Here is a 143466-nt window from a genome sequence, read left to right as displayed (position 1 = left end):
CTATGTATAAAATAAATAATTATAAGGATATATTATACAACATAGGGAATATAGCTAATACTGTATAATAACTGTAAATCTAGTATGACCTTTAAAAATTGTTGAATCACTCTGTTGTAAAACTGAAACTTATATATTGTATATGAACTGTATCCCGATTAAAAATTAAAATAAATATAAATAAAAGATAATCACAGCCCCAAAGTGGAAACGACTCCAATGCCCATGATCTGATGAGTGGATTACAGAATATGTCATTTCTTTACAATGAGTATTATTTGGTCTTTAAAAGGAATGTGGTAATTGTACATGGTCTAGGATGCGTTGACCTTGGTAACATCATGCTAAGTGAAAGAAACCAGACACAAAATACCACATATTGTACAGTTCCATTTATATGAAATGTTCAGATTAGACAAATCTATACAGATATTAAGTAGTTTGTGGTGTTGCAGATGCAGAAAATTTTCTCTACCCTTTCAGGTTCTTCTAAGAATTAAATTGACTTGAGACAGATTAACAGGAGAAAATCAAACAAAGCTTAATACACATAAAATAGAGAGATACAAAGAAACAGTAATTCACCAAAGTGTTTGAAACCTCACCTTAAACACTATCTTCAGCTGAAAACAATAGAGGATATTACTGGTGAGCGTTTGGGGCTTTCAAGGAGGAAGGCAATTGACATAAGATGGAAAAGCAAATGTTTGGTGAATAAATGTTTGCTGGGCCATGCAGGGTCAATGGGACTTAGAGTGGACTCCAGTCTCTAAGACTCTCCCCATCACACTTAGCCCATATTCTTTGCAGACATCTCTGAGGATAGATCTACTACTGTAACAGGCCTTCTGTCTAAATTCTTCAGGCAGTTAAGGGAAAGGTCAGAGTTTCCTCCTGTGTCTTTTTTGGGCCTTGACTATTTTCAGTTCAAAATAGTCTGCATGCTAAAGAGACATTTTGGGGTGGCAAGTTTTGCCTCCCTACGTTCCCACCCTTGAAGAATTTTTAAGAAGTTTCATAGTCCAAGACTTCCCTAGCAGTCCAGTGGTTAGGGATCTGCGCTTCCACTGCAGAGGGCGCAGGTTCAATCCCAGGTCTGGGAACTAAGATCCCACATGCTGTGTGGTGTGGCAAAAAAAGAAAAGTTTCGCAGTCCAGAAGCTGAGTTGGTGGAAATTGTTCTGTCTCATTAAGCCAGTTCCTTTAGTCTTGACACTAGGTCAGTGCAGTTAAGTTCATTTCATGAGGCAGTGATGCAGATGGGTTCTCAAAGTTAGGTTTATAAAGTGTAAGCAGTACATTTCTGTTGAGACAAAAGAAAAATAAAGATAAATGATTGGAGCGAATTATAAACCTATTGTTTTAGTGCTAAGAAATGCCAGTCAAGAAGACTTCTAGATGTCAGGGTCTAAGCATCTTTTGCAGTTTGAAACCTCTCTTATGACGTCATCAGCTGTTCCAGTAAACTGAGTGTCTCACACAGCAACAGGCACGAAGATTGTCTAAATATGAGCTGATGGATATGATTATAATTTTATCACTTTTTGTTTGAAATATTTTTCTCCCTACCTAATCTCCTAGAATTTGGGAACTGTTGCTTGCTCCTTGGAAGAAAAGCAATGACCAATCTAGACAGCATATTAAGAAGAAGAGACATTACTTTGCCAACAAAGGTCTGTCTAGTCGAAGCTATGTTTTTTCCAGTAGTCATGTATGGATGTGAGAGTTGGACTATAAAAAAAGCTGAACACTGAAGAATTGATGCTTTTGAACTATGGTGTTGAAGAAGACTCTTGAGAGTCCCCTGGACTGCAAGGAGATGAAACCAGCCCATCCTAAAGGAAATCAGTCCTGAATATTCATTGGAAGAACTTTTGCTGAAGCTGAAACTCCAATACTTTGGCCACCTGATGCAAAGAACTGACTCATTGGAAAAGACCCTGATGCTGGGAAAGATTGAAGGTGGGAGGAGAAGGGGACAACAGAGGATGAGATGGCTTGATGGCATCATCGACTCAGTGGACATGAGTTTGAGTAAACTCTGGGAGTTGGTGATGGACAGGGAGGCCTGAAGTGCTGCAGTCCATGGGATCGCAAAGAGTCAGACACAACTGAGTGACTGAACTGAACTGAGGGAATATTCTTATATTCAGGCAATATTGTCATTTGCATAAATTCACTAAGAATCTGTTCTTAGAATACATTACAAACATTGATTATATTACCAGGGCTTTGCCTGGAATGTCATATTTGAGATAGACATGCATAGACTCATATATGACCAGACAGCTTAATGGCAAGAATCCCTTAACGTTCCTCTCAGCTTTTAATTGTCTTGTTAATAAATTTAATTTTTTTTTACTAGCATCTGTAAGACCCATGAGAGGAAGCAAAGATTTCAGTCAGACTCCCATAAGGCTTCCCAAACTGCTATTGTTGTTATGCTTAAGGTTAGCTGTTATATTGTATCAACCTTTAAATCTGATTTTTTTACAGGAACCAATGAGACAGCTTTTTATGGTTAGAGCTGTCTAAAAACTTTGCCAGTTTTTCAGTTTAAAGGGTCCATCTTCTGGCCATTGACAAGTAGCATCTTAAGAGCAACACAGTTAAGTTGCAAGAGGCATCTGCAAAAGAGAAAGTGGAGGATGCTGTCCTCACAAGGTCCAGACAGGTCCAAAAACAGTCTTTAAAAGTGAAGACCTGTATTGCATCACTAATAAAGCAACAAAGGTTCCGCTGACAAAGGCCCCTTAGGGACTGGGACCCCTTATGACAAACTTCCCTGAGAGATGACATGGCTTCACAAAGGGACTGCTAGGAATCCCAGTCTATTTGACTGGCTGCCAAATGCACACCAGTGTGTATGCCTTCCAGATGGCAGAGACCAGAGAGAATCTTCCAACGGGTTTGCAAGCCAAGCTCTCAAAACACAGAGCAAGGCAAAAGGAAAAGCTAATCAGACCAATGGTTTTCATCCTTTTATAACAAAGAACACAAAAGACAGACACAAAGAGAAACAGGGATCATCTCTGGGAAGAAAGGAAAAAACAAACCAAGAGTAAGTACTCAATCGAATTCCAAGAGTTGCTGAGTCCAAGGAAGCCTACAAACATTTCCTCCTGATAACCTAATTTTAGAAAAGAGAAAAACTCTTGCCATTCTTGTTTCCAACAGATCCTGCCGGCAGAGATCCAGGAGACTGACAGACTCGGTAAGGATTCTCACCTTCTGCCAGGTTTTGTCAGCTTTCCCAGGATCTCTTCACTGCAGCAGCTTTGGGGCGAATCGTGTCCAGTCGCTAAAACCGCATCCCATCCTCACTGCCAACTGTTATGGAGGAAGAAAATTTCCTCTCCCCTTCTAGATTCTTATGGCTGGTCTAAGAATGCAATTAACATGAGATAAATTAGCAAGGGAAAATCAAGCAAAACTTAATAACATGAGTGCATGGACAGACCCTGGAACACTAACTCACCAAAATAGCTGCAACTTTCACCTTAAATACCATCTTCAGCTGAAGCAAAAGACAATGTTGTGGGTAGAGGTTTGGGACTTCAAAGGGGGAGGAAGGCAATTGACACAGAGATGGAAAAGCAAACGTTTGGTAAAAATATGTTTGCTGGGCCATAGAGGGTCAGTGGGACACAGAGTGGACTCTGGTCTCCTAAGAATTTCTCCCGATACCTATCCTGTATTATTTGTAGGCCCTCTCTTTTAGATTCTTCAGGCAGTTAGGAGGAAGGTCAAAATTTCTTCCTGAGTCTTTTGGGTCTTGATTATTTTCAGTTCAAAATAATCTGCGTGCTAAAGAGACAGTTTGGGGTGGCAAGGTTTGCTCCCCTACTGTGACTAACGGGGCTGGGAGAAGTCGGAATTCAGGGTGCTGACTGGTGTGGGTTTTCTTTTGGGGATGATGGAAATGTTATGGAATTAGGTGGGGTGATGGTTGCACACCCTTGTGAATATACTTAAAACACCAAAGTGTACATTTTAAAAGGGCGAATGGTACAGTATGTGAATTATGTCACAATAAAGTTGTTATGAAAAGAGATGGTAGATGTGAAAATTTGTACAGTTTCTAGTCTATAGAAAGTGCCAGAAAAAACAGAAGCAGTTGTTTTTATCTGGCTGGGGTGATTGTTTGAATTACAAATCCGGTTCTCCACTTAACAAAAGCCTTCACATCGGGGGTTTCTCAAACAGCCAGTTTCCTCAAAGCATCTAAATAGCTACAAATTCCAGAATTTTTTTTTTCCCTCACAGCATTTCAAAAGTTTATTGTATAAAAAGAGAAACAGCAGACAATCTGTCTTCTGAAGTGTTCAGCCGGGTTTGGATTTTTCTGGTTATCTGAGTGGGTGTTTGTTGTCAGAACTTGGGTACCCTGAGGAGATGTCCCTCAGTAACTAGGAAATGAGGGTGAAGCAATTGCCCTCCAAAGGGAGCCTTCAAGTCTTGAGCCAGCAGGCCAGAGCAAAGAGCAGCAAAGTCATCTGAGGAGCGCAGTGTGGGTTCCAGGCCTTGTTTCCCCAATGAGGGAATAAGATAGCCAGTTGAGGAAAAACATGTGCCCATTCTGAACTTGAGTAGAATTTATATACTACTACTGTGTGAAAATTGTGTAAATCTTAATTATGTCGAATTCGTTCATAATGCTTTTCAGGTCTACTGTATTCTTCTACTTCTCAGTACATTCATTCTATTAATTTCCGAGAGTTTGGTATTGAAGCTCCAACTAAAAATCTTAACTTATCTACATAAAACAAATAATTGTAATATATAGTGGAACTATATGTACCTTTGTTCTATATTTTCCAAGCCTCCTGTAAATGTGTTGTCATATTTTCACAATTTTAAAATAAAAAAGAAAGATTAAAAAGGAAAAAAGAATGTGCCCATCCTGAGGTGGGGCTGTTCAGACACAAGCCTGAAGCAAGATGAAGGAATAGGACTGAACTTTCCAGGCCCTGGGTCAATAATAACTAAGGGAAATGGGGTCTCTCAGTGGTTGGGCTAAGGAAACTGACCAAGGTTCAAATTTCAGCCCTGTCATTTACTTGCTGGGTGACCTTCAGTAAAATTCTTGAACTTCTGTGAGCCTCAGTTTGTTTATATGACATTAATAATAGTATAATAGGGTTATAATGAGGATTCAATTAGGTAATACATGTAATTAGTTTAGAACGTACTCACTACTCATAAGAACGTAGCTATCTGTTCTGATTATACATGGAAGCATGGAAGATACAGTTGTTTAATACTTCTTACATATTCTAGAAAAAGCTGACTTAAAACTCAACATTCCAAAACCTAAGATCATGGCATCCAGTCCCATCACTTCATGGCAAATAGAAGGGGAAAAGTGGAAACAGTGACAGATTTGATTTTCTTGGGTTCCAAAATCACTGTAAACGATGACTGCAGTCACAAAATTAAAAGAAGTTTGCTCCTTGGAAGAGAAGTTATGACAAACCTAGACAGCATATTAAAAAGCAGTGACATCACTTTGCCAACAAAGGTCCATACAGTCAAAGCTATGGCTTTTCCAGTAATCATGTACAGATGTGACAGCTGGACCATAAAGAAGGCTGAGTGCCAAAGAATTGATGCTTTTGAACTGTGGTGTTGGAGAAGACTCTTGAGAGTCCCTTGGACTACAAGGAGATCCAACCAGTCCATCCTAAAGGAAATCAGTCCTGAATATTCATTGGAAGGACTGATGTTGAAGCTGAAGCTCCAATACTTTGGCCACCTGATGCGAAGAACTGACTCATTGGAAAAGACTCTGATGCTTGGAAAGATTGAGGCAGGAGGAGAAGGGAATGACAGAGGATGAGATGGTTGGATGGCATCATTGACTCAATGGACATGACTTTGAGCAAACTCAGGGAGATGGTAAAGAGCAGGGAAGCCTGGCATGTTGCAGTCCGTGGGTTCGCAAAGAGTCAGACACGACATAGTGACTAAACAACAGCAACATATTTAGAAGACATTCAAGTGAAGGCAAGTAGTTTCAAATTGATTGTTAAACCTCTTGTAGTTGAGGGTTTTTAACAGAGAAACCTGATCTGACTGTCAAGGGGGAGGTAAATAGCCAAGCTTGAGGTGTCAGTACTAGCTTCTGGTTGAAGGCAGGGGGTGTAAAGACCTTTGGAGGAAAAGAGCACAACTTGAGCAAGAAGAGCTCTGCAGCAAGAGAGAGCATGGAGTATTCCAGAAAGAGCAGCGAGGCTGGAGTGTACGGAGTGGGGGTGGGGGGTAGGGAGTCTATAGTGAGGCCAGATCGGTGGGGCCTGGATGCCTTGCTAAGGACTTGACCTTCATCTTAAAAGCTTTTCTTCCAAGGAGCAAGTGTCTTTTAATTTCACGGCTGCAGACACCATCTGCAGTGATTTGGATAAACACTTCCTAATCAGCTGGTTGAGACTTCTTCTGATTGCAGAACAATTCCAACTACATCACACTACCAGACTTACCTACTTCTTCCTATAAAAGTCTAAGGTAAAGCCACTCTGCCAAGGTGATCTTCCTGACCCGAAGATAGAACCTGTGTCTTCTGTATTGCCAGGTGGATGCAAACTACTATATACAGAATGAATGAACAACAAGGTCCTACTGTATGGCATGGGTTACATAGTGGCTCAGACAGTAAAGAATTCAACTGCAATGCAGGAGATGGGTTCAATCCCTGGGTCAGGAAGATCCTGAGGAGAAGGAAATGGCACCCCACTCCAGTCTTCTTGCCTGGAGAATTCCATGGACAGAGGAGACTGGCAGTCTACAGTCCATGGGGTTGCAAAGAGTCAGACATGACTGAGTGATTATCACACACACACGAAGATAAAGACTGGTGGGCTACAACCCGTGGGGTCACAAAGAGTCAGACACGAATGAGCAGCTAACACAGTGTAGGGCACAGGGAACTAGACTCAATATCTTGTGATTAAACCATAAAGGAAAAAAATATAAAAATAGAATGTATATGGTATATAACTGAGTCACTTGCTGTAACAGCAGAGATTAGCACTACAGTGTCAATTACAATTTTTAAAAATTTATTATTGTCTCTGTTATCTTAGCCTCAGTTTTCTCTTCTGTAAAATGAAAATAATAGGGCCTACGCTGAAGGGATTTGAGAGGATTTAGTAGGCTCAGGCATGAAATGTTAGCCTGTTATTATTACAGAATATGTTGGAAAAACAGTTTGGTCTTCTCAAAGGAGTGGGAGGCCATTGTCTACGAGAAGCATCTAAATCATGCTCAGTGTCTGCCACTCTCTTCTGAACCAAGTGTCCAGAGGCAGAGCCTTAAAAAGGTCACCATGATTTTGCTCCTGTGTCCCTGCCACTCTGGTGTAGCAGAAGCTCTTGTTGTCCCTCCCAGTTCCCTGGGGTCCCTTTTTTTTCTTAAATTTTTGGCCATACCCTATGGCATGCAGGACCTCAGTTCCTCTCTCAGGTATCAGAGGCACGCCCTTGCATTGGAAGGTGAAAACTTAATCACTGGACTACCAGGGAAGTGCCCCTGTGGCCTTTTAATGGACTCCAGTCCATTTCCAGCTGCCGGTATCTGCTTTTCTCAGCCTAAAGTTTTCCCCCACCCCCCTAGAATTGAGGAAGGTCGTTCTTTTCAGGCACAGATCTAGCTGAAAATGACCAGGGGCACTTCCCAAGGAGCAGACCTCAACAGGTGACACAGAGAGCTAGTGTATAAATACCTCTGTTCCCCTGACTTCAGGTGAGCAAAATCCGAGGCATATATTTTGTGCTGGGTTTTTCCCAGGGAATTAACTCCACTCTTTCCTGGTTTAATAACACACCACCCCTTTCTTGGGTCACTTCTGTACTCTCCCACCACTCTGCCCTGCACGTTCCGCATAAACACTTGTGCTTAAGTGCATGCTTCGGGGTCTGCTTCCCAGAGAACCTGCACTCACCATCAGGCTCAACTGGTTAGACCAGAATTGAACCTTGATCTAAGACAGCCACCCTTGGAGGGCCAGAACTCCACTCTGTGCCTAATTATGATTAAGCCAAGCAAGCTGATTGTTTTTCTCAGGGAGCAGAGAAGAAAGAAACTAAAGCAGGAAAAAGGAGAACAGCAAAAGATGAACTGGATCCTGGCACCCTCACTGATGTGCTTCCTTGGGCGTGTGTGTATGTCTGTGTGGTTTTGTTTGTTTATTTTTGTTTTTTTCCGCAGCATGTGGCTTGCAGTATCTCAGTTCCCTGACCAGATATTGAACTGTAGTCCACGGCAGTAAAAGCCCGGAATACTAACCACAAGGCCACCAGGAAACTCCTTCTGTGCGGTTTTATAACTGCACAGTTTTATGACACCAGTGAGTGAACTTAAGCACAGTTTTAAAAAGAGGCTTCAGGGCCAGACAGACTTGAGTTCAGATCAGGCCTGTGTGTTGTTATTTAGTTGCCAAATCATGTCCAACTCTTTGTGACCAGGTGAACTGCAGCATGCCAGGCTTCTCTGTCCCTCACCATCTCCCAGAGTTTGCCGAAGTTCAGGTCCAGTGAATCAGTGATGCCATCCAACCATCTGAGGTCTGTGTGGTCTTTAGCAAATATAGCTTAGCACCTCTGAATCTCCGTTTCCTCCATTCTAAATGGGAAAAGACAAGCCACCTTATAGGGATTTTAAGGATGAAATAAAGGAATATGTGCTAGGCAACCTGGGATATGGTTTGTGGTCAATATATGTAGTTCTATCCCTTACCTGACATCATCTACAGGTACTGGCATCTACAAATAGATCCTGTCTTTTGGTCACCATGGCGACCCTAGACAAGCTCATAAATTTCCTCTAATGAAGATATTTTCATTTTTCCCTGCTGTGTTTGTCTGTGTCTTGCATAAATTAAAATCTCCCAGAGGAGCCACATTTTAGAGTATATGGTCTGACCATTTGTAATCCACATCACCTACTCTGATATGGGCAAAAATAATCAAACAGGAAAAATCAAAAAGGCTCCATTCAATCTTCCTTGAGCCCTAAGGTGCCTCTATATATTGGGCAGCTTGGGGACCAGCTTAGGGAACGGAGAGGGGGAGACTGGGAACAGCTTGGTTGACTTTGGGAGGTCAAGAGTAGCCTCCAGTCAGCTGGTGTAATTTGACAGACCACCAAGTAAGACCTCCTGCTTCACTGACTCTCACTTCCCCTTCGCTTGGGGTTTGTAATTCATTTTGTTTCCTCCTGAGGACCTGATCTTACCAGGTCCTAAGCTACCCATGAGAGGCTCAAATAACAATCTGGCCCAGGGTCTGCCCTGAGGAACTTACTATCAGCAACCTCCTTTTCTTTCTTCAAGAAATGAAGGCATTGGAGGAAGTGATTTTTAAAATCCCTTCTTACACTGAAATGGCATGATTTTTCAGAACCTGAGGTCAACTCTAGGAGCAAACCCTGGGAAGAAAAGCTTTGCTTAGAGATAAAGATAAGGATGGGAGATGATTGAAATGTCATGGATTTTTGCAAACGCTTCAAAGTGTTACTAAGACACGAACCCAGCATCTTTCTTTCCGTGGATCTGAAGGGACTATGATGTAACTGGGAACCTGCCATGTGGATAAGCTGCGTCCCCGGTTGAGATTCAGGCTGTCTGGGCCAGACATCTACAGTCACTCTGCTTTAACACTTGTTTTGAAGATGTGAATTTGTTCCAACACAGTTGATATGTCAGAGAACCACTTGAGCATAATGCAAAGTTTTATTTCATCCACAAGAAACATTAGGTGAAAGCAGAAAACTGCCACCTTCTGACCCAACTTTGTAGTGAGAAGTAAAAAACAAATCTGGACTGAAGCAAGGAGAGACTTCACTTGAATGATTTATTGCAAGGAGGGGAAGGGGGCAAGGTACAGTTGTAGCATGGAGGAACATCCACCATGAGGTCCGTGGTTTAGGCAAGAAGTTTTCTTCTATGAGTATTAGTCACTCAGTTGTGTCCAACTCACTGTGACCCCTGGACTCCCACCATGGACAGAATCCCTCTGTCCATGGGATTCTCCAGGCAAGAATGCTGGAATGGGTTGCCATTTCCTTTTCCAGGGATCAAACCCAGGTCTCCTACATTGCAGGCAGATTCTTTGCCATCTGAGCCATCAGGGAAGCCCTTCTATGGAGCGAAGTAATCAAGGCCAGTAGGAACTGGCTGTGGAGAGAAGGATGAAAGGCTATGTAATGAATCAGACAGAGTAACTTGAAGAATGTAGCCGACTCTCAGGAGGTGGCTAAGGAGGGCTGGACACTGGTCCAGGCCCACGGTGGGCCAGGTTCGGCGGCCTCAGGGAAGGGGAGAGCCTTAAACCAAAGTCTGGCTGACAAGAATTTTGTTCTGATTGTGTTAAGTTGCTTGAGTCATGTTTGACTCTTTGCAACCCTATGGAATGTAGCCCGCCAGGCTCCTCTGTCCATGGAATTCTCCAAGCGAGAATACTGGAGTCGGTTGCCATTTCCTCCTCCAGGGGATCTTCGTGACCCAGAAATCCAACTTACTTCTCTTATGTCTCCTGCATTGGCAGGTGGGTTCTTTACCACTAGCACCATCTGGGAAGCCCTTTGTTCTGATTGGGACAAAACAATTCAGCTACTCCTTTACAAGGCCAAGAATGGGAATTTGGAGGGTCTGTGTACAGCCTTGTCTTGGGTTAAGAAGGGCGGTCATCCAGAACCTTATCTCAGTTACACAAGAAGAATGGCTTTAGGCGTGTTTCTGGAACACAGAAAGGTGAGGGGGTTTCTTTAGCCATCACTGTTTTCCAGGATGATAAGACTCCAGTTAAATTCAGCATTGTCACTAGGCGTATGCAAACACACACACACATACACACAGGTGCTTCAGCCAGCCACAGATGCCCCGGTTCTCTACATGTGTTACGAGGTGCATCTACCCCCCTCTGGTGTCATAGCTGTCTCACAAATTTCAGATATCCCTCTCCCACCACACCACACAACCCTCCCCGAAGTCCATAAGCAAACTTCAGTTCCCTCTCAAGGAAAGATGCCATATTTATCGTGGTAATTATGTGTTTCTCACCTTCCCAGGTGGCTCAGTGGTAAAGAATCGGCCTGCCAATGCAGGAAATGCAGGTTCAATCTCTGGGTGGGGGCGATCCCCTGAAGGAGGAAATGGCAACCCACTCCAGTATTCCTGCCTGGGAAATCCCAAGGATGGAGGAACCTGGTGGGCTACAGTCCATGGGGTGAGAAGAGTCAGACACGACCTAGTGCTGAGCATACATGTCTGTGTTTCTTAACCACTTAACATGTGCAAGAATATGACACTATTTTTATTAGGTTCCTACCTTTTTTTAAAAAAAAAAAAAGCGTCCCTGAAAATATTTTCCAGGGTTGCGCCCTTAGCCGTTTTCCCCATTACAAGCCCCGTGGTTTGTAATTGCATGGTTGACATAGCACAGTGATTCTCGGGAGCTCATAATATAATCATGTGATAGCAGAGCTGACTGTACTGGCAATGAGGAGCCTCTTTGGAGAGAAAGTACGTGAGCAATGGCCCTGCGGCAGGCCAGGATCACTGGTCTCCGCGGTGTGTATTCTGCATGACTGTGCTCCGTGTCTAGCACAGGGCCGCTTGTGCCCAGCACAGGACTACCCAGCGGAGGCAGGAAGCAGGGCTTGGATCCAGAGCTTGCTCTGCTTGCCAAACACACGTGGCTCTGTCTGCTCAGAGGGAGCTCCTGTACTTGCACGGGAAAGAGGAGGAGAGGAGTTTTAATTGCATTTGGAATCGGAGTGAGTTAATTAAATGAACAATATTGTGTCTTACACCCCCAAAATGAGATTCTACTAATAACCTAAAAAGTCCTTCCAAAGTCTCCTAGAGCAAGACACTGTGTATTGAATACTCATGGACCAGGGCCCCTGGCCAGGAGCTCTGATTGCCCCAGGCCCCACCCAGGCTGCTCCGAGGGCTCAAGGGATCCAACATGCCTCCACTTTCAGAGTCTGGTGTGCCATGCAGAGCTTTGACTCCAAGTGAAGATACTGGGTTGGCTAAAATGTTCATTTAGTTTTTTCCACAAACTGTTACAGAAAAGCCTGAATGAGCTTTTTGGCCAACCCAATAAAATGAAAGGTTCTCACCATAAACGGTATAATGGGACCAGTGTTCAATAGAAGCTTCCCTGATGGCTCAGTGGGTAAAGAATTCGCCTGCAAAGCAGGAGACAGAGGAGATGTGGGTTCGATTCCTGAGTTGGGAAGATCCCCTGGAGGAGGACAAGGCTACCCACTCCAGTGTTCTTGCCTGGAGAATTCCATGGACAGAGGAGCCTGGCAGACTACAGTCCAAAGGGTAGCAAAGAGTCAGAGATGACTGAGCAACTGAAGATCAAAAACAAAGCTCAATAGCAAAAGGGCAGGGGGAGAAGAGGTAGGTGCTAGAGGAAGCATTTGCTGGTGAATGAAAGCTATTTCTGTCCTAAAGTAACCACACATCCCAACGTACCCAGGACAGTCTTGGTTAATGCGCCCTATGCCCCCTCTATTTTCAAAAGGGACCTGCTCACCCTATTTTTATTCTAAAAGTTGAGACTCCTTAATAAATAGTTGGTTAAACAACCTGTGGTATAATAAAAAAAATATGTATTTTGTCTCTGTCCCTGATTCCTGACACCACGATCCTAGGTTCTAAAACCCGTGGAATTTCCTAAGATATAGGAATGTCTTTTATTATTCATAATGTGCTTATGAGTTTACGCTAATGAGGTTACTCTTGGTGGGCCCTTAGGTAACTTAGGATGGAGGCTGGTTCTCAGACAAACCAACCCTGTGACTACAGGACTGGAATTTTCAGCCTCATTTCATTTCAGGGGAGGGGAGAGGGCTGCCAGTTGAGTTCAGTCACCAGTGGACAATGATTTATCAATCATGCCTACACAATGAAATATCTGTTAAAACCTGAAATGGGGGGTTGGGGGATCTTCTCAGTTGGTGAACATATCTATATGCTAAGAGGGTGGCTCATCCCATCTCCATGGGGACAGAGGCAACTGCACTCTGGACTCTTCTCCTCCCTTATACACCTTTTCATCTGGCACTAGTCATTTCAACCTCACCCAATAAAAGAGAAAGAAGAAGCAATCCTTTTTGACCTGACCCAAAGCTGCCACCTACTTCGAGTCTTCCTTAATCCCCTCCTTCACCTCCAACTAGAGTAGATCACTTCCTTCTCTGAGCCCTGGTGGTTGACCAGGTTCATACTACCACTGAAGACCCCAACTATTCACTTGCATCAGGAATGTTTTTGGCCACGAGTAACAGAAAACTCATCCAGTAGTACCTTAAATAAAATACACGCTTATTATCTCGCTTCATAAGAAGACTTAGAGTCTGAGGATCCAGGGCCAGTCAGAGGTCCAATGAGATCCTTCAAGAGCCTAGTCTCTTTTTACATTTTGTTCCTCCTTCCTAAACTTTTTTTTTCATTTTCACTCTTGTCATCTTGAAGTCACAAGATGGTCATAGCAATTAGGCAGAAATCCTCATACCAACCTCCCGAAGCAATTTAGAAAAATTCTATGTGTATTCTCTTAATGGAAATATAGTTGATTTACAATGTGCAGAAATGTGGATCAGTATTATACACACACACACACACACACACACACACACACGTCTCTTTGACCAGTACTGGGGTCAGGAACACTCACATAGAGGGATGGAATTGCCAGGGCTGCCTAAGACAAGCTATGACTCTTCCTAGGGCTGGAAGAGGGATCTCTGCCCTTACAACATCCCAGGGGAAGGGATGGAGGGTGGAGAATGGAGAATGGCTTTTGGGCTTTGAAGCTAGCCAATTTTGACCATCTGTTTCCCCTTGGCCATCACTTCCTCGGTGCCTCTGCCTCTCCAATACCTTGGGCCCTCCTTGCAAACACCACAAGGGACAGCCCTCCTCTCTTCCAGTCCCAGGAATGCTCAAAGTCTCCCAAGGATCTGGAGAGCACTTGATAAATGTTTTATGAATAAATGACAACAAAGAAGAAGGAAAGTTTTGGTTTTATGAGGCAGGAGGAAGGGAGAATTTGGAAGAAATATGTTTCATAGACTTAATGAACATTAGAGTTCATAGATAAGGAATTCTTTGCCAGAGCCCATGACTGAGTGTCTGGGGTTCCATGAATCCCTGAAACTCTAGGGAATGTTTGAATAAATGTGTATATGAATCTTGGGTATGGAGTGTTCTGTGGTTTATATCGCATCCTGAAAGTTCCTGAAACACCCCCCCGCCCAAAGGCTTAGAAGCTCCACCTCGAATGGCCTGAAACAACTCCTCAATTACCAGAGGCAAACCAGAAGCTAGCGTCCTATGGTGAATTATAACCTAACTGATCAAGTGCCCAGGGCACCCGAATCCTAGGAGTTATCCCTCAATGTTTGCCTTTTCCATCTGTTCTATTTTTAGGAAGCCAGAGCAAAGGTGTCATTATTCTACCTCCCAGCCAGCCTGGAAAGTCTTCCCTGCTGACTCACTAACATCCTCCCCTGAACAATGGTCTGTGGGCTCCATCACTCATGCTTGCTAACACACTGGCCTGGAAAGAGCAGATTCTAAGTGGTTGCGTAGCTTTAAGGAGTACTGGGGGAGCAGCTTGAGAAATGAGGAGGCGTGGAGGTAGAGGTGATATCCACCATACAGAGCCACTCCAGGCTGGAAGAGGGAAGGGAAGTTTACTTATAGATGCTGGTGAGACGCATGTTAAAGTCCAAGCAGCTTCTGCAGAGCCCAAAGCTTGTGCTTGGGAGTGAGGAGCTGAGAGAAGCCCCTCTCCTCCCCTGCCTCAGTGGGCAGCTTCCTCTCGCATATGAGGATGGAGAAAAAGGCTGCTGAGTCTGCATTGCAGGCTGAGTGTGCTACTCAGAGGATAGCATGTCTGTGTGCTCAGTTGCTCTGTGGTGTCCAACTCTTTGCGACTGCATGGACTGTAGCCCGCCAGGTTCCTCTGTCCATGGGATTATCCTGGCAAGAATACTGGAGTGGGTTGCCATTTCTTCCTCCAGGGGATCTTCCAGACCCAGGGATCGAACCCGCATCTCCTGTGTCTCCTGCATTGGCAGGTGGATTCTGTAACCTCTGAAACACCTGGGCAGCCCAATCAGGGGATAGCACTCCATCCATAGTAGAGTGTGCAAAACCAGGCCCAGGAGAGCTTTCTATGTTCAGCCTCCCTGGTGTGTACCCTGGTTAATCCGTAGACTTGCTGTGTGATCTTGGGAAATTCAATTAGCCTCTCTGGTTTTCATTTGGAAGTTACAGGATTGCACCACAACAATGGTCTCTACTACTGCTCCCAACAGCATCTGATCTCACAAAGGTTCCTCTGGAAGGGTTCCCACGAGGGATCTTAAAGCCTGGAAGAAGAGGCCCCCCCAACGAGGAAACAGAGGGACGCTGGCCTCTGGACATCACATACCTATGATTCTGCATTAAGGCTGCCCTTTAGAATCAGACACCCTGGTAAATATCAGGATAGCTCCCAGACCTACTGACTCAGAATCTTGCAGGGAAAGGGGACTGGAACTGGCACTTTCAGAAAGCTCCCCAGGAAATCCTAAAGCAGCAGGTGTTGGAGATCCAGGGTCTGAGCCAACCCATCATGTTGCTTAATATTTTGTATGTGTGTGTGTGTGTGTGCGCACGCGCGTGTGCATGCATGTGCATGTGCGTGTGTGTGTGTGCTTAGTTGCTCAGTTGTGTTGGACTCTTTGAGACCATTTGGACTGTAGTCCATCAGGCTCTTCAGTCCATGGTATTTTTCGGGCACGAATACTGGATTTCTTTATTTATTGGCTCTACCAGATCTTAGCTGCAGCATGTGGGATCTTCCGTCTTTGTTCAGGCATGCAAATTCTTAGCTGTGGCATGGGGGATCTTAGTTCCCTGACCAGGGATTAAACCTGGGCCCTCTGCATTGAGACCGTGGAGTTTTAGCCACTGGGCTACCAGGGAAGTCCCCCATTGCACTGCTAACTACTTCCTTCCTAGCTACCCTACTGCCCACACGGGAGACACCAATTTCAGGAGGCAGCCCCCATTTCAAAGGGAAAGAAAAAGCCTTCTGAAGTCAGGAATCTCTGAAAATAATAGGGTCCAGACCTCAGTGAATCTGAGGGCAGCGAATCTCCAGCAGCTAGCTGCTTGGCTGGGTGGGGCTGGGGGCATTCTGCTCACACACATCTGTTGCGCTGCCAGTCACCTCTAAGAAACATCATTTTCAGAGCCACGAGTCTACAATGATCCTAAGTGGAAATATCACTATCATTCAGCTGGTGACAGACACAATACCAAGAGCAGTGTACTTATCATCACTGGAGAAAAACACTGAATGGGTTTTTGAATAACCACCAAATGGCTCCCAGAGTGCGGGGGAATTCATTATCACACTTAGCCCCGCTCCTCTCCTCTGTGCCCTTGGCACCCCTGGTTTCTGAAATTTGCATTCCTAGATGGAAGATGGGGATGCAGATAGCCGATGGCTGAGATGGGGTGGGGAAGGGAAGCATTCAGACGTGTGCCAGGTGGTGGTTGCTTGGGGAAAAAACCGATAGTGGCTGGAATTGTTTAGTTACGATGACAGATTCTATATGGTTTAAGAAAAAAGGAAACTTACTGCCATCTATGGAAGAGCCCAGAGTTATATCTGATTCAGTGTCATAAGAAACCTTTCTTGAGCTTCTGGTTCTGCTTTCGTCTATGGGGGCTTCAGTCCTGGCCAGATCTTCCCATTGTGGTGGCAGACATGGTCCCCAGTGGCTCCAGGCCACCAGCTTAGCCACTGCAGGGAAAGAATTCCTCTTTGTCTGAAAGAAGCAGCCGAAGTCTGAGGGTAGAATTTCATCGGCAGGGGTGTCATCTGGATTCCCAGAGCAGAGCAAGCACAGTGGCCAGGCCTGGAGGCAAAAGGCAAGGTTAGCCACCCCCAACCATGCGAACTGACAGGACGACAATGGCATTTTAAGGGAAAATTAGGGTGCTGCTGTTGGAAGAAAGGGGACCAGCTGCTGGGGAGGAACCCAGGAGCTCTTTCTAGTCACCACGAGCATGCTAAATCAATTCAGTCCTGTCCCCACAGCAGGAATGAAAAGTGCTTGCTCTGCCTATGTACTCCTACCATAGGTTTTTCCAGGTAGTTATTTCTTTACCTGCTCATATGCTTTGAGGGTGCAGCTGTGATCCTTATCATCTGGACACTAGCAGCTTAAAGCTTCCTATATAGTAGGTGCTTAATAAATCTGAGTGGAATGATGTAACTAGCACAGAAGTGGGATTAGAGAATCCTGAGTTTTTGTCTTGATTTCTGTCCCTAACTTGTATGTTAACTTTGAGCAATGCCTTCTTCTCTTTGGGCCTCTTTCTAATATACTAGATGAGGGGTCTGCAAACTTTGTCCATTGAGGGCCAGATAGTAAATACTTTGGGCTTCTAGAGCCATGGGTCTCTGTCACAATTACTCAGCTCTGCAGCGGCAGCATGAAAGCAGACAGATAATCTGTGAACCAAATGGGCATTGCTGTGTTTCAGTAACATTTTATTTACAAAAACAAGTGATACTACAAGGTAGCAAGAATAGTCAAATTCGTAGAGTCAGAAACTACATTGGTGGATGCCAGGGGCTGGGGTCGGGGAGTGTGGGGGATGAGGAGTTAGTATTTAATGGGGACCGAGTTTCAGTTTAGGAAGGTGAAGAATTCAGGAGATGGATGATTGTGAGAGTTGCAGGACAATGTGAATGTACTTTGTACCACTGAACTGTACAGTTAATTACGGTTAAAGCAGTGTGTCTTATATTATGTGACTTTTACCATAATAAAAAAATTTTTTTAAAACATATGATGGCTACACATTTGATTGTGTAGCCAGTGTTTGCTGCTCCCCTAGTAGATGATTATTCCCTTTATCTATTGCTGTGTGACAGGTCACTCAGAACTGGAGCAGCCTAAAACCACAGGAAGCAGTTATTTTGCCTGTGAATCTGCAATTTAGGAGACTTGTCAAATACGGCTTATCTCTGCTCCAGGCAATGTCAGCTGGGGAAGCATAACTGAGATGGGATGATCCACTTCCAAGATATTTCACTCACCTGATGGGCAAGCTGGTGCTCACCATCAGCTGGGAACATATCTGGGGCTGCCAGCAAGAGGCTTGGTCCTTTTTTCCCCCAGTTTTATTGACATATAACTGACATATAGCCTTATATAAATTTAAGGTGTAGAGAATAATGGTAGAGCATATAGATGTCCTATAGAGAAGGAAATGGCAACCCACTCCAGTATTCTTGCCATGGACAGAGGAACTGGAGCGGGGGGAGGGGGGCTACAGTCCATGGGATCTCAGAGAGTCAGACATGACTTAGAGACTTAACAAAAATGACATAGATGTCATGAAATGATTACTGCAATAAGATTATTATAACATCTGTCATCTCATATAGATACTTTTTTAAAAAAGAAAAGAAGAGAAAAAAAATGATATGTCTTCATGTAGGCTTTTGCACAGGGCTGCTTGTGCTTCCTCACAGTATGGTAGCTCTGTTCAAAGAGCATGTATTCCAACAGATGGGAAGTGGAAACTGCCAGGGTCTCAAGGTCTGAGTCTAAAAATTGGCACAAGGCAACTTCCACCCTCTGCTATTATTGGTCAAGCAGTCACAGAGCCCACTCAGATCTAAACAGAGGAGACAAAGTTTCCACCTTGCAATAGAAGGAATGTCAAAGAACTTGCAGCCACATACAGTCTATCACAATGACCTCCAAGGGCTCTGCCAGTTCAGATGTCTCCTGGTTCGAAGACTCAAAAATCTGGCCTTGGATTCCAGGAGCAATTGTCTAATTCCTTAAACTGACTCTGTAAGAGAGCCTCAGGTAACCTGTACCTGAGTCCCTCAGGTCCCTCAGCCTCTATACTGTCCTGCAATTTCTCCCATTCTCCGTGCCCACCACCGCCGCGCAGACCAGCCTGAATGTCACAGCGGCCTCTTACCCAGCCTCTTGTCTCCCATTGTACCCACACGTGCTTCCAGAGTCATCCTCCTAAACCACCTCTCTAAGGCTCCCTAGGCAAAATCGTCAGTGACGTCCCACTGCCCGACGGGCTCCACTCTCTTTCTGACTTTGGAATGCTTCTTTCAACCTGAAAAGGAACATCATCTGTCTGAAATGTTTAATTATCTCTCCTATCTCTCTTACAATGAAATGTAGCCAAGGCATTTATGGCCAGCCTCCAAAAGCCCCTTGATGCTTTCCCTAATTCTTTGACTCTCAGTTCAGTTCAGTTCAGTTCAGTCACTCAGTCGTGTCTGACTCTTTATGACCCCATGGACTGCAGTATGCCAGGCCTCCCTGTCCATCACCAACTCCCAGAGTTTACTCAAACTCATGTCCACTGAGTCGGTGATGCCATCCAACGATCTCATCATCTGTCATCCCCTTCTCTTCCCGCCTTCAATCTTTCCCAGCATCAGGGTCTTTTCAAATGAGTCAGTTCTTCACATCAGGTGGCTTAGACTCTAATTGTATAGCTTTTATTACCTGGTGGGAAGCTTAGGGCAACTTTGATCTTCTCCCATGTGCTTTTCTTATCCCTGGACTATACACGGGGACCATAACTTTATTTTTTATTTTATCATTGGAGTATCTTTGCTTTACGATGTTGTGTTAGTTCCTGCCATAAACAAAGTGAATCAGCTGTATGTATACATATATCCCTTCCCTCTTGACCTCCCTTCCTGCCCCCACATCCCACCCATCTCGGTCGTCACAGAGCACGAAGCTGAGCTCCTGTGATGTATGGCAGCTTCCTGCGAGCTGCTGATTTACACATGATGGTGTATACATGTCAGGGCTACTCTCCCAGCTCGTCCCACCTGCCCTTTCCCACCCTGTGTCCACATGTCCCTTCTCTATGTCCGTGTCTCTATTCCTGCCTTCAGGGACCATAACTTACTCTCCTCCATGGCTTGGTATACAGACAGTGCTTGGAAAGAGCCTGGTGAATGGAAACCAACAGAAATATGAACTTCCGCCTCCTCCTCACCCCTCCGTCTTGCTTCCACAGTATGAGCAATCCCAGGAACTAGGACTGCAACTTCCCTGGCTTAGGAGTTTTCCTCCTGTGTCTCTTGATTCTGATTCCAGGCTATTAGCAAAAGCAGCTGATCTTTCCAGGAAAGGCTTATGTATGTAAACAGGGTCCAACTTTAGCTTATCCCAGAGGAAATGGAAGAATTGCCCGCCCCATTAGAAATCAAGTTTCCTTCTTGACTTGGTTTGTTTCCCCAGCTAACTGGATTTTTGCTTCTAGTCTGTGCCTTAACATTTATGCATAACTCTGACCTGGTCCCTTCCCAGCCCAGAACCCTTCAGTGGCAACCCATGTTCCTTGGAATCACATTTAAGCTCCTCATCCTGATGTCCAGGGAACTTCACAATCTGGCTTTTCCATACTTGTCCACCTTCATCGCTGTCAAATCTGTCTCCATAAATGAGCATTCCCTTATCCCATCATATCATGTACTTTAGTCACTCTGAAGCACTTGAAATCTCTGAAAAGATCAAGCCTCTTCAATGCCTTGGGTCCTTTGTCTGTGCTCCTTCCTCTTCCTGGAATGTTCTCTTTGCTGTGTCTAATTGAGTCTAGGCTCTAATGTCACCACCTCCATGAAGCCCTCCCTCATTCCCTTCCTCCTCTCCCAGCTGGGTTAGAATGCCCTTACTCTGCTCCTGTGGACCCTAGTGCTTCTCTTGGCCATAGCAACCATTACACTGGGCTGATGGCACTTAAACAAAAATATCTGTCCCCCTCTAGACTATGATCTTTTAGAGGGCAGAGATTTGAGCTTTTTTTCTCTTCTAACACCAATGCCTGGCACAGAAAATGTTTATTGGATGGATAAATGGCTTGCTCATTATTTTGTAGACAATTTTGAAAAGTAGAATAATAAATCTTAAAAGTCAAATAACACACTAGGGAAAAACAGTTGTTTTATATATGATAAATAGTTAATATATCTATATTACAAAGATCTTTTATGAACCAATGAGGAAAAGTTAACCTCCAAAGAGCATGAGGCTAAAAACATGAACATAAACACAAATGGCCAATAAACATTTGGAAAGAAAAGTCCAATAAAGCCTTACACATTAGCATTATACCATTTCATGTTTCATATGGGTAAATGTGAAAAATGGCAGTATTTGGTTTTAATGAGGTTGAAAGAAAAGGAAGATTCTCTTCCACTGCCGGTAGAATATTCCCAAGCTCATTTTTTTTTCATCTGCCATGTGTTCAGTCAAGTCTGACTCTTTGCAACCCCATGGACTGTAGCCTGCCAGGTTCCTCGGTCCATGGAATCTTCCAGGCTAGAATATTACAGTGGGTTGATAAAGTCTTTATTAAATTTGTTACAATATTGCTTCTGTTTTATGTTTTAGTTTTTTGGCCTGGAGCCATGTGGGGTCTTAGCTTCTTGCCCAGGGATCAAACCCATATCCCCTGCTTTGGGAGGAGAAGTCTTAACCACTGGACAACCAGCGAAGTCCCTCCTGAGCTCGTATTTTGACAATATGTTCTAAAAGTCTTCTAAATGTGCAGGCTCTATTAATCAACTGTTCCACTTCTAGAATTTTCATTCCAAGGAATTAAACAGTAATACACACACATCTTCACATAGAGCTCCCATTAGTTTCTCATGACTTTTTGATTTATTACTCTTCCTCTAAGAATAGACCAATACTACAGTCATGGAGCTGATAGTGTCTAACCACTAATTTAGGGACAAGAGCAGAAAAATCCTCTAGTTTGGCAGTGGTTTGATTATTGGTTACTAGCCAGTGGGAAGCCTTTAGTGAGTTGCTGTAATAAAACTGATCATGATTTATACAGGGTCCACAAATTCATCACCTGCTGTTCTTGTTGAAAGACATCCAACAACTACTTGAAAGATCAGTTTGGGAGGGGAATTCTGGGCTTGGCAACTGGAAAGGAAAGTATTTATTGAGCACCTTCTGTGTGCCAAGAAGTTACTTCTATGACCTCATTTTATCTCTTGATGGGTAGCCAGTTTACTTACGGAAAAACTAAAATACAGTGTAAGGAGGAAAATAACAATATGTACCAGGTATGCCCCACTCCAAAACCCATTGATTTTCCACTGGAGCATGGTAGATGAGTTCTTTACAACTTAGCACTCTTAGGACGTGCCACAGGTTGTTTAAGCAAAGAAGACTAAACATATTTTTTCTGGTCGTTCTGCATTAAACTGCATTGAGTGAAATATTGTACAATACCCACATTCAGTAGCCTCAAATCTTTTCTTGGGTACATAATAACAACCTATCATTCAAATGGAAGGAAAATAATCTGATTCTGAGCAGGGCAGAGTGGAACGGGCTCCTGAATGGATTCTCACTCAGCGCAATTTCCTTTCAGTGAGTACTCAATCAGAGTACCCAGACATGTTGGAATAATTGACTTGGAACAGAGTGCCCTGTCCTGGCAGCATGGAAGTTCCTCTGAAATGATCCCTTTTTTTTTTTTTTTTTTACACATTCTATAAAATCAGCACACAAGCCTCATTGCATTTGCATCGCATTGTAAGAAAGGAATGATAATTTTGATGATGCCTCTGTGCCTTCCCCAGAGCCACATGTATTGGTGTCTCGGGCCTTAGAGCAGCCCTGTGATAGGAACCCTGGACCCGGCTCTATGACATGCGTTGGGCAGCAACAGGAAAGACCAAAAGTGCGTCAGACCACTTAGAAATGACTCACTAGGTCTTGTGTGTTTCATTGTTGTTATTGTTTGGGGGAGATTGGTTCAATTCTCAAACTTTTTAAAAAATATGTATTTTTAAAATTTCTGTTTATCTTTGATGGCACTGAGTCTTTGATGCTGCACACAGACTTTTCTCTGGTCGTGGCTTCTCGTTGCAGTGGCTTCCCTTGTTGGGGAGCAAGGCTCTGAGCATGCAGGCTTCAGTCGCTGTGGCTCATCAGCTCGGTAGTTGCAGCTCACAGGCTCTAAGCACTGGTTCAGTAACTGTGGCACCTGGCTTAGTTGCTCCGTAGCATGTGGGATCTTTCCAAATCAGGGACTGAACCCATGTCCCCTGCATTGGCAGGCAGATTCTTATCCACCAGGGAAGTCCTCAAACATTTTTTTAGAAATTGAATTTGGTTTGTTAGAGGTTCAACAAACACATGCACATCATTTGGTTTTTGTTTGTTTGTTTAGATTTGGTTTTGCTTGCTTTAAGTTCAAATACCTGCTTTGAAGGTGGGGTGAAATATAAAATTATACACAGACATGAACACAGCAATATGGCCAAGGAGCATAGCTTTAACCATTCATAAAAAAAATTAAGTTACACATTCCCATCAGCTGCCTCATTTTATTCTCTTGTATTCTTGTCTACCATCATTCTACAGATGGGGAGTTTATTGTAAAAAGTAGTTAATTGACTTGTGGTTTGTCCAATATTATATGCAGTGGTTCTCAGTCTTCTTGAGTGAGAAGATTCCTTTGAAAACTGGAGTTTGGGGCAGGTCACTTGGCAGGATTATAAGACATACTAAAATAAAGCAGTGGTGGGGGTGCTTCCCAGGTGCTACTAGTGTTAAAGAACCCCCCTGCCAATGCAGGAGCCATAAGAGATGCCGTTTGATCCCTGCATTGGGAAGATCCCCTGGAGGAGGGCATGGCAACCCACTCCAGTATTCTTGCCTGGAGAATCCCCATGGAGAGAGAAGCCTGGAGTGCTATGGTCCACGGCACTCGAAATCACAAAGTAGGACACGACTGAAGTGACTTAGCACGCACACACGCAAGATAAAAGGAACAGTAATCATGGTACCATGGCAGCCAGAGTCAGAGAACATTTTAAAGCATCATTAAGGGAGGCAGGTACCATACTGTATTCTGAAAGGAACCATACCTGCAACTAGTCCTCTCACCAAGTAAATTTCTTTAGCCCTCTGACCCCACCCCTCACATATTCTAGCCCAATACAGTAGTCATTGGTCACACGTGACTACTGAGCATCTGAAATGTGGTCGTTCTGAATTGAGATGCACTGTCATTGTGAAATACTCACATGATTTGAAAATTTAGTATGAAAGAGAGAATGTAAAATATGTCAAAATTAATTTTTTCTATTGATTCCATGTTAAGATAACAATCTGGATATATTGGGTTAAATAAACTGTATCATTAAAATTAATTTCATCTGTTTGTCTTAACATCTTTTAATGTGGCCACTAGAAAAGTTAAAATTATGTATGCAGTTAGCATTATCTTTCCATTGGCCCAAGCTGCCCTGGAGACCAAGTTCCCTCATGTTCCAGAAAATGTACACTACCACGTCAGAGCAGGCTTGATGTTGCTTCTTACTTTTTAACAGGACAACGCAAGGAACATAGTTCCTGAAAGTAATACCTGATTCCAGACAGATCCTGATCAAGGGAAGTGGTCAGAATCTTTACCTGCCAAAGAGATACAGCCATGAATCAATAGCATAGACCCAGGGTATATCATCCCAACCTCTTTCCAGTTTGAAAATCATTCTTAACATGCTGAACTTTGTTTTTTTTTTTTTTTTTTCCAATTTAGGGGAATTTGCATTATTTCCAATTTTGCCCACAGAATGAAAGTTTAATCACACATTTTACATTACAACATTTGTAGTTCATAAAATTCAGATGTACATAAGATGTATCCTTGGAGGGGTGAGTGTTGCCCTGCTCTGCCCTGCCTCTCGAAACCACTCAACATTACATCCAACAGACAATATGCAATGGTATCTTTTCTCAGTTATTACAAATATTTTCAATGTAATGATTAAAGCTTTGCATTATACATGCAGAGACAGTCTGGTGGTTGAGAAATGCTAATTAGGAACAGAGAAGAGGGCGGAAGACAGGCAGACCTTTTTCTTTAACCCCCAATCTCATATATAAACAGTACTAGTTTTTTGTTGTTTTTTTTTTTTAGTACTAGTGTTTTAAGTGTGAGCTTAGCACCCTTGTTATTCAGAGACCACCTGCTAAGGAAGGAACCTCAGAAGTTTTCAAGACTGGACCCACTCTATGCAGGGGTCTCCTTAGCATAATTCTTGATAGGAGCCATCTGTTGGAAACCCCCACTTGGAATAGGAAGCTCTCTCCCACTCCAGGAGCTTCTCCGGTGAGTGGGCAGGTAAAGAATCTGCCTGCCAATGCAGGAGACACAAGAGACACGGGTTTGGTCCTTGGATCAGGAAGATCCCCTTGAGAAGGAAATAGCACTGCACTCCAGTATTCTTGCCTGGAAAAATCCCATGGACAGAGGAGCCTGGCAGGCTACAGTCCATGGGGTCATGAAGAGCTGGACACGACAGGGTGCGTGCACACATACACACTTCAGGAACCAGGTAGTTAGAGGTTTTCCTTTTTCTGTTTTGTTTCTTTTTGTTTTTAACGCTGACTATATAAGTTGCATGCTTACACTGAAAAAAGTGGTCGGATGTTCATTCTGCCCTGACCTAAATAAGATCTAGGATTTAAAGCAAACTCCCTCCCATAACAAGGATGAATTTCAGGGCAAGCTTAGCTACTTATGTTTTTCTATGCCTTGTAAGCAATTTCACCATCCGTTGCCTCATTTAAAAAAAAAAAGAAGGGGGGAGTGAGAAAACAGAGCTTACTGAGGTGTTGTAAAGACACGAGAGAGGAGAAAAGATTCCCTTGATGTTAAGTGCTGCATACACGCTGGTCTATTTGTCTCTATTCAGAGCGCCTGTGTCTTTAAAACAGGCAGGGGCTGCTTTCCAAGTGCCCAGCAAGCTCTTGCTTTCACAAAGATGCATTGGCAATTACTCAGAGTCTGTTCTCTTCTAGGTATTTACAAATTGATTTGTTCCCATGTTTCCAGGTGGAGAAAGTAAGCAGCTGAGTAACGATCCACGGGTGAGGACTAGGAGTCAATGGAGGGGCTTTGTATCTGGAGGAAGAGGTATAGAGTGAGGAGGAGGTGACCTGGAGTCTCAGCGGAGAACAGAGGCTATGTGTTCGGTGTCTACAGACGTCGAACACCAGAAACAGAAAGGATGGGACACAGACAGCACTTGATTTGGACTGAAACAGACAGGGGTCTAACTTCTAGCTCTGTCTGTTTCCAGATGTGTGACCCTGGAGAAGTCATATCATTTCTGAGTCTTACTCTTTCATCTATAAAATGGGAATAATATTATCTACCTTGAGGTATAAAGTAGTGTTGAAGTGTTTAGCATCTCGAGCCAGACTGCAATTTATTAGCTGCACGGCCTTTGTAAACCTGTTTTGTAAAACAGATTTATGGAGGCATGATAGACATAAAAGAAACTGCGTATGTTCCAAGCATGCAATTTTACAAGGTTCAACACGTGTGAACACATATGAAACCATCACCACCACTTAGATAATGAACATATCCTCCACCTCTGGACGTTTCCTCCTGCCCTCCCCACCCTCCCAGTTGCGCTCCTTCCCAGAAAACCACTGATCTGCTTTCTGTCATAATAGATTGATTTGCATTTCCTCTGCTTACTTTTGGATAGTTTCTATTGCTAATCTTTAAGTTCACTAATTTTCTTCAAGTTCACTATCAAGTTCACTAATCTTCTCTGATCAGTGACATGCCATGCATCAACTGATGTATTTTTATCTTTGATATCGTTGTTTTCATCTCTAGAACTTCAAGTTGGGTATTTTTGTTTTTTTTTTTTAAGTATCTTCTTTATCCCTACTTAATATGTCTAATCTTTCCTCTGGCTTCTAGAACATATGGAATGAAGTTATAATGACTGTTTCAATGTCTTTATCTCCTAATTCTATCATCTATGTTGTTTCTGGGTCAGGTTTAATTGATTTTTCTCCCTCTTTTACTGCTTTTGCATGTGTGCGTGTTAAGTCACTTCAGTCGCGTCTGACTCTTTGAGACCCTATGGACTGTAGCCCACCAGGCTCCTCTGTCCATGGGATTCTCTAGGCAAGAATGCTGGAGTGGGTTGCCATGCTCTCCTCCAGAGGATCCTCCCGACCCAGGGATCAAACTCCCATCTCTTAGGACTCCTGCATTTGTAGATAGGTTATTTACCACTACCTCCCCCTGGGTAGCCCACCTAGTCACTTTCTATTGAAAGCCAGACATTATAAATTTTACCATGTTGTGTACTGGACATTGTTTTATTAAACAAGCAAATTTGAATCGTGACCATTTTAATTTATCACACTTGAAATCAGAAATGAAAGAATGCATAACTTTTAAACTTTGTACACGTTTAGCCCATCTACTTATCATTTTATCTGGCCAGGTCACAGTTACTTATTTCTAAAATATATTTTGAGCTGTTTTTCTGAGATGTGGTTCAGTTACTTGGCAGCAGTTTCATCCTTTCATGGCTTTATTCTATATTTTATTAAGCATGACCAGAGAAATGTTTAGTCTAGTGTTAATTTTCTTTACTAATAAGGCAATCCCCTTTTTAGTCTTCTTACTGATGCTTCATGTATTATGGGAGTTTTCCGCTCTGGCTGTTCCCCATGCTGTGTGAACGCTCAGCAGTATTCCCTTTGGTTCTTTCAGGTCACTCTTTCCCCAGTCTTGGTGATTTCCGCACACACAGGCACATGTCAGTAAATGGAATACTTGTGAGTGACCCTGTGCTGACAGCCAGAGCTCTCTCTTGGTTCAACTCTCTTCTCTCTGTACTCTGCCCTACAAACGTAAGCCACCTTGACTTTCTCAAACTCCCAGGTCTGTATCCTCAACTCAAGGAGCCTGCTGGGCTTGACCCAATTCTCCTATCGGCACTGTAGACTGGAAACTTTCTCCAGATAGAAAGCTGGAGCGTGGGTAAGACTCTTCATTCATTTCCTATCTCTCAGGGATTACTGTCCTTTGTTGAAATTGAAAGTATTAGTTGCTCAGTCGTGTCTAACTCTGCGAGCCCATGGACTATAGCCTGCCAGACTCCTCTGTCCATGGAATTCTCCAGGCAAGAGCATTGGAATGGAAAGCCATTCCCTTCTCCAGGGAATCTTCCTGACCCAGGAATCAATCCAGAGTCTCCTGCACTGCAGGTGGTGGACTCTTTACCGTCTGAGCCACCAAGGAAGCCCCTTTATTGAGAATGTTGTTTGGTTTTTCAGTTATTCATGGAGGAAAGTACATCTGATACCTGTTTCTCCAGTTTGGCCAGAAACAGAAGCCAGGAAAGTTTTTAAAACTCTCTAAGGCTTCATTTCCTTACCTATAAAATGCAAATAAAAATAGTGGCAATGTCACAGAACTGTTGCAACAATTAAATGCTTTAATACTTGAATCTAACACCCGGTAATTGCTCAATAAGTGGAAGTTATCATTTTTGTTTTAATTGTTATTGCAGTTGTTATTATTATTGTTATTATTACCTATGGATGGGTTTCTGGGATCTGTAAACCTCCTGAATTTTCAATTCCAAACACAGCCCCTGACTCTTCCGAGGTATTAAATATTTGTACCTTTACTGCTCTATCTCAGACCTCTGCAGCAGATAGCTACTGAGCCTCCTACTTTGGAGCAGGCTAAGAATGACCTTTGAGATCTTTAACAGCCATCATTTCTGTGCCTCAGAGATCTAATTGATATTCTCATCGAGCAAATTAGCATTTGCAGCAAACATATTTCACTCCAGATTTATTATGCCCCCTAAATTAATGTAACAAGGGTATTCAGAAGAGCAAACCAGAGTTTAATTCATATGAGTCTGGAGGTCAGTCTCTGAGTTAGCTAGAGGAATTGAGGGCAGGAAAGAAAGAGCTTATTCCAATCCTTCCCAGGCAAGTCGTATGGGCAAATGAGATAGAGAACTCGGCTCTTTTAAAAAGGAGAGAAGGACTTCCCTGGTGGTCCAGTGGCTGAGACTCTGTGCTCCTAATGCAGGGGTCCTGGGTTCGATCCCTGGTCAGGGAATTATATCCCACCTTCTGCAATGAAGATGGAAGATCCCACATGGCACAACTAAGACCCAGCACGGCTAAACAAATATTTAAAACAAAGGAAAAAAAAGAGAGAAACCTATTTGGGATATGCAGTGGGAATGAAGGAAAGAGTGGCTCAGCTCCTCAATCTCCTTAATTTCCAGTTCCTGGCCTTCAGACATCTTCCATCAGTGTTATGTGGGTGCTGTCAAATGCAATATTTATAATCTTTATGGACCAGACATCTGCCTACATCCTTCAGGAGGCCTGAGGAAAGCCAGTTTTGAGGCAAGACACAAATGTGTCACCTGAACAAGTAGGACGTATTCTATGGCAGCCTCAGACAGTCTTCATTTCAGTCTTCCTGTAAGACTCTTCCCCCCTGGTTCAGTCATCAGAAATAAAGTCTGCTCCCCACTGTCTCACCCTGCCCTAGTGGTACAGATACTTATGCCTCAAGGGCTTATAATGCCCCACACAACTTCTTAAGAACCAGGAGCCCTTGTCCTGCTTTATATGGTTTAAGAAAAGTCATTTTGTCGTTAAGAACTAAAATTCTTATGCTCAAATCAACAGTGACCACTAGTATACTGGTATTGCCTAATGGTACCTGCAGTTCATTAATAAAAAGTCATTTTCCCTGTTTTCATTTCTGAAAGCAAGATAACCACAAACAGAATTTTCACAATTATCTGTAAAAAAGGACTAAGTTTGGTCCTGAGGGCTGTTTTAGGGTTGATGGGGTACAAAATAATCCATGATGTTCAGGGAGCAGGTCTGCACTTAAACTTGGGCCATCACTGGGAACCAATATTCCTTTACTCAACAGTTAGAAAGAAAAGGTTTAAGATAACCTCATAGTCTCAGATGTCTGTAGTTCAATAGGAATATAAAACAAGGACAAAAATTATTGAAACTCATTGTAGAAAATACTTAATGCTAAAAAGTTGGATTGCATGGTGGTTAAGATTTAGAACTTTAAAGTCAGATGTGTTTTGACCTTGACTGACCGTGTGTCTTTGGGCAAGTCATTTGATTACCTGAGCCATTTTATTCCTCATTTGTTTCCTGTTTTTTAAAATGGAGAGAGAGCCGTTGTGTGAATTAAACAGGATGAGATAAGTAACGTACTTAGCACATCACTCCAAGTCAGCACTCAGCGTTAGCGATTACTATTCATTGTGTGTTTTTTTTCAGTCCAGAGGAAAGGATCTTAGATGGCTCCCCATAGGCAGTAGCAGCTGCTTGGTGGCTCCCTGGACCTGGTGGAGGGTGGAAGCTGTTGCATTCTACCTCTGCTCCCTGTTGGGCCAAGCTTTCAAAAAACTCAAATATTTCTGCTCCCCATTGGCCCAAGGGTTCAAAAAAAAAAAAGAAAAACAAACTCAAATCATTTTAAAATATTTTAAAAATAATTTTATTTCTTTTGTTTTTGGCTGCACTGGGTCTTTGTTGCTACACATGGGCTTTCCTTGCAGCGAATGGAGGCTACTCTTTGTTCCAGTTTTCAGGCTTCTCACTGTGTGGTTTCTCATGGCTGTGGAGCACCGGCTCTAGGCACTCGGGCCTAGTTGCCCTGCGGCACGTGGAATCTTCCCAGGCCAGGGATCGAACCTGTGTCCCCTGCATAGGCAGGCAGATTCTCATCCACTGCGCCACCAGGGAAGTCGTCCTTCACTGCTTTTCTTAGCCTGTGTTCCTTGACAATCACATAAACCCCAGGAGTTTGAACTCCCACCCAAGATGCTAAGATTTTGCATTTCTGGACAATGCAGTTTGTCTCAGACTAAATATTCCCCTCTCTGTGGCTGCAAACTCCTTTATAAATGGCATCATCGTCTCAGGGATTGAAGCCAAAAACCTCATTGACAGCCTTGGTATTTCCTTTTCCTCCTTTCCTTTACCTTGTATCATCTGCCATCCCGCCCATCCCCTCATTCTGATCTTGTACAATCAAGTCTCGTCAGTTTTATCTGCTGTTTCCTGAATTCACCCACAGCCATGACCCCGTGTAGATCACTGTCATCTTTCATCTGATGGGCTGCACCAGCACCACTCCCCATCCCCCCCGCCCCCTGCTCTACCTCCATCCTGAGCACCCTGCTTCTGCCTGACCATTGTCAACTCAATCTCTGCTCCACAGAGAGGATGACTGACATCCAGCTACAAGCAGGTTCTGGCATGCTCTGGTCCAAGAGATGTAAGCAGAAGTCTGTGGAGTGGGGTTTCTAGAGAAGCCATGGTTTTCCTGATTAAAAAGGGATGGCTTCAAGTGGCACACGTCACCTTTTTCTCTTCCCTATTTTTGTCTGACACACAGATTGATGACTGGAGAAGGAGGAATCATCTTGACACCAGGTGGATGAATGCTATAAATCAGTTTGGTGAAGCAGGAAGCTGCAAAAAGTCTGTTTTTCTTGGTGACTTCCTGGAGCAGCAGTGGTAACCTAGGACCGTCAAGCTCCAGACTTCCATTTCTACGCAAGGAAGATAAATCTCTATTAGGTTAAGTAATTGAATCTCGGTTTCTGTTACTGAAGTCAGATTCAGTCTTAACTGATAGACTCTCCCATCAATTACAGAAGCAGTTTGTAAACCTCACTGAGTGTCCAAACCAGTGGTATGCTTGACACAAATTCACATTGGGGACTTCACCCTGATGGACTCTCTCCTAAGCAGATCTGCAGTGGGGCCCTGGGACCAGTATTATATAAAAGAACCCCAGAAGCTCCCAGGAGCTCCTATTATAGATATTCCATGTAAGAGAATTAGAGAAACACCAAATTCTAAAAATTACATTTGGTTATGGAAACATGCAAATTCTGAATTTACGAGGGATTTTGTGAGTTGGCCTCTGCTGCTCCTCCAGTTTCATCTCTGGCCACTCTCGCCCCCTCTTACTTACCGTTCGGTGACTTGACTTGTGCTGTTTCCATTTCTATGAAGCTCTTGCCACCTTTCTGGACCTGGATCATTCCCAGCCCCCGAGATGAAGCTCAGTCATCCTCTCACGCTGGAAAGCCTTCCATGAGCCCTCAGGCTGTGCTTGTTGTCAGTCATTGAGGAGCCCTTGAAAAGTTCTGGATGGAGACAAAGTTCCGGAAGATGGGGGCAGGGAAGGAGGAACAAATTGTATGTCTGGGCAGATCTGCCCGCCCACCTGTTCCCACTTCTTTGCTTTGAACGGAGGTGGGAGGATGGGGAAGAAGATTTGGGAGGAATTTTTAATATTTTTGGTTTTCGTTTCAGTCCTCTTTTTATGGGCTTCCCTGGTGGCTCAGATGGGAAAGAATCTGCCTGCAATGCAGGAGACCTGGGTTCAATCCCTGGGTTGGGAAGATCTCTTGGAGAAGGGAATGGCTACCCACTCCAGTACTCTTGCCTGGAGAATTCCATGGACAGAGGAGCCTGGCAGGCTATAGTCCATAGAGTTGCAAAGAGTCAGGCATGATTGAGCAACTAACACTTTTACTTTCCTCCTTTTATAATAATTTCTAGGGTTTGGGATCTGAGGCCAGAGCTGAATGTCCACCCCAGAACTTTGTTAATTTTAGTGGGATGTTTTCTCCTTTTTACTTTTCATTTACATTTTGAGAGTTAGCATCAACACCAGGCATAATAGAAGCAATCAAATAGGCCCCATGGAAACCAGGAACACCTAATTAAATCTCTACATTTTCAGGTCTAGCTCTCAAGGGAGAAAAATAACATTGTCTAGTTGGATATTTAAGGAGCTCATTCATTCGTTCAACCAAGCATTCATTCATTTATTCACTTCCTCACTGCACTGGCAAGAGTCTCTTGGTTACAAGTAAAAGAAACACAACTCAAGCTGTCTTCAGCCAGAGAAAAGGAATCCATTGGCTCATGTACCTGGAAAGTCCAAGAATTCAACTGGCTTCCCACACTGGGGGCTTAAAGTATGTCCCCAAGTGTCTGTCTTCTTCCTCCTCTCTCTCTCCTTTCCTTTTCACCTCTCCCACCTCTCATCTTCCCCTCCTTTAGTCAAGTCCTCTCCTTATAGCAAGTAAAAGAGGCTCCAGCAGCCCTAAGTAAACACCTGAGCAGCTTAGCAATCCAGGGAAGAGATTGTCTACTGCTCACCCCAGCTGAAAAGTCCCAAGAAAAACTCCCATGTGGCTCCTGTTACATGTGCTTGCCTAAAACCAATTTCTGTAGCTGGAAGTTTGGAATAGTCTGATTAGTTTGGCCTGGGACACGTGGCCATGTTGGAGAGTGTGAGTGGTCAAGTTCAGCCCCATCTAATCACAAGGAATGGGTACAGGATATTGAAGAGACATAGCAAAGAGGTCCTACCGTTCAACCCTTCCATGCATCCATCCATCTACCCACCCGTCCATCCAGCTATCCATCATCTATCAATTTTTCTATGTAACAAGCATTTGGTTAAAGCTTTTTGTATGCTTAGCACTGTACAGACACTCATGTATAGATCACCTATCATATAGCTAAAAGGCAGGATCAGGGCTTGGTCCAAACTAGGTACTGAATAACTGTTTGAGTGAATTGATAGATGACCCTCAGTCTTAAGCTTGGTTCACTAGAACAGTGAGGATGTCCCTGACAAAAAGTGAGCGTGTGGATAGGAAAAGGGGTTCTAGAGTGAAGGGGCTGTGCCGGGCAGACGTCTCGAGTGTCTCATGTTGCCCCAGAGCTGTTGGTGCCACCACTGTTCCCCTGGCAGCAGGATAGCCAGGTAAAGATGGGAAATATCTGCCACTTTGCACTGCCAGTCTCAGAGGCTGGGGACTCAGGCAATTATTCTGAGCCATCAGATGAATAAATATTTAAGAATGAGAGTCATCAGGGAGATTTGATAGGATTTAAACAGTTGTACAATATGCTGGGCTGCTTTGGGGAGGCCTAGTAATGAGCAGGATGGAGAAATTGGGAGAACAAGGGGCCAGCATCCGGGACACTAATCAGCCAGTGACTACGTTCCTTGTTCTCCTCCTCTCCCTCAGGGGAATCTCCCAGGGAAAGGAAGGACACCCTAACCCGCTCTCTTTGGGGCTGTTATAGCCACAGCATTTGGATCATGTCACCGGGCCCTCTGTGCTTCCACCAGTGATGGGAAATGTCCTGGTCTTTGCTGTAAGAATGTTACATCCCCACCCCCATGCTTGCCCCTCAGCTTTAAACAGACCCTAGCTCCATGCAGTCCACAGGCTGAGTCAGGTAGGAGCTCAGAGGTGGTTGAAGGACAGGATTTTTAAGAGCATTCTCAACTTATAGGGGATTCATTCATTTGTTCAAGTGTTAATTCACTCATAAATGATCTCCTTCTTTCATTCATTCATTCATTCAACAAACAGAGGCAAGCCATATGGTTAATTACCTGCCCAGATCCCTTCTTACTGTTTCTGTGCCCATTCCTTCTCCTTAGCTGTGCGTTCTCTTCCAACAGCAAACATCTGTGGCTCTTTTGGGGAATTTACATCCTGGAAATCCCCACGGTGACTTTACCAATGACTGTGGAGTCATTGGTAATCAGAAAGTCCCAGACTGCTGGCCTTTAATCAGGAAAAGTGAAAGTGAAAGCTGCTCAGTCGTGTCCATATAGTCGTGTCCACTATAGAGTCCATGGAATTCTCCAGGTCAGAATACTGGAGTGGGTAGCCTTCCCCTTCTCCAGGGGATCTTCCCAACCCAGGGATCAAATCCAGATCTCCCACATTGCAGGCGGATTCTTTACCAGCTGAGCCACAAGGGAAACCTCTAATCAGGGAAAATGAGGTGCAATTTCCACTCTAGGGTCCCCCAAAGGATCAGGCTGAAGCTGCCCTGTGAGGGATTTTGTCTGAAATTGCATTTGTGCCCAGAGGCCTGGGACTAGGGTGAGGCAAGTAAGGCAATAGGGTGCAAAATTTCCGGGGACATTTATTCCCAGGTTCATGCACAAACCTCCATGCGTTTTGCACCCTGGGAGCCTCACTCGGCTCCCCCAGCCCTGCAGCCTGCTTGCTGGCCTTCCTCCTCTTTCCTATCTCCTTCCCCTACTCTTTTATGGGGTTCTCCTGGCAGTTCTTCCAGAACTACCCACGTGCCCACAAATCTTCATCTCAAGGTCTGTTTATGGGAGATCTGATCGACGTCAACTGAGTAAGTGCCTCCTGTTGGAAACTATCTTGTGAACACAGAAAGGATTAAGACCTGTCCTCTACCTTTTGAGAGCTTACAGTCTGGTGGGACTACATAGTTCTGTGCCCACTGTCTGCAAATAACCATGCTCCCTCTGGGCGTAGCCTGGGCAACAGAGCAGCTACCCAAGTGCTCAACTGACCGGCCCCAACCGCCTTGTTCCTCAAAGCTGCCCAAGACTGCCGCTTTAAGGAGAATCCACAACACATGGAAAATTAAGAGGAATTTTAAAAACAATTGGCTTTGCAGACATTACTTTGCTGACAAAGGTCCATCTAGTCAAAGCTATGCTTTTCCCAGTAGTCATGTATGCATGCAAGAGTTGGACTATAAAGAAAGCTGAGTGCCGAAGCATTGATGCTTTTGAACTGTGGTGTTGGAGGAGACTCTTGAGAGTCCCTTGAACTGCAAGGAGATCCAACCAGTTCATCCTAAAGGAAATCAGTCCTGAATATTCATTGGAAGAACTGATGCTGAAGCTGAAACTCCAACACTTTGGCCACCTGATGCGAAGAACTGACTCATTGGAAAAGACCCTGATGCTGGGAAAGTTTGAAGACAGAAGGAGAAGAGGGTGATAGAGGATGAGATGGTTGGATGGCATCACCAACTTGATGGACATGAGTTTGAGTAAACTCTGGGAGTTAGTGATGGACAGGGAGGCCTGGGGTTCTGCAGTTCATAGGGTCACGCAGAGTTCGACTCGACCAAGCAACAGAACTGAACAGTCAATTGCGCAGACATCCATGGATTTGCATGCTGTAAAGACAAAGAGATTTGTTCTTAATTATCTTACAGTATTTGCATTTGAGGTTTGGTACAATCCCACCTGCAGGAAAGACATTTGTCCCCTGTCACCACGGGACCTCACTGTAGGTGAGGTATGAGGCCAGGGTGCTCTGAAGTGTTTCAAAAAGAAATCACGGAGCCCACAAAGGGATTTTGCACTTGGAGTATGTCCCAGAGACCTGCTCCCACAGCACACACATGTGTCAAACAGACTCCCCCTAAATCCATGTCTACCTGGAACCTCAGAATGTGACTTTACATGGAAACAGTTCCCTTAAAAAAATTATTTATTTATGGCTGCACTGGGTCTTCGTTGCTTTGCATGGGCTTTCTTGAATTGCAGTGAGCAGTGGCTGCTCTTCGTTGCAGGGCACAAACTTTTCATTGTGGTGGCTTCTCTCATTGTGGAGCAAGGGCCCTAGGCACGCAGGCTTCAGTAGTGGACGTATAGTCTGAGCAAGAAATACACACACACGTTTGTGCTGTGACCCAACAAGTTTCCTGAGGTCAGTTTTTTGGATGGGGCACAATCCAACTTATCTTGATTAATACAGAAGCCATAAAGTCTCATTGTCTTCCAGCTGGAACTATGTCCAGAGGATTGTCACGCCATGATGGTGGGTAGAGAGAGCTGCACCCAGAGCAAGACACATCCTCTAGCTGCTTTACAAATCCTCCGAAGTCTGGACAGATCTTTCTGTGTTTCAGATTGGGTAAAAAAGAAAAACCTGTGATTTACGTATTAATATTTTTATTGTATAAATAAAATAGTTTTATAGTTCTATAAAAATAGTTTTATAGATAAGAAAAAGACAAACATCTTTGTAGAGAAACGACCTAAGGTACATATGAAAAAAAATTTCAGTTTTACCAGTAATTAAAAAACAGCAACCCAACACATAATTTTGTATGTGATGGAGGAGAGATAAATTAGGAGATAAATTAGGATTAATATACACACACTACTATATGTAAAATAGGTAACCAACAGGGACCTATTGCATAGCACAGCGAACTATACTGAATATCTTAGAAAAGAATCTGAAAGAGTCATTTATATGTGTGTACACGGATGTGTGTGTCTGTTTAATCGAATCCCTTTACTGTACACTTGAAACTAATGGAGCATTGTTAATTAACTATACTTCAATTAAAAAAAAGAAATTGTGTAAAATGAAAAATCAGAAGGTCCTAACCCCTTACACATTCTAGTGTGTAAGTCCTAACCCTGAATACACATTCTAGTATTCAGAATGTGATCTTATTTGGAAATAAGGTCTTTGCTGTTGTAGGCAGTTAAGTTGAGGTCACAGTGGAGCAGGGAGGTTCCTAATCCAATATGATGGGTATCCTTATAATAAGATGGCCATGTGAAGACAGAGACAGAGGGAGAAAGCCCCGTGATGAGGAGGGCAGAGACTGGAGTTAGACAGTACAAGTCAAGGAACACCAAAGATTACCAGCAAACCAGCTGAAGCTAGGAAAAGGAGGAAGGATTCCCCTGCAGTTTTCAGAAGGAGCATGGTGCTGCCAACACCTTGATTTTGGACATTAGCCTCCAGAACCGTAAGACAATAAGTTTCTGGTATTTTCAGTCATGTGGTTTGTGGGAAGAACAACCCTAGGAAACTAAGAAAACCACTTTTTACTTTTCACCCTGGAGAAGAGTAAGTTCCCCAGGGTTTAGTAGAATGTTCCTGAGGGGTGGATAATAGGCACTCTTATGCACTGCTGATGGGAGACTGTGCTTGGACAGTTTTTTTTTGATGAATTAATTGGTAAAGTGTATCAATTTAACAGCCTTAAAATATATATATATACCTTTTGATCCAGCAGGTATATTTCTACAAATTTATCTGGACAACTAAGAAAATAAAAAGATTATTAGAGCTACATTGATAATAGGGGAAGTTATAAAATAATCTATATGTACAAAATAAGGGATTGCTTAAATAAATCATAGCACATTCTATGCATTCATTAATATAATATAATATAATATAATATATTTCCCCAGAACAGGACTTATAACATATTGTAGGAATGCTAGAGAAATTCAGTGATAAAGTACATATATAGGATGATACTGGTTTTTGTAGGGAAAGATGTATATATTTACAAATATACATGTGCAAAGAAAAATGTCTCCAGGGTTTAGTAAGGTGCTTGGCAGTTAGTGTGTATGTGTGCTAAGTCACGGTAGTCGTGACCGACTCTGTGCCACTCTATGGACTGTAGCCTGCCAGGTTCCTCTGTCCACAGGATTCTCCGGGCGAGAATACTGCACTGGCTTACCCCTTCCTTCTCCAGGGGATCGTTCCAACCCAGGGGTTGAACCCACATCTCTTACATGTCCTTCCTTGGCAGGAGGGTTTTTTATCACTAGTGCCACCTGGGAAGCCCTTGGCAATTAGTAGATAACCAATAAACATTTACTGAATAAATTAATGAATCATGAATAAGAGTTATAAACTAAAATGTTGACACTAGTTTTCTGTAGGTGGTGAAATTATGGGTGATCTTTTTAAAAAATGTGTTTTTATTGTTCTTTATCTATTTTCTCATTTTTACATAATAAGCATGGGTTACATCAGTACTAAGAGAAAAAGAAAGAAAGAAAGAAAAAAACACCCTTGGGTGTCGATTTCCATTCTGCTATCAACTTGTTTTTCAATCATAACTTCCCTCTTCCCCTCACCCTGCCTCTGTCCCTAGCAAGAAGTGAGGGTTGGTTCGATGGCCTCCACGCCCTTTCGGTGGCCTGGCGGAGGAGTCGGGTGTGGAAGGCTCTATAGAAGAGGGAACAAGAATGAAACAGAACTGGGAACAGAGAGATTCCTCAGGAAGTCAGTGAAAGCACATGGGTGAGGGGACCTCTGACTGTAAATCCTGCCGGGGCCTCAGAGACCTGTACGAGGCACGTCAGAGCTGCCCAAACACTGTCAGCTTGACTGGGCCTGAAGTCACATCACACCTGAATCCCGGTTTGTAAAAAGCCAGCAGGGAAACCAAACAAACAAGAATAGCAAAAAGGAACTAAAAGTTACACCAACAGAGGTTAGCTTAGAAGAACCCAAAGGACTGACTCTCGAGAGATATGAACCTCTCTAAGGCTTACTGCAGTCACTCTGGGGGGAAAAAACCTAGTAGTTATTCAAATGGTTAAACACGGAGTTTCCATATGACCCAGGAGCTCTACTCCTAAGAGAAATGAAAATGTGTGTTCACACAAAAACCTGTACATGAACGTTCCAAACAGCAGCATTCATAGTAGCCAAAAGGTAGAAACATGCAAATGTACCTCAATGGATGCATGGATAAACAAAACATAGTCTGTCTTTACAATGGGAACTTGCCCAGTGCTCTGTGATGACCTAGAGCGGTGGGATGGGGTGGGGTGGAAGGGAGTTTCAAGAGAGAGGGGACAGATGGATACTTACGGCTGACTCACGTTGTTATATGGCAGAAACCAACACAACATTGTAAAGCAATTATCCTCTAATTAAAAATAAAATAAATATATAAAATGAATCGCCAACAAGGACCCACTGTATAATGGAGCACAGGGAACTCTGCTCAATGTTATATGGTAGCCTGGATAGGAGGGGTGTTTGGGGGAGAATGGATACAAGTATATACATGGCTGAGTCACTTTGCTGCCCTCCTGAGGTTATCACAACATTGTTAATCGACTATACCTCACCGTAAAATAAAAAGTTTTAAACAAAATTTTTAAAAAGGAATGTAGTACTACTATATGCTTTCACATGGAGGAGCCCTGAAAACTTTGTGCTAAGTGAAAGACGCCAGTCACAAAGTGCTACCTGTTGTTTGATGCTGTTTATATGAAATGTCTAGAACAAGCAAATATCTAGAGAAAGTAGATTGGTGGTTGCCTAGGGATCAGGGGGAATAGTGGACTGGAGGGTCTGGGGGCCAAAGGGTATGGAGTTTCTTTTTAGGGTGACTGAATATGTTCTAAACTTGATTATGGTGATGCTTTCACAATTCTGAGAATATAGTCAAAACTATTGAATTGTTTAAATGGGTAAGTTGTGTGGTACATGAATAATACTTTAATGAAGCTGTTGCTAAAGTAAGAAAGGGAAAGAATAAAACCTCTAAGGCTGACTTTCCCCAAATTAGTTTATCAGTGTATCCTCTAGGCAAGTGTGATGACAGCTCCCATTTCTTGAGGACACCCCTGTACCAGGCGAGGGTGTTAATCACGCATGGAGCTGGAAGACAAGAGTCTTGTTGCCCAGTCAATCCTTTACCCCAGCCAACAGCCAGCAGGTATGTGAGTGAAGCCACCCTAGTTCTTCCTGCTGCCAACCCTGCTAATGACAGAGCCCAGCAGAGATCAGTTAAGCTGAACCAGACCAGAAGAACTGCCCAGCTGACCCACAGAAGTATGAGCTAAGTAAATGATTGCTGTCTAAGGGTACTTTGTTATGCAGCAGAAACTAACTGACACACTTTTGATACAAAAGTTTGAGAGTTTCTTCAGAGAGTCTATCAAGCTGCAGAGCTGCTGAGTTATAGCTTGGGCGTGTCTTCAAGTCTATTAGAGATTGCCAAGTAGTTTTCCACAGTAGTTGTGCCAATTTACACTCCCACCAGCCCTGCAGGTGGTACCTTTTGTACCATCCTCTTGCCAATACTCAGTAATGTCAGATATGTTGATTTTTGCCAATCTGATAGGTGTGAAATAATGTCTTATTGTTGTTTTACTCTGCAATTCCCTGCTCACAAATGAGGTGGAACATCTTCTCTGACATTTATTGGTTGAATGGGGTTTCTGCATTTTTCCACCTTCTATGGGAAAAATCCCCACACATTCCTTAAGACGCATGAAGAAGTAAGGCTTCAATTCCAGAGTATCCTCTCCACCCAACTCTCTTCCACTTCCTTCCCCCGTAAGACTCAGATCAGGCACTGTCTCTCTAGGAAGCCTTCCCTGACCTCCAGCCCCTCCGCTGGATCAGACCCTTCTGTGCCAGGCTCAGCTCCTTCTCTCTGAGCACCCACCTCACTGCAGTGTAACTACCTCCCCTCCTTCAGCAGAGGTCAGGGAAACAGGGAATCAGTGTTCTTTCCAGGACCTGGCCTCTCAGCTCATTGCGGAGCCCTCAAAGGGCAAATTTGAATGAACCTCACAAACCCTGAGACCATATCTTAACCTTTGTTTGTTGTCTTGATGGTTTATAGAGAGGTTGCAAGTTCATCATCTCACTTTGATTTAGCAATAATAATATTGCTAAATTAAATTAATTATTATGTTTATATGACATTTAATGAAGACTAGCGATGTGAGGTGCATTGGAGAAGGAAATGGCAACCCACTCCAGTGTTCTTGCCTGAAGAAGCCCAGGGATGGGGGAGCCTGGTGGGCTGCCGTCTATGGGGTCACACAGAGTCGGACACGACTGAAGCGACTTAGCATCAGCAGCAGCAGCCATGTGAGGGGCACGGTGCTTAGCATATTATACTTATTATATGACTGAATTCTTGAAGACACCATGCAAGGAAGACAGGTACGAAGTTTATGTCCATTTTATAGGCCCAGAAACTGAGGCTCTCAGAGGTCACTGATTCTGGGTTTAATCCAAGGTCAGTCTGACTCTACAGCCTATGTTTTGCTCTTAGTCGTGCAGCCATATTGTATCTATGAACCTGAGATCAAGACCCCCAAAAAAGGGAAGTTATCCCTGAAAACCTTCCATGAGTTTCCACTGCTCATTCTTCATTGTCCCCTCATCTTGTTTAAGCTGAGGGAGGTGGGAATGATCATCCTTAGTTTACTCCCACTGTGAAATGCGAAGTGATTCAGTCACTTGCCCCTGGTTGCACAGCGAAGTGATGGGGAAGCTAGGACTCAAGATGGGAATCCTGAATCTGGATCTTCAGTGCTTGGGACCTGTCCACCACTACATCTTTGCAAAGGGTCCAGGTGAAGACCCGGGTGAGGGTCCAGGCTCCACAGCACTGGAATCACCCAGGAGCCCGTGAAGAACCCTGGGTCCCATCTCAGATCTCCATCTGAGATCTGCATTGTGACAGGTACCTGGGAGATTCCTGTGGGTGTGTGAGAAGCCCGCCCAACCAGGCTGCCTGAATTTGAGTCCCTCCGCCACCCGTCTGAGGGAAGGACCCTGAGAAAGTCATCATACTCTTTCAACATTGGAGACCCAGCCCTAAAATGGGGAGAGTGAAATATTGTAACACTTGAAACACAGCAACTTTAAATAATTGTCACTAACCACATGTGTCTGTTCCCTAGGCCTGCTGTAACAGACGACCACAGTGATGATGGACGAGTGGCTTAAAAGGACATAAATGTATTCTTTCCCGGTTTGGAGGCCGGAAGCCCCCAGTCAAGCCATTGACTGAGTGGGCTCCTTCTACGTGCTCTGAGAGGGGATCCATTCCATCCCGTCTCCCAGCTCTGGTGGCTGCTGGCAACCCGCGGTATTCTTGGCTGCTGGCAGCTGACCTTCAGCCTCTGCTTTAGTCTGCATGGGGTCTTCTTTCATGTTCCTGTGTGTCAAGCCTCCCTCTTTTCTCTCTTATCAGGACACCAGTCATTGGATTTAGGGCTCACCTTCAGGTTGATCTCATCTCGGAATCTTTAACTTAATTGTGTGTTAGTTGCTCAGTTGTGTCTGACTCTGCAGCCCTATGGACTATAGCCCACCATGCACCTCTGTCCGTGGGATTTTCCAGGCAAGAGTATTGGAGCAGGTTGCCATCTCCTTCTCCAGGAGATCTTCCTGACCCAGGGCTGGAACTTGCGTCTTTTGTGTCTCCTGCTTTGGCAGGCGGATTCTTACACTGGCAAAGACCCTTATTCCAAATAAGGTCGTATTCTGAAGTTCTGGGTACACATGAATTTGTGGATGGGAGGACACCATTCAACCCACTGCAGCTTGTTATGTATAGATGAGTTGCCAAAATAGCCCCAACTGTTCCCATCTCTGGATCCGCGCCCCTTGCAACAAAGACAGGCCTTGTGACTTGCTTTGCCAACAGAATGTGGTGGAAATGTGGTTCTGTTCTCTCTCTCTCTTGGATTGCCGTCTCCAACATAAGAGTCAGGTCAAGTTAGCTGACTGGAGGATGAGCAGTCCACACGGTGCAGAGAAGAGGCATCCTGGCTGAGGTCAGCATAGCCAGCCAGACTCTAGCTGATTTGCCAGCTGGCCAGAGATGCATATGCGAGCCTAGCCAAAAGCAGCCGAGCAGGCTCAGATCAGAAGAACTGCTCAGCCTACCCTCCATAAGTATTTTTTATTGTTTGCTGCTGAAACTTTGTGGTTGGTTGTTATGCAATATTATCGTGGCAATTGATAACTGTTACATGACATCATATAAATTTTACAAGTAAAATAGTATAACAGCAAGTTTCAATCCAGTAGTTGTAATCTCAATAGATTATTCAAATCTCCCTACTATGCAAATTTTAGGAGAACAAAGACTTTTTCTGTTTTATTTTTCACTACATCCCCTCTTCTTAGAATAGTGCATGGTACTTAATATTTGTTGCGTGGATGGACAAAATCCAGGCTCTGCCTCTTGAAGATTTAGATTCCTGGCCTCAGTTTTCTTGTCTATTCAACAGGGATAATGCATAAAGATGGGAGAGCTGACTTGAGCTTTAAATGAAGAAAGCAGCATAATGTCCCTGATACAGAGTAAGCTCTACAGAGAAGGAAGTATTATTTGGAAAGCATGTATGCATGCGTGTGTGCTCAGCTGTGTCTGACTCTTTGTGACTCCATGGTCTGTGTAGCCCACCAGGCTCCTCTGTCCATGGAATTCTCTAGGCAAGAATACTGGAGTGAGTTGCCATTTCCTACTCCAGGGGATGTTTCCGACCCAAGGATCGAACTTGAGTCTCTGTCTCCTGCATTGGCTGGCAGATTCTTTACCACTGAGCCAACCAGTAAGCCCATTATTTGGAATGGGGAGGTCTTAATCTTTGGGGGTCATGGACCACAGAATTTAGAGAAACAAAACACTAATACACACACGTGGAAAAATACGTGTACAGTTCCAAGGATTTCACAGATGTACTGAAGCACCAGCCTGAGGTTAAGAGCCCATAGTTTAGAGGTATTTATAAATTATTTGGCTTCCCTGGTGGCTCAGCTGGTAAAGAATCTGCCTGCAATGCGGAATACCTGGGTTCGATCCCTGGGTTGGGAAGATCCCCTGGAGAAGGGAAAGGCTACCCACTCCAGTATTCTGACCTGGAGAATTCCATGGACTGTATAGTCCATGGGGTCACAAAGAGTCAGACATGACTGAGCAACTTTCACAAGTTATCAGCTGTGTTTTTTATTATGTCCACCATCAGTAGTACCTAGTAAATGCTCCATAAGGAGGTACTGCTGAATGAGTTAGTATTAAAAATGGATCAGCTCTCCTGAAATTTTTTAGCCAATGACCATCTCAGCCCATGGGAAGGTCTTCCAGGCCCATCACCTGTAAGGAATGAGGAATGACCTTGACTTACTCTGACAAGCAAAAACAATAGCACAGAGCCTTCTCCATAAAACCAGCAGAGCCACCCCCCACCACAGTCTCCCTAGGCCACCCTGCCCAACCTCCTTACAATTCAGTAAAAAACTCCTTCCCTCCAACTCCCAAATCAGGACAAAGTGATTCTGAGATGTAACTGCAATCTCCTTCTTGCTACACTGCCTTTTAATTAGGCATCAAAAAGCCCTGGAGATCATACTGCTCTCTTGTAATGGTGTGTTCCAGAAAATGACTGCCATCGAGTTAAATTAAAGAAAGGTTATTCAACTGATTCGTCAGGCATATCTCAGTGGTGGTGGGATAGCATCACGGACTGTCTGGCTGTTGCTGTTATTTACAGAGTGAGGCATGAACACATGTCCTTCTGAAAGATTATTGATGAGACAAACTAATTTTCATGGAATAGTTAGGAGAGGCTGAGAAATCATGCCTGAAATTGGAAGATAAGGGTTTTCACCAGTCAGAGGTAGAGGAAGAAGTAGCTAACATGAGTTGAGAGTATACTCTTATGCGCTGAAATGTGTACCCCCACATTCATACATTGATGTCCTAACCCCAGGAGGTGACATAACTTCAGAACATGATTATATTTGGAGACAAGGTCATTGAAGAAGCGAGTAAGTTAAGAGGAGATCTTTAGGGTAATCCTGAATCTAATATGATTTGTGTCCTTACAAGAAAAGGAAATCAACGTTGAATATTCATTGGAAGGACTGATGCTAAAGCTGAAGCTCCAATACTTTGGCCACCTGATGCCAAGAGCTGACTCACTGGAAAAGACATTGATGCTGATAAAGATTGAAGGCAAAAGGAGAAGTGGGTGGCAGAGGATGAAATGGTTAGATAGCATACCAACTCAGTGGACGAGAATTTGAGCAAACTCTGGGAGATAGCGAAGGACGGGGAAGCCTGGCATGCTGCAGTCCATGGAGTCGCAAAGAATCTGACATGGCTTCGCAACTGAACAACAAGAAGAGGAAATTTGGATAGAGACATGCCGATAGACACAGAGGGAAGACAATGTGAAGATACAGGGAGGAAATAGCCATCTACAAGCCACAGAAGGAAACCACAGAAGAAGCAAACCTGCTGACACCTTGATTTCAGATGTCTAACCTCTAGAATTGTAAGAAAAGAAAGTTCTGTTGTTTAAGCCGCTCAGCCTGTAGCACTCTGTTATGGCAGTCCCAGCAGATTAATGCACGTGCCATATGCCAGATGAGTGCTGACAAATATGATTACATTGAATCCTCATTGCGTTCTTTACTATCTGCATTGAATGGACGAGGAAACAGACCAGAGAGGTTAGTCACTTGCTCAAGGTCTTCTCAGCAGGCGAGTGGCAGAACCGGGATTTGAATCCAGCCCAGTCCGACTTTGCTACCTGCCACCCACTGCTGCATCAAATTTTCAGATGAGGAGACAAGGCAGTCAGTAGCCTGCATGAATTTTGAAAGTCCCTTCCAAGGTAAACAGTCTATGGCTTGGTGCGCCGTGGAGGCGCAGACGTATTTTTAGCCAGCTGCACTGTCTGTCATACTCTTGAAAGAGTGCCACCTTCGCTGAGAATTCTTTATGAAATACAAGCGCTGCTATAAATCTTCGAGCTCTGTTGGAGAAGGTACGGGATGCTCCTCTAGGAAGATTCAGAATCTGCCCCTGCAAATTGATGGCTCTCTATTGCTTTTAGGATATTGTCAAAATCGCCAAACTTGGCCTTGTCATGATTCGCCTCTGCCCACCCTGTCTCCAGCCAAATCTCTGGCCACACGCTCGCTGAACCCATCTATACAGAACTTCCTTGTCGTTTCCTGAAGAGTCTGCACTCTTTCCTGCCTCCGTGTCTTTGTTCATGCTGTTCCTTCTTAGAGTGTCCTTCTCAGCAAGCCCAGCTGGTGACCCCTCACTCATTCTCCCGGTGTTGCCTGTCACATCTCCCCTCTTTCAGGAAGCCTTCTTGATTTCACCTGGAAGAATCAGGGCTTCCTCCTCTGGACACTTGCTACACTTTGTCCATTTTCTTTGTGACAGACACCTCCTAAGGTGACTCCCAGAGTGAGTCACATCCTCTTACATTCCTTACCCCATCACTATGCTCAGAATCAGTGGCTGGCTTCTAACCAATAATATATGGCGAAAGTGATAGTGAATCGTTCCCTTGATTAGGTTACCTTTTATGACAAAGATAATGGTATGGCAGTCCTAAGATGACCTGACGCTGTGAAAGCCTTGATTTTAGTCTACACTCTGTGCTAGTCTTAGTGGACTAGAGAGAGAGATATTTCTCTGCTAGCTTTGCAGATGTCAGCTGCCCTAGTGGGCCACACGGCGAGGGAACTGTGACTGACGTCTAGAATCAGAGAGCAGTCACAGCCAACAGTTAGCACAAAGGTGGGGCCTTTTCAGTTGCATGGTCACAAGATAAACTCTGTCATCAGCTGAGTGAGTTAGGAAGTGGATCCTTCCCTAATCAAGCCTTCGAATGAGAACACAGCCCTGACGATACCTTGGTTGCAGTCTTTTGAGATGCTGAGCAGAGGAACCAGCTACACCAGACTCCTGATCCGTGGAAAGTGTGAGATAATAAACGTGTATCGTTTAAGCTCCCAAGTTTGTTATAATTTGTTACATAGCAATAGATAATAACTAATACACTCTATTATAACACATGGCCAGTATTATTCTTTATGTATTATTCCCAACTAGATGGGAGCCATGAAAGCAAGGATTAGAGTTCAGCTCTTTCAGCTCCACACAGTGCTTGGCACATACTAGGTACCTGATATATGTTTGCTGAATGAATGAATAAGTATGATCTTTAAGGATCCACTTTATTTTAAAAACATCACTATAATTCTGGAATGTTGGAATTCCATATACTGTTACCTTCATAGAAGGTCAAGAATATCAAATTTCCAAAGAACAAAGAAGAATGCAGAGAGCAAGGATTCTTCTGTAACAGTTACAGATTCTCTGACGCAATTTGCCAAGCAGTTGGGTGCACTGGGCCCTGTAAATGTAATAACGATGTCTGTCGAGTGTCTCTGAAGATGGTCAAAGTCAAGGGCAAAAATCACAGAACTTGCTCAAAGGCAGCTAAGACCATTAGCTGCTATTTGAAACCTGGAGGCAAGGTGACATTATGAGCCTCAAACCAGTCAGAGGAAGAGTCATCAGTCAGTCATGGAGACAGAATTCTAAATCTAAATCTGCTCAGATCCTCCAGAAAACTCTTCAAGTCTCCCCCTCGTCCTTGTCTTCCCCTGCACTTCTCTTCTTCTGCCCTAGAAACAAAAATATAATTCTTAGAACTAGAAAAGCCTGCTGATCCCTGCCTCCAAGCCCCTCATTGTACAGATGGAAAGACTGAGGCAGGAGAGAAAGGACTTGATCAACAAAGCACAGAGGATCCTAAGAACAGTGTTCTGTTTCAGAATTCCCAGAAGACTGCGGAGTTAAAAATAGAAACACAGGAAACAAAAAGTATCCTTGAGAAGCAGTGAGGAACTGAGGCAGTTAACCAGAAATTCAAAGCACATAGCTTTCAAATAAACAAAAAACTTTAGGAGATCAATACAGATAAAGCAAGCTAAGGAGTTACTTTCTCAAAGCAATTCTTACAGCAGCCCAAAACTGCCCTGGTCCCAGGCACCAAGCTACCTGCTTTACACGCATTATCTCCACCAGCCTTCCAACTATTCTTTTTTTCTTTTTTTTAAGCTATTCTTATAGCTCTTTCTTAATTTTTTAATAAATGAAGAAACTGAGGCTCCTAGAGGTGACATGATTCCTCCAAGGTTACATAAGCAGGAATAACTGAACTAAGTCTGTCTGCAGTACTGATCCTTTGCTATAACACAGGTACAGAGAAGGGGCTGCCAGAAGGGGAGTCTGGTGTGGGACTCTCACGCCAGGGCTCATCACGCTCCCCCTCCAGCCACCTAATAGTACATTTGATGCACAACAGCTCCCGACTGTCTGCTCCAGGAGGGCAGGAACCATGGTGATCTTGTTCCTACCGGATCCCCCAGAACAGTTCCCTGGCAGAACAGAGGATGAGCTAAGAACAGCTGTTTGAATAATGAGTGAATGGACAGTGTGAAGGCATGAACTGGATGTTCCAGTTAACAGGAGATGTGTGCATAGCAAGGATGTTTTCGCTGGGGGCTCCTCCAGTCTGAACCAAGCTGATGTTTGGAGTGAGCGTCCCTGTGTTAACCAATATATAATCCTCTGATTAAAGAAGCTCTTCCAGACCTCATAGCAATCGGATTACACACAGCACTCCTGATAAGGTCACTTCCACTGTTCTGCCTCTTTCCAGCCGACACATCAGCTCCCTGCCATTTATTATTGCCATCACAGTTCACTGTTTCTCCAAAGCTGTGCCAGAGGAGTGAGTCTCAATATCTGTCTTAATAAGAGGTACAGTGAGAGTAGGTAGTGGGCTAGCATGGTGGGTGGCTAACTGCCCAGACCTTGGGGAAACACTTCATAGCCCAGACACTCAGTTTTCCTCATCTGTTAAGTGGGGACAATAATATTATGTGTTTCACAGAGTCGTCATGAGGATTGAAAGAAGTGATGCCTGTAAAGGGCTTAGCTGAAGCACTCAGTAAATTTTCCTTTTAGTTACAAATGAGAATGCCTGGGGCAGACGGCTCTAGCTGCCACTGGGACTGTGGACAAGACAGTGACCTTCTCTGACCTTGGTTGTCCTGTCTGTAACCAATGGCGGGAGAGGGAGAGAACTAAGGATGCATTCAACAGTGATGACGGAGCCCCTATCACGTGCTTGTCCTTTAGCTGAGAGCCTCCTGTGCGGGAAGAGCTTTAACCAAGATGCATGCCAAGCCTTGTGGGAGTATCTGTCACATGCCAGGCAGGGTGATAAGTACTTTGCATACCTGCATTCCATCGATACTCATTGTAACTCTGATGGCAGTGTCACTGACCCCATTTTACAGGAAAGGGCACCTTGCCCAAGGTCACAGGTAACAAATATCAGAGATGGGCTTTGAACCTGGAGATCAGCTCTGTGCTCTAATGCCTTTCCAGCACAAACATCACATGATTCTCTGTTACCATGAGACAGACTTTGGAGATTATACCCAGGCTAAGATAAAGACTTCTATCTCTCTTCTTTTCCTGATGCTATTGTTCTTTCTCTTTTTCTCACCTCTCTCTTATCTCCTGGCACTTCCACCAACATGGTCTGTATTATCTACCAGTCGCAGAGATGAACGTGCCCCTTTTCTCTGCTGATTCCATCCCCACTGCAAGGAAGAGACAGGCTGTGGTCTTGGAGCAGAAGTCATAACTTGGGTTGTTACTCTCCTTTTTTTATGGATCCCAGAGCTGGGAGAGACTCCTTATGACATCCTACACTGAATGGCTTTGAACATCCTCCTCCTGTGTCCAGGCTGAGAACCCCGGGGGTCCCCCAAACCTCTCCATCTCCATCTCTCTGATACTTTAAAAAAAAATATTTATTTATTTATTTATTTTGGCTGCATTGGGTTTTCGTTGCTTTGCATGGGCTTTCTTTAGATGTGGCAGGCGAGCAGGGGTTACTTTGCATCACGGTGTCCAGACTTCTCGTTTCATAGCTTCTCCTGTTGCAGAGCACTGGCTTTAGAGTGCGGGCTCTGTAGTTGAGGCACACAGGTTTAGTTGCTCCAAGGCACGCGGAATCCTCCCGAAGCAGAGACTGAACCCACGTGCCCTGCATTGGCAGGTGGCTTCTCATCTGCTGCGCCACCAGGGAAGTCCTCTCAAGGATATCTTTTTATCAACCCCCCACTTATTCTCTCCACCACAAAATGTCAGCTTACCAACCAAGAATCATTAGTATGTGCCTTATTTTTAACTTCTGACATTCCCAGCCCCGCTTTCAAGAAGATGTGGTCTTTATGCCATTCCCACTGGGGGCCTTTTAGCATCTTTGAACCGGACAGTTGACAGGCTGCGTGGCCCAGTGATTAAGAACCCTAGAGTCAAATAGCCTGGGTTCAAGTCCCAACTCTTTCATTCGCTACCTCTGTAACCTTGGGGATAGCTATGTCCCTACGTCTCAGTTTTCTGTGTGTTTTACAAGGATGATGGTGGTATCATTTTTTTTTTTTTTTACAGAATAATTTGGAGATTGAGTGAGTTAAAATGTTTACAAGTGTTTAAAACAGTGTCTGGCACTCAATAAACATTTGCTCTATTTTTCTATATGTCCTGTAGGAAATGCATCTCAAATGAAATTAATCTCTACTGACTTGTAAGGATATGTTTCAGTAGATAAGAGGGAGGGGGGGGTGGGAAGCTCCAAATGACTATAAAGTAGAAAAAGAATTCTAAAAATTGCCATCTAAAAGAGGAGAAACTGACAATGTCAGGCCTCCCTATGCACTGGGTCATGTTTTCACTTACCGCACAGGACGCGGTATTTACAGCTGCCCTCGGGAAAGACGGGGAAGGTTTAGAAACTTCATTTTACAGTTGAGCAGGGAAGCCATTTGCCATGGGTCACTCAACTAGTAAAGGACATTCTGAAGTTGAAATCATGGTTTTCTGCCCGATATTTAGCGTGCAATTTGATGTGTTTCTCTTGGTTAAAACAAACACATGAGAAATAAACAGCCAAAAATTCAGTTCCGCACAAACCACTTCTCAGCTGAATACAATTCCATCGTCTTCCCTCTGCCACTTCAACCTCACCAGTGTGTCCGAGTTTCCAGGAACATCCGCAGGGGAAGCGCAGTGATTTGCCAGAGCTGGGGAATGACAGTGGACTATACAAAAAGTGGCTTTGGTGAAGACAGTCAAAGGAAGCCTGCAGCGGACACCGGAAAATTTTATTTTCCTTCTGAAGAGGGCAGTATGCAACCAAGGCCAGGTCTGCTCAAGTACTCAGGATTTCCTTCCAGGTCTTCAAGGTCGGAGGCTGGGCAGCCCTCAGAAGCCCAGGCAGCTTGGGTTTCCAAGAGCTTATTTCTGAACCACAAGCACATCTTCAGACATGAAATAGGATTCTTGAGGTTTGAGCACAGTTACACACTGCCTTGTATCTGAGAGTACACAGTGCAAGCTGATACGAAGGAGGTTTTGCAAGATGGATGGAAGAAGCCCCAGTGAGTTCTTTTTCCATGTCCTTGCACTTGTCTGCCCCCCCAAATCAGCCTCTATGACATTAAGCAATAGCCCAGCATCCCAGATGGGTTTCTGATGTTTGCAGAAGAAGGTGTTGCTTTTCCTACTCAAACGTGTGTGCAACCGTAGTTTCTGCTGCCTAAAGCAAAACACCTTCTTGCAAATATCCTTTGCACAGAAATAAAACGTTGGGAATGGGGATCTTAGCTCCTGGGATGCATTTATCAAGCCAATCACAGTAATTATAATTAGAACACAAACTAAGTGAAAGCCTAGCATGAAATACATTTGCAGAAAACCTGAACTGCATACAATTAAGCCCTGCTTGGTGGCATTTTGAGGTTTGCCATTAATATATTTTAGGGGTGAGCGAGATTGATTTTTTTAAAAAATATCTTTGGCTAGTTACATCAAAGGCTTCAATGAGAAAAGAAGAATGCACATTATGAACTGCTCTAATGGAACTGTCAGATGGATGTCCAAGGTAGCTTAACTGGCTGTTTAAGACACCCTGTCCGGCTTCCCTGGTGGCTTGGTGGTAAAGAATCTGCCTGCCAATGCAGGGGACATGGGTTCGATTCCTGGTCCAGGAAGATCCCACATGCCGAGGAGCAACTAAGCCTGTGTGCCACAACTACTGAGTCAGAACACTAGAGCCAGTGAGCAGAAACTACTGAAGCCCGCATGCCTAGAGCCTGTGATCTGCAGCGAGAGAAACCGCTGCAATGAGAAGACTGTGCACCACACTGGAGAGTAGCCCTGCTCTCCGCAGCCGAAGAAGGACTGCACGCAGCAACAAAGACCCAGCGCAGCCAAACACGAAATAAATGCATAAATCTAAAAAGATGCCCTTTCAAATATGTTCTTTGGGCGTTAATTTATCGAGGCCTGTTTTAGGGAAATGAAGACGAGAGTTGGCAATTGGAGGGGGATAATGTATAAAGAAAGCTGAACGCCAAAGAACTGATGCTTTTGAACTGTGGTGTTGGAGAAGACTCTTGAGAGTCCCTTGGACTGCAAGGAGATCCAACCAGTCCATCCTACAGGAAATCAGTCCTGAATATTCATTGGAAGGACTGATGTTGAAACTCCAATACTTTGGACACCTGATGCTAAGTGACTCATTGGAAAACACCTTGATGCTGGGAAAGACTGAAGGCGAGAGGAGAAGGGGACAACAGAGGATGAGATTGTTGGATGACATCACCAGATTGATGGACAAGAGCTTGAGTAAGCTCCGGGAGTTGGTGATGGACAGGGAAACCTGGCATGCTGCAGTCCATGGGGTTGCGAAGTGTTGGACACTACTGAGCAACTGAACTGAACTGAACTGAATATAGCTTCAGTTCCTAGCCTTGGTTTCGGAAATGAACTAAACCTACAAGGGCTGAAAAATCCCTCCATGGTTCCCTGTGGTCCAGAAAAGAAAATCCATTCCCTTCATTCAGGTGTCAGCTCTTTGACTGATAAAGTCCTGGCCATTTTCTCTTCCCCTAAACCTGGGCTCTCTCGGCGGTTGCAACAACTTATCATTCTGATTTTTAACTTTATTTATTTATGTAGGCTTTCTCCCCTGCTAGACTATAACCTCCTGGAGGTAAAAGATTTCATCTTTTTAACTGGAGTCTCCAGCACTCAGCACAAGAGTCAGGACAGAATGAGTGCCCTTAGATTATATTTGGGGGAGAGGGTGCCTTGGAGAATCTTCCCATTTGTCTTGGGATGGAAAGGAACAGAATAGTTTTTCCCCAACACTCTTCAAACACATTTTTTAAAGTGTTTGCGATAATTGTAGATTCACATGCAGTTGTAAGGAATAATACACAGATATCCCATGCACTCTTCCCCTAGTTTCTCCTAATGTTGACAAGATCATAACTCTGATCTTGACATTGATACAATCCACCCACCTAATTTGGAACTTCTAATATTTTGTATAAAACTTTAATATTTTATATTTTAAACTTTTATATTTCATATGCCCATGTGTGTGTCGTGTCCACTTTATATTTGTGAAAATGTTTTTGGTACCTACAGAATATTGGGCACGGGTCCAGTCTGATCTAGCCCTGCATTGGAGTTGGACCCCACAGATACCGAATATGCTTGAAGAGACAGATCTCTTGCATACAGTAGGTGCTCAACAATAGTCCGTATAAACACATGAACTTGAATGTTAGTGCGTGCAAGAGGGGACCGCAAGGTTTTAAGGTAGAAAACTGAGCCTGAGGCATTTAATATTTTAGGGACAAGACGTTGGTTGTTTTCCCCCACAATTGTGAGTTAGCTGACCGGCTAGTTGCTCCAAAGCGATCCAGATGAACATGCCTCGATCGTGAAAGAGCACAGTTTTTGAGGAACACCCCTCCCTCTCGGCCACCGGCTGGGGAAGTGGGGGTAACTCTCATCAACCCTGGAGCTCCTCCCACCCCTAACCCCCACTTTCACCCCTTTCTTCTCTGGGGCTGGACTGTTTCACCCCGTCTCCAGGCAACCGCCAGGCGCGAGGCGGGACGTCATTTCCTGAAGAGCCCGCGAGGGGGGGGGTGCGGGGGGGTTACAGAGGGGGAGGGGCAAGGGGCGGGGCCTAGGCTGGGCTGGCGACAGCGACAGCGACGGCGTCGGAACTCACTGGAAGATCGGCCCCGGGCGGCTCAACAGTTCTCAAAGTCCGGGCTCGCGGCCGCGCGGCTCCGTCTGCGCGCGGGCGGTCCAGGGGCGCAGGGGTCCCCGGGCTGCTTGCATCCCGGGGCTGCCTTGGACATGCCTCGCACCCCCTGCCGGACGTCCGCGCGGCTCCACCCGCTGCGATCCTGGAGACTCAGGGTCTAGAGCGCCGCCCACCCCAATTTATGACTCCGGGGTCCCCCAGCCCGAGAGGAACAGGCGTCCCGGCTGGGGGAGCCCCGGGTATGGTGTGACGGGGCGATCAGCTTTGCTGCGCCCCTCCTGCCGGCTCCGGCCACTCGGGGTCTCTGTGCCCTCCAGAATGTAGCTGTTCTCTCGTCGTCCCCTCGGACTCCAGCCGCAGTCTCCGCGACCTCCGGGCTCCAGCCGCCAACTCCTTGTCCCTGGGGACCCCGCCGCCGTCTCCGCCTTGCCGGGACTCCAGCCGCTGTCTCCGCGTCCTCTGGACTCCAGCCGCCGTCTCTGCGCGCAGCCGAGTCCAGTTTCGCGACCCCCTCTGTCTTCGCGCGCCCGGGAATCTAGCATTGGTCTCCGCGATCCTCCCCAGGATTAAGGCACGGTTTCCGTGCCCTCCAAACCTGGACTCCAGCCTTCTTCTCCAGGTCTTCCCGGATCCAGCCCCTGTCTCGGCATCCCCCCGGCGACCCCCCACCCCCAGCTCCCAGACCCAGACTCCCAGCCGTGATCTCCGCGCTCCCGGGATCCAGCTGTCGCGCCAGTGCCGGCGAGTGCCGCGGCTGTCCCACCGCGCGCCCCGATTCCGCCCGGGCCTCGGCGGGGAGATGAACGCGCCGCTGGACGGCCTGTCGGTGGGCTCGTCCTCCACCGGCTCGCTGGGCTCGGCGGCCGGGGCGGGCGGCGGCGGGGGCGCGGGGCTGCGACTGCTATCTGCCAACGTGCGCCAGCTGCACCAGGCGCTGACCGCGCTGCTGAGCGAGGCGGAGCGGGAGCAGTTCACGCACTGCCTGAACGCCTACCACGCGCGCCGCAACGTCTTCGACCTGGTGCGCACCCTGCGCGTGCTGCTGGACAGCCCGGTCAAGCGGCGCCTGCTGCCGATGCTGCGGCTGGTCATCCCGCGCTCCGACCAGCTGCTCTTCGACCAGTACACGGCGGAGGGCCTCTACCTGCCCGCCACCACCCCCTCCAGGCAGCCCGCCTGGGGCGGCCCCGACGGCGCGGGGCCCGGGGAGGTGCGTCTGGTGAGCCTGCGGCGCGCCAAGGCCCACGAGGGCTTGGGCTTCAGCATCCGCGGGGGCTCGGAGCATGGCGTGGGCATCTATGTGTCGCTGGTGGAGCCGGGCTCTCTGGCCGAGAAGGAGGGGCTGAGAGTCGGGGACCAGATTCTGCGTGTCAACGACAAATCCCTGGCCCGAGTGACCCACGCTGAGGCCGTCAAGGTAGGGCTCTGCTTTGGGGTGAACTTCGGGGCAGAGTGGCGAAGCACTTCGTATTAGTAGTAACTCCATGCTGTGTGTCCTTAGTCAAATCGCTTGACCTTTCTGGGCCCCGTTTTTCTTACAAGTATTTCTTTAAAACACGAACATCTAATATTTTTTTTTGAGCAAATAGATACCAGGCACTTGGGACATAGTGATGGGCGAAAAGACATGGATCCTGCCTTCATGGGGCATAAAGGCTAGTGTGCGGGAGACAGGCATTATCAAACGCTCCTGCAAAGGTATGATTCCCACAAAGTGGGAAAAGGATTCTTACCAGCATTAAAAGAGATACTGTGTCTGCTTGGCATATGGTTAGTAATCAGTGGGCGAGCTCCCCTTCTGCTGTTGTTATTCTCATTATCCTGGAGGCTTTTGCTCCTGAAAGTTTTGTTAACTCCAGAGTGGTCCAAGGAGGCTGTGCTGGTGACCCACAGAGCTCTGGCCTGACCTTGATATTTATGGACCAGTCTGTGTATCCTGGGACAGGTCCCTCAGAACCTCTCGTTCTCCATTTGGACCATAAGTGTCCCTAACCTTGATGGAAAGGGGATGTTTGTCTGAATGTCAAGAATAAATCTCCCAGCCCCTTGAGAGTAATTGTGCTTTTTGTGTCTGTTAATTGAGAAAAATAACCTCATGACAACTAACTCTTAGGAATTTAACATGCTCTTTAAGAGGAATGTATGCGTTTGCTAATCTCATGCCCAGGGATATTGAAATTCTGTTGAGGCAGGAGATGGGACTGTGTTTGGTTTACGTGTGGATTCAGGGATGCTTTGCAGGCACATGCCCTGTGTGCATACACACACACACACACATACCCCACCTTTGTGTCAAGAAGTGAAGAGTTTTGGGAAAAAGGAACAGTGACACAGTTTGCTTCTGCAAGGAAAATGCTTCCCAGGGGATTGGGCAGGCTTGTGACCCAGCTTCTCACCACCCATCTCTCACTCCGGTCTCTGGTCCCCTCCATGAAGGTGTTTTGGACTCCAGCGGAGGGACCACAGGCTGCTGGGAGACACTCAGGCAGCAGAGGTCCCTGGGCTGCTTAATGAATGACCTGTGATCAGGTGCCTCTAGAGCTCATTTCCTGACTGTTCACCTGGGACACGACCATCCTCTCACCTTGGCTTCTCTCTGCTTCCTGACCTGTCTGACCCTCAGGGAGGCCCCGGAGGATTTTAGAAACTTCTCTGCTGCTCCCAGAAAAAGGCTGACGAGTTCACACTGTTTGGGGGTGCGGAGGATAAAGCTCCCTCTGGGTTTCCAGGCAAACATCCTCCTGTCTCCTCCCTGCCCCCCAACAGTTCATCTCTTCCCATTATCTGACATTCCACGTATTTTAAAAAAAGAAATAATCCATTAGCCTTTGATCCTGAAAGGTCTGGAGTTCCCAGATGACAAATTTATACTTGAAAGATATTTGATCCAAATGGTCATTTATAAACGTGGATTCAGTTTGAGTGGCAATTTAAAAGGATTCGGGTAGCTTAATCGTCAGGAGGTGATAGACTTGGGAAAGGCCTCAGGAAACCTGGGCATTAAAAACACCAAGTGCCCCTTCAGTTCCCACCCCAGACTCAGCCACGCCTCTGAGGCTGGAGCTGCTCCAGAGTTTCCGTTCTGCCCTCCCCATCTGTCGATGGCGCTCTGCATCTTTCCCCCAAACCTCCCACCACTACACCAAAGTGCTGCTGCCCGCGGGCACCAGGCCTTAGCTCGTGTGTTTATTCCTGTTGCCGCCAGAGTCAGACCTAAACTCACTGGGCACAGCTTTTGAAGCTCCAGAACTCTCCTTGCCATAGGGAGGGGTTGATCGGAGCAGAACAGCCCTTGGACAGGTGGGAGCCAGTGGGAGCCAGGCAGTTCCTTGTTCCTGTCACTTTTCCTGCACAGGCTGGGGGAACACCATCCTCTCGGGTGACCCGCTTCCTCCTGGCCAACACCAGACGTGTAACCTGCCTGGAACACGCCCCTTTGGACCCTTCAGAAGCAACAGGCAAATGAGCAGCTTTGTGTCACCTTAACTCCAGGGGCGAAAGGGGGACGGACTTTCCACGGGTGGAATTTAAAACGGAGGAGGCGGAACCTCATCTCAGAGGCCTCAGGAGCCCTAGGCATGCAGGATGGGTGGGGGTTTCAGGGACAGTTTAGAACACATGCAGCTATTGACACATTTCCACAAAATTCAGGGTGCCAAGTCCCCTTAACTGAAAGCCCAAAGAAGCCCCAGCTTCTCCACTAGGTACAAACTGCCTTAACCAGGATTTCTGCACTGCCAGCCCCTCTTTAAAAGCTATGGTGCAGGGATTTTTAACTTCAGGTTTTATTCAAATGGCATCAGTGTTTCTGCTTCTGTCCTTTTCCTGTTGTTCCTGGATACCACGTTGCCTTTAGTAGGAGACATGTTTTCCTTTTTCCTCTTCAACTGTATTTATTTATTTTTTGCTTCCTCCCACAGTTTTACTGAACTGTAACTAACTGGCAAGTTAAAATTGTATGTATTTAAGGTGTGTTGTTGCATGCTAAGTTGCTTCAGTCATATCTGACTCTTTGCAACCCTATGGACTGTAGCTGCCCGGCTCCTCTGTCCATGGGATTCTCCAGGCAAAAATACTGGAGTGGGTTATTTAAGGTATACAATGGGATATGGGATAGTTGACCACCTTTATATTGCAAAATGATGACCACAGTTAAGCTAATTCACATATCCATCACTTCACATGTTATTTTATTTCTGAGGTAAGAATACTTAAGATGTAAACACTTAGAAAATTTTAAGAATACAATTTAGAATTATTATTAATAAATATGGTCCCCAGAAGCTACCCATAACTGGAAGTTTCTACCAATATCTCCCCTTTTCCACCAACCCTAGACCCTGGTAACCACCATCTTCCTCTCTGCTTTCGTGAGCTCAACGTTTTTATATTTCATTCATAATTGAAATCATACAACATTTTCTGTGTCTGGCTTATTTTACTTAGTATAATGCCTCCAGGTTCATCTGTGTCATCACAAATGGCAAGATTTCCTATTTTAGTGGCTGAATAATATTCCATTGTATGTAAATATATGCCACCTTTACCTTCTCGGTTCACCTGCCAATAGACACTTGGCTATTGAGGCGATATGGCTTCAGTCTTAAAATTTTTATTCTTCTTCTGCAGGTAGAAAGGGGGAAAAGATCCTCTGAGCTTCTCAAAGGAGAGATCGCGCGCGCGTGTATGTATGTGTGTGTGTGTGTCAAAAGAAAATTAAATTTTAGAAATCAGCTTACTTAATAGTTCATGAATCAGAGAGGGTCACCTCCTCTCAGTCAACGGAAGAGATTGAATATACAAAGGTTCTTCCACTTCTCTGTCTGACAAATCAAGTATCCATCGTTACAGCAAATTTAGGGAGGACTTTATCCTCTGTCTGCTGAAGCTCCCGGCCCTCTCTTGAAGCCTATTTGCTAAATCAGCAGTGACAGGCGTGGATAAGGCAAGCCATCTACTATTTGCAATTATGTTGAAACGTTGGGTTTTTGAAAAGTCTATCTTGAACGAACAGGAGCCAAGCCAATACTAACAAAAAAGAAGACCTTTCCAAGGTTTTCAGCCAAAAATGCTTGATAAATTGGCCAAGAAGTCCCCAGACCACGGATGCTGTGTTGGACTCTGCTGCACATTTGCTGTGTGACTTTGGGCCGGTCACCGACCCTCTCTGGGTCCTGGGCGGATGAGCCCGGGGCTGCCCACGGTCCCTTCCAGCTCAGACAGTCTGTGATTTGCTTCATATGTACTACCCAGAAGGCATTTAGAAGTCTAATTCGGTGGGGGTTTTTTTGTTCTTTTGGAGTTGCTTTCATTGAAGGCAGAGTAAAGGAAGTTGGCTGAGGACTGGGAGATAAGAACCTTGGCACTCTTGGGTAGCCTGCTACGAAATCAAAAAACTGGTGGCTTACACACTGTACTGATAGGAACTTGACTGCTCCCCTCAGCCCAAGAACACCAGCCCGTGTGACTTTCCAGCGTACATAGAAAGTGACAGTAGGACTGTCGCGCTCACAGCACCACCCTAGGAGTATTCAAAATCAAATTCACTCACCCGCTTGGCTTGCCTTCTGAGTCCCTGATTCATGGGGTAGGAGAAAGGGAGGGGTATCTCCGTGTTACTGGGATGTGTGTATAAATGCCTGTGTTTCATCTCGATAAAAATCAAAACAGCTTCATTACAGTCTCTGAATTTCCAACCCCCCACCACCGCTGGGTACATCCAAGGAACATAATAGAATTCGAAATGTTCCAGAAGTTTGAAACAGGGGCTGGCCCTTTCATTTAATTAGAGTTATCACACCCTCCCTTCCTTCGCATAATAATCCAGGGAGAATCTGCCCATGATAATATGTTATTGTATTTGGTCCGGCACATTCTAAACGACACATTTGTCATTTTCACATTATACACGGTTAGCTGAAGCCATGACAAATTATTACCGCTTCCAACTTGGTGTCTGAAACTCAGCTCCTCCTTCCCTCTCTCGTTCCTGTCTTCCAGTTTGGAAAACCCTGGCTAATGTGTTCATGGGGACACACAGACTTTCCTCTGGCCCTGCATTCATTCTTGGGTCCTCTGAGTCCTGCCAGCCATGACAGGTTGAAAGCTCACTATTAATAAAACCTTTATTGAATAGATGTTTGCTTGCTGAATCCAGAGTGTGATGCAGTACCTTCAGAGAGTCCATTTCTTTAATTTAACCTTGTGTGTTTATTTGGCTCAAGTAGATCCTGAAGGTTTTAGAAAATGATGGTGCCTTTCAACTGGTTATTTACTGCTCAAATCAAAGAAGCATTTTGCAGGGTAGAAGAGAGCACCTTTTTTTTTTTTTCATAATTGTTATTTTTATAGTAGACGATTCCTGCCTCCTGACTTTAAGCTGGACAGGAAAGAGATATAGGAATCACTCCAGCGCTAGCTTCTCGTTTCTCTGTCACCCCACCCCCTCCCGACCAACGAGCGATGTTTGTTACCTGCCACAGATTCGTCATGTGGATGGAGCTGCAAAGATAAGTATGATCCCTTAACCCTCGACCAATTGGATTCTGTCCGTGCTGTTGCCTCCCCCCTCCGCCTGCCTCCAGCCTGTATGCACCTGTCAAGCGCACGCAGCCCCTCGCCTGCCTGTCTGCTTGTGCTCACCGCACACATGCTTCTCCGAGTTGTAATCCCCCTGCCGTCCTCCAAAGGGCTTTGCACTGAAGCAGTCATCCATGGGGATTAGGCTTCAACTGGCTTTCCCGCAAGGTTCTTTGATGACCTGGAAGGACAGCGTCTGGTCTCCACCGTTTAGGGACTCCAGACCAGAGGATTTGATGAGAAGAATGGCATTTCATGGCTAGAGGTAGCTGGAGGCTGCAATACAGATCTCTCAAAGCCAATTCTTTTTCTTTCTGTTTCTTTAAAAACCCCCAAGCAAGAATCTGATGTTAAGGTAGGGCTCACATGGACTTCTAATTGCGCCCCCCCACCCCCTCCAGGGTGGGAGCCACCTTTGCAAGATTCCTGGGCTGCAGACGTTGCCATTTTACTTTTCCAGCAGGGCGGATGGAAAGGATGCAAAGAGCAGGAAACAGACTCTGCATTCCGTTCCCGTGCACTCCTGGCGTCACTGCAGGAGGCAGCCCCGTGGGGCCGGTGCACTTGTATTTTAACCTTGCATCACCGCAACACTGTTGGGAAGAGAAGAGGCTTAGTGTGTGCCTATACTATTTGCCTCATGCTTTCTTCTTCCCAGGGGAGGCAGGGAAGTCAGGGGGCTGGTGTTCAAGGAGGTAAAATTGACTAGCCGGGAGTCACCAAGGGGATCAGGACTTAAGTGGCCCTTTTGCCTTACCTCCCCAGCCCGGAACTCAGCCCTAGGGTTAAACAACCATCCTCCTAGAAAGCAGTGCCAGCCCCCTGCTGGAAGGCAGGCAAAAGGCACCTCCAACTAAAATAAATAAAAAATAATAAAATAAAATAAAAATTTTGAAAAAAAAAAAGGCACATTTTGTGCCTGACATTCAGGGGTCTTTCAAAGGCTTCATTTGACTAAGTGGGGAGTCTGATGCTCACACATCCAGAGAAAGTAGTGTATTTTAGTCCTCCTGTCTTCAGGCACAGTCTTTTGTCCACAGGCGCTCTGAACGGCACTTACTGCACCCAGGCCACTGGCTGGTGCTTGGAAATCAGAGATGAATATATACAGCCTATGCCCTCAGGGAGTCATGAGGGAGACTTGGAACTACTCATGGACACAGGACACCAACTGCTTTAAGAGCAGAGACGTTGGCTTGCCTCTGCGTCCCTGCCACGCTCTCAAAGGCATCGCCCGCTCCCACACCCACCCCCCACCCTGCATCCATCCTTATAACCTACTTTAATTTCCTTCAGAACATGTGTCACTACTAGAAGGACATTTTACTGTTTATCATCTGCCTTCCCCACTGTAAGTGAGCTCTGTGAGAACCGAAATTTGATCTGCATTGCTCACTCATATACCCCAATACCTCCATGGTGCCTGGCGCACAGTAGGTGTTTTAATACATAAATAAATATTTGCCGAATGAATGGAATGCTCTTACTACTAATGCCGTGCTGGAGAGTTCAGGATGCCTAGGTTCCTAAGTGTAATAGCTTAAGAAAGTCTGGGGGTTGCAGTGTAGTGGGTGCTGGATAGAAAACTCAAGGAAAGCCATCGACTCTGGTGTGTCGGGTACCAGGAAGCCGGCTGTGTGGCTGCAGGCAGATCATGTGACTCTCTGAACCTCAGCTTTGGAACTGTGAAATGGGCATAGCTACCGCAAAAGAGTTGACCACACCTTAGCCGCTAAACAACAGCAATCTCCCACCTGCCTCCTTCCCAGGGCTGTAGGGATCAAATGACTGAACAAGTGTGAAAACATTGCTAAGTAGGAAACTGTTTCAGTGAAAAGTCAAAAAAAGTGTAGTCTGACTTGGTGGGCAATAGCTTTTCCCATTCTCTACCCCCCAAGTCTACCCTATGAGACCCCTTCAGTTATTTTATTTTTCACTTTGCTCTTAATTTTAAAATCACATTCCCAAAAGTGGGTTATTTCCACAGCCTGACTGTGTGAGCTTCCAAAATAGAAGCACTTATGCATTCTGAAGCAATCAATGAACCAATTTTGGGTGAGATATATCTTCTGTATCTTCTGTATTTTTGTTATTAAAAAAAAAAAAAAAAGAAACACCGTTCTGGCGGGTTTCAAGAAACCTCAACATTTTAGGTGAAGGGCAAGTTTCTGTTAATCACATGTGTGTTTCAAAGCTGCTTTATCTGAGAATGCATAATTTCTTTTTTTTCCCCTTCTTCTTCTTTTCCAGTCCCAGCCCCTTTGCCTCCTTCCCCTTTTGAGAATTTGTGTTCCTGCTGCTAAACTGGCTGTGGCTTTGCTTCAGCTGGCAGCCAGTTTCATAGTTATTTTTCCTCTCTACCTGAGTTTTCATAATATCAGCATTCTCTCAACTTTGAATGCAAAGCAAATACATCAGCCTCCCATAAACAGGTCCCAAGATGTCCTCTTTACAGGACTTTAAAGATGCATGCTACAGGGAAGAAGAGAGTACAGTGACATCAAAGGTGTTTTCAAACATCCAGGAGTTGGGGCCTTAGAAGAGGTGATTCACAAATTAACAGGCCCCCCTTGTTTAGTTGCTAATTCATGTCTGACCGTTTTGCGACCCCATAGACTCCACCAGGCTCCTCTGTCCATGGAATTCTCCGAGCAAGTATACTGAAGTGAGTTGCCATTTCCTTCTCCAGGGGAGCTTCCTGGGCCACTGATTGAACCCACATCTTCTGCCTTAGCAGGCAGATTCTTTACCACTCAGCCACCAGGGAAGCCCAGCAAGCACCCTAGGCAATTCTTAACCACTCTGAAGTTTGGAAAGCCTGTCTTTCTTTTGGATTCCACCCCTCATCCCCTCCCCACCCCCATTTAGTCACATAAAGATTTGATCAGAGACGTGGATCCATCCTGTCCCCATCTTTAACTATTTCAGAGCACAATTCCAGATGTGCTAGGTCAGCTGATATATTGGAAAATCAAGAGAAAGAAGGTCTGTACCCAAGAGGTAGCTTTTGGAGATAGACTTGGGTTCATCTGAGAGTGTACTTGGCTGTGACCTTGGGCAGCTAACTCCCTTTGCCTCTCTGTGACTCAGACTCCGCCATGGGTGATCCCGGCTCACCGCCCTCACAAACGGGTTACTGACGCTGTTGCACATCAAAAGTTTGAGAAATAAGGCCATGGAGGTCCCACTGCAAGAAATGAAGTGAAAAATGTTATCGACTGAATTTGCTTGGCTTTGAAAGTTTTTTGTTGTGCCTGTTTAAAAAAAAAAAAAAGCAAAAATGCATTTGGAAGAAAATATTGGAACTTGAGGCTCTCGTGTTCCATCGTAACTGTTTGAATTGCAGAGTCATTTACTGAATGTAATCAATATTCCCACATAGACAGTTTCTTTAAAAATGTAATTGCTCCTATCTGGATGTCAGCATCTGCGTTTTCATTTTGCAGCAGTAATCAGGCCCAGGGGTTGAGTGGAATTGTATGTCTCGACCTCCCTTAAAAATGTGGGGAGGTAAGATAGACGCGTGGCCCAGAGGCCAGTGTGTGACAGCCCAGCCTTGTCCCCCGGTCAGCTGTGTCCCCAGCCTTGTTCCCCAGCATCCTCCCCTGATGGGCCCCCCAGGGGCCCTGATGAGGAGGCAGAGGAGAGAGCTGTTTTGCAGAACCCATTTCAGCAGTTAATACAGGTGAAAGTGGTAACTTGACAACATGGGCATCCACTCTTAAAAAAAAACAACAACTCTGCAATTTATTTGAACCACTTCTGAAATGGTGTTCTAGGCTTCACTAAGAGGTTTCTGATTAAGAAGAGAATAGAAAAGTGATCCAGCTATCAGAAACTTTGCTCAGAAGTAGCTGGGGATGGGTTTTCCTTCTTCCATTTCTGTCTTCCTGGCCCTGTATAGAGGGTGTGGGGTCCTTTGGTGTGTCTGGACCCAGCATCATCATTATCCTTTTCTTCTTCTCTTTTCTGCCTCCTTCCTCTTTCTTCTTGGGTTCCCCAGCCCTCTCCCAGATTTTTCCCCCAGCTCTCCTGAAACCTCTCCCCCTTCCAAGAGTTCCTCCAAATCCTGAGATTATTAAGTCAACTGGGCATGTCAGAATGTTCAGGTAACCCACAAATTCCTTCCTCTTTCCCCCCAAATGTCTGTCTCTTCACCCATCTTCTACCTGTGTCATCTCTGAACAGGATCTGTTCCTCCTTTTGGTGTATTCATTTTTGTTTATTTTTTTCAGCTCTTCTGTAGTATTGAGAACAACTTTTATTTGCCCTGGAAGCCCTGGCTTATCTCTGACCCTCTGATGGCACCTCTGTTGTTGTTCAGTCATGTCAGACTCTTTGCGACCCCAAGGCCTGTAGCACACCAGGCTTCCCTGTCCTTTACCATCTCCAGGAGGTTGAACTCATGTCCACCAAGTCGGTGATGCCATCCAACCACTTCATCCTCTGTCATCTCCTCCTCCTCCTGCCTTCAATCTTTCCCAGCCTCAGGGTCTTTTCCAGTGAGTCGGCTCTTCGCATCAGGTGGCCAAAGCATTGGAGCTTCAGCTTCAGCATCAGTCCTTCCAGTGAATATTCAGGCTTGATTTCCTTTAGGATGGACTGATCTGATCTCCTTGCAGTCTCAAGAGTCTTCTCCAACACCACAGGTCGAAAGCTTCTCCACGATCCCTGTCCGGGATTGCACCCGCCCGTGGCGAGTTAGACTCTTCCGGCCTGACCTCTCTCCAGCAGGTCTCAGACCACTCCCCCCAACCCCTTTCACCACTGCCAAACTGCAGAGGCCTCCCTGCTGTCTGCCTGTCTGTCTCCCATCTTGCTCATCTACCCGCCAGCCCATTCAGCGTCCTGGAGGCAGAGTGGAACTTTAGAAACTTGGGTCTGCTCCCACGGTGCTCTGCCTAGCGCCTCACAGTGGAGCTGGGAACCTGTGGGGCAGAGGGTGAGCTCCTGACCCTGACGTTCGGACTGCTCATGATCCGATCCTTTTTTACCCACAGACGGTTCTTTTCCCCAGCTGTGCCGAAGTGTAGTTCACGCTTGGTCAGACAAGCAGCAAGGCTTCGTTTCTCTCCACCCATGGCCCCATGGCCCCAGTGCTGCCCGCTAGCAGACCTCCACCTGTGGGAAACCTTCTCTTCTCCCCCCGCCTCCTCCGGGTAGTGGCTTCCTTTTCTCTGGTCATTACACAGAGTGTGTGTTTCCTAGTGCTGCTCTGAGGACAATAATAACCTTTGTATGTATAAAATTCATTAAACATCGCGACAGCCTTATTTATAGGTACCACGTTTGTTGCTTCATTTTGCAAAACTGCCAAGAATTTGTCACTTGCCTGTTGTCACCAAGATGGAAAGTGGCAGAGCCAGGATTTAAAGCCAGGTTTTGTCGACTTGAGGGACTGTGGCCATCACCCCAACACCAGGGAGAGGGAGCATCCTACTGTGCTTGAATCTGGGTTCTGGAGGCAGACATTCCGGGTTCCAAGCTCAACTCTGCCACTTGGCACCTGTGGGGTCTTGAACAAACTTCTTAACCTTTCTGATTTTCAAATTCCTCTTCCATAAAATTGTGATGGAAAGAAGAGTCAAATGGCAGACAAGTTACTAAGCTGCTGTGTTCCTACACTGTTCAATTTCCTCCATATTGATGGCCTTACCGGTAATGTGTTGAAGCACTGTGCATATCGATTCATTCGAACATTGAATGATTACCCACTGTGTTGGGGTCTGTTTTCCTGCCAAATGATGTTCTACTTGGTATAAAATATGTAACACAAGATGCTTACGAGCTTGCAGGAAGGAGCACAGTAATGCTTAGGGCCACATGGAGGGTCTTCTGTGTGGATCCAGGAACTCTGCTGGGGCTTCGCACACTGACTTTTCACACAGCCCCCAGGGAGAGGAAACAGCATCTGGAATAGGAAGTGATCGGCCGCCTGCATACAGATGGGAGGTGATAGGCCTAAGATTTGAACCCAGGTCTTTCTGCCTCCAAAGCATCGCCACTGCCCTCGACAGCTTCTATTAATAACTGAGAAGTGAGACGTATGAGCCACGGTGCTGGTCAGAGCTGGGTCAGTAAACGTACGTCTTTCCCCCAATTTTTTCCACTTGGCAAGAAAAGCTGCAAGGAGCCAGACAACCCAGGCTGAGGCCGGCCTACTCCTTCCCTGGAGATCTCTGTGCATGTCATTGACTGGACGTCAGGTACAGAGGTGGCCCGGCCTCCCTGCCTCTTTCCTTGTCCCCTCTCTTATCTCTCTCACTATGCCCTGGCCTTTGTCAGGATTTTATTTTATGCATTGTCTGTGGAAATTCCTTAAATAGATAACTGTGACCTCAACTCCGCCCCCACCCCCATTAGGATAAACCCGTAACTTATGAAATCATCTCACTGAACGGTGGAGGCTTGAGTCTGTCTTGCCGTCTGCCCTCTGGGCAGGATGAGGACAGAGTCTGCCGGGCCTTTCGTAAAAGACTGGTGGCCGTCAGCCCCATCGCAGACTGGGCGAATCAAAGGCCATTTTCTTTAGCTCATAGGAAACATGAGGAGCAGAGGAGTCTGTTTGAGCTTTTAAAATAACAATGTGTATGTGTGTGCACAAGTGTGTGTATTTTGGTGACCTAAGAGAGATAAGGTTCCGTTTAGAAAACGTAGAAACCCAGAAAAACACAAAGGAAGAAACCTGAAATCTTGATAATCCCCCCTTAAACTATCACTGTGGACAATTGATCCGTGTCTCTTCAGTCCCCTGTGTGTCTGTGCCTGTAAATTTGCCCTGGGAACCTCCTAGAAAACTGCCATTCTTGACTAGAACATAGTCATGAAGCCTGCCTCTTTCACCAAGACTATGTATCACAACTGCTTTCCCACCTTAATAAATGTTTCTTGAAAATGATTTTTAATGCTTGCATAATGTATCACAGCAAAGAGGTACATGATTTATTTAAATAATTTCTTCTTGTTGGACTATTTTTTTAAAACCATTATCTTTATTTCTGCTTTAAACACCTCTGTACATTAATACTGAAGCACATCTCTAATAATTCTTTGGACTGCCTTTCTAGAGGTGGCATTGGCTCCGGGGGTAGGCAGATTTTTCAGGCTTGGGAACTGTTGCCAAAGTGCTCTTGGGGAAGAGTCTGTTTTTTTCACAGTCCCTCCTCCAACATTAGCAGTGTATGAGATGCCTCATTTTTCCCCAACCTTGCCAACACTGGATATCATATTCCTTTTCCATTTTTGCTAATTTGACAGACAAAATGTATCCTACTCTAATTTGTTACTTAAATAGTGAAGTTGAACCCCTTTGCATATTTAGTGTTTGTATAGCTGTAAATACATATATAAGGGTTTCCAAAGTGGTTCAGTGGTAAAGAATCTGCCTGCCAATGCAAGAGATGTGGGTTCCATCCTTGGGTCAGGGAGATTCCCTTGGGAAGGAAATGGCAACCCACTCCAGTATTCTTGCCTGAAAAATTTCGTGGACAGAGGAGCCTGGTGGGCTCCAGTCTGTGGCGTTACAAAGAGTCAAATGTGGCTGAGCCACTGAGCACACACATGTACATATAAATGATGTATGGAATATATCATATATTAAACACATACGTACATAGATAATTGCTGTTGGTTTAGTTGCTGAGTCTTGTTGGACTCTTTGTGACCCCATGGACTGTAGTCCGCCAGGCTCCTCGTCTGTGGGATTTCCCAGGCAAGAATATTGGAGTAGCTTGCCATTTCCTCCTCCAGGGGAATATTCCAGACCCAGGGATCGAACCTGCATCCCCGGCACTGGCAGGAGGATTCTTTATCACTTCCCATCTGTGTATCCACTCGTGCACTGAGAAAATGATATTGATAGAAACTGATTTTCCTGATGGATGGATGTGCTATGGACATTGATTCTGGACAACAAACAGTCCATTGCAAACCCATCGAGGTGCATCTCATGATTATATCTATGACTCCTAGAATGTTATTAGTTCCTCCTTAAAGGAAAAAAGAAAAGAATAAATAGACAAAATTTAAGAGAACATTTGTAAAGCAATTTACTTAAATTATAAGAGACTAAAAGCCAGGCTTAGTGGATAATTGAAGAATTGAATTAAAAAGGAATCAATATCTTTCTGAAATCAGCTCTGTCCTCATCTTGTGAGTTGTTTTGCAAAGGGAGGATCACTCTGTCACTATCTTGTAAATTTCTCATGTCATTATCCCCAAGGACAGCACTTTTTCCCCTCCCTTTGATCCTCCGCGTTTTTCCTTTTCGCCCAGCCTTAGCTCACTCAGACATTTAGGCGCAAAGACGCTGGAGAGCAGGGGCTTTGAAATGTCAGGTGCCCGTTCCAGCCTTTGGGATCCTGGCATTCTCAGCACTGGAGCAAAGATTTGCTTCTGTGTCTTCACACTGGAGCCTTTGGAGAAGGTCAAACTCATAAAGAAAAGAGAAGGAGGGGGATGCACAGTTGATTTTGGAAAATCTACTCAGGTTCCAAGGCAAATCTAAACATCATTAAGAAAACTGAAAAGGGGGAAAGAAGATGTCAACTACTCATCACGTCTCTACCACCTCCCCTGGCCTGTATCTCTACGCATTCACATTTTCCCAATGGTTTAATTACCTTCCCCCTTTCATTTTTGCTTCCTACGTATGTGGTCATGGTGCCTCCTGACCTTTATGTGGAGCTGCGTTTCTGGGAGGTGGTTTGGTTGGGTTTACACAGTTGCTTGCAGTTCAGTTGATTTTTCCCTGCATGCAGCAGCTCAAGGTGGTGAAGTGGCCTCAGAGAGCCAGAACAGATGGGCCATGTCAGGGCTCATCTTGGTCTCAATCTAGCGTCCAATGGGTATGCAGACGTCAGGTACATGACAATGAGGCTGCCCTTCTTGGATGCAGAGTGAATTCTTACCACACTGCCACCCGATTGATGTCAACACTCCACAAGAATTTAGACGGACGGTGTTTGGACTTCTGTTTGTAAATGACGTGCATTCTTAGACCAAAGTCAGCAGCAGCAAAGGATTTCTGAGAAGTGGAGGAACATAGAGAGGTAGGATGAGAAAGCCCAGTTACTGCCCAAGTGTCTGTGAAAAGTATCTCTGCTTCCAAATGCATGTGGAGGAGATCTAATCGTCGAGATGGCCTTTAGCATTCATTCATCCGCTTGGCAGTTGTTTTATTGAGCACCTCCTATGTGATTGGTGTGATTGAACATCCTCTTTATTTACTTTAAACTTTTTACTTTGTATTGTGGTATAGCCAGTTAACAATGTTGTGATAGTTTCAAGTGAACAGCGAAGGAACTCAGCCATACATATACATGCATCCGTTCTCTTCCAGACTCCCTGTTTGTTTATTTTTTAAAATTGAGAGAATTTATTATCTTCATGAGAGAGTAATAGAAGGTGAATTTCCAGGAGTGAGATTTGGGATGCAAGAAGTAGAAGTGAGCAAAGAAATGGTTGACACCTTTTAACTCTTTGTATCCCATCTCTGTGTGTGTGTGTGTGCACTCAATCATGTCTGACTCTTTGAGACTCCATGGACTGTAGTCCGCCATGCTCCTCTGTCCAGGGGATTTTCCAGGCAAGAATACTGGAGTGGGTTCCATCCCCTTCTCCAGGGGATCTTCCTGACCCAGGGATCGAACCTGCATCTCCTGCATTGGCAGGAGGGCTCTTTACTGCTGAGTCACCTGGGAAGCCACATATCCCATTTACTTATTTGTTAATGTATTTGTAATTAATATTACTTCCTATTTCAAAAATAATTGAGTGAGTTAACCTAAAAAGCATATCGTGAAAGAGGCAGAGAGATCAGAAACAATATTGGAAAGTGTATTGTGTGTGTGTATGTTCACACCCATAGGCATGTGCGAAGTGGTACCTTTATAGGAGTGATAGTACATATTCAAATGGAATTCTGAACTTCCTAGTAACCAAGGCAAAAAGAGAAATTAATACATTCTTTTAGATTCTATAGAAAACTCATTGGTACCTCAGCAGAGGTAAAATTCCTCATTGGTACTCAGTTTCACGAGGAAGCAGGTCAATTTCAGGAGGAAAGCAATTATAGTTGTATTTTTCAGTGTCTCTCATTTTACGTGGGATCACCCACAGTCTCCTATCTTTCATATTTACTGATTTACATATTTACTGATACCTCTGGTCACTGATACATTTGGTCACATCTGTGACCAAACCAGAATTTCCTGTCCTCTCTGTCGTGAAAGATGTTGATAAAATAATCACTTATATGTAAGTTGAGTATGTTGAGGTAAGGCTTCTCCAGTGGCTCAGCAGTAAAGAATCTGCCTGCAAAAAAAAAAAAGAATCTGCCTGCAGTGCAGGAGATGCAGGAGACACAAGTTCAATCCCTGGGTCAGGAAGATCCCCTGGAGGAGGGCATGGCAACCCACTCCAGTATTCTTGCCTGGAGAATCCCATGGTCAGAAGAGTCTGGGGGGCTACAGTCCATAGGGTCGCAAAGAGTCAGGCATGACTAAAGGGACGGCGCGTGCATGCACGTTGAGATATGGACATTCGGGGCGGGCAGCAGCACATGTAAGTCTCCTGGAGCACTTGATGCTATAAAAAGGCCAGGAGGGCAGGAGAGGAGGCTGGCCGGGCCGCAGGGTTGACCGTGTAGGCTGGAGGGCACTGGGAGGGCTTGGGGCAGGGCAGGGACAGGGTCCACCTCGTTTTAAAAGGATGTCCAGATTGCCCTGCAGAGACTAATCTTGGAGGCTGGGAGAGGAGGCTGGAAAGCTGTTGCAGTTAGTGGTCCTTGTAAGAGGTGATAATTAACACAGGTAAAACGTGGTGCAGAGGAAGGCGCTCTGAAGACAGAGTGTTAATTAGGGCTTTACTTTCTCATGACATTAAAATATGCCACAGAGACAGCGTCCACACACCAGTTTCCGCCCTCCCTGCAAGTGGGGCTGAGCGAGGAGGGTCTTTTCCGTGCCTGTGGCTGCACCTGGGACCAGCTCAGGGTTCAAGCGGCCTAGGTGTCTCATTTACTTACAGCCTGTCAAGTCCAAGCCCCCTTTTCAGGCCCTCTCCTTGTCCATATTGTGAGGCTTTGACGTGGGGTTGGCCTTGTGTTATCTGAACTTACTTTAAAAAAAAAAAAATTATCTGGCTGTGCTGGGTCTTAATTGCAGCACGCAGAATCTTTTAGTTGTGGAATGTGGGATCTACTTGCCTGACCAGGGATCGAACCTGGGCCCCTGCACTGGGAGCCCATAGTCTTAACCACTGGACCACCAGGGAAGTCCCTATCTGAACCCTCTTGAACTACTGGTAAGAGATGCATGAGTTTGAAGAATCCAAGATTCAAGTTCAAGCCTTGCGCCTCTTCCTCTTTATGACCTTGCATAAGATGCCTGACCACCCAGACAGTCTTTCTTCATAGGTGCAGTGGGAAGAATAAAACGCATAGTCATCACTGTAATTTTGCTGCAATCAATAACATTAACCCTCATCTACTGGGCACTTGCTATGTACCATGCCCAGCGCCAGATCCCTTGTGGACGTGATCTTGTCTGTCCTTTGTCCACTCAACTCCGTGATGGTGGGCACGCATAGCCCCACTTAACAAGTGAGAGGGCTTTCCTGGTGGCTCAGCAGTGAAGGAACTTGCCTGCCAGGCCAGAGATGCGTGCAGGAGATGTGTGTTCGAACCCTGGGTCAGGAAGGTGCCCTGGAGAAGGAAATGGCAACCCAATCTAGTAGTCTTGCCTGGAAAATCCCATGGACAGAGGAGCCCGGCTACAGTACGTGGGGTCACAAAAGAGTCGGACAGGACTTAGGGACTAGACAGCAACAACATAACAGGTGAGAACAGTGCAGCCTGGAGGGCGTAAGGAACTTGTCTGAAGTCTCGTAGCTAGGACGACGTGGTCCTCTGTCTGGGAACAGTGTTCTAGTGAGTACGTCTATTACTCTGAAACTCTTGAGGGGTCTTCCCCCTAAACCACCTTTTCATTTTGATGTTTTGCAATACAATGCTTTCGTCTCTAGAAGGAACTGGAAGATAGAGCAAAGACTTGCATACACTAGGGCATTTCTGGATCCTGTGGAAGAAGGCATGTAGGAGGCTGGACCCCTGCACCAGAGTGAGCTCTGCTTCGGGAAGAGATGGCTGGAAAGCCCTCACTCAGTCCCATCCGCAGTGCCCAAAGATAGGGGGAATTCGGGCCTTTTACAGACTCCGCTGTCACAGTGCTGCCCCCCCGCAGGTCGTTAGAGGAACTACACAGAGGGGGACAGCGTTGCATATGAAAAAACAGTCTCTGGGATTCCACTTTTCTTTGGTGTAGAAAATTGGATGCAAATATAAATATGTTATTGCATCATTGTTCATGCTGGCAAAAACTGAGATGCAACACAAATTTTCCAGCAATAGGGGAGCTGGAATTCAGTCGTGGTGCATCTCCACCAGGGAATGCCATGTATTCTGGGAAGAGATGATCTTTTTAAGGAAAGATCCTCAAAATATGTTTTTTTTAGCTGAAAAAAAAGATGTCAATGAAATGTTAAGCATGAGTCAACCTGTGCAAACCTCAGGCAGCAGTAGTTTTGTATGCGAGCATCCATGTGTTTGTAAAATGTACAAACCGAGGACAGACACCAGAGTGTAGCGGTGGTTGCCATGGACGGCGGGTTGAGACTTCTGCTCTGGGTTCTCCGTAGTAATAACAACACCTAGCCCTTCTGTACCTCTTACCTATCTGCCAGACACTAAACACTTCATGCATGTTAACTAATTTAATCCTCACCACTGCCCTGTGAGATAATACTACTATTATCCCATCTCGTGCCTGGGAAAACTGGGACACAGGCTGGCTAAGTAACTTGCCTGGGGTTGCCGTTGGTGAGTGGCAGAGCCAGGAACGGAATCCTTGAAGTCTTGTTTCAGAGCTGTGGCTCTAAACCACTACCCCTTCTGCTTCCCTGAATTCCACGTGTGTCTGAGACATGGATGCTCACGTGAGTGTGAACAAGCGTGGGATGGTGATCCAGGGCACCTGGGCCCCAGGCCAGCGCACTGCTCTTTCTGTGGCCTCTTTTTGACAAATTCCTTGGGCTGCCTAGCCTCTTGAAAGCCCAGTGGATATCTTGAATGAATGAGCAAATGAGTGAAATGAATGAATGGGTAGTGAGTGGAGGAGAAGGAGCAGGAAGAGGGTATAAAGAAAACAGAATAGGCAGTGTGCCTCAAGGAGCTTGTCTTGAAGTCTTAGAGACAGAATGTATGAAGGTGATACAGAAGCTATAGTATAGATGGCAACAAAAACATACAAGTGTGCCGGCTGCTCTCGGAAAAGGGAAGTCAGTCACTGTCTAGGAAGGCTTCCTGGAGGTGGTGAGAAAGGGGCTGAGTGTCAAAGGCACGGCTGATACGAGGAAGTATCGATCCAAAGAGAGGATGTTTCTGAAGAGGAGGAAAGTTGGGAGGGAGAGGCTAGAGTTGCTCAGGTATTTGCGTCCATGCAGATGAGAGTTTTAGAGGTTTTCTAGGGCTTCTGTTTAGAGAAGGAGCTGGCAGACCCAGGAAAGGAATTCACACGCCTTTAGCACCTATTCTGTGCCACGTACTATATTGTTGTTCCTCAGTCGCTCAGTACTGTCCCACTCTTGGCAACCCCATGGACTATATAGCCTGCCAGGCTCCTCTGTCCGGGGGATTTCTCAGACAGGAATACTGGAGTGGGTTGCCAATTCCTCCCCCAGGGGATCTTCCCGACCCAGGGATCGAACCCTTGTCTCCTGAATTACCAGGCAGATTCTTTACTGCTATGCTGCTCTATGTACTATCTAGGTAGTTTATATTATCTTGATCATCCTTAAAACGGTGGCATTTTGAATGCAGAAACAGGTGCACAGAGGTTAAGTTATTTGCTCTGTGTCACACAGAAAGTCAACAGCAGAGCCAGGATGGGGGCCCAGAGACTCTGAACCCCAAATCCAGCTAGGCAAGGTGGAATCAGGAAGAGCAGGCCAGCACGATCCTTCCCTCTCTTCCCCGTCACTAACCTGGGTCTTAGACCAGCCCTCCCTCCTGAGTTTCTGTTCTGAGTGATCTGTTCCCCAGAAGAGAAGACCTTGCCCTGAAATAAGCTGGATGACTCACCATTGTGTCCTCACTCAAGACTTTTCCGGAACGCTTCTTTCATACCTGCCTCTCCAGACAGTAATCTGATGGTCTTGTGACCTTGTGCTTGCTCTCTGGTGCGTGTTTTTAAACATGGGAGCATGTGTGCACCTGCTGTGTTAACACAACTCCTCCCTACCCCCCAGTCCCTTCATCCTGTGACCATCTCCAGTCTATTTCTCCTTCTTCTGCTGAGCAGAGAATTCTGTCACCTGGTCTGTGATTTTGGGGTGTTAGGGTCAGCCCTGAAGAGCTGAGTGAAGTAAATTTGCCTCCTGAGAGCATTAATCCAACTAGCCAGTTATTAAGTTTGAAGACATCCACATATAATTTACATTCCCGCAATCATAGCACGCTGCCTGCGTCATCATCTGGTGATGGGTAGTATCTCAGCCGTGCCATCTGCCCGGGCAGATCGAGATTCCTCTGTGATGTGACCTGGTGGCATGCTGGCAAATCCCCTGGTGGAGTTTCACCAGTAAACATGTGATAGCAAGCAGGGAAGCAAGGGGCTCTGATGATGGCTCTTGCTTGCAGTGGACTTTCCCCCGATCTCATGGGATTTGTTTAGCCTTAGCTCATTGAATTCTTAAGTATGAGGCACTGTGCTAATAGGCTTCTTCTACCTAATGAGTGGAGAAAAGAGATCTTCATTTTCCAGGAGGGAAGCAGATGAACAGAGAGGGTGGGTAACTTGTGTGAAGTGGCACAGCTTATAAGCACTTGATTCAGGAGACTGGCTGATTCTGCAGGTTGCTGCAGCAGGAGAGGGGTGTGGTCGACAGTCACCAGCAGGCACTGGTACACTGCTTTAAGGTAGCTTTTGGATGTGGTCTGCCACACATAGGCAGCAGCCTGTGAAGAACAGAGACACATGGTCGCAGTCCCATTGGAGGCTGTCTCCCCAGCCGTCGGGCCCCTGGGAAAGTCCCTCTGCTGCTGTGAAGGTCCTGAGTTGGGTGCCACACCTGCCCCACCTGAGATGCCCCATCTGCCCTTCTGGTGTTTTCTTAAACCCTTTTGGTCCCTCCCAACTGACATGGAACCTTCAAGCCCCGAGGTTCAAGATCTAGTTCAAGGACCAACCTGGTAGCAATTTCATTTCTCCTAAATACAGCAATGAACCAGAGGACATTGAAGTTTAACTTGGGGCAGGACCTTAGCAACCGGGGATTCCCATCTGCTCATTGCTGCTGCTAAGTTGCTTCAGTCATGTCTGACACTTTGCGACTGCATGGACTGTAGCCCGCCCGGCTCCTCTGTCCATGGGGATTCTCTAGGCAAGAATACTGGAGTGGGTTGCCATGCCCTCCTCCAGGGGATCTTCCTGACCCAGGGATGAAACCCGCGTCTCTATGGCTCCTGCATTGGCAGTGGTTTGGTTACCACTAGCGCCACCTAGGAACCTGCTTATTGCCAGTTGGCAAAACCAAGGCCAGCAAGAGGAAGGCATAGCCCTCGACCACCCAGCAGAACACAATGGAGATATGCCTGAGTGTCTGTTTCCCAACCAGAGTCCTTTCTAGTTTGCCTTGCTGTGTAAGGCTGCTTGCTACTGCGGCATGCCAGTGAGAGAAGCCCCCAGTTCTGTGAGATGAATGGCCTGGGCACCTAACCGGGAACGAGAACCACATTATCCTCCAGATGGCCTGAGCCTCAGGGATCAAGGTGGCAGTGGTGAGTGAGTGAGGTAGGCAGGTGGAAGGGCTTTCAGGGCGAGAAAGCGCCAGCCAGCTCTCTTTAGGAATTAATCCTTCCATTCAGTCAGTTCATTTGCTCAGTTGTGTCCAACTCTTTGCCACCCCACGGACTGCAGCATGCCAGGCTTCCCTGTCCTTCACCAACTCCCGAAGTTTGCTCAGACTCATGTCCATCAAATCAGTGATGCCATCCAACCATCTCATCCTCTGTTGTTCCCTTCTCCTCCTGCCAGGGACACCTGTTAAAAATAAGCAAATGGTTGTTTTTGTTTAAAAAAAAAAGAAAAAAGGAGATAAGACAGCCAGGAAAAAACAGCAACTGAACTCCTAGACCCTCCCCTCCTCCCCACCTTCCCTGCATGACACACACAGTCTAGTCAAAGCGCCGTGGATGGAGCCCCCCTCACTGCATTCTAATGGCACGGCACCAGGACCGTGTTCCCCGAGCCTGTTTAGGTGTGGAAAGTGCTGTCTCAGGAATCCTGTTTTTCTGCAGTTTTGCCAGAAAAATAAGGCAGCATTGGATGATTATATTCAAGCTCTCCAAGACCCAGTGAAAGCCCACATTTACCCCTAAAGAGCCAATATCAGAGGTTCTGGGATGGTCTAAACTTGAGTGGCCTTGAGATTTTCTGGTCCCGCAGGCTGGGGATGGGGAGACCGAGGTGCACAGGGGAAGCCGCTTGCCCAGGGCTGGTTTCGTGTCTGGGCTGCGCCTTCTGCGTCCCTTCCCATCTCGGGTTGCCAGGGTCCCCTTCTGCAGCGTGCTGGGGACCGGCAGTGCCTGGGAGACTCGGTGACCTGCCAGGCCCTCTCCGGCGCCAGCCTTCCCTCGTCTTCTCATCAAAGGCATTAACCTCCTCTCCATTCTCAAGGTTGCTGCTTGCCTATTTATAGAACTGACCAAGAAAATGCCACTATTGCCAGCGATACAGAATACAAATCATGCACTGTGCGTTGATTTTCATTCTCTCAGACACCTTCTTCTTCTTTTTCCCCCAGCTCCCTGGATAATGCTTTTCTACACCTGGTTTGCCTTCTCAATGTGGAGCCACTACTAGGAGAGGGGAGTGGGCTCCGCCACATGCTGACGCCCCACTGTGTGCAGAAGCCCACCCCCTACGTGCTCCATGTTCCCCACAGGATTCTGAGGGGTGGGCATTGTCCGCGCCCCCCCCACCGCCTCGCCCCCAATGTGTGCTGCTTTGAAAGCAGAGCAGCCAAACTCAGTGACCCCGGACTCACAGGTGACAGAGGTGACTTAAATCCAGTTCTGCCCAAATCCACAGGGTCCCGTTCTTTCCACTTGCCTTCCCCTGTTCCAAATTCCAGCGCAGTCTTCCAGATCTGACGAGGAAGGTGGCTGCAGGGTGATGCCTGTGCATGTTATGGTTCCTTTGGAGGCCAAAAATCTGCTTTCTCACCCAGTCATGGCAAGCAGGCTTTTATGAGGACCTACTCTGGGCCTGGCCTTCCTCAGTGGCTCAGCGGGTAGAGAATCTGGCTGCAACACGGGAGTTGCAGGAGATGTGAGTTCGATCCCTGTGGTCAGGAAGATCCCTTGGAGGAAGGCATGGCAACCCACTCCAGTATTCTTGCCTGGAGAGTCCCATGGACAGGGGAGCCTGGGGGGCTACAGTTCACAGGGTCACAAAGAATCAGACACGACCGAAGCGGCTTCACGGGCAGGCACGCACTCTGGGCCCAGCGAAGCCTTGTCTCCCTCCAGGCCGCAGGTGCCCTGAAGATACGCTCACATTGCTCTCTCCAGTCCGCACACAGTAGGCTCTCGGTCAGCCCTTGTGGAATGAGTGAGGGCTCAGACTCACCATCTGTCCCGGGGAGGAAGCAGAGAAGAGGCAAGCCCATCGAAGCAGCATCAGAGCTGCAGCAGCGCCTTCATGGAGGAGGGAGCCAGGGGTGGGGCAGAGGGGTCAGGAAGACCCTTCAGAGGCCACAGTGGGCTTCCGCGATGCTGTGTGCTAAATTGCAGCAGAAGCACGCTTGGTCTCCGGCTTCCTCCATCCTGCATCTTAAACTTCACAGAGGTTTTATTTTCCCAATTGTGCTGTCAAGGGAGTCCCGGGGAATGGGAAAAGAACACTGTAAATCTTTCTTTGCTCATCTTCTCAGAAATCTTTTTTACAAGCAGAATTTTGGAGAGCTGCCATCTGCTTGTTATCCCTTTGCCCGGGGACTGGCATTTAACTGTGGGGTCGAGGGGCCCTCCCAGCCCGACCTTCCTCCTCTGGAGGACGTTCAGGTGTCAGGGTGTCCAGGCCTGTGGTCCAGTGTCCTTGTCCAGAAACTCTACCCAACAGGGCTTTCCACTGTCTCTGAAAGCCCCGCCCTTGACCCCTTTCGTCCGTGGAGAGGACCGGGGGTCAGCAGAACACAGTGCTCTGCAGGTTCAGAGAGTTAAGTGGCCCCTCCGTTTTATGCATATTGCTATTTTCTGATATTGAAAGCACTATACCTTCCTTCTGGAACATTTGGAAAATATAGAAAAACAGGAAGAACAAAATAATAACCACCCATAATCCTGCCACCCAGAGAGAAGGACTGCTGGCATCTTGGCACATTACTCCTCGGTTTCAATTTTTTCCCCCTGTGTATTTTTTCTCTTAACATAACTGAGATCACGCTGTGAGACAGGATTTATATCCTCTGACCCCACTTAACATTAAAATCTATCACATTAAAATGCTTTGTAATGGTTGTAAAATCTATCACATTAAAATGCTTTGTAATGATTGTAAAATCTATCACATTAAAATGCTTTGTAATGATTGTAAATGTGATTTTAACGGCAGCATGGACTTACCCATGTGTAGGTACTATCATTGATACGAAATCCCGGGTTCTGGGGTGTGTTTGCTTGTTAATCCCAGTGCTGAATGACCGTCTCCCAGAATAAAGGGCTTCGTGTCAGTACAGGTGCATCATGGGAAAGCAGTATGGCTGCTCCCAGGGGGCAGAGTTTGGGTTTACTTCTCCCCTAGTCCTTCCGTCCCCGGACTAGAAAGTGTCAAGTCAAGGTGGTATCTACACTCAGCATTAGTTGCTTTGTGAAAGGAACCCCTTACTAGCTGTGTGGGCAGGTCATTTCCCCTCATTTTCTTCAACTAAGTCGTGGAATCCCTCCTCAGCAAGATTGGATTCCATAAGGATTTCAGGAGATAAAGCACATCAGGTACGCAGCAGAGTGTCTCATACATACAGGCCTTTTTATCATTGTTAAGCTACCATTATTGCTGTTGCTCAATCACTAAGTCATGCGCGACTCTTTGAAACCCCATGGACTGCAGCACGCCAGGCTTCCCCGTCATTCACTATCTCCCGGAGCTTGCTCAAACTCATGTCCACTGAGTTGGAGATGCCATCCAACCATCTCATTCTCTATCTACCCCTTCTCCTGCCCTCAATCTTTCCCAGCATCAGGGTCTTTTCTAGTGAGTCAGCTCTTCACATCAAGTGGCCAAAGTATTGGAGCTTCAGCTTCAGCATCAGTCCTTCCAATGAATCTTCAAAGTTGATTTCCTTTAGGATTGATTGCTTGGATCTCCTTGCTGGCCAAGAGACTCTCAAGAGTCTTCTCCAGTAGCACAGTTTGAAAGCATCAATTCTTCGGCACTCAGCCTTCTTCATGGTCCAACTCTCTCATCCATACATGACTACTGGAAAAACCATAACTCTGACTATATGCACCTTTGTCAGCAAAGTGATGTCTCTGCTTTTGAAGATTCTGTCTAGGTTTGTCATAGCTTTTCTTCCAAAGGGCAAGTGTCTTTTAATTTCATGGCAGCAGTTACCATCCACAGTGATTTTGAAGCCCAAGAAAATAAAATATGCCACTGTTTCCATTTTTTCCCCTTCTATTTGCCATAAAGTGATGGCCATTATTATTAGTATTTTTATCTCTTAACTTTCTATGGGGGTCGTCGAGATCTTCCCCAGTTTCCGTAAGGGCTCGTGGGCTCAGCATATGGTTGTGCTCATGGCTAAGATTTGTTGCAGCAAAAGGGTACCCCACACAGTGAGCGTGGAGAACAGCACACAGGGCTGAGACCGCAGGGATCCAGGCACACGCTCCTGAGTCCTCTCCCCGTGCGGTCACACAGGGTGGGCTTGATTCTGCCAGGACTGAGTTGTGACCACGTGTGAAATGTCTTCCAGGGACGCACTTTAGAGACTCACACCAGGGGGCTGGTCATGTAGGCCTCTCTGCCTATGCCCACATTCCAGACCTCTACGTCGTTTGTACAAATAATCCCGGCACAGTGAGCCTCCCATATCAAGTCAGGAATGGTGGGAACATGCAGATTCCACGTTCCCAGAGGTCAGCCCAGCCGGTCTTCATAAGGATGCAGTTGTAGGCCTGCTCCATTAACTCTTCAGCAGAGATATGCTGAGAGGTCCTATTTCCTGTGTTTGGACCACTTCAAGGTGAGGGGTGGGGTGGGGTGGGACAGATGCCCTCATTTCCATGGGACAAAACTGAGGGCTGGTGAAGGGAAGAGACATGGGGGATGGCTGCCTCCTCCGTGTGCAGGGCCCCAAGAGGAAGCAAGCTCTGGATAATCTCTCACCATCCCCTTTCCTGCTTACATCTCTCTCTCTCTCTCTCTAGGCTCTCAAGGGCTCCAAGAAGCTGGTGCTATCCGTGTACTCAGCGGGGCGCATCCCCGGCGGCTACGTCACCAACCACATCTACACCTGGGTGGACCCCCAGGGCCGCAGCATCTCGCCGCCCTCAGGCCTGCCCCAGCCCCACGGCAGTGCCCTGCGGCAGCATGAGGGTGACCGGAGGAGCACCCTACACCTCCTGCAAGGCGGGGATGAGAAAAAGGTGAGCCTCCTGGCCTTGGCCTCGCAGGGCCTCCTGGAGATGGAGGGCTGGTGGGAGGCGGGATGGGGGAGCTGGCCACTGAGATGCCATTCTCCTTGCCAAACCCAGAACAGGGTTAGAGCCTGGAAGAAAGGCCTTGGTTCTGTAGGAGCTCCTGGTCTTCATCTCCGTCAATTCCCTCGTTGTTATTGTTCAGTTGCTCAGTCGTGTCCAGCTCTTTGTGACTCCATGGACTGCATCACGCCAGGTTTCCCCTGTCCTTCAGTATCTCCGGAATTTGCTCAAATTCATGTCCATTGAGTCAGCGATGCCATCCACCATCTCATCCTCTGTTGCGCCCTTCTCCTCCTGCCTTCAATCTTCCCCAGCATCAGGGGCTTTTCTAATGAGTCAGCTGTTTGCATCAGGTGGCCAAAGTATTGGAGTTTCAGCTTCAGCATCAGTCCTTCCAATGTATATTCCGGGTTGATTTCCTTTAGGGTTGACTGGTTTGATCTCCCTGCAGTCCAAGGGACGCTCAAGAGTCCTGCAACACAGTTCGAAAGCATCAGTTCTCCATGGCAGAGTAGAGGGGACCCTCTAGGCTTGGGGGGGCAGCTCCGTTCTCCCTCTGCCGTCCTCTGTGGTGTTGCCCCCCGTGGTTGAAGCCTAGTCTACATGTAGCCCCGAGAGTGGACAGAGGAAGAGAGGACGCTCAGATGATTTACACTCGCGATGACTTAACTCCTCAGTGGCCCAGATCCAGGCGCATGGCCACATGCAGCTGCCAGGACTGCAAGCCTCACGGGGCACCTTTTGCAGTGTGGGTTTCGGGTTGTAAGGAACGGAAACTGGTCCTGGTCAGCTTCCACAAAGTCAGAATTGACTGGCAGTGTGTGGGCAGGCCCAGAACTGAAGCTGAGGCACTCAGGACACAGCCCCCAGGAAGAAAGGGGTCCCCACAGTTTCCGTTCTCTGCATCCTTTCCCTCGAGATTCGTGTATGGGGAGGGAGCACCTGGTTGGCTGGCAGGGACCTTTGATTGACAGAAACACCGGTGCTGTGGCTGGTGGGGGCGGGGTTGTAGCCCAAAGCACCGTGGGATGCTGTAACCTGAAGAAGAGGGTGGGGGCCTCAAGAGATGCCCCCTACAGAACCTTCCTTCCCCAAGACCGTGACTGTTTCTTTAATAAAATGGAGAAAGGACTGAGAGATGATCCCCCTGATATTTTAAGGCTCACTCTGGGTGCTGTTTGCATTGCGCCCTTTCATTGCTCCTGGGACCAAAAAAGTCCTTCCTGTAAGCAGCTCTCTGAGGTTTTAAGACCCTGACACAGCTTGGGGCTCTGAGCCAAGCGCCTTCCCTCCGGAGACTCTTAGCTCTCCTTTCCTGTCGATAAGACCATAACATTTATTTAATGTGTTTTGTGTTCTTTGCTCAAATATCAGTATGCTGGAGCCGGCAGAGAGGCAGCGGGGTAGCCAGCTAGTGTGAACCACCAGCGCCTGCATGGGCCTCTTCAAGGGGGCCAGGGCTGGTTGGCTGCAGAAAGGGGCTCATGCCCACCTCCCCTCCAGGCGCTGTTGTTCTCTGGCCATCTCGAGAAAGCGGCACAGCCTGTGGCATTGAGTCATTTTCAAGGCCAGCCTTCCAGGGCTGGGCAGAGAACTTGTTGTATCTTTTTCTCAAGCCTTCCCTCTGGAGGGCTTGAACATAGAGTAGTAATTATGATCAGGAGCTCGCTGTGTGCTAGTTTGTGCTCACAGCATCTTCCGGAATCCTTGTGGTTGCTCTATGGGGTAGGTGTCGTTATCAACATTTTGGAGACACAAAATCCAAGACTCAGGTGCCGCGGCAACCAGGATCCACTGAGTGAGTCAGCCCATGCTTAGCGAGCACCTCTGGTATACCTGGTGCTGTTATGGGAGGTGGGAATGCAGAAATGGACAGGAGACATGAAGCCCCGCTCTGGGGAAGCTGCTGGTGAGTTTGGAGGTCATAGGAAGAATGAGACGATAGTCCAGAAATGGGCATATTTGAACAAGATAAATAAGACAGTGAAGTTTAATGGAAGAAATTAAAATCAGGAAGCGTGATGGGGAGTGATGGGGAGGGAGCCCCTGCTTCAGATGAGGTGGGCTGGGAGGGTCTCTCGGAGGAGGTGACCTCTGAGCTGAGACCGAGAGGAAGATGGAGCTGCCATGTATCAGAGTGCTGAAAATGCCAGGCGGCTAGGACAGCATGTGCAAAGGCCCTGAGGTGGGAATAAATGTGGCACCTTCAAGGCTTAGAGCAAAGGACCGTGGCACTGGAGCTGAGTGGGTGGGAAGGTTGGGAGGATGTAGGGTGCCCTGTGGGAGTCTTGGAGTAACTTATATAGGGATGTAGAAGGCGGAAGGGCTTCCCAGGTGGCACTAATGGCCAGTGCAGGAGATGCAAGCTTCGTGGGTTTGATCCCTGGGTCAGGAGGATCCCCAGGTCAGGAGGATCCCCTGGAGGAGGAAATGGCAACCTACTCCAGTATTCTTGGGAGAAGAGGAGCCTGGCAGACTATAGTCCACAGGGTTGCAAAGAGTCGAACACGACTGCAGTGACTGAGCATGCACAAACGCATGTATGCAGAAGGCAGAAGCTGAGACAGTCAGGCTCCAGGGGGGACACGTATAACTCAGGAGGCAGGAAATGCCCTGACCCACACCAGGAAAGCCTCTCCATTGCCCCATTCCTCCTCCTGCTGATACAGTATGGAGCCCCTGATTTCCCACTGAGGACGGACATGGGGAAATGTCTCCGGAGCCCTCACTTTTGGCTCCCTGGCCCGATTCTCTTCTCTCCAGTGGCCTGGTCTCATCCACTATTCCAAATAGCCACCACAGGCTCTGGACTTCCCATGCCTAACTTCAAAAACCCTAATCTCAACCCTAGTGGGGACACACCTTCTAGGCAAATAGTTCTCAGGGCAATAGTGATGTAAAAACCACCGGTAGTGATATTATCCTTGAAAGCCCCTCAACTGTCCACCGAAGCTAGTTCTGATTTTGCAGCCCTTGCTAGTAAGGATCTTCTCTACACTGAAGTGTGAGAACCATCCCAGAGGCTGCAGGAAGGAACAGAAAGGAAGAACACCGGTAACTCCTCGGAGAATCAGGCTCGTCTATACTCAAGTCACGGTAACATGCTCAGAAATGAAGAGGGTGCAGAGTTGTTCATCATTCCAGCTTCCCATTCTGTGCTGACCCCCAGTCTCTATAGTGCAGATGTAGTCTCTGTATTAAAAAAAAGTAGGGCAGACCTGTTGTGGGGGTTAGATGGGATCATGTCAGCATGATAGGAAGAATAAGACACTAGATCCAGACTGCCTGGCTTCAGATCCTGACCCCACCACTTACCAGCTGTGTGACCTTGGATAAGTTACACAACCTCTCTGGGCCTTAACTTCCTCTTCTATAAAATGGAGGCAATGGTAGGGCCTCCTCTCCCCACCACTGGTTCTGAGCTTTGGTGTACTCACAGTGCCTGGCACAGTGTACATGCTTGGTACGTACTTATTGCATGAATGACTATTTTAAAACGCAGGATTCAAAGGTCCCCTACTGCCCACCGCCCACCAGGGTCACTGGCCCTTGAGCAAGTGGGCAAGTCTCCGTGGTTTCCCAGAGCCACGGCCCCAGTGTGGGCGGAGCAGGCAGATCCTCTGCAGCAGCGGCTGTTGCCTCCCCCGAGCTCATGCCTTCAGCAACTGCACGGACAAGGTGGGCCCTGCCCCTTTGGCTCATGCTGGGAATCAGCTGGGTATGGAAGGTGAGGAGGACTGGGTCTGAAGTCCGTACAAGGAAAACCTACAGTTCTCCTCTACCGTCACACTCACTGTGCTCTGGCACCAGATGTGTGCAGGTTTTTTCCACCAAGTGATTCTCTGGAACACCAGCTGGGTGTCTTTTAATTTAACTCAATTCTGACACGCTCCTCCTGGAGACAGTGTCCAGCCGCACAGGTTAAAGACTCAGTCCGATGGCACAGCCCCCCAGTGCCCCACTCCAGATGCCAGCTGCAGGTTTATTTTGTCACCTGTGCTTCTGACCAATTGGCATAACTCAGAGGTTTCCATGACCCTATCGCAGCTTTGACTAATTTGCTAAAATGATTCATGGAACTCCTGTGGATAGTTTACTCACTGTTTACCAGTTTATCAAAAAGGACATGATAAAGGATAAAGATGAACATCCAGACGGAAGGGATGCATAGGACAGGGTATGTGGGAGGGGTTCAGAGCTTCCACGCCCCCTCCGGATGTACCACAGTCCCCATACTTCCACCTGTCACTTAGCTGGAAGCTCTCTGCTGCTGCTGCTGCTAAGTTGCTTCAGATGTGTCCGACTCTGTGCAACCCCATAGACGGCAGCCCACCAGGCTCCCCAGTTCCTGGGATTCTCCAGGCAAGAACACTGGAGTGGGTTGCCATTTCCTTCTCCAATTCATGAAAGTGAAAAGTGAAAGTGAAGTCGCTCAGTCGTGTCTGACTCTTAGCGATCCCATGGACTGCAGCCTACCAGGCTCCTCTGTCCATGGGATTTTCCAGGCAAGAGTACTGGAGTGGGGTGCCATTGCCTTCTCCAAGAGCCGGAAGCTCTCTGAACCCCATACAATTGAGATTTTTATGGAGCCTTCATCATATAGGCATGACCAGTTATTAACTCCATTTCCAGCCCCTTCTTCCATCTCTGGAGAGTGGGGAAGGTGGAGGTTCCAGCAGGTAACTGAAGCAGATGGGGGTGGTGTTGAAAGTTCCAAGCTTCTGATCATCGCTGGGTCTTTCTGGTGAGCAGACGCCTTCCAGGTGCCCAGTCAGAGCCGCCTTACTAGAACAAAAGATGCTCCTAGTGGTCTTATCACTTAGGAATCTACAAAGTTTCCGGAGCTTATTGCCAGGAAGGAGGACAAAGACAAAAAATATATATTTCTTAGTATAAATCACAGTATCACCCCTGGTTTCAGAACTCCCTGACTGTGTGACCTTGGGTGAGTCACTTAAGCTTCCCTAGCCGTGATTTGGGGGTGATCACAGGAGCCACATGGGGCTGGAACACAGTAATTCACGGCAGCAACAACCATCAGTTATCCATCACTACCCACGTGCTAGGCACCTTTCATATCTTTTTTTGCCCCCAAATATTTATGGATGCCATCTCCTGGGGCTGTTCACATTGCTTCCTTGGGGCTCTAAGGGAGGACTGGAAGAAGGTTGGCAGTAGGCTGTGTGGTTCTCATTTCACTGATGGAGAAACTGAAGATCAGAAAAGCAATGGGCCTTGCCCCAGAGTTGCCCAGGAGTAAAGGGCAGAACCAGGATGTGAACTCAGTCCTCTGGGAGGCAGTGCAGTGAGCTGATAAAACGGCTGGGCTCTGACAGCTGCCAGCTCTTTGATCTTGGCCAGGCCGTTTCACCTCTCCAGCCTCAGTTTCCTTATCTGGGAACTGGGGATAGTAAGAGAAACCACAGAAGGGGAAAGAGAACTAAAGGAGGTAAGGCATGTGAAGTGTTGAGTAGGGATTGAGGAAAGACGCAGCACGTTTAGCAACCAATTGGTTTAATGGGTTATTGTTTTTATCTTATTATTTGCCGGCACGGTCTTCTGTTCACTGCGCCAGGCTGCCTCTCACAGCTTAGTGCCCTTTGCCATAGATGAGCTCTTGTTTCCTGCCAAGTGCTGGTGAGGTCGCCAGCAGGTGATCGAAGCTGATACCCTGCTGTGGATAGGTCTGTTATTATAGTCCTGTGATGGAGACTCCGTTTTATTCCCATGTAAAGGATTTGTGGGGAAGTGACCGGCAAGCCGTGGGGTTAGTTTTCAGCTTTAGTATTCAAAGGGGGAGCACAGCCACCTATGTGCTCCTGGGATCCTTTCTGCTCTCTCCCCCCACAATCCTCGTGGTCAGTTTGGACTTGAGTCTGTCTTCTCCAGCTCCTCCCCCGCCCCCGACCAGTAGGGGACCGGCTATGTGACCCTGGGCAAGTTACTTCCCCTCTGATCTCCAGAGGGGTAGATTGAAGAATGAAGTGAGATAATAGATGTAAGGGATGCCTGATGGGCTGGTGCAGAGCCCTTGATAACGGTCAGATGAATGGCTTTTTGGAAAGAGATAGCAAGTTGAATGGCTTCCCTCACTGACTCCGTGACATTTGCCCTCCGAGCTGCCTGCCGCGACCTCCGCCCCTCCCTCTCCTTCAGGCAGTCACACGGTGCTCTCTTTGGCTCCCTTACATGCCGCTGGGTCTTAACTTGTGTCGGGGTGTTTTCTGTCATTTTGGGGGGTAGGTTTTCAGCTGTTCTGCTTCCCTGGTGGCTCAGACAGTAAAGAATCTGCCTGCAGTGCGGGAGACCTGGGTTCGATCCCTGGGTCAGCAAGATCCCCTGGAGAAGGGAATAGCAACCCACTCCAGGATTCCTGCCTGGAGCATCCCATGGACAGCAGAGCCTGGCAGGCTACAGTCCATGGGGTTGCAAAGAGTCAGACATGACTGAGCAACTGGCACTTTCAACTCTTTGGCCACTTCTTTTTGTAAGTTCCCCTCCAGTCCCAAGCACACCTAACCTGCGTGTCCCTGCAGGCTCCTTCATGGATACTGAGGCTTCTGTGCCAGCCTCTTGCCACACCCGCCTCGGCCTCCCCCACCACCCCCAGCGCTCCCTGCTTTGGCCACCATGCGTCCCTTCCCCGGCTCTCCGTGAAGGATGTCACTTCTCCAGGAAGCTCCCCTCCATCCACCCCACCCCCATCTGCAGGCAGGGCCATTGCTCCTTCTCTGCACCCACATAGCCCCCAGGTCACCCCGTCCGGCTCTGACCGCACGGCTCTGTGATCTCTCTGCCCCTCAGGATTTGGCACCCTTGGGGGCAGACCCGTGTCTGGGTCATCTCCACGTCCCTGGCCTGGCGCTGGGTCTGCCCTGGGTGGGCTGTCCCTGTGTTTGTGAAATGAAGGGCTGCTGAAGTGACACCATGGATGGCAGAGCAGGATACCCCCAGGGAGGCAGGAGACCAGGCCCCTGGGAGGCGGGGGCCCCCGGGGGTGGCAGGGGTGGGCTCCGACCCTGGGCTCAGCCTGGATCCTCGGATCAGAGGACGGGGGGTGGGGGAGCTGGGTGGAGGCCTTGGGCCTGTCACGCAGTCCTTGACTGAAGGGTGTGAGTCAAGGGCGGCCAGTGGGGGCCGAGAGAGTCCGTGGGCCCCATGGTGTGAGGAAACCTGGGGTGCCAATACCAGGGGGTCCCGAGAGGTCATTTGCTCAGGGCCGTCCCTTTACTGCACGTGTACCTGTGACCCAGGAAGGGGAGGGACTTCCCCGCGTCACTCAGTGAGTCGGGGCAGAGCTGGGCAGAAACCGGAATGTTCCAGGGCACCTTCCAAGCCCTTCAGATACGGGAGGGGGCTCTGCAGGCTGCTGCCCCCCGAAGTGCCCGCTGCCCTCCAGGCCCCCGACGCGGTCTCCTCTCCCTCCTGCAGGTGAACCTGCTGCTGGGGGACGGCCGGTCCCTGGGCCTCACCATCCGCGGGGGAGCGGAGTACGGCCTGGGCATTTACGTCACCGGCGTGGACCCAGGCTCCGAAGCAGAAAGCAGCGGGCTCAAGGTGAGAGACCCCTGACTCCAGGGAGAGGGATGGGGCGCCGGGCTGCAGGTCAGGGAGAGCGGGAGGGAAGGTTCCTGCGTGTGGAACTCTGGGCAGCTGATTGCAATGGGACGTCCAGCAGAGCGGTCAGCACCCCGCCTGAAGGACCTGTCCCTGGCTCCACGACTCTCCTTCACAGCTCACAGCTCAGGACGCCTCACCCCCTCCTACCCCCATGCCCCGAGTTCTCCTAGCGATCCTCCCACAGGCAGCCTCCCACACGCTGCGGGCAGCCGGCCAGCCTGAGCTCTTCCAGGCCGCTGTTTTGCAAACATCGCTGATGGCCGGCGATGGCCCTGACTTCGGAGCTTATTGTGGCACCTGGAGAGGGAAGGGGAGAGGCGGCTGTGGGCTGGGACGGGGCTGCATCGGGCAGCTTCAGGCCTGGCATTTGATCCAGGGCAACCAGCAATTAGCTCTCATTTTGAAGAGGGCCAGCTGAGTGCCTGGCATTCGTCCTTGATGTCACACATGTCATCTCCCTGAACCTTATCCTGCCCTGTGGGGTGGATGTTCTTACCCACCTTGTCTAGTTGGGGAAACTGAGGCTGTAGAAGTTAAACAGACTTGTCCAAGGTCATGCAGCCGATGGCGTGCAGAGCAGGGTTTGAGCCCAGCAGCCTTAGCTCCAAAGTCCATGGACTTAACCGCTACACTGTATCCTGTGCTGAGGAGGGCCAGGAACTGCCCCAGGGCTTTGGAGGGGGTCAGTGGGTAAGGCAGAGACTGTGTTACACTGGACCCCAGACACAGACCCCTTAGATAAATAGCGGCATGCTGTGGCTAAATCCTGTGGCCAGAGGTGCTGTGGCACCTCTGCAGTGACCCTGGGTGCAGGTGGCATTTGAGCCAAGTCCAGTGGACGAGAAGCTGTGAGTGAAGGGGCTTTCTGATTGAAGGAGCCACGTGGTTTGACCATGTGTGACCGGATGGATGACCAGCCACGTGTGAGGCTGGGGAAGAAGGCAGGAGATGAGACTGTGTCTTCGTCACAAAGGGCCTGAGTGCTCTACTGACCCGGAGGAGCTGGTTCTCCATGTGGATGAGAAGAAGGGTCAGGGCAGATCAGAGTGGTGGTCAGAAGACTGCCCCTGCCCCCTCCGCCTGACGTGGCTCAGGGGATTCTCTTAGGAAACACATGATGAGACAAGCTCTGGGTCTGGAGTCCGGATGTCAGCTTTGCTGCTTTTGTTGTCGTAGCCTTGTGACCTTGGAGAATGCCTCCACCTCACTTTTTCCCTTCCCTTTCCTAGATAATGATAATGTACAGCATCTCTTTCTCAGAAAAAAATGAGGCATTCACTCAATGACATTAATGATAAAGGTTAAAATTATTGTGTGTCTGTGTTATGGACTGAATGTGTTCCTCCCAAATTCATCCCTTGAAACTCTAACTCCCAAAGTGCTGACACTAGGAGGTGAAGTCTTTGGAAGGTGATTAGGTTATAAAGGTGTAGCCCCATGAATGGATTTAGAGCAGCATTGACAGATATATGCTACCATACCTAAAAAGCAGAGACATTACTTTGCCAACAAAGGTCTGTCTAGTCAAAGCTATGGTTTTTCCAGTAGTCATGTATGGATGTGAGAGTTGGACTATAAAGAAAGCTGAGCACCGAAGAATTGATGCTTTTGAACTATGTGTTGGAGAAGATTAAATTGAACTGATGTGTAAAATAGGTGGCTAGTGGGAAGCTGCTGTATAGTGTAGGAAACTCAGCTTGGTGCTTTGTGATGACCTAGAGGGGTGGGAAGCAGGTGGGTGGGAAGGAGGTTCAAGAGGGAAGGATACATGTATGCATATAGTGGATTCATGTTGTTGTACAACAGAAACTAACACAACATCATAAAGAAATTATTTGTTGTTGTTCAGTCGCTCAGTCGTGTCTGACTCTTTGTGACCCCATGGACTGCAGCACGCCAGGCTTCCCTGTCCATCATCAACTGGAGCTTGCTCAAACTCATGTCCACTGACTCAGTGATGCCATCCAACCATCTCATCCTCTGTCTTCCCCTTCTCCTCCTGCCCTCAGTCTTTCCCAGCATCAGTGTCTTTTTCAAGGAGTTGGCTCTTCACATCAGGTGGCCAAAGTATTGGAGCTTCAGCTTCAGCATAAGTCCTTCCAATGAATATTCAGGACTGATTTCCTTTAGGATGGACTGGTTTGATCTCCTTGCAATTCAAGGAACTCTCAAGAGTCTTCTGTAGCACCACAGTTCAAAAGCATCGATTCTTCAACACTCGGCCTTCTTTATGGTCCAACTCTCTCATGACTACCATAGCTTTGACTAGACAAACCTTTGTCAGCAAAGTGATGTCTCTGCTTTTGAATATGCCGTCTAGGTTTGTCATAGCTTTTGTTCCAAGGAGCAAGCATCTTTTAGTTTCGTGGTTGCAGTCACCATCTCTTGGCCTTGGCTTCCCAGCTTGGGCCATGGGCAGTTGAACAGTTGGGCAGGCCGATCTCTGGGACTTTCTCTGGCCGGAGAGCACCAGCGGCTCTCCAGGCACAGGACCGTGATCTATTCTCCTTCACCTGTAGGCTCCTGTGCCCACAGAGAGATGCCAAAGTAGGGGACCTGCTGGCAGATTCTTTGGCAGGAAGGAAGGAAGTAGGCATTAATGCAGGAAGTGGGTACCCCTGGCTGCCCCTCCTTCGCTTCCTTCCATGTGATCAGCACACATACACTGGGGACTCCTGCATGCCAGACACCGTACTTGCCCTGTGGTTTCTGAGCTGAGCAAGACAGACACAGTCCCTGCCCTCCGAGAGCTTATTTTCTAGTGGGAAGACAAGGGGGAGGGGGAATAAGTTTCACGACTGTGTATTTAATTGCAGTAAATACCAAGATGTGATAAATACCAAGATGGTGAAGCACATGGAACTCTTGAGTGTCTGGGGGGTAGATATCCAGGAAGACTTCCTAGAGAAAGAAACATTTCAGTGGAAATTTGAAAGGAGAAAATGAATTATGTGAAGGAGGGAAGGAGAATTTTGGGCAGCAAGGACAGCAAACGCTGAGTCCCTGAAGTGGAAAGAAGTGTTCTAGGATGCAAAGGAAGACTGGTGGATGAATGCAGAAAGACAGGCGGGGAGAAGATGCTAGACCATGCTGAGGAGGCAAGTAGCCAGATCACACAGGTCATATAATGCACCCAAGACTGTGCAGCCGTTAAAAGATGATGCTCAAGATCTTCAGTTATTACTGTGGAAGGATGTCCATGGTGTGTTATTAGATGGAAAACAGGCTGCCAAACCATGTGTCTAGCAGGATCTCATGCATATTGTATATGTGTGCAAAAATATATCCAGAGAACCATCTACAGCAACACGTACCGAGATGTCAATACCAAATGTCTTATCCTGAGGTGATAAGATTATGGATGATTTTCATTTTATTCTTTACATCCTTACACAGTGTCTGAATGGAGCAAATGCTACTTTTATAATCATGGAAACAGCAACAGTAAAGTGATTTCCATTTTGAAACAAGGCAGAAGAAAAACATTCCGTAGTTTTTCAGTTACTTTCGTCTGCTTCTCAGTTGCAGGCAATCAGAAGCTTTATTTGCTCCTGAAATGCCTCCCTTCAGTAAAGGCCCTTCCATCTTCCATCCCCACTGTAGTAAAACATTTTATCAGTATATTCCCTGCCACTATTGGACTTTCCCCTCCCAGGGCCCTCGCATATGCTAACACCTGCCTACACTCACTCAGGCATCCAGGACTGATTAATTCTGTTTATTGCCAGTGCACTTTCCATGTAATTAAGCATATTGAAATGGAATAAAGGGGCTTGGCTGTGTGGGTGGTGGAGCCAAGAACAAACTTTATTTGCAAATAGGGCTCCGTGCCACTGTGCAGAGCCTTCCTGGGGCGATAGTGCACCTTGCTCCTGGCTTCCAGCTGCTCCCTTAGCTCCTGAGGGGCCCTGTGAGTCCAGCGAACACAGCTGGGAGGAGAGCTCAGAGGAGGAGGCCCTGCCCTTGCCAGCGTTCACCCAGGGGGCTGCTGCCTGGGACTTAGAACTGTCCCGCCCTCCCGGCAGGGGTGACTCCTGCCTCAGCATTTACCTTTAGGCTTCTCTTATGCCTTTACACCTGCCCCCAGCAAACCCCACCAGAGAAGGGACCATAAAACCTTGTTTGTTCCTTTAAGGACAGCCAGAGTTGACTGGCATTTAATAATAATAATAATGGTAGCTGTTGCTATTTATTAACCAGTTATTATGAACCAGGCATTGTGCTAAATGCTTTAGATACACGCTTATTTAATCCTCCCAGTAGCCCTTTGGTGGGCATTAATAGATGGCATTTAATAAGTGGGCACTTCATAGATGCATCACTGAGGCTCAGAGAGGCATAGTACCTCGCTTGTGCTCACACAGGGATCCAGCCCTAGCCCTTCCGGCCCTCCAAAGTCCATGGACTTTGCTCCACCACCTCCCTAGGACCCTGGATTGGTCAAATATCAAAAGAATGCAGAAGGAAGAAACAAAGGCCATTTAGTCTTCTTATGAATCACTGAGCTTCCGAAGGCCAGGGTGCTTGTCCCTGATCCTGCCAGGCGCCATGGCCTTCACCCTTGAGGTCACCCCAGGGTGGAAGACCCATTTGGTTTCTGCCAACGGGAGCCAGGCTTCCATCCTGGCTGGGGTTTTTGAGGGGCAGGAACTCTGTTCCCATGAACGCCCCACTCTTGGGGTCACCACTGTGCAGCTTCTGGCCTTGGGGCTGGCCATGAAGTGTCTGCTGCTGATTTGGAGTCTCAGTGACTATGGGGATGAACCACTATTTGCAGGTCTGTCGTGTGTGCTGTGTGTCAACTGGGTTGGGCTGACCTCTCTGTGGATGGCTTTTACCAGGGTCTATTCTCCTAATTGGTCCTTTCTGGCCTGAGCCTGGGATGGCATCCTTCATGGAGCACTCACCCAGGAACTGGTGATCTCCACATGTCAGCCCTGACCCTCACTGCAGCTCTGTGAGATAGGAACTTATAATCCCATCATAATTTGGGCTTATTTATAATGATTTCCCAGGTGGCTCATGGGTGAAGAAGCCTGCCAATGCAGGAGACTCAGGTTCAAGCCTGGGGTCAGGAAGATCCCCTGGAGGAGGAAATGGCAACCCACTCCAGTGTTCTTGCTTGGAAAATTCCATAGACAGAGGAGGCTGGCGGGCTATAGTCCACGGGGTCACACAGAGTCAGACAGGACTGAACGACTGAGCACACAGACGTTGATGACTGTCTCTCCTCTGAGATCCCAGCAGCGTGGAGCAGAGACTGGGTGTTCTTCACACACTGTCCAGACAATGCCTGGCACACAGTGGCTGTCTTGAATGAACGAGAGGGTGGCTACAGCTGAAGACCCCAGGCCAGGTCTTTTTGACTCCAAAGCTCCAGTCTTGACCACTGCTTCGTGCGCATCCTGGTCTGAACACAGCACAGAGCTGGATTTTTGTTGAGGAATGAATCCTGCTGAGAGGCGTTAGTGGTTTTTGTAACTGCCTGGGATGGCCCTGAGCAGTCAGACCCTCTCCCTTAGAGACACACGCCCTCAGGATGAAAAAGCTAAATAGCGCCATGGCCCGCAGTGAGGTCTGCTCATCAAAGGTGCCGATCGACATTCAGGACCACCTTCAGCTCTTCGCTGATGGAGGGCAGGTGGTGGCAGGAACACATCTGTATGCATAGATCTCAGCCTCCCAGCTTCCCATTTCCCACCTGGGGAGACTGAAGACCAGAGGGAGGGGAAGGACTGGCTGAGGATCGTGGAGAAGTAGGTCCAGGTGTCCGAATCCCCAGCACAGAGCCCTAGACAGAGCCTCTTCATCATCAGGCAGCTCAACTTTGCCTGCCGACTCTGTCTCCATGAGTCCCTGAAACAGTCCTGCTGGGAGACAATGAGGCTGACATCCTCTCCAAGGATGCAGTCTGTGTATTCTCAGTGGGGAAAGGGGTGTGGCTGCTACATAATACTTGTTTAGTAAAGATATTTTTAAAGCATTTTTATTTGTGATTATGACTGATTTTATAGCAGCCCTAATGAAGATGACAAAAATTACCTCTTAATATTTCTAACAGTAAGAAAAAACCTTAGATAATAAGGGTGTGTTACAAGCAACTCTCTGCCTGTAAATTCTACAACTTAGAAGAATGAACCAATTTCTTGAAAGATACAAACCACTAACACTCAAGAAAGGAAAATAGATAACCTGAAAATTCTATATGTGTGTCAAAGAAACTGAATTTGTAGTTAAAAACTATCCAAAAAAAAGAAAAAAAAGAAAACTCAAGCCCAGATACTTTCGCTAATGATCTCTTAAAAATAGTTAAGGAAGAACTATTACACAATCTCTCTCTGAAAATAAAAAGTGAGGGAATACTTCCCAACTCATTTTATGAAACCAGTATTATATAACAGCAAGAACAAACACATTTCAGGAAAAGAAAATTACAGATCACTATTCTTCATGAACTTAGATGTGAAAACCCCCAATGAAATTAACAACCCCAACAATCTATTAAAAATATATATACCATGACCAAATGAGTTTTATCCAAGGAACACAAGGCTAGTTCGACATTTGAAAATTAGTGTTACTGAGAAAAACCATATAATCAGAAAAGGCATTTAACAATATTCAATATTCACCATGCCCCTGGAGGAGGGCATGGCAACCCACTCCAGTATTCTTGCCTGGAGAATCCCCATGGACAGAGGAGCCTGGCGGGCTACTGTCCATGAGATCACAAAAAGTCGGACACAACTGAGTGTCTAAGCACAGCACAATATCCATTTATGATTTTTAAAAACGCTAATTAAATTAGGAGTCAAAAGAAACTTCCTTAACCTGATGAAGAGCATCTTCACAAAGCAATAGATAATGTATTTAATGGTGAAAACTATACAGTTTCTTCTAAGGTTGAAATAAGGCAAAAGTATCTTCCCTTACCACTCCTATTAAGTATCATACTAGAAGTTGTAGTCAGTGCAAGAAGTCTATAGAAAGAAGGAAAAGGCATACATATCTGAAAAGAAGAAATAAAACTCTATTTATAGAGACTACTCATCTGCATAGAAAATTCCAAAGAATCTACAAAATAACTCCGAGAAATAATGAGTTTAGCAGGATGGAGGGACACAAAGTTAGCATACACAAGTCACCTGCATTTCTATATGCTAGCAATGAACAATTGAAATTCAGCATCAATTTAAAAAAAACACAGTTTAGGGTAGAAATAAGTAATAAAATATGTGCAGTTATTTGTATGCTGAAAACTCCGAAAAAGACCTAAATAAATGAATATATACTGTGTTCATGGATACAAAGACTCAATATTATTAAGATGCCAGGTCTCCTAAGTTTGATCTTGATTCAACACAACCCCAATTGCAATCCCAGCAGGAATTTTTATAAATATTTACACACTGACTGTAAATTTTGTGATGGAAAGGCAGAGAAACTAGAGGAGCTAAAATAATCCTGAAACCGAAGAGCACTGTTAGAAGACTTACTCCCCGATTTCAAGACTTACTGTAAATCTACAATAAACAAGATGGTGCAGTATTAGTGGAAGGACAGACATGTAGATGAGTGGAGTGGAGTAAAGCGTTCAGAAATAAACCCTTCTCTACATACTTAACTGGTGATTGGCAAAAGTGAAAAGGTGACTCAATGGAGAAAGGAAGGACAGTTCTTTCAACATGGTGCTGGAACAGTTGGACATTTACATGCCAACAAATGAGCCTCAGCTTCAACCTCAACCTCACACCTTCTGTGAAAATGAACTCAAAATACATCAATAGCCCTAAAGGTAAGATAAACACTGCCCTGCTGCTACAGGAACACGTAGGAGAAAATCTGTGTGACCTCGCATTAGGCAAAGAGTTTTTAGATGTGACGCCAAAAGCGTGGCCCATAAAAGAAAAAAGCTGACAAAATGGGCTTTATGAAAGTTAAAAATGTTGCTCTGCGAAAGACACACTTTTCAGAGAATGAACAGACACACCACAGACTTGGAGAAGTCAGTATTTTCTAATTACATTTCTGACAAAGGACTTGCATTGAGAATGTATAAAGAACTCTCAAAATGGGCAGAAAACCTGGGAAATGGTTTTGTATGGAAAATTGGTTGCGTGTAGTGATGGACACATGAATCTGTGCACTTGTCAAAGCCCATAGAACTGTACAGAGTGAATGTTGCTATATATAAAATTTTAAAAAACTCAACCTGGTTGTTGGGGGATAGAGGGAGTGCTGCAGACTGAGACAAATGAAGACAGAGGAATCTAACTGTATTACAAATGATTCCTGGAGCCCCGCTGAAAGGGAGTGGAGAAGGAGGAGGCTGACCTAAGTGATTTTGAGAAACGTTGTTTGGACTGATACTATAAGGCAGACAAGAAGAACTGCCCTCAGACACCGTATTCCAGTTGGCAGATTTCTTTGCCTCAAAGGGGAATGAATTAGGAATTCTGAAACGACTTCATTTGTACAGGCTGAAAAAATAAGTCCATTTTAGATAATGAGAGCCAGGTTCTTACGCTCAAAGAAAGTCACAGGGAAGGAAAAGGTGGTGAATAGGATAAACCCTGTGGTGCTGGACTCATCAGAGATATCAATGTGGACTCATTCACAAAAAAGAAAAAATCTGTGTATGTACATACACAGATAAATAGATGCAGAGATCAGTACGGCTGTGTATGTATGCATGAGCTAGTACGTGTACGTATAATTCCTTACTCAATCCACTGATGGGGGTTGTACCCAATGAAAATGGGTACAACTAGTACTGAGATCTTAGTTTCTAAATACGATCCTCCAAGTGAAAGGAACCAGGGCTCTTTGTAGGAATCATTGATTCCAGGTCTAGGGCAGAGGACCCTGGGGCATCTTTTAGGACTGGAAAATAAAGATGTACTACCGAATCAATCAATCAGCCTATCATATGCGTACAGTCAGCCTGAAAGAGCACCCATGGCCAAAGGAGAGGTAAATCTCCAGGGATCCATACTAACGTAATTACATAGAGAATAGTATACATAAATCAATGGGGGAGAAGGGACAACTCTTGCTTAAAGAAACATTGCCATGAAAAAGCACAGAAGGAATAAAGGAAGAGAAAATCACAGTTAGAGCATCATATTACATTGCTGTAGGCAAGGTGCACCAAAGGATGCTAAATAGCAGAAACAGGATGTTTTGCATAATTTCAAAGTACCTCTATCCATATATTCTGTAATAATAAAGGGGAAAATTGTTAAGTTCCCAGTGGAGAATCCTGGCAGATACCAAGTTAGCCAAGTAAAATGAGTATTAAGAAAAAAATCTTAAGTTTTTTCTAATTGTAAATGTAACACTTGCTGGTTGAGGAGAAGTCCAATCATGCACAGGCAGACTCGGGTTTGCAGTGACCGTCCTCCCTGCCCTGCCCCTGTCCAGCCCGGGATGTGTCAGCTGTCAGCAGTCGGCACGTCCTTCCAGACCCCTTTCTCACTGACCTGTTGTGCATACAGTGACTTGGGGGCCCTCATTCATTCTGTTCCTTTGATGATCCAACCATCGGCTTTTTAGAAAAGTGTTTCCTTTCTCAGTTCAAAACCTTTCATCTCTGATTAATAAGATTTGGACTGAGTTGTTGCCACTTCAGAGTGTCATAGAAGGCCCTCCTCAAAAGTTGAAGCACAAAATGTAGCCAAAAAAAAAAAAAAGTGTCTTAGCCATCTTGTGATCATTTTTTACGACTGCGATTTAATATCTATAGTATTCTCCTGCTGCCAGCTAGAGAGAGACGAAACAAAGGAGAAGTGACAGAATGTCTCCTGAGCGTGCTCATTTTCTCACCTTGAGCGGGGTTTAGAGAGAGACTTGCTGGCTGAGTGGCAGGGAGGGTGGGCAGCCGTGTCCCTCCCCAGGCACCCCAGGGCCCTCAGAGTCTTTCTTGTGGTCAGAGTGCTGTGGGCATTCAGGTGGGCATCAGGTAACTGGTGATCTGGAGGCCAGAACGAGGTGTGTGCGATGCAGAGCCTGGATCTGGGTCCCCCGTGTGCTCTGCGTGGAACTCGTGTTGAATGGGGAGGGTGGGAGTGGGCTACAGAGGGCAGTGAAGACTCCTGGGGCCCCAGGTGATGAGCTGGCTGAGCATCGGTGACAGAAATGGTGACAACGAGCGTCCGCTGAGTGATCATTGCAGGCTGGCACCCTGCTAAGTGCTTTTTTTATGTTCCATCTTAATGAATCCCTGAACAATTCTTGACATAGACGCTGGACCATTCATTGAAGATGAGCCGACTGAGGCTCAGAGAGGTCATCACTTGCTCAAGATCACACAGCAAGGGAGCGGCTTGGCTCTAAGGCTCTAAGGCCTCCCCCGTTAGCCACAAGATTCTAAACCCCTGAGCTTATGTGATGGAGAAAACAAACAGACTGACGATCCTTGGCAGCCGGGCCCGCCGTCTTCCCTGCTTCTGCTCGGGTTCTCTACCGTCAGCACAGTTGTGACACCTGCTGGGGGTTTCTGCACACTCTGCTTTTGAGTTTGGAGCCTGGAGGATTCTCCTGGCCGTTCAGAATATGTTTAAGTGAAAGTGTGGTGGAAATGGCAGAAGGTTTGGCAGTGTGAGGGTAGTAATGATAATGATAGGGGAAAATAATAATAGAGGGAAATAAGTTAGGGCAGAGGAGTCATCTACTATTTCTGATTGACAGCAATACTCATAGGAATCATGAGCATCCGGGGAGTGCTCCCTATGTGTCAACCAGAGTGCTCAGTGAAGGCTGCTCCTGCTCTGAGTCATTTCATTCTCCCAGCAACTCTGTGAGGAGGGAGCAGAATCATCCTCATTTTAGAGATGGGCAACCAAGACCCAGAGAGTTTAAGCAATATGCCCAAGGTCACACAGCTGGTAGGTGGAGACGCTGGGGTTGAAAACTCAGGTGGCTCTGGAGCTTAGTCACAGAAATCCAGTTCTCATCGCTTCCTCCCCTCACAGCTCCTACTCTGGCCAGCTCCAGCGGCTCTTACAAGACTTAGAAGTTCATCCCTTTGCAAAATGGTTCTCACAACTGGGCAGCTTGAGCTTACTGCCCCCTGGAGGTATGTCATTAGTATGTTTAGTTGCTCAGTTGTATTTGACTCTGCAACCCCATGGACTGCTGTCTGCCAGGCTCCTCTGTCCATTGGATTTTCCAGGCAAGAATACTTGAGTGGGTTGCCATGCCATCCTCCAGGGGATCTTCCCAACCCAGGGATTGAACCTAGGTCTCCTGCATTGCAGGCGGATTCTTTACCAACTGAGCCTCCAGGGAAACCCCATAACTTTGGGTTATTTCTCTGTATATGTGGTGTGTGCGCTCATGTCCACACACTCCCAGTGATATTCCTAAAATCTACATAATAGAAACAGCACAAAAGCCCTAGTAGTCACTGACCAGTCCCAGCCCAGTCCTGTCTGGGGGCTGGGGCGGGGTGGGGCGGCAAGAATCATCTCGTTCTATCCTCATCGCAGTCCCATGCAGAGGTACTGATTGTCATCATCCCCATTTTCTGGATGAAGAGACTAAGGCTCAGTGAGTTTAAACAGCTTGCCCCAAAGTGTGTTCTTGGCTGGCGGAGACTCGGCAATTCAAATGCAGAGCTCTCCAAGGTCACATATTCACCTTGGCTGCCAACTGGATGAATGTCTCCAATTGGTAACGTGGTTTTTAAAATTGTATGTTGAGAAAGGCTTTGTCCATATTTCTGTGCCTCCGCATTCAGGGCTTTTTCCACTCCCGAGGGCAGCAGATAATCTCCACTGTGTGTGCCAGCGCCACTAGTTTAGTGTGGTTGCAAAAGCGCTTGTGCTTGTGTGTTAGCCAGTGGGCTGTGCCGGAGAGAGGACTTAGCTAAGGCTCTCCCAGTAGCATCTGCTGTGGGCGGAAGGGGGACCTGGGGCCCGGATGATTGGACGTGCGCCATCTCCATGTGAGAGCACTGGCCCAGCTCAACTTTTCAGATGACTTAAATAAGAATTTATGACTGGAGCTGTACTCTGGCAGGAGAGCATTATTTGGAGAAAGCTAATGATGATGGCTACCGCTTCTCGTACCCGCTGTGCCAGGCCCTGGAGTCACTGGCAGGCAGTGGCACCTGGTGGTTAAATGCACACATTTTGGAGTCAGAATTGCCAGCTGCGTCTCCCTGGACTCAGTTTCCCCATCTGTAAAACTGGGAAAAGAGTACCTTTCGGAACTTGTGAAGATGTAGCCAGAGAATCTCTATAGAAAAACACTTAATACAGATAAAAGTATTCAAAATGTGCTGGCTTGAAAAAAAACAAAACGGTCTGTCTGGGTTCAGTATAAGACTGTTTAATGTAAATAGCATTGATTCTGTTGATGGATGAGAAAATGAGAATCAGAAAGTGGGAGTGACTTGCCCAAGGTCATATGTCCAGAAGGGGCCAGCCAAGGTCACAGGCCTGGCTCTCAGATCTAACGCCCATCTGTGGCGTTTCCACTGTGGGGCCTGTCCCCCTGGGGAAGGGTCCGTCTGGTGTTGCCCCTCCAGGATGGAATAAGCTCAGGCTGTTCCCTCAGCTCCTCGCTGACCTGGCAGCCCTGGCCCCGCACGGAGCCTGCTTGCGAGGAATCGTGGCCGAGCGCCCCTGGATGCTGGAGGTCTTGCCAGCCCCCTGCAATTTCAGCAGAAGGTGGGTCACACTTTCACATCACTGCCGAGCTCCCTCTTAGAAGACTGGCCGTGCCTCCTCTCCAGAGCCCCTGTCTGGAGCAGGGCTTTCTGTGTCCCTGGGGGCTGCCCCTCCCTGGGGTGGAGTGGCCACCTCTCTCTCCTGCCCAGGAGTCCATGAGCCCTGAACTTACGAACTGGCATCTTGCTGCCCTTCCAAGGACTGTGGGAGAGGAGTTGTGCTTTCCATAGATTCCAGGTTCTCTAAAAGCAATTTTAAAAAAATAATGACACCTGTACCTCCACCACCTGTGTCCTAGGCCCTATATTGTCAGGATGCAATGAGCTAGCGTCGTAAAGTCCAGTACCCAGCACAGGAAAAGCCCTCCCCAAACGATGGCTCTGGTTGTGTGAGTGATCGTCAGTATCCACACGAGCGTGTGTGCTGGTGGGCGAGACTGTTCCCTGATGGCATCTGAAACTCTCCGGTAGCTGATGAACCTGCCCTGATGATGAGCACCTTTCCGAGGAGCCGGAAGATGGTTTCTTTCCTGAGAATCCCAGCACAGGCAGGGTCTGGTTTAAGCCTCTCCCCATTCCCCCCACCCTCAACTTGCCCTAACCCCTGCCAGCTGGACCACATTCTCAGTCCTTCCATAGGTGTTCTCTTAGCTGGGTTTGTGAACTGGCCCCTGAGTGGAGGTTCAGTAAATTGCAAGTGTTCAAGTTGCTTAGTCCTACCTCCTGACTTTTAAAGGGGCCCCTGCCAGGGTAGTAATTGCTGCCAGGCAGGCTACGGCCAAAAAGAGTAACACTTAGTTTCTACAGGGAGGCCGCTTGGAGCAGGAGCCCAGCTGTCATTTGCCCCGGTCACAGGAAAAGTGACAGCATTCATTCAGGCTCCCACGGCCCTGTGAACCATGCTGTCCACGGGAGAGAGACGGTCAGCAGGGGCTGGCTTTCCTTCTCATCCTTCATCCCGAGTGGCCGGGGGAAGAGCCTGAGATGCTGGGTGGCCTCTGACCAGCGCAGGGGGGTCATCAGTTGCCCTCTGGCTCCACCTGTGGGCGTGCCAAGTTCAGTGCCTGCGTATCAAGGATGTGTGGGCTTCCCCGGTGGCTCAGTGGTAAAGAATCTGCCTGCCAATGGAGGAGATGCAGATTCGCTCCCTGGGTTGGGCAGATCACCTGGAGAAGGAAATGGCAACCCACTCCAGTATTCTTGCCTGGAAAATCCCATGGACAGAGGAGCCTGGTGGGCTGCAGTCCATGGGGTCACAAAGAGTCAGACATCACGACTTAGCAGCTGAAGGACAATCCAGGATGTGCATGGGTTGCCGGATCTAAGGTCAGCCTATTCTCCCATTTTGCAGGGGAAACAGTGATCAGTGGGTGTTTCCGCTGCATTTCCCTGCTGTGGGATAGGGCGCACACATTTTGAGAGAGGTCAGTAAACACGGCTGGGCGGTGCTTCAGGCACTTGACCGTGCATACGAATGGTCAGGGACCTTGTCAAGTGCAGATAATGATTCCACAAGTGCTATTAATACCATTATTATGGCTGCATAACAACTCCCAAACCGAGACATATGCAATAGCCCTGGATTCCACTCTGCCTTGCTGTGGGTCCACCAAGTCAAGAAGTGGACGGGGCAAAGCAGGATGGCTGGTCTTAGCTCCATGACCCTTTAGGCTGCAGCTGGAGCCTCTGGGAGGCTCGTCTTGTCTCGTGTCTGGAGGTTGACATTGGCCCCTGGCTAGGGCCATCTTCTCACAGAGCTAATTCAGGCTTCTTCTAAGCATGGCGGCTTAGAAAGGGATTCTGAAGTCATGGGTCCCAGAGAGAGCCAGGTAGAGCTGTATTCTTTCTATGACCCAGCCTCAGGAGGAAAAGAGGACAACAGAAGATGAGATGGTTGGATGGCATCACTGACTCAATGGACATGAGATTTGCCTATTTGGGGCATTTCATATAAGTGGATCGTAGAATATGTGGCCTTGGGGTCTGGCTCCTTTCACTTGGCATAATGTTGTAGCATGTATCAGTAAATTCCTTTTTATAGTGAAATATTCTGCTGTGTGGCTATACCATGCTTTGTTTGTCCATTTGTGAGTTGATACACGTGCGGGTCGTCTCCATCTGTTAGCACCTTGATGTAGCTTCTTTTATCCCTTCCTCCATACACTTTTACATGATTGATATTATACAATATATACTGTTTTGCATCCCACATTTTCACTTGTGTTTTTCCATGTAATTAAAAACTTCTCAGGAGTGCAGTTTGTAATAGCTGCATGATAATACTCCATCTTCTGGCTGAATTATAATTTACCTAACCATTCCCTTGAAGTCAGGCATTTAGTTGTTTCCAGTTGAAATGATGTTTTAAAAGGAGCATCGATTGAGAAAAACTTCCAAGAATCCCTCCAGAAGAGCTTAAATCATCTCTCAGCCCATCAGGGCCAGCAAGCTGCTGAGCCCAGTGGGGGACAGGAATGACTTATCCCAAATTACCAGGAGACAAAGATTGGACTGGCTGGTATAGAAAAGATTCTTCTCCAGGGGGGTACAGCAGATCTGCCAAGGGTCCAGGCCTGTTCTTCCCCAAGCTGCCAAATGTCGAGGGAGATGTTAGCGTTATATCATGTCTCCCAGCAAATCTTTACATTTCTTTTTGGAATATTTTTTTCTTTAGCCTCAACAATATAGTCTTCACATGCAATCCAGAGAGCACAGAACATTCCTAAAGAGCTTGAAATTAAAATTGCTTGGAATTCACCATGCAGAGGCAGCTCCTGTGAACATTTTGGCATACTTCTTCCCAGTCTCTTTAACACATTGGAAGACACGTTAGATGGGCAATTTTAAGATATCATTTAAAAACCTGAATTTGAAAGTAAAGCATGTCTACTGTAGAAAACATAGGAAGATCTACCCTAAGGGGAAAACTCAAGCAATAGTTGTGGTGTCTGTCTGTTATGCTTGCAGGTAATATGCTGTGGTTCTTTCTGGATAGCCACGAGTGCCACCAGGCTTTGGGCATGAGTGCCTACCCATGTGGTAGGCAAAGGTCCAAAATAGGACCTTATGCTGAAAACGAAGCTGTCTATAGTCCAATCTATGGTTTTTCCAGTGGTCATGTATGGATGTGAGTGTTGGACTATAAAGAAGGCTGAGTACTGAAGAACTGATGCTTTTGAACTGTGGTGTTGGAGAAGACTCTTGAGAGTCCCTTGGACTGCAAGGAGATCAAACCAATCAATCCTAAAAGAAATCAGTTCTGAATATTCATTGGAAGGACTGATGCTAACGCTGAAGCTCCAGTACTTTGGGCACCTGAGGCAAAGAGCCAACTCATTAGAAAAGACCCTGATGCTGAGAAAGATTGAAGGCAGGAGGAGAAGCGGGTGACAGAGGAAGAGATGGTTGGATGGTATGACCGACTCAACGGACTTGAGTTTGAGCAAGCTCTGCGAGATGGTGAAGGACAGGGAAGCCTGGTATGCTACAGTCCATGGGGTTGCAAAGACTCAGACATGCCTGAGCGACTGAACAACATATGGTAGGCAGGATGGTGAGTTCCAAAGAGGTCTACATCCTATTCCCCAGAATCTGCGAATATGTTAGGTTCTATAACAAAGGGGAGTTAAAATTACAGATGGAATGAAGGTTGCTAATCAGCTGACTTTGACATGGGGAGATTTCTAGATTATCCAGAGGGGGCCCAGTGTAATCACAAGACGCCCTAATATAAGAAAGAACCAGAAAGATGGCTCTATGAGAAGGATTTGGGCCAAAGATACTGGCATCTTTATTGATTTAATTTTACTTTTTGAGTAACAAAAACATCAAAACTTTACCAAAAAAGCATATTCAGAGTATTACTTCTCCCTCACATCCCTTCTACCCACCACCGCCCCACCCCGCCACTCCTTGCAAGACAACTAAATGAGCTAGTTTCCGACATATTTCTGTTTCGTTTTGTAAGAATAAGCAAGGACATGTATACATTCTTTTGCCTTTCTTATATAGCAGGTAGTGTGCAATAGATATTCTTTTTCATTTAGTTTATAAAATTTTAGTATCCTGGAAATCACAGAAATCTTCGTCATTTTTTATACAGCTGTGTAGTACTCCATTTCTGACTTTGCTGTACTTTAATTCAGCCGCTGTCCTCTGAGCACTTAGACTGCTTTCGGTATTTTATAGCTGCAAACAATGATGCAATGAGTGACTATGCCCATGTATTCTGTCACTTTGGGAAGTGTATCTTCAGGGTAAATTTCTAGAGGTGAGATTTCTGTGTCAACAGGTAAATACAGATATAGTTTGCTCAATATTGCAAAATCACGTTCACTGTAGAAGTGGACATACGTGTTGCTCCACCCTGAATTCCCACCAGACACGTCCAAGCATGACTGAGAGGTGCTGTCCAGTTTTTTGATTGTTTCCAGTCTGATAGGTGAGAAAGTGTATCTTGATGTAGCTTAATTTGCAATTTTCTTATTATGAGTGAAACTGAACATCTTTTAGTAGGTTTATGGGCCATTTTATGTCTTTTTATAACATAAAAATGGTTTTGTGGTTGTGTCTTTTATTATCCTTCTGTTGTCAAGATTTTGGATTTTTCCCATAAACTTAAGAATTCTTTATATATCAGGACTTGCTAGCCCTTTATTGGTGATAAACATTACAAATGTTTTCTACTTGACTGTCATTTTCTTTCAACACTGCTTATAGAGTATTTTTCCCCCTATGTCCAAGTTTTTGATTATCATTTAGTTTGGTTACCAACTCTTTCTTCTATTGAATCTGAGTTCTCCTTAGAAAAACTTTTTTAGATATAGAGCAGTTACTTTATCCATTCTTTCTTCGAATACTTGCAAATACATTTTTTCTTTTTAAATCTCTGATCAACATGTTGGCCCTGAACTGAGTGTGGATCTGATTTATTCTTGTGTGCTGTATATGATATGGATTCAATCTTAGGTCTTTCCAGATGGCTACGTAGTTATCCTAACGCTGTGTATTAAAAGGCACATCTTTACCACAGTGATTTGTGATGGCTTCTCTGTCCTATACTGCATTTCTTTGTGTCCTTGGGCTTATTTCCAGCCTGTTCCTCTGTATGTCCATCTGTTTTCTGATGGGCCGGTCCCCCATCATTCATATAAAGGCTTTAGAGCAGGATTTAGTATCTAGTGCTTCGCCCTGCAACAGTTCGATCTCAGGGTTTTCATAACTATTCTTGCAGTTTGATTTTAATTAAAAACTATTATTAAGAAGTCAATAGATTTATTTTTAGAGTGATTTTAGGTTAATAAAAAATCAAGCAGAAAATATAGAGTTCTCCTATATCCCTTCTCCCTTCACCCTTTCCACATACAATTTCCTGTTATTATTGACATTTTTCATTAGTGTTCATAAATTGCATTTATTGCATTGATAAGCTGCATAATTATTAACTAAAATCCATAGTTTATATTAGGCTTCACCGTGGTATTGTATGTTCTGTGAGTTTGGACAACTGTGTAATGCAGTGTACCCACCATTACAGTATCACATGGGATAGTCTCATCCTCTGCGTTCGGCCTGCTCATCCCTCCCTGCTTCGCCGAACCCCTGGCAACCACTGGCCTTTTTACTGTCTCCATAGTTTCACCTTCTCCCGAATGTCATGTAGTTGGAATCATATAACATGTAGTCTTTTCAGATTGGCTTCCTCCACTTAGCAATATACATTGAGGGTTCCTCTCTGTGCAGTTTTATTTTTCCACAGGAACCTTTGTGTCAGCTTATCTAACAAAAGCTGGTTGGTGTTTTTATGGGGATAATGTTAAACTTTCAAATGAGAGAGAATTGACATCTTAATGATGCTGAATCCTTTCCAACAACAGGGCATCTTTTTTTTTCCTATTTGTTGAGTCGTTTTGAGTGTACTGTTTTCTTCACATATGTGTTGCACATTTCCTGTTAAGTTTCTTCCTAAATATTTTCTCTCTTCTGTCACCATTTTAAATGGGATTTCATCTCCTGATTGGAGATGAAGTGTGTGTGTGAAGGCTGTGTTCTTGAACTTGAGAACTCACTGATTCTTACAGGTCTGTGGGCAGCCCAAAGCAGATGGGAGAGCTAGCCCAGGCCAGCTTTACCCTGACTTACCAGGAAGCCTCAGACTCATAACATCTTTCCTCTTCCCAGTTTTCACTCTTCCAAAATGAAGGGCTGGATAGATGTGCACTATTTCCCAGAGTGAAACTCCAGCCAAAAGTAAATTGCGGCTTTGTGTTTTTACTTCTTCGCCTTCCCTGTGATTGAAAAAATTGGACATTTCTTTCCCCGCCGCAGTGCACAGAGCTGGTACCCAGCCCCCCTACATAGCCTGGCCTTGTCAAACTAGACCTTTACATAAATGGAAAATGTCTCCCGCCCGTCTGCAGAAACTGGAAGGGGCAAGGGGGCTAGCTTGCCTGTTTGTTTATTTGCTTGTCCATTTATTTGATTGTTTATTCACAAGTTCACGGATGCTGTCAGGCCTTGGAAGGGTGCCTCCCGCGTGCCATGCAAGGGGAATGCAGTACTCTGGTCCGGAGCCCAATGCTCACAGCCCACCGTGGGCTCAACCGTGATGAGGACTGTGGGGCTGCTGTTGCAGAAAGTTCTTTTGGGCGGTGCTGGTTCCCAGTGCCTTTGCGTCATCTGAGTTGAAACGTTGCATAGGCAAATACAAGTCTGGGGCTCAGCCTAGCACTGGGCTGGGTTCAAATCCTGCTCTGGATTCAAATCCTGATGGGTGTCCTTGGGCAAGTGACTTCATTACTCTGGGTTTCATGGCCCTGGTTCAGAGCAGGCTATACCCATCCATGCCTCGAGTGGTGCTTTCCAAGTGTAGAGTCAAATCGTACGAGGTAGCTGGCCTAAGCGAGGTGCTCAGGGGGTTTCGGTAGCTGTTCTTTCTCCTGAGTTTGACCTTTGCCATTGCTCTGATGTGTTTATTTGGAAACCAGACTCTCCTGTGAGAAGGACTCAGGAGTGACTTCTCTGCCCTTGCTCTGACATGGACTCAGAGTGTGACCTTGGGCATGTCCTTTCCTCTCTCTGGGCCTCAGTTTTTCCACTGATGACCTGGGGGCTAGAGCAGGCCTTCTCTGAGGACTGCTCGTGTCCTGAAAGGGAAGCCCGGGTGACATAGTGGTAAAGAATCCACTGCCGATGCGGGATATGCAAGGGTTGGAAAATCCCATGGCAGGCTACAGACCATGGGGTCGCCAAGAGCGGGACACGACTGAACACAGCACATTTTACATTTCATTTCATGTCCTGAAAATGATAAGCAGGGACTGACAACGAATACACCAGGGTGAGAAGGCGGAACCACCAAAAGGTGAGGGTGCGCCATCTGCCAATTCCGTCCGTGGCGTCTCTGAGTGAGATTTGCCTTGTGAGAGCCCTAACCCTAACCCTGAACCAGAGAGCGTGTGTGCTGAGCGCATGCAAACCCAGCTCTTACCCCCAGCGTGGTTCCTCCAGGAACCTTCTGAGCGTTTACCTTGATCTCTTTTATTAAATACAGACAAGGTTTACCGACTTCTGAACTGTTGGAAAAAACTACTGTTGTCTCATTAAAACTGCATTGCTCACTTGTACCAAAAAAAAGAAAACAAGCCCATTAAAGTTTCATACCTGATATGGAAGACCATTAAAGATTCATAATTGCAATAAAACTCTCCAGTGGAATTTGAATTTTCACTGCGGTGATGGTACAATCAGCAGAGTCCTCGTTGGAAGCTGCAAAATCCATTTCAATAAAATCTTGGGACGGTGGGGAAGAAGGGCCTGAAGTCAGCTTCCTTTCGGGCCCTGGCCCAGCGAGGGTTCCACCTCTGTGAGTGTCTGGAGAGGGAAGATTGCCGCCCACCCAGCTCAGCACGGAGGTCGAGTTGTGGGCAGATTTCTCCCCCGACTCTCTCTGATGTGGAAGCTTGGCCCTGCTGCCGTCATCCTGCCCTGGGTTCTTTGGGCTCATTTGCTCCCTTCACCAAGCAGGAACAGCGTAGCTGTGTGCGTGGCAGGATGCCCCGGGGTTGAAGATCATATCAGAGGTGGATGGGTAGTCTGTCTTTTCTTCAAGGAGGTGCCAGTACCGGTCAGACCAGAGGCTTGGCCGGCTGGCAGAACGTCAGCCGAATTCCAACTCTTCTCACTTCATTTCCTGACCTCAGTCTCTTCACCTGTAAGATGGGGATATACGTATGTGCCTCATGGGTGTGGTCAGTACGTGTGAGTGCTGAAATGGAGGGCAGGGCCAGGGAGGAGGCAGGTGGAAAGGCAGGTGGTGTGGCTTTAAGAGACTCCCAGGAGGCAGAATCACAAGATTTGGTTGGTGAGTGACCAAGGGGTCCCTTAAGGGTAAACATGGTTTTCAAAAATGCAGCTAACATTTATTGAGCACCTACTGCATCCTGGATACTGTGTTACCTGCCTTGTAGTGGTTCATTCCATGAATATTCACTGGGCACCTTGCATATGCCAAGTGCTATTTTAGGTGCTGGGGCTACAATGGAGAGTGCATTAACTCATTTTTAATCCTCAGACAGTGAGGTAGGCACTGATGCTTAGCCTGTTTTCCAGAGAAGGTAACTGAGTCACGGAGAGGGTAGGGAAATCACTCAAGGTCACATAGCTAGGAAGTGGCAGCTGGAATTAGACCCAGAGAACAAGATTCCTGAGTCTGTGTTCAATAACCACACAGCAGATGGCATCTCATTTAAACGATGTAACACTCTAGTGAGTGGTGGTCTTATTCTTGTTTTGAGGGAAGAAAGGCTTGGAGATGTAACATTATTTCCCCCCCCCCCACCCCCAGTCTCTTAGGGAGTAACAGGGAACCGTTTACCAAGGCTGGCTCACTCCCAAGCCTGACTTGAGCACTTTCCGCTGCTCCAAGAGCCTGAGACCCAGGGGAAATGAATTCCTGCTTCCCGGTGGTTGGCTGGCCAAGTTCAGGGAAAATCAGTGTCCTGTCCTTGTCAAAGTCCCTTCCCGCTCTCCACAGAGCGTCCTGAACCCGAGCCTGTCACTCGATGGGCTGTGGATGATGGAGGAGTCTTTGCTCTGCCTTAAAATGAAGGGCACTCCCGCGGTCCGCCCTCCGCTCCTCCGTCACTGGTGATGAATAGGATGCCCGTGGTGACAAATAAAATAAAGCCTCCTTTATTCGTTTATCCTTCCACGTCCTCCCCATCGGCGCCCGTCTGCAAGCTGAGCAATATTAGACACTCGATCACGCTCTCCCTTCTCTCACGGTCGTGTCCTGACAGCTCTGGGTGGGTGGGGTTTCCTCGGTTAATCAGCCTCAGGGTCTGGGCTTGGCTGTTGCCTCATTCTGTCCCCTGGACAGGTCCCTGTGCTGCCTGTCCCGGCAGTCTCCCCATCCGTAGGGGACCCTGGAAGGCCCGACAGTTATTGCCTGTCTTTACCTTTGGCCTTGATTACCACCGCACCCCTCCACTCCCCACCCCCGGCCCCCGGCTGTCTAACTCAGAGCTGGCTTTCGTGGGAAGGAGAGGGACATTCCGATGACTAAACACATAGAACTCTTAGCTGGGTTTTTTGTTGGGGGTGGGGGTTGGCTGGAAGGGTGGGCTTTAGGGGAAGCGCTAGGTGAAGACCTTTAAACACTCCACCTGTACTTCACATCACACAAACCAAAGGAAAACCGGAAGTGAATGGAAAATAAGCCTGAGAGAATAGGGAGGAGGGGTCTCTGCCATCCCTTCCCCATAAACATCTGTGTGCCAGACACTGCGTGGGGATTAAAGTGCCTCGGGGTAGAGGGAGAATACAAGAGAGGTTGGGCTCAAAGGCTGGCTCATTGTTCACATGGGACGGTGACCTTGAGCCGGCTGACATGTCGACCTGTCCCTGCCGTTTGGAAAGAAAGCGAATGAAAAGCTCTCGAAAGCCTCTCTCATGTTAGGCCCTGTGCCAAGGGGCCCCACTTGCTCCTCAATGACCTGGGGATTGCGAGCAGTCTCGTGTGCCTTGTACAGAGCAGGAGACAGATTTGGAGCGTCCTTGAGCTGTGCAGGGCTACACAGCCACTGTGTCCTGGCCGCCTGCCTTCAGGACGATGGATATCTTTCGGCTGCACCGCAGGGACAAGACTCCAGAGCCTGCTGGCCTGGGGCTGCTGGGATCAACAGGGGAGACGCTGGATTTATTTGAAAGTGGCTGGTGAACTTTAAATGGCATTGAACATGCAGATGCCTCTTCTGACAGGGCTCGCAGGCCTTGGGAAGCTTTCCAACAAGTAGAAGGAACGAGAGAGAGCTGGACACAGAAACGGATGCCCGGCACAACCCAGGTGTTGCGAAGGGCTGTCTGGAGACAGCCCCATCTAGAGCTTTGGTTTGGTGACTCAGACGGTAAAGAATCTGCCTGCAATGTTGGAGACCTGGGGCTGGATCCCTAGGTTGGGAATATCCCCTGGAAGAGGGCAAGGCACCCCACTCCAGTATTCTGGCCTGGAGAATTCCATGGACTATTCTATGGGGTTGCAAAGAGTCAGACACGACTGAGTGACTTTCACTCACTGAGGAAGAAGAAAGATAGGAGAGGAGAGGAAAGAGATGGAAAAGACGAGCTCAAGTACCCCCATTAAGTCGGGGTTTCCCGAGAGTGACTCCTGCGTCACGTCCGTTCCCCGGTGGATCGCACACGATCCCCACGCTGACGCACAGACTGGGTAGGGATTTATTCAACAGGCATGTGCTTAGCACAGCAGACCTTCGATTTGCCGGATGTGTTTTTTTTTTTTTTTCAGTGGGTTTGTCATACACGACATGAATCAGCAATAGATCTACACGTATCCCCATCCCGATCCCCCTCCCACCTCCCTCTCCACCCGATTCCTCTGGGTCTTCCCAGTGCACCAGGCCCGAGCACTTGTCTCATGCATCCACCTGGGCTGGTGATCTGTTTCACCATAGATAGTATACATGCTGTCCTTTTGAAACATCCCACCCTCACCTTCTCCCACAGAGTTCAAAAGTCTGTTCTGTACTTCTGTGTCTCTTTTTCTGTTTTGCATATAGGGTTATCGTTACCATCTTTCTAAATTCAATATATATGTGTTAGTATGCTGTAATGTTCTTTATCTTTCTGGCTTACTTCACTCTGTATAATGGGCTCCAGTTTCATCCATCTCATTAGAACTGATTCAAATGAATTCTTTTTAACGGCTGAGTAATATTCCCATGGTGTATATGTACCACAGCTTCGTTATCCAATTAATCTGCTGCTGGGCAATCTAGGATGCTTCCATGTCTGGCTTATTATAACAGTGCGCAAATGAACATTGGGGTGCACATGTCTCTTTCAGATTTGGTTTCCTCAGTGTGTATGCCCAAGAGTGGGATTGCTGGGTCATATGGTAGTTCTATTTTCAGTTTTTTAAGAAATCTCCACACTGTTTTCCATAGTGGCTGTACTAGTTTGCATTCCCACCAACAGTGTAAGAGGGTTCCCTTTTCTCCACACCCTCTCCAGCATATATTGTTTGTAGACTTTTGATAGAAGCCATCCTGACTGGTGTGAGATGGTACCTCATTGTGGTTTTGGTTTGCATTCTCTGATAATGAGTGATGTTGAGCATCTTTTCATGTGTTTGTTAGCCATCTGTATGTCTTCTTTGGAGAAATGTCTGTTTAGTTCTTTGGCCCATTTTTTGATTGGGGTCATTTATTTTTCTGGAATTGAGCTGCAGGAGTTGCTTGTATATTTTTGAGATTAATCCTTTGTCTGTTTCTTCATTTGCTATTATTTTCTCCCAATTCTGAGGGCTGTCTTTTCACCTTGCTTATAGTTTCCTTTGTTGTGCAAAAGCTTTTAAGTTTAATTAGGTCCCATTTGTTTATTTTTGCTTTTATTTCCAATATTCTGGGAGGTGGGTCATAGAGGATCTTGCTGTGGTTTATGTCAGAGAGTGTTTTGCCTATGTTCTCCCTAGGAGTATAGTTCTGGTCTTACATATAGATCTTTAAATCCTTTGAGTTTATTTTTGTATATGGTGTTAGAAAGTGTTCTAGTTTCATTCTTTTACAAGTGGTTGACCAGTTTCCCAGCACCACTTGTTAAAGAGGTTGTCTTTTTTCCATTGTATATCTTTGCCTCCTTTGTCAAGATAAGGTGTCCATAGGTTCGTGGATTTATCTCTGGGCTTTCTATTCTGTCCATTGTCTATATTTCTGTCTTTGTGCCAGTACCATACTGTCTTGATGACTGTGGCTTTGTAGTATAGTCTGAAGTCAGGCAGGTTGATTCCTCCAGTTCCATTCTTCTTTCTCAAGATCACTTTGGCTATTCGAGGTTTTTTGTATTTCCATACAAATTGTGAAATTATTTGTTCTAGTTCTGTGAAAAATACCGTTGGTAGCTTGATAGGGATTGCATTGAATCTATAGATTGATTTGCTGGATGTTAATTCTTACAAGGAAGCTGCCGTAACTGTCCACAAGTGATTCACAGGACTAAACAAATGACAGGTGCCCGGCTCAGGGCTAGGGAAGGTAACTGAAGTTTGGAAACCATAGCACTAAATCAGCTCACCTCCGCCCCCACCAAGAAGCATTGCCTCCAGAGGAGACTGATACCCCCAACCCAGCGTTGCCAGATTTAGCTAATCAAAACACATGCCACTATGTAAATCTGAGTTCCGATTAAACAACGAATACTTGATTTAGTGTACATAAGTCCCATGCAATATCTGGGACATTCCTCACCATAAAGGGCCAGGTAGCTGTTTGTGGAATTGAGTTGTTTGCCCCCGCCCCCCACCCGGCCTAGACCTGTAGGGAGGAGCTTGCTCACAAAGGATGCTCACACTTATCTGGTCTCTCAGATGTTACTTCCTTTAATTAAACTGCTGAGATGAAATAAAGTGTGTGGGAAAGATTAAAATTGATTCCCTTAGCTTAACAAAAGCCAGAGCTATTGAGAGGGATACTTAAGCAAACAGCGCACTTCAGCAGATGAAGAGGACAGCCTGACTCCAGCAGCTCAGAGCTGGGGGCAGAGGGGAGGGGTACAGCCGCTACTCAGGGAAAGCGTGAGGACCCAGGACAGCGCGCGGGAGCGGGCTGGCATCGCACTCCGCTCTCAGTCAGGCCCTAGTGCCTGCCTGGGAAGGGCTTCTTTAATACAGCCTTGCTTCTCAGCATCGGGGAACACCAGCTGGGAGAGAGGCACAGTGGGAAGGGGCAAAATCCACACCTCCTGTGAATAAGCACTTATTGAGCTCTTACTGTGTGCCAAGCCTCAAATCAGACATCGGGTCTTCCCTTAAGCTCTTTGCGAGGAGACCAACTGAGGCTACCTAAGCTTCCCAGGCGGCGCTGTGGTAAAGAACCTGCCAACAGAAAGTGTAAGAGGCGCGGGTTCAATCCCTGGGCCGGGAAGATCCCCTGGAGTAGGAAATGGCAACCCACTGCAGCATTCTTGCCTGGAGAAGTCCATAGACAGAGGAGCCTGGTGGGCTACAGTCCGTGGGGTTGCAAAGAGTCGGACACGACTGAAGTGACTTAGCACACACAAGTTCCCAGGGATTTTTCAACTGGGGAGCTCAAAGATATGGAAAGAGAGAAAATTGTGGATATTGCTGGTGGCATTGAAAAGCAATGCTGATGACCGATGATGCTGATGACTATAGAGATTTGGAGGGCAATCCTGGGCTAGGATTCCCATTTTATATGCAAGAAAACTAAGGGACAAAAGTTTAATGGATTTTTGCCCCCGGTTCTTAACAACAGTGGAAAATGTGCTCCTACATGTAATTTGGGAAGTAATTTCCTGAGAAAAATTTAAATAGGCCTCTAATAATAAGCTGATGTAACCCAGACTCCTCTCGAACCTGACCTACAGTTTTACTTTTTTTTTCTGCCTTCATGGGAGGTAATAGATCTTCTGAGGTTTTACTATAGATTTATTCCCAACAAGCAGGACTGAAATAGCATGAAATAAAACCCAAAACAATGAATTTTGAAACCAGGCCACTATTTGAAAGCTTTTTTTTTTTCTCTCCTATAGTAACAGAAAAATACCTTAATAAAATGAATGTGTTCTTTTAATCAATTAAAAACAAAGTTTATTGGGGGATTTGCTTGAGTTCATGTGGCATGGAAGTAGCAAAGCCAGAGTGTCTACCCAAGTCTGATGGTCTTTGAAACCTTTGACCTTAGGGTTATGTTGCCTGCAGGGTTATAGGGGTCATTCAGGTTTTTAATTGATGCTTTTGAACTGTGGTGTTGGAGAAGACTCTTGAGAGTCCCTTGGACTGCAAGGAGATCCAAACAGTCCATCCTAAAGGAGATCAGTCCTGGGTGTTCACTGAAAGGACTGATGTTGAAGCTGAAACTCCAGTACTTTGGCCACCTGATGCGAAGAGCTAACTCATTGGAAAAGACCCTGATGCTGGGAAAGATTGAGGGCAGGAGGAGAATGGGACGACAGAGGATGAGATGGTTGGATGGCATTACCGACTTGATGGACATGGGTTTGGGTGGACTCCGGGAGTTGGTGATGGACAGGGAGGCCTGGCGTGCTGCGGTTCATGGGGTCGAAAAGAGTCGGACACGACTGAGTGACTGAACTGAACTGAACAGGTTTTTAAGCTGGGAGGAATATCACAAAAGCAAAACACTAAGGAAATGTTAACCTGGGGCCAGTCCAGGGGCCATTTTAGAAGTTAATGCAGGGAGGAGAACGCCAGCCCAGGACCCCAGGAGTGAGCAGGTGGGGACGCAGGTTAGGGAGCCGATGGAGGGGGAGGAAGGTGAGACTTCCTGGAGAGAGAGAGAGAGAGAGAGAGAGTTAGTTGCTCAGTCATGTCCGTCTCTTTGCAATCCCATGAACTGTAGCTTGCCAGTGTTCTCAGTCCATGGAATTCTCCAGGCAAGAATACTGGCGGGGGTTGCCATTGAGGATCTTCCCATCCCAGAGATCAAACCCGGGTCTCCGGCATCGGGGGGACAAAGGCAGAGTTGATGATGAGGGTGGATTCTCAGAGCTGGTTGCTACAGGCAGGGCTAGGGAGGAACAGCAGGATGGGGGCTTTGAGCACACTGTATTTGAAACCAAACAGCAGCCCAGTAGCAGACAGCGTTAGGACCTTGGAGCCTGACTTGGGTTTACACTCCTGCTGTCCTCTTCACTAGCCTCTGTAACCACAAACTGTTTACTTAACCTCTCTGAGTCTCCATCTTTTCTCTGGTCAGATGCGGAGCAAACGATCCCTACTTGGCAGAAAGCGGAGGATATTAAATAGGGAAAACTAAAGGGACAAACAAGGTGCTTGGCAGACAGTCAGCATCTGGTCAGAAGTGGCTTGAAATTTGGGGCTCCAGGCTGGTGTCATGTGTTGGGCCCCCCGAGCTGCAGCAGAAATGGCCCTGGGGCTAGGACTGGGGGGAGGACTGGTGTCTGACTCTTCATTCATTGGATTAATTTTTATTGAATTCCCACTGTGTGCTGGGCCTTGGAGACAAGGTGTGGAGAGGCTGGAGGGAAAACTCACTCATAGCCTGAGGTGGAGCCCGCTGAGCAGCCTGGGAGCGGGAAGCACTCTGTCTTTCTTGGCTCCATGTCCCAGCGCAGAGCCTGGCACACAGGAGGTGTGCGGGAAATGTTGGATGGGGTCGTGGGGGCGAAGATGCCATGGGCCTTCTCTGAACACATCAACACTGGAGCAGAGGGGAGACAGAAAGACTGAATTTATAACCACTTTCTATTCTGGAAACTCTCTGGTTGCAGGTGAGAGGTTAAAGAAAAGACAGGAAACTGGGGACCAGGGTTTTGGTTCTCAGACTCATCACCACATCTTCTTTTCCTCTCTTTTTCTTCCAAATCCGTGTTTGGCTCACCTTTTCCAAATCCTGCTTTAAAAAGCACTGGAAAACACCCCTAGGGGTGATCATGTGCCATCAGCATACACGGATGCCGGGAAGAAGGAAGAGGGGCCAGAGATAATTGGTGTTACAGGGCTGCCCTTCAAGACCACAGTGGGCTGTGACCCTGGGCAGCCCCCTCTGGTCACCCATCAATGAATGTAGAAAAAGCACCAAACCCTCTGAGTTTAAAAGTACCCCAGCTGACCCTGCAGCAGCTTCCTGGGCAGCCCCTTCTGGTCTTGTGACATATTTATGTTTATTGGAAGGCTAGTTTTTTCTTCTTCTATTTTTTCACCCTTTCATTAAAAAATACGTTCTTCCATTACCAAGTAAAATCACCTTCTTGTCCTGAAAATCCAAGCAATATATTATTCCTTTATCAGTAGGCTAGTTTTCTCATTTATTGATAGTGATGTTTACACTAAGGCAATGTAAGAATACATGCTTAAGGTAACAAACTTAATAATGTAGAAGTATAACAGGAAAATTAATGGAACAGTGCCTTCACATTTCATCTTTCCCCCAATTTCACCTGCATCCAGGCCTCTGAAATGGCTTTTGTTTTCTAGATAAGGAGACCCTCGGGAACTTCACAGACCCACCCCTCAAAGCCCTTGTTTGGTTGAGGGAGGTGGCCCTTTCTAGTGACAGGGTCATGGGCTGAGGATCCGGATTGGATGGTTGGTTCTGCCATTGATTTGCTGTGTGACCCTCAGGCATTCACATAACCTCTTTGAGTCTCTTGCTATGTGACCCTCAAGCACCCACATCACCTCTCTGAGCCTCAGTGACCTCCGCTACCCAGGAGGAAAATTGGGATCTGGACTCTGAAGAGCCCCTGACATGAGTTGGTGTCCTGCAGACAGCCCAGGTGACTGTGTTGTGTGGTGGTCTTGGCAGGTCGGGGACCAGATTCTGGAGGTGAATGGGCGGAGCTTTCTCAACATCCTGCACGACGAGGCGGTCAGGCTGCTCAAGTCATCCCAGCATCTCATCCTGACCGTGAAGGACGTCGGGCGGCTGCCCCACGCCCGCACCACCGTGGACGAGACCAAGTGGATCGCCAGTTCCCGGATCGGGGACGCTGCCGCCAGCTGCTCAGGGTGCGGCCGAGCTGCTCTCTCATCTGAGCCCCAGGACCCCCAGGGCCCCCAGGGCCGTTCCTGAAAGCCAGTAACAGCCCCTTCCATCCCTGCACCATGCTCTGTGCCCCGATCTGTGAAGACTGCCCCGGTTCCCAGAGCCTGAAGTCCCACCCCAGGGTCCCTCCCGTGTGCGGGGCCTGACCATGGGCACATCCCCTTTGCTCTTCTGGCCTCAGTTTTCCTTGGAAAGCTGAGCCGCAGCATCCAGTCCTCTCGCTCTGTACTTGCCGTTTAGCAAATCTCGTAACTTCCTTTTTGTCCCTTAGTTGCTTTGTCTGAAAAGTGGGACTCCTAACTGCAGCCCCCATTCCAGATGTGTGAAAGAGGATCCCATGAGTGACTTGCATGAAAGGGTCTTGGGAGTCATAACGTGAGATATAGTTGCCAGGTGGCTGCATAGCTGCTAATAATGTGTCACCTTTGGATTTCCATTTGAAGTCTCAAACCAGCTGGTGGCCCCCAAGCCGAACACACCCAGAGCATCTATTTCTCCCTTTTTTCACCCCCTCCTTCCTCTCTTCCTTTCACCTTCCCAGTACAGTAATTTTAAAAAATTAGTTACCAACATTTAAAAAGACATCAGGTTTCCCATGGGGTGGGGGAGCGGGACGCCTGGATTTCTGGCTGCTTCTTGAAAATCAGGGATTCTGGAAGCTTGAGACCACTTTTTTTTTTTAATGAAAACAGACTGGAAGACAGCTGTACCTGCAAGTTGTTTCTTAACATCTCCCGTTGACCCTGTCCTCACGCTTCCTAGATGGCCTGACCCACATGGCAGTTATTATTTAGTCCCTTCTCTGCATGTTACCTGACTTGGCCCTATAAGGCATGAAACAGCTCAGCAGACCACCTTGCCTGGTTTTAGAAATGCCATCCACATGGTTGGGCAGGAATTCAGAAACTGCCCATCTGTCCCGGGCCTGATATTCCCTGGAGTGGCCCCAGTGAGCACAGCCCGTGGTTCTCCCAAAAGTTCCTTCCTCTCGCTGCAAAGCAGCCATTCCCTGGCCTGTGCCTGACATCAGCTGCTCAGACATCAGGCTGAACGTGCTTCTCTTTCTTCGTAGGTTTCCCGGGGATCTCACAGCAGAAGGGACCAACAAGGTAGGCTGCTCTCTGTCTGCGGGTATCTTTGGCTTCTTCACTGGTTCCCGACTGGGGAGCTCTGGGCCCAGCAGGGTGGGCAGCCCGCTGACTGCCTGCGTAGACTCTTTCCCACACACGTGGGAAGGTTCCAGGCCGCCAGGTTCCAGGCACCACCCTGGACCCCGGAGTTAGCGGCACGAACAGCACAAGTCAGGTCCCCACCCTGGTGGGGGGTGCGGTTACACCCAATAAAGAAGACACACATCAAAGCAAAGCAAACCTGCACGCGTATCTCATCATCAAAGATGTTCGGTGCCTTCCAAGAAAGGTGCCAGGTCTTAGGAGAGAGAATGGCAGATGTTTAGCTGCGGGGAGGGCAGAGGGAGAGGGTGAAGGCTCTGTAAGGTGGCAACTCAGCGTCTGGGCTGTAAGTTGAACATGAAGTGAAGGTTAGTGAGATCAGAGTCTGGGCAGGAGCTGGAGGGGAGGATGCAGTCAGAAGGCACAGCCCGTGCCAGGGTCCTGGGGCGGGCGCCACGCGTGGCTTGTGGGTGGGATCGTGAGATCCCACAGGACTTAGTGAGCCGTGGAAGAGGTTTGTCTGCTAAGCTGAAATGATGGGGTGCCACTGAAGGGCTTCACCAGGGCGGCAACATGAGATCTATGCTTTCATGAGGTCAATTCAGCAGCTCTGTAGGCGACAGGGAGAGGCAGCGGGGACAAGCAGGGAGACCGGGTGGCCTCTTGGACACGGTTGATGGTGGTGGAGGCCATGCTGGGAGGTGTGGGGTGTGTGCAGGTCTGAGCCACGTTTCAGAAATAACATTACTATTATCCCCAATGTACTCAGAGAGGAGAGACGGCAACCCAACCAGTAAAATGGGAACCGTAATAATACTGCTTGACCCTGAATGGTCACGGGGCTCTGATGAGACAACATGTGTGAAAGTGCCATGTGAGCCAGAAAAGCACTTTGCAGCTGCAGGAGACCCAGTGCCCTGAGAACGTCCGGGGACACCTGCGGCTTTACCCATGGGCGGAGACCTCAGAGGGACCCACCCCACCCGTCTGCAGGGTGGTAGCTGGCTCGGCTTCCAGAGCAGACCCGCACCCCCGGGGCCTCTGTCTCCCTGTCTTTCAGCTGGGGTTTTACAAGGGGCCAGCCGGCTCCCAGGTGACCCTGAGCAGCCTGGGGAACCAGACGCGGGGGCTGCTGGAGGAGCAGGCGCGGCACCTGCTGACCGAGCAGGAGCGTGCCACCCTGGCCTACTACCTGGAGGAGTACCGCGGCGGCAGCGTGTCCGTGGAGGCCCTAGTCATGGCCCTGTTCGAGCTGCTCAACACCCATGCCAAGGTGACCCGCCTCCTCGGGCAAGGCGGGGCTGGAGGGGCCTGGCTTCAGCTCCCGGGGGTTCTGCATCCTTCCCTGCCTGCCTCTGAACCCCACTCCTTTACTGAGAACCCACAAAGAGTCAGACCCAACTGAAGCCTGGGCAGGGACTGGTGACCGAGACAGCCCCCACCCCTACCCCCGAACCCCTCAGACTCTCAAGGGAATAGTCCACGTTCCTTGTACTCGGGGTCCCAATGTAGCAGCTTTTTATGCTGGGTGTGCATTTAGAATTGTCTGGATAGTTCTTAAAAAGCAATTCCCCGGGCCACACCCCAGGCTGGCTAACTCCACATGTTTCACAAGCCCCCAAGTGACCAAACCGTGCTACCCTCTTTGAGAACGCTGCTCTAGTGGAAAAGCCTGTTTGAGGTTCAAAAGCTGCACCAAGGAAGAAGTGATTAAATCCACTGGGAGTGGTTACCTTTGGGAAGACCTAACAGAGGGAAGTCAGTTTGGAGAGAAGGAGGGGGAAGGGACAGCCAAGGGCTTTCTGTTTAGGGACTTGGAGCCGGATGTGAAGGGTGAGATGTTAGGGAAGAAGTGAGCGGGGAGAAGGGGTCAGTGATGCTGGTCCTGGCATCTAGGTGTTTGGAATTTGTCCTAGGACAGTCGGGAGCCACAGAGGGTTAAGGAGGGGAGGGCAGTGGCCAAGTTTGCACGAAGGTTGTTTGGGGTAGCAGGGGTTTCCCAGGAGGTGCTGGTGGTAAAGAACCCACCTGCCAATGTAGGAGACCCAAGAAATGTGGGTTCGATCCCTGGGTTGAGAAGCTCCTTTGGAGGAGGGCGTGGCAACCCACTCCAGTGTTCATGCCTGGAGAATCCCATGGACAGAGGAGCCTGGTGGGCCACAGTCCATTGAGTCGGACATGACTAAAGCGACTTAGCACGCACGCCTGCATTTGGGGCGGCAGAGGGCTGTCCCGCCTGCCGGTGGAGCTCCCTGCTGAGTCCCCGGCTTGTCCCGGCCTCCAGTTCTCGCTCCTCTCCGAGGTGAGAGGCACCATCTCCCCCCAAGACCTGGACCGCTTCGACCACCTGGTGCTGAGACGGGAGATCGAGTCCATGAAGGCGCGGCAGCCCCCGGGTCCTGCAGGCGGGGACACCTACTCCACGGTCTCCTACAGCGACACGGGCTCGTCCATAGGCAGCCACGGCACCTCCACCACCGTCAGCTCAGCCAGGGTGAGCAGCCCCTGCCCCGTGCCTGACCTCACAGCCAGCAAGGGAGTTAAGACCCACCTGGGTTCAAATCCAGCCCTGGGAGTCTCTGCTGGGACTCGACTCCTGGCCAGCTCAGGGCCTTGCCTTTCAGAGTCTCGGTTTCTTCACCTGTGAAAACCTCCTGATTGCTGGGTGCCTCCTGTGTGCCAGGCATGGGCTCTCAGACACAATGGAACAAGACGGATTGACCTGCCTCAGGGGCTCACAGGCTGTGGGATGGGCTGCAGCGGGTGGGCTGGGGAAGAAAGGCCAAAAAACGCAGGTAATGAGACAAATGGGCTTCCTTGGTAGCTCAGATGGTAAAGAATCTCCCTTCGATGCAGGAGACCCAGATTCAACCCCCTGGAGAAGGGAATGGCAACCCACTCCAGTATTCTTGCCTGGAGAGTTCCCTGGACAGAGTAGCCTGCTGGGCTACAGTCCATGGGGTCAAAAAGAGTCGGACACGACTGAGCGACTAACCCTTTTTCTTAACGAGACAAACAGAACCAGTAGTGGGAGGATCCCATGAGACATCACGCTGGTGATCTCATCATGGTAGTGGTCGTGGTGACTGGGATCTTCCCTGAGACACCGCCTCCTGATTCTCTGGAGCCCTAGAGCCCAGTCTGACTTTCTCCCAGACTCACCAGCCCCCAGAAAGGCATCTGGACTGCCTCAGGGTGGGGCTTTGCCCCCAGGATGCTCGGAGGCAGGTGAACCCTGGGAGGCCTTGGGGAGGAAAGGGCAGAGGAAGTGCTTCATTATCCATCGCAGGACACAGCCAGTTACTAAGACTGATGCAGTGGGAAAAGGCGGAGCTGGAGGTCAGGAGAGCCGGCTCGGCTCCGTCCTCTGCTTTCCTGCCGGCTGGTCATTCAGCACCTCTCTCCTGTGGAAGGGGAGGAGGAAGATGAATTCTTTAACCACTGTTACTCCCAGACACTGAACTGGGAGCTCTCACGGGTGGAATCTCTATTGGACAGTGTTGGTTGTCCTGTTGGAGGAGGAGGAGGTCAGAGGATGCGATGATGTCCACCTGCAGACACAGGTGGTCAGCGGGCACAGGTGTGCTCAGCCACCAGGGGACAGCCCAGCAGCAGGCCCGCTTTGTGGGCTTCAGCTCTGTAAGGTACAGTTCCGGCGAGGCAGAAAAGGAAAGACGACCTCAACAGAAGTAGGTTACCTTTATTCAGGCAAGGAGGGGCGACAGTCGGCCTAATGACCAGGCTGAGCGCCGAAAGGGATCAGGGAGGCTTCATACTTATAGGGAGGTTTGTGGAAGCGATAAGGGAAACGTCAATCAGGCGGGATATTTTGAGTATTCTTTTGTTGAGATGACACTTGTAGTTGGGCAGGGGGTGATAAGTCTTCTGGGCGGGTGTAGGGGGTGGTAGGTTTCCGGACAGGGGGTGATAAGTCCCAGATAGATGCAACTGGCCTGGAGCATCAGGATGGAACTAAAGTTATGCTCTGTTTTCTCCGAAGTTAGATGATTCAGCAAGGGGCCTTTGAGACTGTTGTTCTCTTTTCTAGGCCCAAAAGACTCCTTCAAGCTCCCAATGTGGCTTTTTTTTTTTTTTTAAGCTCTGGGGATCTGAGCTTCTGGGGAAACTTTTGTTCCTCTACCTCCTGTCCCTACCATCCCGAGTCACCTTCATCCCCCGAGTCCTCATCCTTCCTGGGGTGGCTAGGAAGCTGTCGCCCATTCCTCCAGGCTCTGGATGAGGCTGCAGACCTCATCCAGGAGGTCTGTCCCCCACCTGGGGCTGCGTGTTTGGCTCTGATGTGGCACACACGGGTGACGAACTGGCTTCAGGCTGCGGAGCCCTGGCCCGAAGGTTCATTTCTCTCTGTGTCCAGCTCCACTGAGATTGGCTTAAGTATGTCCACGTGGGGCTTCAGGAGCCACAAAACACCGCTCTAAAACTTGCGGGGTTGCATACTGTAATTCTGGAATGATCCCTGTAGAATCGGGGATGAGCGATCCAGTGGGTGGGATGGGAGGTACCTCTAGCCTGGGAGGTAAGGAGTTTAGGTTTAGGTTTAAGGTTTAGTTTAGGTTTAAGCCCGGCTTCTCTGGGCTTTGGTTTCCCCGTGGGTAGAATGACCTGAGGTCCTTGGTGACTCTGGCCATAGCAGCCCGAGGCCCCAAGGGCAGGCCAGGCTGCAGGACTTGGAGGTGTAACCCCAGGAAGGACTCAGGGCAAGGGTTCCAGCCCCAGCTCAGCGCCTGGGTCTCTCCTGTACCGGGAAGGCACTGTCCCCGGCCATCTGAGGCCCCGCTGTGGCAGTGGACCCGGCCCTCCGGATTGGAACGCCCTGGGAAAGGCACAGCTCAGAAAGGCTACAGGATGATTTGAGCAGGGAGTTTGTAGGACAGATGGAAAGGGCCTCCCAGCTTCTGAAATGTGAATAACTATGAGTCTGAGTAGACTCCGGGAGTCCGTGATGGACAGGGAGGCCTGGCGTGCCGCAGTCCATGGGGTCGCAAAGAGTCGGACACGACTGAGCGACTGAACTGACTGATGAGTCTGAGACCCCCTGGAAGCACAGGTGCGTCAGGTCAGGACTGACCAAGGTCAGGGCGAGCTCTGGGAGGTGGGTGCTAAGAGCGACGTGAGGCAGGAGAGGCGGTGTGGAAGGGCACCCCCTCCGCAGCGCCTGGCGCTCCCTCCCTGCACTGGGGCAGCAATGCTCCTTTCCCCAGCTTGTCGGAAGGGTAAAGGACGAGTAACCTCCCAGACTCGCTGCCCACACCCCGAAGGCAGAGGAAGCCTCTGTTCTTCCCCAGGTTTCCCAGCCTGGCTGGGGTAACCACCCTGTATCCGGGGCCTGGCAGGCACTTGAGGTCTTCTGGAAAGCACAGGGCTGACGTTCTGCCACTGCCCCTCCAAATGTCAGCCCGCGCTGGGCACCTTCCACACGCACGGCCCTGGGCGCCTGTTCATAGGCGCTGAGGTTCTCTGCTAACACAGGGCCTGGGCTTCCCTGGAATCCAGGTCTTCCCTGATGGAGGCTTCCAAACAAGATACTCCTCCAGGCTCTGCCTTTCAGCTGCAGATGTGACCCTGGGCAAGTCACTTCCCTTTGCTTGGCCTCAGTTTTCCCATCTGCCAAGTGGGAATAACGATCCTAGCTTCAACTGCTGGAGACTCCCAGGGTTGCCCCCAGGGGGCATGACCATTTCCTGACAGCCCTTCTCAAGGACAGTATCCTTTCTTGGTTTCCTTCTAGGAAGCAGTTAGAATGAAGCCATGCTGACTGTCCCTGTGGGGTCTTCCTCATCCCTCCTTTATTCCTGCCCAAAGCAGTCCCCGTGAAGAGAAAAGGAGCTCGGGGGATTTTTGTTTGTTTTGCCTTTGTGTGTGTGTGTGTGTGTGTGTGTGTTTGGGAAGGGGGTTTGCTGTGCCCGCTCCATCCCTTATGTTTATTTGATGTATTTTTCTTTTTGCCTTTTGCCCACCCTTCCTCCCCAGGAGCGACTGCTGTGGCTCATAGACCTGATGGAGGTACCGTCCTTCTCGCCGAGTGGGGCTGTGGGACTCCTTTAGCTGGGGTGGAAGCAGGGGGCCGTGACCCTTCCCCTCACCCCTGTGCGCCTACACCCAGCCCCGCGGGGAGACCAGGTTCTTCTTGGTGCTGTCTCTCCTGTTTGCCGGTCCATCAGGCTTTCCAGGCTCTGCAGTGAGAATGCCCTCAGTTCAAACCCCAGCTCTGCCAGTTCCTTGCTGTGTGACCTCAGGAAATGGTTTTGCCTCTCTGAGCTCAGTTTTATAAGATGAGGGTGACCGTTCTCTGCTGTGGAACTGTCAAGAGACCTCTTGGCCTTTGCCTGTGCCACACAGTCTGTCTGTCTGGAATGTTCTTTCCACTTCATACGGCGTGGCTGTCTCTTGTGTGTGCTTCAGCCCTTAGCTCACATGCCTCCTCTTCCAAGCAGACTTCCCTGATCTTCTCAAGGAGGGTGACTTTGAGTCTCTGGACCCTTCAGCCCCCTGGGCTTCCTGCTATTATGGCTCCTGTGTCATTATAATTTAATAATATGTACCAGCCTGGTCAGTTACCCCCCTTGACCATGGGGTGCTTGAGGGCACAATTGTGTCTGGAGTCACCATTGATTCCCTAATGCTCTGCATAGAGCCTGGTCCATATTAGTAATTTGGGCCTTTCTTAATAATATTGGTAGTAGGCATATGTCAAGAGTCTCCGTGGCACGGTGATAATGCTTTCCAAGTGTATCTTCTTTGATCCTCTCGGTAACTAGATGTGGCGAGTACTACCATGATTTCCATTTTACAGAGAAGAAAACTGAGGCTCGGGGAGACGTGACTTGCTCGAGATTGCTCAGCTAGCGGATGGTGGAGTCTGGATTCCAACCCAGCCTGCTTACCTCCGAGCTGGTGCTGTTAACACTGCACTCTGGTTGTGACTCTTCCCTGAAGGAGCTCAACCAGATCCTTGTTAAGCATCATCTATCTATCAATCTATCCATCCATCTATCTATTTCTACTCTCTTGCTCCTTATCTTCCTTTTGTTCTGTTAGCAAATTTCGATTGAGTGATTGCTACACGCTGTGTACAGTTTCAGGTGCTGGGAAGACACTGGTGATCAACAGAGAAATCCTTTCCATTACGGGATTTAGATAGAGCAGGAGTGATAGACTAAACCAGATAAAGAACTGAAGTACACAGTATGTTAAGTGGTGAAAAGTGCTAAGGAGAAAATAGGAAACAGGAAAGGGCCATGGTCAGGAAGTGACACCCAAGTAGGACCTGGAAGAGGTAAGGAAGCTGGTCCAGCCCGCAGCTGGGGAAAGAGCATTTCCAGTAGAGGGAACAGCAGGTGCAAAGGCTTTGAGGTGGTGCCTGGAGTGTCTGAGCAAAGTCCGGGAAGCCGCGAGGCTGGAGCAGTGAGGGGAAGGGCAGTGGCGGGTTAGTGCTGCGGACTTGGAGCTTGTGTCTGAGTGAGATGGGAGCTGTTGGCAAGTCGGAACAGGGGCCAACACGATCTGATTGGTCTGCCTTAGTTGTATCTGGATGCCGCTGGTGGTTGAGAGTGGACGAGTGTGGGTTTGAACCAAAAACAGGTTCATTCCCAGGCAGCTTCTGGGGAGGTTGTGCAGCCCGAGCTGCTAAGACACATGATAACAGGCTCTGCAGGGGTCAGCTCTTCCTGCTGCCTGGTCAACCCTGGCCTCAGTGTCTCTTGGGAACCCCCTCCCTCCACACACACAGAGCAGGTCTCAGGCTAGACGCCCCACGCTGCCTGCATGCGGAGCCACAGGACAGACACCTGGAAGCCCCTCTGTGTGGGAATGCAGGGCACTAGACCCATCCTGGAAGTCAGGAGCCCACACCCCTTCCTCTGCCCTGTCCCTACCATGCACCATGCCGGCGCCCTCGGGAAAGCCCCTCACCCACCACCGGCCTGTCTTCCCATCTGTATAACCCAGGCAGGCTCCCAAGCCTCCTCCAACCCTGAGAGTCCTCTCTGTCGAGAGATTCTAGAAAATATTCCAGGGGAAGCACGGCAGGGAATGGCCGCCCTGTGTTCCCACTACTTTTCTGTTTCTGAACAAGGGTTGCATCATTCCTCCTAAGGAACCTCTTCCTAAGGGGTCGAAATGATCCTCACTTATTCCCTGCTAAGTGCCTGGCCCTAAGTCCACAACACCACCATGTATGAGTGAGCTTTTGCTGCAGAAATGCTGAGAAACAACCCCCACAATCTAGATGGACATCAACTCAAAACATTTCTTACTCACGTACAAAAATTCTTTCCCCCGGGGAGCACACGTGTTTTTCACGTCTCCATTAAAATGCCCACCCTGTTGCTTTAAACTCTTCCTGAGTGTTTTCTTCGGCACACAAAGAGAGCTGGTGGGGTCCACCGGCAGGGACCTCAGCTTTCTCCTGTCTGTGCCCCAAGTGCCAGCCCAGGGCCTGGGACAAGGTGGAGGCCAAGGAAATGTGAAGCAGAAACTGGAATGAAACCTCATTCCCTGGTGACTCAGGATCATCTCCCTTTCCAGCCTGCTGAACAGTTACCTCCTCCGTCATAGGAAACTGTCCTCTGCTCTGGTGCTCAGACGGGCAGGGTGGCAGGCCGCTGGCGCTTGTGGCCCAGATGCCCCAAACGGATGCCCCGGTTGGAGCCAGTTCCCATGTAGCCCAGAGTCCCTGGGTCGTGCTGCACGGGTTATCCATCCCAGGTTCAACATGGCTCATTCTGCAGCCGTTTTCCCTCAAACCAGACACAATCGATCAGAGGAAATCAGATGCAGCCTCCTGCTTCAACAAATTGTGTTTAGTTTCCATTTGTCTAATAGAGAGTCAGCCCTGGGAGTTTTCTGCCGCCTCCAGACAGAATCATCACCCTCCCATAAAGATGTCGGCCAGGAGAGCTTTGTAAAAGAAGGGCTGCCTGACATTTCTTGAATTCCTCATCTGGTGCAGGCAGGCCTGAGGCAGAGGGGTTTAAATGCATAGGCTCTGGAATCTCACAAGCCAGGGTTGACTCTCCCAACTGGTAGCCGTGTCACCTTGGGCAAGTGACTTAAGCTTTTGAAGCCTCAGTTTCTGCATCTGTACAATGGGCTAATAAGAACAGCCATCTGTGGGTTGCTGTGGAGATCAAGTGAGATCCAGGGTGAGCTTACTGGTATGGAATACTTGGGAGTCGGTTCTGTTGATACTCTAAAGGCCAGCAGGGACTTCCCTAGTGGTCCAGGGGCTAAGACTTCAAGCTCCCAATGCAGCAGTCGTGGGTTTGACTCCTGGTCAGGGAACTAGATGCCGCATTGCTGCAACTAAGAGTTTGCATACTGCAAGTCAAGATCCCACATGCCTCAACTAAGACCCAGATCAGCGAAAGAAAAGAAGGAAGGAAATTAAGGCTGGCAAAGGGCACTGCAGAGGACTGCAGAGGAAAAGGGGTTGAGAGGCCAAGGCCAACGTTGTGCCCACCGGGTAGATGTCATTGAGGTCGGGGTGCAGTGGAACTTGCCCTGCTGAGGGCCTTAACCAGAGCCCTTTTCCTCCTGGATTTGCCTTCCAGGCCCCTCATGTGTCTAGAAAGGGGCTCTCCAGTCTTGTCAAAAGATGCTTGGGGTGGGGTTGCTGCCTCTTAAGGCCATTGCCGTCTTCCCTGCAATCAGGCCAGAAGGGGGTGTGGGTGTGGCTGTCAGCACTCGGTAGCGCCAGCCTCTTCCCCTTGGCCTCCATGCCTTCCTGCTCATCCGGGGCCAGAGGAGGATGGGCAAGCTCCGGCCTGTTTCGGGTGCCTCCTGCTGCAGAGACCCCTGACTGTCAAAGCACCTCTTCCCAGAAAGAGGGAGCAAGTGGTGAGAGGCTGACATCCCACCTACTGCATCGGCCTCTGGCCCAGCCTGGTTGGGTTAGCTCCTCTGCTGGGCAGGCCCCACCCTAGTGGGGGAGCAGGAGGGAGCCCATCGATGGAGCCCAGTCACTCTGTTGCTCCTTATTTGTATGATATCAACTTTAAAAATATTCACAGCCTAGAAGTTGAGAGTTGTGTTTTATTTGGTGGACAGAACTGAGGTCATAGCATCTCAGAAAACTCAAGTGGCTGCTCCAAAGAGGCAAGGGCTAGAGAAGCCAGGATATATAGGAGTTTTTGCAACAAAAATCAGGTAGTCAGACCCTCAAGAGATTACTGTTCGTTAAAGAAAACCAGGTATTTCAAGGAATTTGATGCTTTTCTGTACATGAGAAGATGCAAGAGTCTGGGCTCACTGAAATCATTCCTTTGATATGCACCTCAGCTATCTGGGGCCAGTATCCTGTATTTTCTCATGCTGAGTTCCCTCAGGGCTCACAGCTCTAATGTGATGGCTTGATGGCCGCAGCATCCTCTGTTTACTGCTATGGCAGCAATGTTTTCATTCACACAGGTACGCTGTCTGTAGCCCCTATCCAAGGAAGCTGCCCCGGGCACAGACAGGGACACGGTGAGGCTGGAATTAGTCTTTTCCCTTGAGTAGAACATCCCATTCCCTTCTGAGAGGCCTCAGCAATGCCCCTTACCTCCCCAGAACCATGGATTCACCAGAGGGTGTTAGTAACCCTCAGAGTGGGTGCAGCTTTGCCTCAGCTGTGTCTGAAATAAGGACCCCTCCTCCAAGCCGGTGCATTGAGGAGCATCCTCCCCTGTGTGTGGGGACTAGGGGTGCTGGGAGCTGCTTCCAGAAAATAGAACCAAGTCCATGGAGGTCAGAGCCTGCTGAAACATGGCCAGTCCCTGCTCCCCTCGGAGCTGATTGTTTTCCCAGCTACCACCTAGGAGTGCTAGACTAAACACTGATTTAGGACTGGTGGGTGGTGGTTCACCTTTTCTGTGCCATGGACCCCTCTGGCAGGCTGGCAAAGCCCTGGGGACCTTTCTCAGAGTAACAGTTTTAAATGTTTAAAAAGAATACATGTAGAATGACAAAGGAAACATCATAAAATGCTGTTTTCAAAGATGGGAAGAAATATTGAAAGGTGTGCTTTTTTCTTAGCACGCCCCATAACAAGGTCTGATGGCAGGTCGGTAACAGCTCTCATTATGAGGCCGTGATGAGCATAAATGGGACTTTGCGGCATCTGCAATGTGATACGAAAGAGCTGTGACAGTGTCCGGGCGTTGCTGATTCCACAAGGCTGTGTTGCCTCCACTCATAATGGAAGGAGATGCTACATTTCAGTTAGAGGTTAATGAAAATAAAGGATGCAGGGTTTTCCCCCAGCCAAGTTCGCCGGCCTCTGACTCCTTCCTGAAGCCCTGCTTTCCAATGCCTGTCCTGAGCACTCTTCTGGCCCTGACCTGGAGATTCTGGCTCACGCCCTCTGTCCGCTGGATGACGTCCTTTTCCTAAGAGCGCTGGGAGGGAGGTGGAAAGGGGGAGAAGGAAGCATGGGCTCTGCAGGGATGAGGGACCTCCTCTTCTCAGCAGACTTTGTGCACTGGCTGCCCTGGGGCCCTTCTGCTTCTGTGCTTCGGTGGCTGAACACGGTAGCAGGAGTGGGCCCGCTGCTCAAAGACCCCGTGCCGGTTCCACGGCCTCAGCCTGGTCGGTGAGCGCGGGCTCCCAGCCCTCTGTGAGTGCGGGGATCGTTCCTCTGCCTGTCCTGCCTTCTGCCCTCCCGTCCGGCATCCAGACTTCCACCCAAGCCTGTGCTCTGAGAGGCTGGGGGCTGCTCGATTGATCAGTCTCCACCAGCACGGCCAGTGCCCCGGCGTCCACCCCTCGATCCTTTTGGATCCCCAGACCTGTCCCCGTCACTCTGGGCAGCAGCCCCCCCCCGCCCCCCAAGAACGCCAGGACTCTCCTGCCCCCCCACTGCCCACACCGTGGCTGGGCTGACAAGCTCCTCTTCTCCAGCTCCGGCCGGGCCACCGCCTCTGGCTTTTCCTCCTCTTCCTCCCCTTGTCTTCCTCTTCTTGGTTTTTTCTTCCCGGTCTCCTCCCTTCTCTTGTCCCCTCCGATGCTCACTTCCCCTTCTCTAGTCTCTCTCCCACGGCCCTCTTCCGCTCAGCAGCCCCCCGCTGCGACCTTCCAGAAGCCTCTGTGACTCCCTGCCTCAGTTTTCTGGAGACAGAGAGAGGAGGGTACTCTCTGCCTTGGGCCTCCGGTGCATTTGGCAGGGCTTGGGGGGCAGAGGTGTGGGGGAGCCTGTTGTCCAGACTTCAGAGTAAAGAAGCCAGAAGAACAAAGAGCTGAAAATAGCACCTTTATGTAAGAGCCCTCCCCTTGTAATGAGAGGGGGGTAGCCCGGAAAATGGGCTGAGGGGGGAGGGGAGAAAGAAGGGCGGGGGGGCGGGGGGCAGAGAGCCTCCTTCTGCTGGGGTGGTGCCGGGGCCACCCAAGGCCTTTTGGGTCTCCGTTTCCAGAACCATGAGTCCATCTGGCAGAGGCCAGCTCGGGTGATGGCCCCTTATGATTTCATTCCATTTTCGCCCCACAGTACCCCCAAACCAGACCCTGGGATATCTAGAACCCTGATTGGGCCAACTCAGACCAAAAAAGAAAGATAAAAGAGTTCTCTCTGAAAGGGACAGGATTTCCTGAACCACCACAAATTTTAGGAGGAAGGGGATGAGGGAGCCACTGCCGCAGGTCCTGAGGGCATCCTGGCTCTTGTGGGAAGTCATCTGGATGACAGACTCAGACCTTGAATAGGGTTCAGCTTTCTGCTCTGTCCTTGCTGTGTGGCCTTGGGCAAGTGGCCTTCCATCTCTGAGCCTCAGTCACCTCAGCTGTAGAACTGATGAAAAAGGGTCCCACCTGGCAGGATTAATTGAACTGCCAGATCTAAACCCTCAGCTAGTCTCTGGCCTCTGTGGGTGCAGGAGGAGCCCCCCCCTCCCGCCCCCGCCAGCAGCTGGGGCTGAGAGGGGGATGGGAAGGAGGACAAGACGCTCCGGCTCCTACGTGAGCTCTGACCTTGATCCTCTTCTCGAAGCCTGTCCCGGAAGCGTTGCTGCTGACGCATCCCCCGAGTTCTTAGCCTGCTGTCTGCAGCTATTTCAGACGCACAAGGAACATGGCTCGGGGACTCGGAGCTCCTGAGCGTCTGGATTCGGCAGATGGAGTCTGGCAGGGCTGGGCTCCAAGCCGTCTGCCATTTGCTCCACTTCAGGCCTTTCTCCCAGGCTGGACGTCTGTCCCTACTCCACACTCACCCTCCCACCCATCCATCCCTGCCTTCCGTTTGGCTCCAGGATGCCATTAATAGCAGGGAGTGACTGAGGTCAGCGGCCAGCCATGGCTGTGTTCTCTCTTGTTTCAGAGAGGGTCCTCCTCCTGGAGGCCCTTGGTTCCTATAGCATCCAATTCTGGGGTCCTGGTAAGGTTGCATGGGCTCTGGGGTCACCCCAATGTGGGTTAGAAACCTAATCTGCTGTAGAATAGTCCTGTTGCCTTGGATAAGTCACTGCTGTCTCTGAGCTTAAGTGTAAAAGTTGTGAGCCAGGACAATCAGAGTGCCTACCTTAGAGGATCATAAGGATAATCAGTGAGACCATGTAAATAAAATGCCCAGCAGGGGTCTAGCATGCAGCAAGGCCCTCCACAGTTTGGAGTCCTCCCATGCCCTTTGTAAGAGGAAGTCACACCCTCCTGTGGTGCTGGGCAAAGATGTGCTTGTGTTATGAGACTCTGGGTCTTTCCTTGCCCCCTCCCTTTGGCCCTATCACAACACCAGCTTCCATCAGTGATTCCAGACAAGAGTTTGTGGACAGCTCCTGTGTGCATGGCCCTCTGGTAGGTGTTGGGAACACGGTGACCTGCTCATCTTTTATCCCCATGAACTTTCCTCATAAGTCAAGGCTGCCTGTTAAATGCTTGGTTGATCAACTAAATGCATGTTCAAAGCTCCTGATACCAGAACAGGACAGAATCCCATATCTTTGGTCCAACTGTGGACTGTCATCTAAGCCCCCAGGGTGTCTGCAGGCTGAGTTTTGGGGGCAGGTGGCAGTAGCTAGCTACATTTCAGGTAACGGAGGCCCCTCTGCCCTGTCAGAGACCTGGGCAGTGTCTCTGACCTCCTTGGGGCCTCCTGCTGAGGCCAGGGCAGTGACTGCCCTGTCTTGGGAAGTCATTGCGTGTAACCTGCCTTGCCATTCACCTTCACCCTAGACAGCTTGTTGTTGCCCAGGCGATTGACTCCTGGGAGCACTGGACACACGACAGTCTGGGGGGAGGGGGTGTATCGGAGGACCACTGTTTCTTTCCATCGACGTGTTCACCTAGGCCAGGGCATGTTGGACAGCCATTCAGTTCCCGGGGCAGATTTATAAGATCCCAGGTTCCCGGTGTGACAGTTGCCTCCCTTCACATACTGTGCCGGGCTCTGTTTGAGTATTTTTCGGGTGTTAATGCATCAGCTCCTTGAGGGAGGGACTGCTATTTCCCCATTTTACAGATGAGGAAACTGAGGCACAGAGCAGTCCAGTGGGTTGAGTGGCAGAGTTGGGAGTGATCTCAGAGAAACCAGAACTGGCGCCTCTGATCAAGGTGGGAAGGAGCCGCCTTCCTCTCCCCAAGGGTCCCCCCGTCCTCGTATCACCAAGGCCGTCAGGAACATCTTCCTGTGGAGCGGTGTGTGAGAGATCAGGGTGGGGAGCGCAGGAGATGTCAGGATGTTTGCACAAGCCTCAGCTTTGCTGGTAAAAAGCAGTTGACCTGGCCTGACACTGCCCCAGAGGCGTCACAAGACCAGATGAGGCGCCCTGGTGAGAAAGGCTCATGGCTGGGAGGACAGAGCATCTTGTTGGCTGGTGGGTTCCCATGGTGCCTGCCCAGAATACTCAAGGCTTCAGGAGGCTTATTTGAGACGGGGATTGGTACGGAGTGACCTGGCAGCCTCTGCTCTGGGGGTATGGAGTCAGGGGGCTCCTCCCATCCCCCCACACCTTCACTCTCATCATGCCTTCACCTTCATTCAAACCATCATCACTGCTCTCAGTGACGTGTAGCAGCCTGGCTCAATTCTCTGTCTACTCAGGCCTCCTCCCCATGACAGCAAGAGTTATTGATTAATTCATTCACCCATCGATTCATTCATGGATTAATTAATTTGCTCAGTAAATATTTACCAAGCAGTCACTGTCCTGAATACTGCAGATACAGTAGGGCCCAGGTGGTCACAAGTCCTGCCTTTGAGGAGTTATCCTAGTAGGAAGAGTCACAATGAGCAAATTAGTAGTACCCCACCAGGTGGTGATAAATCTTACACAGAAAAATGAAGCAGGGTCAAGGGTTACACAGAGGTGTCGGGGGTGGAGGGGGTGCTGTTTGTAACAGGTCTGGTCAAAGAAAGCCTCACCAAAGTCTAAAATGAGGAAATGAGCCAGGAGTGCTATACGCAGGCAGAGCAGTGAGTGCAAAGGCCCTGAGGCAGGAACCGTCCCATCCTGCAGCAAGAGCAGCAAGAAAGGGCCCAGAATTCATTGTGCCCAGTGAATGCAGAGTTTGGAATTTCCTCCACTTAAGATGGAAAGAGCCTGGAGGGTTATGAGCTGGCGTGAGACATCATCTGACTTCAAGATTACATCCTGGCTGCTGGGTAGGAACAGTGATCTGTGCAAAGGAGAAAAATAAAGCAGGGCAGGGGTGAAGGTTGTGGTTTTAGGTGGGGTTGTCAGAGTAGATCTTTTTGAGGAGGTGATATTTGAGTAAGGTCTTGAAGGAGGTGAACAGACAGGGCTCACTTTGTGGATAGTTCTGGGGAAGAATGTTCCAGACAGAAGGAAGAGCCAGTATAAAAGCCCTGACATGCCGGCACAGCTCCAGTGTGACTCGAAGGGAAGTGAGCAAAGGGGATCCTCTTAGAAGGCAGACCTGACTACATCTCCATGGCAACCCACTGTCCCCAGGCTTAGGTCTAAGCAGCTCTTGACTGCTGTAGAACTGCTGAAGATTCTCAAGCATCCTCTATCCTCCCAGCTTTATGCACACCCCTCCCTCTGAAACACCCATCATTCTTTCCTTTGCCCAGCTTTAACCCGTGCTCCCTCCTCCAGGAAGACTTCCTGGATGACTCTTCCTTAGCTGCATTATATAACTGTGCTTCCTCACCCCGTGCAGCCTCCTCCTGGCTTATTTGTGTCGACCCCACTGTCTCTAGGGCTTCCCAGGTGGGGCAACGGTAAAGAATCTGCCTGCCAATGCGGGAGATACAAGAGACTCGAGTTTGATCCCTGAATTGGGAAGATCCCCTGGAGTAGGACACAGCAACCCACTCCAGTCTTCTTGCCTGGAAAATTCCACGGGCAGAGGAGCCTGGCGAGTTACAGTCCCGGGGGTCACAAAGAGTTGTACACGACTGAGCCGCTGAGTGTGCACACTGTCTCTGAGCTACTGAAGGCAGGGGAGGTGTGTTACTTCCTCTGAGTCCCCAGGCCCTCAGTCAGGAGCACTGAGACTGCTCAGTATTAATCCCTGAACTTGAGACTTGAGCTGGGTGGTGGTCAGGGAAGCCTGTTGCCATCCTGGGCCCTGTGGGGTGGATAGAAGTGACTGCAGAGCCCTCAGGAGCCCCCTCAGGAGTTTAAAGAAGAGCTCTGCTCAACCTCCTGGTGTGGGGTATCTAGCCATGGCCTCACGGCAGCTCAGTATCACTTGAGGAAGCTTTAGGCATCTGGTAAGTTAGGAAAAGAAGGAAGAAATGAGCATCTTTGCAAAACAAGCGCCACTGAAACCATAACCCTTTCCCCGTCCCCTAGGATATATCATTAAAACTCTTAAAATTAAAAAAGAGAGAGAGGGACTTCCCTGGTGGTCCAGTGGTTAAGAATCTGCCTTCTGGTGTAGGCGACACAGGTTCAATCCCTGTTCAGGAAACTAAAATGTCACATGCCTGCCAGGGAGCAACTAGAAAGAAGTCTGGGCACAACAATGAAAGATCCCGCAAGCGACAGCTAAGACCCCGTGCAGCCAGAATGAACGGTAACTAATTAAAAAAAGAGAGCTAGAGATCTTCCCCATCCGCCCCTCATTTGCCATTTTCACACCTCCCTGGGGGTTCTGTCAGGAATCATGGAGACAGAACCCTCGGGTTGAGGAGCCGAGCCTGTTGAGCATGGGCCGAGCTTCAGGGGTTGCTGGTCAAGGCCAGAGCCCACCGCGCAACCTTTCCACGTAGTTCCGGGGAGGCCTGGAAAGTCTCCAAGAAATTGAACTCCTTGAAATTGATTTCAAAATGCATGGCAGGAAAATCAACATTCGTTTTACCATGTAAGTTCCCACGGAGTGGGGCACATGAGGAAACATGGAAGCCCCACAAAGCTGTCTTAGGGCCGGCAGAGTTCTGTGTCCTAGAGAGCAAAGTGGTCTTCCCCTCTCAATGTGTGTTTGCTCACGAGGCTTCCTTCTCTGCTCTAGAACACTCTGGACCTGGAGGAGACCGGGGAGGCCGTCCAGGGCAATGTGAACACCCTCTCAGACGTTTCTCTGGTGAGACACCTCTCTGGAAAGACCCTTTGATTGTGTTTTGCCCCTTCTGGGTCTGCCTGAGGCCCCTGGGGGCTGGCTCCCTGGTGAGACCACCAGGAGGGGACTGAGGCCCTCAGCGAAGAGCTCTCAGCTAGATCCAGGGCTTTGAGGCAGGGCGGTCAGGCTGCTTGACTGTTTGCTGAGTTGGTGTTCCTTTTGATACGTTATCTGAACGTTATCATAGCAAGGACTGAAGCATGAAGTGTGTGACGAGAGCTCCTCCAGGAGGCCCGATGACTGCGCTGGGAGAGGGGGAGAAACGTGACCTCACGCCCATGCGCACTCAGCAGCAGTCCGGGCAGTCTCGCTTTGTGATCCGACCCACGTGGCTTTCAAATGGCCTGGGCTCTGAAGCCAGACTGCCCGGGTCCAAATCCCACCCTGTGCCGCTGACTGTGTGACTTTGGGCAAGTTTCTCAACTTCTCTGTGCCTCGGTTTTCCCATCTGTAAAATGGGGTGTAATAATAGTGTACCACCCCATAAGCCTGTGACAAGGGGCAAATCAGTTAATCTAAGTAAAGCGTTGGGGACAGTGCCTGCCTGGCCATCAGAGCCATGCCAATGTTGCATGCTGGCATAGGGAGGGGGCACAGTGACGACACAATCTGCTGCTCACCAAGCACCTGCTGGATCTCAGGCCCCTTGCTAGTGCAACACACGCGCTACTCCTCACCTCCCCACGGCTCTGCTGAGTAGGTCGTTTCCTCCATGGCCCCGAGGTGCACTCAGAGAAGTGCTGTGCCCTGCCCGGGACCACCCAGCACCCTGGCCTACCTCTGTCCACCTTCTACCCATCCTCTCCCATCAGTCCTGTCACACCTCCTGTCACACCCCCAGGCTCCAGGAGCCTGTCACACCTCCAGGCTCCAGGAGCCATGATAATCCCCTAAAGAGAAAAGCCAAAGAAAACAGAAAAGCTTTTCTGTTTTCATCTCTGCATCCCACCTCTAATTAAGTCCCGTTCCCCGTGACAAGCCCTGGCTGACGCCAAGAAGTTCAGTTCCCGAAGGTAACGATGCCATCCCCAGAGACACCCGCCGGGATCCTGATGCTTATCAGCTGCTCAGATGCTAGGAGAAGTTTTCCACTCGGGTGTTGCATTATTCAGAGCAGCGTGGCCAGGAGCTGATAGAGCAAGGACGGAATTCCAGCCGGGGCCCGGTGCACCAGGGCTCACGGGTCTCGCCTCTAACGGCCGCAATGGGCTCTGACTCCTTCTACTCCTGTTGGGTCTTCTGGCAGGATGATGTCAAGTTCACCTCCAAGGGGCTGCCTAGCTACAAGCCACCGCCTCCCCCGCCCCCTCTCACCCAAGGCCACGACCACCTCCTCATCCAGCCGAGGAAGCCGGGCAGAGAGGACCTCCAGCCGCCTTCCTCCGCATCTTCCCACTCGGGCATCGTCTTCTCGGCTCCGCGGAACTGCAGTCCGCCAGCAGGCACTGCTCCTGTGCCGGAGGCCCCCGCAGCACAGGACTCACCCTCCTCCCCCCTCTATGCCTCCATCTCCCCGGCCAACCCGGGCTCCAAGAGGCCGCTGGACACCCACCTGGCCCTGGTCAACCAGCACCCCATCGGCCCCTTCCCGCGGGTCCAGTCACCCCCGCACCTGAAAAGCTCCCCCGCAGAGGCCACGCTGGCCGGCGGTGGCCTTCCCCCACCCTGCCCCTCCGGCCGCCCGGACCAGGCGGGCACGAACCAGCATTTTGTCCTGGTGGAGGTGCACCGCCCGGACAGCGAGCCGGACGTGAATGAAGTGAGGGCGCTGCCCCAGACACGCAGTGAGTACCGCAGGCCCCGCTGGGCTGGGCTCCGGGGGGCTGCTGCATCCCCTTAGGGGTGCCCCACTGGGGGATTGATCTGCCCATTGACACAGCTCAGGTGGGACCAGGTACTCACCCAGTGGGAGGCCTTTGAACCCAGTCCTTCCCCACTGAGGGTCAGGGGAGCTGGGGAACGGGCTCCCGAGCCCGCCCCGAGGGGCTTTGGAGGCAGAGGCTGGGATGTGAGTCCCAGCTGTCGCTGGCTGGCTGACTGTGGACGGGCTGCTGGGCCGTCCCCTGGGGGCCGGAGGTAACAGCAGCAGTTCTGCCAGCTGGCTGTGAGGGTGGGATTTCTCCTCTAGGACCCCCAGAGCTGGTCACCCTGCACCCACCTACCAGTCTCCCCAAGAAGACTGAGCCTGTTCAGGGCAGGGGTGGCTTTTGTGATCTCTGTCCCCCAGAGCTGATGCCTAGGGACAAGTGGACATTGAAATTGCCACCTCTGGACCCCTGGAGGTCTCCTGACTTGGGGCTGCAGGGTCAGAGCGCAGGGTCCACCTTCCAGACACCTGGGAGGCCAGCCCGGGGCTGTAGCCCTGAGGTTTTCAGAGGCTGTCCAACCAGGGAGGTGGCGGGAAGGCAGAGCTGGTTACCACCCTGTAAGCTGAGCCCACCGCGAGGCCTGCGTCCCCTCCCTCCTGGTCGTGAGGTGGGTTCGTTTTGTGGGATTCTGCTGCCATCTCGTGGCTAAGGTGACACGTCGGACCGCCGTGGCCAAGGAGGGTGGGTGGGAAGTTTACTGGCGCCTGTGGTCTGCAAGTAGGGGATGGGCTGGGATGCAGAAGGCGGGGTCCCCGCATTCAGTAGCTCCCTGAGGAAAGGCTGCTAAGGCAGGATGTGGTGAGGGAAACCCGAGCTGTCAGAGAGACGGCTCTGGGCCGGACGCACATGATAATAAAGCTGACGGGTGTCTAGCACTCTCCGTGAGCCAAGAACACTGCTCTTGGGAACTTCCCTGTGTCAGTAACTCACCCAGTTCTCTCAACAGCTCTGTGATGCCGGCACTGTTATCACCCCCATTTTACAGACGAAAGAGGCTGAGACACAGTACTTGTGGAGCCAGGCAGGCTAGCATAAGCCTGTTCACCCCATACGTCGTGTTTGTTAGTATTTATGATAGTCCATGGGATAGGCATCGTTGCCCCTGGGTTGGAGCCAGAACATGGGGGTTCAGAGAGGCTGTGTAGCTCACCCAGGATTGCACAGCTGGTCAGAGGGGATTCAGACCCCACCTGCCAGACTCCAGAGTGTCTCAAACTCAGGGGCCAAGCTGTTACATACCTAGTGGAGTGGCTTGGGTTTGACTGTTGCACCAGAGGGCATGTGCTCACCCCTTAGTTCAGGCCAGGTGGAGTCAGCAAGGGCACAGACCAGACATGGCAGACCTTCCTTTTTTTTTTTTTCTTCAGACCTTCCTTTCTTTTCCCAAGAAGCTTAGAATTCCATTTTTATGTGAAATCTAATTTGAATGTGTTGGTCCATCATTAAATATTGACAACACTAAGAGTTAAAACAAACAAACAAACCCATATCTGTGGGCTGGATTTGCCTCTTGACCTGTTTTTTAAATACCATCTTGCCAGAGGCTGTCAAGGCAGACATCCTAGAAGTGGCAGTCTTGGGGCCAGACCCAGTTGGAAGGGCAGGTCTAAGCAGGTGGCGGGTGGCAGGGAGTCTCTGCCCAGGGACTCCCCCACCCAGCCTTCTAGCCTGCCCCTCAGCTCCTGCAGGAAGCCCTTACTGACCCCAGCTCTACACACCCCCTCTTCTCCTGTTCCCACCCCCAGCCGCCTCCACGCTCTCCCAGCTCTCAGACAGCGGGCAGACGCTGAGCGAGGACAGCGGCGTGGACGCCGGCGAGGCAGAGGCCAGCGCCCCAGGCCGAGGCAGACAGACTGCGTCCACCAAGAGCAGGAGTAGCAAGGAGACGCCTCGGAATGAGAGGACCCCCGAGGGGGCCACCAAACCTGTAAGTGAGATGGGGGGTGTGCAGAAGGCAGGCGGGGGGAAGTCTGGCTGGGGGTGAACAACAGGAAGTCCTGACCAGGGTTCAGCTTGACAAGTGACCACAGGGAGGTACTGAGCTCCCCCGTCACTGGGCGGATGCGGGTGTCCGGAGAGACCTCCGTGTTCAGAGTCTGAAGGCCGTCCCTTTGCCACTGAGACAGACATGCCAGGTGCTGAAGGTTGTTCTCATGGGTCATTGAGCTCCCTTCCAGCGTATAAGGCATTCAGGCCGGATTCAAGTCCTGATGCCACCTCCAGCAGCCTTGGGACAGCTGCTTAACCTCCCCAGCCTCAGAATTAGACAAGCTGGGAGCACCAAGTGCTCAGCGCTAACACACGGCAGGCTCCCCGCAAAGGGCTGGAGTCTGCACCCTGCTGACCCAAGGGCCTGTCGTGGCCAGGCCAGCCCCCGGGCCAGGCCCACCCACCAAGAAGGCCTGCCACTAATTTCTTTCCTCATACCCGCAGCCCGGGCTCTTGGAGCCCACGTCCACCCTCATCCGCGTGAAGAAAAGTGCGGCCACCCTGGGCATCGCCATCGAGGGTGGTGCCAACACCCGCCAGCCCCTGCCTAGGATCGTCACGATTCAGGTACACCCCCAGGGATCTGCTTGATCATCGCTCCCTACCCCTGAGGGTCCCTCTCTCAGCATCTCCAGGGGTCTGCCATGCCCACAGGCAGCCCCAGGCTCATAGCACCTTGGCTCTCCCCGAGCCTCGGTTTTCCTCATCAGGGCCGTGGACACACAGATCGTGGCTCCCCGGGTGGCAGTGGTGGGCAGTCAAGGCCGGCCCTGGGGTGTCCCCGGTGCCCATGCCCTGCGTCTCACTCCTGCAGCGAGGCGGCTCAGCCCACAACTGCGGGCAGCTCAAGGTGGGGCACGTGATCCTGGAAGTGAACGGGCTGACGCTTCGGGGCAAGGAGCACCGGGAGGCCGCGCGCATCATCGCGGAGGCCTTCAAGACCAAGGAGCGAGACTACATCGACTTTCTGGTCACCGAGTTCAACGTGCTGCTCTAGGGGCCGAGGCCCGAGGGCCTCCCACCGCTGCCCAGCCCCCGGCCCTGGTCCCTCCTCCCTGCTGGCACTATTGAGCTCCTTTCGGGGGCTGGAGCTGCATGGCCAGGGAAACAGGAAGACATCCCCCCCCTCCACTCTGCACTGGCCCATTGGACCAGAACCGGGAGAAGAGAGCTGGGCGAGGCAAACAGAAGGTCAAGTCAGGGTCTGAGGCAATGCCTGGTATACAGTAGGCGCTCAATACAAGCGTGAAACCTCAGGATAGGGGAGAACGAAAGGGGAAGGGCGGAGCACCTGTGTCTTCACCTGAAGCCTCCCAGGGCCTGTAACTCTTGAGCTGAGTGCTCCCTGGCCAGCTAGGACTTGGCCTATCCCCAGATGCCGGAGTCTTTGTCTAGAATGAAGTCACAGAATCCGTGGACACGGCCCCCAACCTGGGGGGCATCTTGCGGGACCTTCAGTGCCACAAATAAGCATCGAGCACCCCCATTCACACCCATGTTCCTCCTAGCTCCTCACCCCCCATGATATTTATTATTTATTTCCATCCCACACCGCTGGGGATCGCAAGACCCCAGCTTCCCACAGCACCCCCCAGCCTATCCCAGAGGCCTTGCAGGTGACCAGAGACGTCAACGTATTTATATACAGAGCTTATGACTTTAATTTTTCAATAAAGAGATCTGAACAGGATTAGGATCCAGCGTGCTATGTGGCCTGTCTGTATGGCTGGGCTTGATGTGGAGAGAGGGGTGGGTAGGACAGACGGAGGCACCCAGGACATCACATCTTCCCTGGCCTCCCATGGCTCCACTTGGGTCACACAAAGGGTGTTGCAGGGGCACTGGAGTGACACCCACGTCTTGGAACACCTTCCCTGAAGGTTATAGATAACATCTGTAGATCAAAATGCA

The 143466-nt window shown here is 48.2% G+C and overlaps 1 protein-coding gene across 2 annotated transcripts; it reads left to right on the top strand.

The window, feature by feature from the left end:
• Positions 1-54239: 54239 nt before the first annotated feature.
• Positions 54240-143247, top strand: WHRN (whirlin). 2 transcript variants are annotated; one of them, XM_043453049.1, is made up of 13 exons: positions 54240-55736; positions 81387-81605; positions 89091-89216; positions 118776-118978; positions 120088-120124; positions 121248-121460; positions 122472-122681; positions 126179-126211; positions 137591-137662; positions 138945-139482; positions 141312-141493; positions 142000-142122; positions 142370-143241. In XM_043453049.1, the coding sequence occupies exons 1-13, from the start codon at positions 55119-55121 to the stop codon at positions 142550-142552; spliced, it is 2757 nt and encodes a 918-aa protein (XP_043308984.1). In that variant the 5' UTR covers positions 54240-55118; the 3' UTR covers positions 142553-143241. The 2 variants fall into 2 exon arrangements, with proteins under 2 accessions (XP_043308984.1, XP_043308987.1); XM_043453052.1 differs by lacking the exon at positions 126179-126211 and having other exon boundaries at positions 142370-143247.
• Positions 143248-143466: the final 219 nt, after the last annotated feature.

Source organism: Cervus canadensis, chromosome 30 (genome assembly GCF_019320065.1).
Source record: "Cervus canadensis isolate Bull #8, Minnesota chromosome 30, ASM1932006v1, whole genome shotgun sequence".
NCBI lineage: Eukaryota > Metazoa > Chordata > Mammalia > Artiodactyla > Cervidae > Cervus > Cervus canadensis.
The sequence above is the reverse complement of the archived record's forward strand: the minus strand, read 5'-3'. Positions and strand labels throughout refer to the sequence as shown.

Excerpts from the sequence above, each read along its gene's own strand:
- WHRN (XM_043453049.1), top strand. The coding sequence starts at position 55,119 with ATGAACGCGCCGCTGGACGGCCTGTCGGTGGGCTCGTCCTCCACCGGC. Across the intron at positions 55,737-81,386 it reads CCCACGCTGAGGCCGTCAAG|GCTCTCAAGGGCTCCAAGAA; the intron begins GTAGGGCTCTGC and ends CTCTCTCTCTAG. Across the intron at positions 118,979-120,087 it reads GCTGCCGCCAGCTGCTCAGG|GTTTCCCGGGGATCTCACAG; the intron begins GTGCGGCCGAGC and ends CTTTCTTCGTAG.